The sequence below is a fragment of the Hyalella azteca genome, unplaced genomic scaffold (assembly GCF_000764305.2).
Source record: "Hyalella azteca isolate HAZT.00-mixed unplaced genomic scaffold, Hazt_2.0.2 contig5432, whole genome shotgun sequence".
NCBI classification, from domain to species: Eukaryota; Metazoa; Arthropoda; class Malacostraca; order Amphipoda; family Hyalellidae; genus Hyalella; species Hyalella azteca.
This window is the reverse complement of record NW_025935622.1, coordinates 755,682-898,007: the sequence shown is the minus strand read 5'-3', so window position 1 is coordinate 898,007 and position 142,326 is coordinate 755,682. Positions and strand designations below refer to the sequence as shown.

The 142,326-nt window shown below is 37.7% G+C and overlaps 9 protein-coding genes across 11 annotated transcripts in view; 3 read left to right on the top strand and 6 right to left on the bottom strand.

Annotated features, from left to right (window-relative positions):
• Window positions 1-21,086, bottom strand: part of LOC108666338 (inositol 1,4,5-trisphosphate receptor) — a gene marked incomplete in the record, with an annotated part of 90,793 nt that extends 69,707 nt beyond the window's left edge. Inside the window, 10 exon segments of the mRNA XM_018153184.2 lie at window positions 641-788; window positions 1,311-1,471; window positions 2,856-3,070; window positions 6,091-6,232; window positions 6,679-6,909; window positions 8,295-8,558; window positions 9,215-9,301; window positions 17,765-17,880; window positions 19,891-19,961; window positions 20,932-21,086. Of these exon segments, the coding sequence (XP_018008673.1) occupies window positions 641-788; window positions 1,311-1,471; window positions 2,856-3,070; window positions 6,091-6,232; window positions 6,679-6,909; window positions 8,295-8,558; window positions 9,215-9,301; window positions 17,765-17,880; window positions 19,891-19,961; window positions 20,932-21,032 (1,536 nt within the window).
• Window positions 21,087-28,248: 7,162 nt separating this feature from the next.
• LOC108666351 (prolyl endopeptidase) lies at window positions 28,249-38,670 on the bottom strand. Of its 2 annotated transcripts, XM_018153205.2 has the most exons (14): window positions 38,480-38,670; window positions 37,692-37,784; window positions 34,757-34,980; window positions 34,298-34,475; window positions 33,578-33,670; window positions 33,034-33,176; window positions 32,423-32,576; window positions 31,902-32,102; window positions 31,343-31,528; window positions 30,581-30,784; window positions 29,716-29,987; window positions 29,223-29,367; window positions 28,699-28,869; window positions 28,249-28,391 (listed from the first exon to the last, which is right to left on the bottom strand). In XM_018153205.2, the coding sequence occupies exons 2-14, from the start codon at window positions 37,749-37,751 to the stop codon at window positions 28,326-28,328; spliced, it is 2,097 nt and encodes a 698-aa protein (XP_018008694.1). In that variant the 5' UTR covers window positions 37,752-37,784; window positions 38,480-38,670; the 3' UTR covers window positions 28,249-28,325. The 2 variants fall into 2 exon arrangements, with proteins under 2 accessions (XP_018008694.1, XP_018008695.1); XM_018153206.2 differs by lacking the exons at window positions 37,692-37,784; window positions 38,480-38,670 and adding an exon at window positions 35,763-36,009.
• A 3,374-nt stretch (window positions 38,671-42,044) lies between these two features.
• LOC108666318 (HEAT repeat-containing protein 6-like) lies at window positions 42,045-54,323 on the bottom strand. The gene is made up of 18 exons (XM_018153163.2): window positions 54,286-54,323; window positions 54,062-54,140; window positions 53,359-53,506; window positions 52,805-53,056; window positions 52,209-52,492; window positions 51,707-51,884; window positions 50,992-51,251; window positions 50,564-50,627; window positions 50,196-50,302; window positions 49,322-49,396; window positions 48,446-48,578; window positions 48,102-48,222; window positions 47,545-47,641; window positions 46,755-46,848; window positions 45,591-45,754; window positions 44,601-44,816; window positions 43,815-44,000; window positions 42,045-43,267 (listed from the first exon to the last, which is right to left on the bottom strand). Exons 1-18 carry the CDS (start codon window positions 54,321-54,323, stop codon window positions 43,106-43,108), a joined length of 2,658 nt encoding a protein of 885 aa, XP_018008652.2. The 3' UTR covers window positions 42,045-43,105.
• A 211-nt stretch (window positions 54,324-54,534) lies between these two features.
• LOC108666326 lies at window positions 54,535-63,496 on the bottom strand. The gene is made up of 10 exons (XM_018153171.2): window positions 63,454-63,496; window positions 59,827-59,921; window positions 59,503-59,588; window positions 59,211-59,354; window positions 58,370-58,456; window positions 57,972-58,081; window positions 57,276-57,414; window positions 55,787-56,036; window positions 55,009-55,377; window positions 54,535-54,752 (listed from the first exon to the last, which is right to left on the bottom strand). Coding segments are annotated over exons 1-10 (1,500 nt in total). The 5' UTR covers window positions 63,456-63,496.
• A 391-nt stretch (window positions 63,497-63,887) lies between these two features.
• LOC108666347 lies at window positions 63,888-71,331 on the top strand. Of its 2 annotated transcripts, XM_018153199.2 has the most exons (6): window positions 63,888-64,001; window positions 64,186-64,367; window positions 69,554-69,654; window positions 70,125-70,202; window positions 70,387-70,925; window positions 71,036-71,331. In XM_018153199.2, the coding sequence occupies exons 2-6, from the start codon at window positions 64,209-64,211 to the stop codon at window positions 71,224-71,226; spliced, it is 1,068 nt and encodes a 355-aa protein (XP_018008688.1). In that variant the 5' UTR covers window positions 63,888-64,001; window positions 64,186-64,208; the 3' UTR covers window positions 71,227-71,331. The 2 variants fall into 2 exon arrangements, with proteins under 2 accessions (XP_018008688.1, XP_047736426.1); XM_047880470.1 differs by lacking the exon at window positions 63,888-64,001 and having other exon boundaries at window positions 64,008-64,367.
• A 1,027-nt stretch (window positions 71,332-72,358) lies between these two features.
• On the bottom strand, window positions 72,359-76,752 carry LOC108666348 (dynein axonemal light chain 4). The gene is made up of 3 exons (XM_018153200.2): window positions 76,415-76,752; window positions 75,020-75,103; window positions 72,359-74,049 (listed from the first exon to the last, which is right to left on the bottom strand). Exons 1-3 carry the CDS (start codon window positions 76,484-76,486, stop codon window positions 73,885-73,887), a joined length of 321 nt encoding a protein of 106 aa, XP_018008689.1. The 5' UTR covers window positions 76,487-76,752; the 3' UTR covers window positions 72,359-73,884.
• Window positions 76,753-82,907: 6,155 nt separating this feature from the next.
• Window positions 82,908-106,307, top strand: LOC108666325 (dystrobrevin beta-like). Its single transcript, XM_018153169.2, has 19 exons — window positions 82,908-83,155; window positions 89,029-89,181; window positions 90,714-90,796; window positions 91,489-91,619; window positions 92,077-92,162; window positions 92,667-92,818; window positions 93,369-93,477; window positions 95,922-96,088; window positions 96,531-96,652; window positions 96,941-97,024; window positions 97,705-97,822; window positions 99,154-99,281; window positions 100,143-100,299; window positions 100,678-100,792; window positions 101,027-101,677; window positions 101,899-102,039; window positions 104,212-104,274; window positions 104,507-104,553; window positions 104,901-106,307. The coding sequence occupies exons 1-19, from the start codon at window positions 83,101-83,103 to the stop codon at window positions 105,156-105,158; spliced, it is 2,820 nt and encodes a 939-aa protein (XP_018008658.2). The 5' UTR covers window positions 82,908-83,100; the 3' UTR covers window positions 105,159-106,307.
• Window positions 106,308-109,291: 2,984 nt separating this feature from the next.
• Window positions 109,292-131,164, bottom strand: LOC108666355 (trypsin). The gene is made up of 9 exons (XM_047880473.1): window positions 131,149-131,164; window positions 128,125-128,288; window positions 126,795-126,864; window positions 126,318-126,480; window positions 125,965-126,173; window positions 125,193-125,285; window positions 124,826-124,935; window positions 124,391-124,460; window positions 109,292-110,419 (listed from the first exon to the last, which is right to left on the bottom strand). The coding sequence occupies exons 2-9, from the start codon at window positions 128,185-128,187 to the stop codon at window positions 110,295-110,297; spliced, it is 903 nt and encodes a 300-aa protein (XP_047736429.1). The 5' UTR covers window positions 128,188-128,288; window positions 131,149-131,164; the 3' UTR covers window positions 109,292-110,294.
• Window positions 131,165-137,591: 6,427 nt separating this feature from the next.
• The window catches only part of LOC108666344, a 142,844-nt gene continuing 138,109 nt past the window's right edge, over window positions 137,592-142,326 (top strand). Inside the window, exon 1 of the mRNA XM_018153196.2 lies at window positions 137,592-138,051. Within this exon, the coding sequence (XP_018008685.1) occupies window positions 137,869-138,051 (183 nt within the window). The 5' untranslated portion in view covers window positions 137,592-137,868. The remainder of the gene's footprint in view (window positions 138,052-142,326) is intronic.

The following is a 142,326-nucleotide window of genomic DNA, read 5'->3' as shown; positions in this document are numbered from 1 at the left end:
ACGTAACAAGGCGGCAGTAACAGTAACGTAACAAGGCGCGAGTAACAGTAACGTAACAAGGCGCGAGTAACAGTAACGTAACAAGGCGCGAGTAACAGTAACAAGGCGGCAGTAACAGTAACGTAACAAGGCTGCAGTAACAGTAACGTAACAAGGCGCGAGTAACGTAACAAGGCGCGAGTAATACTAACGTAACAAGGCACCAGCAAGCGTGGCCGTGTGATATGATGCAAAGCAAGTACGTATCAATGCGATTTAAGAAACTAGAAACTCAGAATATATTGAATATGATAAGAAATGAGGTAGTAAAATAAGAAGCCAAAAAACCTCACTAACCAACCAACCAATTTGTACGGTACACGATTTTAGCTCGCAGGAAATTGTGTAAGTATAAAAAATAGATCAAGATTTCGAATTTTAAATGGTTTAGTAAATAAGGATTAAACCAACTTTACAAACTTGCAATGTTTAGGCGGTGAATGTCTCTGACCTGCTCGAGGATGCTCTGCTCTCTGAGCAGCTTCTGCCTGAGTCTCTGACCTGCTCGAGGAGTCTCTGCTCTCTGAGCAGCTTCTGCCTGAGTCTCTGACCTGCTCAAGGATGCTCTGCTCTCTGAGCAGCTTCTGCCCGAGTCTCTGACCTGCTCGAGGATGCTCTGCTCTCTGAGCAGCTTCTGCCTGTCTCTGTTGTAGACAGACGGGATCAGCTCGAGAGCGTCAGACTTGTTCTGCTCGTCTTCTCTGCTCGCCACGAAGTAAATGATGTCTTGCAGCAACGTCGTCAGGTATCTGCAACGCAGTCAATGTTACAAGTACTACTGTTACAAGTGTTACAAGGACAACTATTACAAGTACAGCTGTTACAAAAACAAATTACAAGGGCAATAAAAAGAACAAATTATAAGGACATATAATAAGTACAAATTACAACTCAAATACAAGCATTGCCGATGAACGTTTCATCAAAAACATTAAATTCAAACCAAAGAAAATATAAACATTGATGATGAATTTCGAAACTTTTTCCCTTCCTAACAAAAAATGATGAACATTAAATGAGTTTCTAGAAATAACCTTCTCTCGAGCGGCGTTAAAAAATATACATAAGGTAAAAATATAAATAAAGTTCGAAAAAATTTTCCATTCTTAACAAAAAAATGAAGAACGTTAATAAAATGAGTTTCAAAAATAACCTCCTCTCGAGGGGCGTTATTTTGCCAAAAAAAATCAAATTTTCCATTCCTAACATAAAAAATGAATTTTTCCATTCCTAACAAAAAATAAAAACCGTTAAATTGGTTCTAAAATCACCTTCTCTCGAGGGGCGTTATCTTGCCGTCCTCGAGCTTCCGGGCGAGTTTAGCGAGGACTTCGTTGGCATCATTAGCGAAGTCCAAGTCCCGTACCTCCGTCGCCAGCACCGGCACCACACTGAAAGCTTCCTTGTCTTCTTTGATGGGGGCACAGCCAACCTGTGGGTATATGATTTCTTAGTGTCTTAACATGCATCATGCTTTGATGTACATGTTGTCTTAAAAAACATGATAAGCCATATGACCAGTACCGGCACCACACTGAAAGCTTCCTTGTCTTCTTTGATGGGAGCACAGCCAACCTGGTGTATATGATGTCTTAATGTCTTAACATGCATCATGCTATGACATACATGTTGTCTTATAAACCAAGATAAGCCATATGACCAGCACCGGCACCACACTGAAAGCTTCCTTGTCTTCTTTGATGGGGGCACAGCCAACTTGTGGGTATATGATGTCTTAATGTCTTAACATGCATCATGCTATGATGTACATGATGTCTTATGACGTCTTAATGTTGTCCTAACATGCATCATGCTATGACATACATGTTGTCTTAACATGCATGATGCTACGACATACATGTTGCCTCAAGAAACATGATAAGCCATATAACCATTAACGGCACCACACCTTTAAGGGGACCGACTACCCTCCGGAAAAACTTCTAGTTATTATCCGATCATCATGAAACTTCAAATACATACGTAAAATGTAAAAAAATAACATTTTGATTCTATGAATTTTTCGAAAAAATTGATAGAAAATGAGAAATTCATAGAAAACGGCTAAAAAGGGGTACTTTAGAAAATCTATCTCCTCCTACAAATATCATCCTACAACATCGAGACACGTATCATTCGGTTTATAAAGACCATTCCTATCGATTTGATGAGCACTTTTCTTATTTTCCCCTTAGTTTTTTATGCGCGTTTTTCCCATTTTTCTCATTTTTCCACCCTCCCCCCCTTCTCCCCCATATAAAAAACGAACCAGACTGAAATTAAAAAAAGTGCTCTTCAGTTTGATAGGTATGGTCTTTACGAATCGAATGATATAACCCTCATTGCTGTAGCTTGAAAACTGTAGGAGATAGGTTTTCCGTGACAATAAGTTGAACTTTTCAAACTTTTCAGGACGGCGCGACCAAGTCCCGCGCGCCTCGAAATAGGCACTCAATGTAGCATGGATACCAAACTACAGGCTCCTGTAGCTTAATCCACTCAAGTATGCTAGCAGCAACTTGTAGCGCACCTCTCCGTACAAAGTTAGGAGGGTGACTGAGCTCAGATGCCAGAAACACCAATATATGTAGTCTTGCCGCTCTAATTTTCTTAGGTCTATTTAGTGAAGGAACTTCACCCCCCGCCCCCCGTTAAAGCCCGGCCGTGTGCGTCAATATTGCCGTACATGGATCGCAGTAGTATCGTTGGAAAGCTCAGAATGTCAGCTTTAAGATGAGACTAAGCATGTAACTGCAGCACAACTCAAGTAGAAACTATATTCAAAGATTTCAGTCTCGTCTCTGTCTGCCGCCCACCTTGCTCATGACGGGTTTATCCTCGTCTCTGTCTATGGGGATGGACGTGGAGTGCACCCAGGTCGAGGTGCAGAGATGACGAAGGCGGACGTACGAGTTCTGCGGGACGAGGTTGTCTGCGCGCATCAGCGTCGTCGGCTCCATCTCGAAGATGGTGGCCACTTCGTTACTTAGTGGCACGGACACTAGCTGGAAGACGTGGCCGCCGTTCGGGTCTGGTGGACACGAGATATGTTAAGGATATGAAGATGGTGGCCACTTCGTTACTTAGTGGCACGGACACCAGCTGGAAGACGTGGCCGCCGTTCGGGTCTGGTGGCCAAGAGATAAATTAACTATACGAAGATGGTGGCCGCCGTTAATTCGGGTTTGGTGGACACGATAAAAAAAACGATATGAAGATGGTGGCCGGCGTTCGGGTCTAGTGGACACGAATCAAATTATCAATACATGGCCTCAAGGAGATCAGCTACTAGGCGATAACGAATAAAATTATTGATATTAGGATAGCTGGATGGTTGCTGCAAATTCGTGGCCACTATCCCGCAGTTGGCAAGAAGACTGCTTCGATGAGACTGATTGTATGTTTTGATTGATGAGAATTTCGAAATTTCTCGATTACACTCTCTGTACAGGCAAACAAAGCTGTAACGACCAAGAATTCAACACACATAAAAACAGCAACTGATTTAACATCAATAATATCGAATAATAATGGTTGTTATCATTATATAATTGACTAGCATGTTCACTCTCCAACCCTCCAATAAACAAGAACAATATTGTCTCAAAATCCTCCATGCCGCTATTTTACAGGCCACATCGCAACCAGTCAGGAAATTTTAAGCGTGTGAAACTTCAAGAATTTACATGCGGGAAGAAACGTCTTTTCAATATTGAATCTCAAACGCAGGCGCATGCATTTCCAAGTGCCGTATGAAACTTTCGAGTTGCTAACAGGAGGCGAAATGTTCCCTTTATAATTATATAATTACGTCACTTGTCGGGATAGAGAAAAATCTATGATTTCGAAAGTTAGTCCCAAAATTCATATTTTCTGTCTACTTTCATGGCTCGGTGGCAGGAGCTGAGCCCAATATTAAATACTGATTTTCAGTGTAAATTTTCCATTTCAGTTGAAGCTAATAATCTGAACTACGAGCTTTTCAGCAACACATGAGGGGACATTTATTATGTCACTTCAAGGCCCCAAAACTAGACAGAAGAATGTCGTAGCCCAGTTCCTGCGTATACTATGAACATTTAATTTCTTCATACTAAGAACATTTAATTTCTTCATACTAAGAACATTTAATTATTTTACATGCTTAAAAATTTCAGGATCCTAAGATCACCGCGCACCAAGATTCGAAGAGCGCTATAGAATGTAAAATTCCATGTAAAAGGAGGAGATTCCAAGCCAGTCATGAAGTTTTAAGCGCCATACAATGTACAAGTTACTGTTACATCTGCCACTAAGCAGCAGCACAAAATCACCGGATAAAAAACTCCATATATGAAGAATGCATATAGAAGTGAGCAGAATCCGCAATCGTCGAGAAGTTTAGAGCGCATCCAATGTGCACAGTAATGTTTCTTTAATCATCAGCCAGAGTACAGCAAAACTATACCAAAGAAAAGATATGGCCATATCTGCCACTGAACTGCAGCACCAGTACCGAAGAAATGTTCTATGTACAAGAATGCGTATAAAAATGAGTAGATGTAGAGAAAGATTACTCGCCAAGATGTAGAGAAAGTAGCGTCCAATATGTACAGGTTGTTGCACCATCTGCCACAACAAAACAAGACCAAGAGCAACCAAAGAAGACTTAAAGATGCACAATAATGCATATAGAAGTGAGCAGCACTGGTCTACCTTTCTGGAGCTGCTCTCCCAGCGCGTTCGGAAGCCCGATCGCCGCCTTCTTGGCAAGATGCTCTACAACATCAAACGCATTCACTTTAATCTTCACAATTGTAATATCACTGGGCCGTACTATCATAAGTAATTTCGAGTATGTAACTCAATCACTGACGGCTTTTCAAGCTAAATCGACCAATCATTGACAAGAGATCAGCCGCTAGATCTACTTAAGGCTATTTAGCGAGTGCTGATAGTACGTCACCACTGAAGAAAACTTGGGGTAAAAACATAAAGTTAATAAGTTTTTAAAAGAGAATTAGTGTTAGTGTTGAAAATAGGGGGAAAATTTCTACTTTAGCAGTTAGTAAGTATAAGGCAGATTAAACAGGTTCGAGTATCCGTTTACCCATCGAATATGAAACGATGGATGCCGCTATTGACAGAGATATCAGTCAATGAGGCAACAAAAATGGTTAACAGAATACCAGGAAAATGCTTTTAAATTGATTAAAATCACTAATAACTTATTACAATAAGCGATAGGTGTAATAAGCCGATAAAAGAGGTTTTGATAAAAACAGAGGCAGCGAATTAGATAGCAATAAATAATCGATTATTAGATTGAATTTAAAACTTCGGGTCAATTAATTAACTATACGAACATAATGAGAGAAAATCAGGACCGAAATTCCAATGTGATGTTAGAGACACTTCAAGTTTCCACAATATCAAAATACCCGTCGATTCAAGCCGTCTTTGATTTTATTCTCAAGAAAATTCGGTTAACTGAAATGGTAATGAGAAATATCATCAGCCATCATTTGCATTTGATAGGAAAAGGGGAACAATTGAGTTAACGGTAAACTTGGATCTTGACATTTCAGGACATGAGAGTCAACATGAATGTGCCCGTTGAAGAAGCAGGCAACATTCAAGAGGAACATATTCGAGAACACATTCGGGAGGAACATATTCGAAAATAACCATTGAATAGATGGAGTTGGAAAATTTTTCATTATGAGGTTATGTAGAGGGGTTATGCGTATCATAGTCAACATTAGTCGTCATAAGGTTATGCGTATCATAGTCAACACAAGTCATAAAGTTATGCGTATCATAGTCAACATTAGTCGTCGTAAGGTTATGCGTATCATAGTCAACACTAGTCATAAGGTTATGCGTATCATAGTCAACACTAGTCATAAGGTTATGCGTATCATAGTCAACACAAGTCATGAAGTTATGCGTATCATAGTCAACATTAGTCGTCGTAAGGTTATGCGCATCACAGTCAACATTAGTCATAAGGTTACGAGCATAATAGACAACATAAATTTAAATCATCATAAGTTAAGGCAGTATATATACCTCTAAGTTTGTTCCTGGTGGGGTCAGGAGTCTCGTCCTCGTCCACCTCAGCGGCGAGGTACTGGCCCGTCGAGAGATGCTTGAAGCGGAACAGCGAGTCCCAGTGACCTGCGCCGCCCCTACATGGGTCATGCTGAACCACCTGCGGGAGACGGTCTCATGTCAACCCCAGCACCTAGAATGTTAACTCCAACGCCCCCCCCCCACTACATGGGTCATGTTGAACCACCTGGGGCAGCAGGTAGCATGTCAGTCCCAGCACCTAGAATTTTAACTCTAGCGCCCCGCCTAATGTAAATCTAACTGCTTATCAACAGGATTTTCCAATAGAAAACCTGGATATGATAAAACCATAATATATACTAACTAATGAGAAGACCGTATTACATATCATAAGCCCGTATTACATATTACAAGCCTGTATCACGGAGCCCGTATTACTGACTGGCTATATTCAGGCTAATGATGGCTTTCCGGACATATAATAAACCCATATTGCAGACTCATGATAGTACTGACTCGTGATTATTTTTAACATAAAAAATTATTTATTATTATAACCCCGTATTACAGACACGGTAATTTTACCTCGACCTCCCATAGGGCCTTGCTGCTGGTGGCGGCGGTGGCTGACGAGCGTCCCGTAGTCCTGAGGAACACTACAGGCTTCTTACGGTAGTAGTCCATCGTCAGGAACTTCTCCTGTTCCGCATGGAACAGTCGCACCACGTCACCTCCTCGGAGAACACCGTCAATGTTCTCGCGGTGTTCCATGTTCAGGCAAACTTTCCAGCACGTCGTCGAGTTCAGCACGTTCACCTAACGCATGTAATTAAAATTAATTTGACGCACGAAATTAAAATTAATTTGGGGCACGAAATTAAAATTAATTTGGCGCACGAAATTATAATTAATTTGATGCACGAAATGAAAATTAATTTGACGCAAGAAATTAAAATTAATTTAATGTATGTAACGCGTGAACAACACGAGTTAAGATATTGAACGCGTGAAAATATTACGAGTTGTTGCATAAAACGCGTGAACAAAATATGAGTGAAGCATGTAACGCGTGAACATATTACGAGTTGTTGCATAAAACGCGTGAACAAAATATGAGTGAAGCATGTAACGCGTGAACATATTACGAGTTGACGCATTAATCGCGTGATCAAAATATGATTTGACGCATGAAGCGCGTGAACAAAATATAAGTTCACGCAAACATTCAAGTAAACTAGCTAATGATACCTGCAACCGTGATAACAATCATGCGCACAATGTTGAGGGATAAGCGAATTTATTTGTCTGCATTTACAGAAAAAATAAACATCAAATTACTCCGCTGATACAGAAAGAATGAGCGTTTCAGTTATTATTGATATCATTTACGCCTTCGCATTGTTGAGGAAAAGCAGCACCTTATGAGTCCAGTAATTATAGAGTTTCTTGTATGTGACAGAATTTACTTCTTCCTCAAGCAAGGCCTCATTTTTGCAGTCTCCTTTAACTCGTATAACCAGTCCGCTGTAACCCGTATAGCCACACCTCCTTTAACTCGTATAACCAGTCCGCTGTAACCCGTATAGCCACACCTCCTTTAACCCGTATAGCCATACCTCCTTTAACCCGTATAGCCATACCTCCTTTAACCCGTATAACCAGACTCCCTTTAACCGGTATAACCCCACTCCTTTAACCCGTATAGCCATACCTCCTTTAACCCGTATAACCCCACTCATTTAAACCGTATAACCACACCCCTTTTAACCCGTATAAGCCCACTCCTTTAACCCGTAAAACCAGACCCCCTTTAACCCGTATAACCCAACTCATTTAACCCGTATAACCACACTTTTTTAACCCGTATAACAACACCCCTTTAACCCGTATAACAACACCTCTGTAACCCGTATAACCACACCTCTCTAACCCGTATAACCACACCTCTTTAACCCGTATAACCACACCCCTTTTAACCCGTATAACAGAACCCTTTCAACCCGTATAACCACACCCCTTTAACCCGTATAACCACACCCCTTTCAACCCGTATAACACCCTTTTAACCCGTATAACCACACCCTTTTAACCCATATAACCACACTTTTTTAACCCGTATAACAACACCCCTTTAACCCGTATAGCAACACCTTTTTTAACCCGTATAACCAAACCCCGTATAACCCCATACACCAAAATACCTCTTTACAGCCGGGATGGTCGTGGAGATCGTGCATGCTGGAGACATGTAACATCTGTTGCCGGGCGTTGACAGGGTTGAGGATAACTCTGTCACCAACGACCACGTTGTCGCCGTTGCCACGTAGTTTATAGAAAGGGTTAATATAGAACCATGAGCCTTCGTTACCATTACCGTCCATGTATACACGCATGGCATTCTTCTCCAGCAGCGCCGGGAGTCTCTTGTTCACGGTCACGTACTTGTTGGACTTGAGGTGCAGCAACTGCACGCGTCAAGTTATGTTTTATGTTTATGTTATGTTTATGAGGCATCAAGTGCACTATGGCACTTTTGTTTATGTTATGTTTATGTTATGTTATGTTTTTTTTGCAAACCTTGACGCCTCACGCGTCAAGTTATATTTTATGTTATGCAGCAACTGCACGCGTCAAGTTATGTCCAATAGAATAAGTACTGAAGTTCAATAATTAATCTAGAAGATTATCATCCGTTTATTGTAGTTACATTAATCAAATGGCAAGATTAACAACTTATTTTATAGTAATGATAATCAAATGGTAAGATTAACACGCGATGTTGTAGTAACAATAATCAAATGTAGAGATTAACATCCGTTTTTTTATAGAACACAATGATAACAATCAACGGCTAAGACTATAATATTCGTTTTTGCAGTAAATCCTTTAAAGGCGACAAAGTGTATAAAATTAGTACAATATTTTATTCACGTACAAATAAAAGTAAAAGAAATACACGTAAGTATCACTAAAAAACTCTTTGAACTATAAACGATCGAGATGTAGCGAACATTTGCTATATGCAGCAACAGTTTCCTAGCATATATCAAATCTAACATCTTATTGTATCAAAAACTTAAGAATTTCTATAGAAAAAAAAGGCATAGTGAAGCAGACTCGCCTGAATGGAGTTGCCGTACTGGATGACAGATCCCAGCAGCTTTTTATTCTCAGCTTCATTCTGCTTCTTCTCTGTTTCTGCCGCTTGCTGCAACACAAAACGCAATTTTCGATAAAACTTTTAGCTGATCTCATCAACAAGCATCTAGAATTTATAACATACCGTAAAAATTGTAACGAGAAGGGAAAAAACATGGACAACTGCAATCAAGTTTTTCTGGCATTACCCTGGATCGTTAATCTCTGCATTTTTTAAATTCCGTTATCAAGAATCCTGTTGATAAAAATGAATCTTACTTATGATATCATTAAATAAGGTAAATAATAATGTTAATAAAATTCTTATGTTATCATGATAACATTAGAACATTAAACTCAAACCACTCCAGATAAAACTTAAGCTGATCTTATCAGAATTAAATTGCCTCTAATTTATGATAAACTTAGTTAAAATGGGCCGAAAATGGAAAAAAAACAAACAAATACATTACAAATTATTAAAAAACTTTGAATATAAGGTCAGTGAAGCATCTGCAAAAACGATTAGATTAATATAACGTAATTACTGTATATTGCGCTTCTATAGAATTATACAGCATATACTGAGGCGCAATATTTTAAATACTCAATGTCATTGCGACTTACAACCGCGCGTAGGCTTGACGGTACACCAATTTATAAAACATTAGTTATCGTAAGTTACGCGTCACGGAGAAAGATCACATTTTAACTGCATTGGAAGTATAAAGTGGCCCATGTGATGGCTGCAAGTTTCTTCCATTATCGCAAGCAGAACTAATTATTATTTTTTATTTTAATATTTTTAACGCGTAAATTAAGCCAAAACACCCTTTAGTGCACACTCTAACTTGTCTTACTACCCTACTTAATATCTCATAATAAACATACATCACGTTTGCAAACGTTGTCGGCATGGATATACATTAATTTTGACATCCGCCACTTCGAGAACATAATAAATTACTTCAAGGGGTATGACTATCATTCCCACTATGGTAACTACTTCAAGGGGTATGACTATCATTCCCACTATGGTAACTACTTCAAGGGGTATGACTATCATTCCCACTATGGGTAACTACTTCAAGGGGTATGACTATCATTCCCACTATGGTAACCACTTCAAGAGGTATGACTATCATTCCCACTATGGTAACTACTTCAAGGGGTATGACTATCATTCCCACTATGGCAACTGCTTCAAGGGGTATGACTATCATTCCCACTATGGCAACTGCTTCAAGGGGTATGACTATCATTCCCACTAGGGTTATACTTCAAGAGGTATGACTATCATTCTCTTCATGATAATTACTTCATAAAACCTGCATGCTCTCTCCATTCCTCCACAGGAGCCATACTTCAAAATTCGCTAAGTGAACGTAAGTCCTTACGCTCTATTATCTTGTCTATGATTGGTGGTTTTTGCCTGAAAGGCCGTCAATGATTGGCCAATGAACTTACGATCTCTGAACTTTTTTTGAAAGTATGGGCCCAGGTAATTACCAATGGGGTAATATATACACTAGTCTGAGAACCACAGTTCCAGACAGAACCGTCTGAGTAACACTTGAACTATAGTAAGGAAAGCCATGCCTGTTGTTCCTGACGAGACTGCAAGCCCTGGTTGCCGGATCAAGCTTCTAAAATTGAACAGCAGGTTCAGATCGCGCATTAAGAAGTGGACAATCAAGCAGACGGCATTCCAAGACTTTTTACTCGGCCTGCAGTCTGTTCTCCTACGACACTAGTTTGACGTCATTAAACCTAATCACGTCACTCCAGTTTAAATTTTGTCATCGGCTGCCAAATTATTTTTAATTGCTAACAATTATACTACTGTCAATAATGATACCTACTGCAAATTTATTTATAATATTATAATGACAGCCAAGTTATTTGCATCTGCCCAACTTATTTTGTAGTTGCAGAGTTTTTTGGATTTTTTACAGTAAGCCAAAATATTTTGCAAATAAAAAGTAGCCAAGAAATCGAAGCTAGACGTGCAAAAGACATCATTTCCACGTCGCTGGGTTAACTACGTGGGAAAAAGTTCCCGTCTTCATACAATTAATAAGCATCAAAAACTCATCACTCGTGGGAAAAAATTGTGCGCCTTTGAGCTCAAGCAGAAGTGAAGCCCAAGGCCACGACGTCATACATAAAAAAAAAAACGAACCTAAATATTTGTAACGAGATTTTTATCTGTGTAATCGTAAGTAAATATTGCACACATGCAGGGCACTTCTACAACTCAAAGAATGATCGGTGTAAAATTTGATTAATTTAGACCATAATTTCCATGAACCCACGAGTTACTTTGATGAATTCTTGAGATCAACAAAGCATCTACAAGTCTACGTCTTAACTTAAGCCTTTGTTTACGAGTACAATAACACTAGTCAATGATATTCCTACCTAGCAGCCAGGTAACGCAAATTATTCCTGCCTAGCAGCCAGGTAACGCAAATTATTCCTACCTAGCAGCTTGGTAACGCAAATTATTCCTACCCAGCAGCCAGGTAACGCAAATTATTCCTGCCTAGCAGCCAGGTAACGCAAATTATTCCTACCTAGCAGCTTGGTAACGCAAATTATTCCTACCTAGCAGCCAGGTAACGCAAATTATTCCTACCTAGCAGCCAGGTAACGCAAATTATTCCTACCTAGCAGCCAGGTAACGCAAATTATTCCTACCTAGCAGCTTGGTAACGCAAATTATTCCTACCTAGCANCTGTCTCTTATACACATCTAGATGTGTATAAGAGACAGGTATAATATCATCCTGCACTTCTCGCTTGATGATACAAGCGATGGTATAATATCATCCTGCACTTCTCGCTTGATGGTACAAGCGATGGTATAATATCATCCAGCACGCTAACTGCTAAGGGAATAAACAGGCCTTAATTAGCGTAAGCACCAACACCTGAGCAGAGCATCGCCACAGGTTTTTATCTCTTCCTTCTTGGGTTTTTTAACTAACATTCGGGACATGAATCTCATGTAATATTATCAACTAAAGCGCAGTATACGATGCCTGCAGAACACAGACAAGTGGGAACATGGATTCAAATAATGTATCACTCATAATAATGAATGAGTCATATTGTCTTCATAGTGACAATTCCTGCGCGTAGCACCGACAAGTTATTTTTTGCAGAACCAAACTGAGAAAGAATGAGCCACATCATATGTGCCAAAAGTGTAAGAAGTTTCCTCATTTTCCATAGTATATAGACTTGGAATTGTAATAAAAATCTGCAATTGCCATGGAGCAATACGTACGAGGTTAACCCTCTACCGCCGTCTGCCACTCTCCGGGAACATAACTCTCAACTTAAAGTATACATAAACTATTGAGTGTAGCAACCTGAGGACGTTTGTACGCAACAGAGAACATTTTAAAGTTGTCGTACATGGCGGCAGCCATCAGTGCAAGTCATTTTGCGCTCACTAGAACGTATCCTTTTTGGGAAGTAGATGTGAGACAATCTTGTTTGTGCGCAACAGAGAACATTTTAAAGTTGTCGTATGAGGCGGCAACCATCTGTGCAAGTCATAGTCTTTTGCGCTCACTAGAACATATTATACTTGGGAAGTAGGCTTGCGACAATATTGCTCCGATTATTCATGTCAGGCTTTAGAGGGTTAAAGAAGCAAAGCAAGAAGCGCGGCGCTGCATGGAGTCCACATTTAGCAGGTAAGTGAAACTAGAGCACTTGAGGTTGCCAGCTGCCTCTACGGTAAGCCAACTCTGCCGCAAACAATGCATGCCGCCGTTAACGCGGAGTGCGTGAACTTGTATGGCCACACCCAAACTTGAGTTTATACTCGAACTTGAGTTTATACTCGAACTTGAGTTTATACTCGAACTTGAGTTTATACTCGAACTTGAGTTTATACTCGAACTTGAGTTTATACTCGAACTTGAGTTTATACTCGAACTTGAGTTTATACTCGAACTTGAGTTTATACTCGAACTTGAGTTTATACTCGAACTTGAGTTTATACTCGAACTTGAGTTTATACTCGAACTTGAGTTTATACTCGAACTTGAGTTTATACTCGAACTTGAGTTTATACTCGAACTTGAGTTTATACTCGAACTTGAGTTTATACTCGAACTTGAGTTTATACTCGAACTTGAGTTTATACTCGAACTTGAGTTTATACTCGAACTTGAGTTTATACTCGAACTTGAGTTTATACTCGAACTTGAGTTTATACTCGAACTTGAGTTTATACTCGAACTTGAGTTTATACTCGAACTTGAGTTTATACTCGAACTTGAGTTTATACTCGAACTTGAGTTTATACTCGAACTTGAGTTTATACTCGAACTTGAGTTTATACTCGAACTTGAGTTTATACTCGAACTTGAGTTTATACTCGAACTTGAGTTTATACTCGAACTTGAGTTTATACTCGAACTTGAGTTTATACTCGAACTTGAGTTTATACTCGAACTTGAGTTTATACTCGAACTTGAGTTTATACTCGAACTTGAGTTTATACTCGAACTTGAGTTTATACTCGAACTTGAGTTTATACTCGAACTTGAGTTTATACTCGAACTTGAGTTTATACTCGAACTTGAGTTTATACTCGAACTTGAGTTTATACTCGAACTTGAGTTTATACTCGAACTTGAGTTTATACTCGAACTTGAGTTTATACTCGAACTTGAGTTTATACTCGAACTTGAGTTTATACTCGAACTTGAGTTTATACTCGAACTTGAGTTTATACTCGAACTTGAGTTTATACTCGAACTTGAGTTTATACTCGAACTTGAGTTTATACTCGAACTTGAGTTTATACTCGAACTTGAGTTTATACTCGAACTTGAGTTTATACTCGAACTTGAGTTTATACTCGAACTTGAGTTTATACTCGAACTTGAGTTTATACTCGAACTTGAGTTTATACTCGAACTTGAGTTTATACTCGAACTTGAGTTTATACTCGAACTTGAGTTTATACTCGAACTTGAGTTTATACTCGAACTTGAGTTTATACTCGAACTTGAGTTTATACTCGAACTTGAGTTNTCGAACTCAAGTTCATACTCGAACTCAAGTTCATACTCGAACTCAAGTTCATACTCGAACTAAAGTTTATCCTCGAACTCAAGTTCATCCTCGAATTTACACGTCGCAGTCAAACAAGACAAGATTGATTGCATGAAAGATTTAGACTAAAAAATTTTTCACTAGAAGAATGATGGAACGTAAAGCGCATTAATAGGTAAGTTCTATAAAGGCAACAACACATAGAAAAAATAATGGGTCAACATAGTGACCCATTTTTGGCCGTGTCAAACTTGGTCATGATAACCTATACCAAGGCAAAAAAGTTAATCGATATTTGGACAAAGTCACGCTCATTTTTCTGAATGTGGTGAAGGTAACCTTGTACAACTACAAAAAGATTACTCAGCTGTACTCGGTATAATCAGCTGCAGGCGAGAGTTCACTTGTGTAAACATCACATCACCACCACCATGTGCACCATCACCACCATGTGCACCATCACCACCATGTGCACCATCACCACCATGTGCACCATCACCACCATGTGCACCATCACCACCATGTGCACCATCACCTGTCATCATTTCTACGCTTCACCATCACCCGGAATCATCAGCTTTTCGGTGGCACATTAACTTTAACACAGACTATTACACTGCAGACAACTCCACAACAGACCATAACGCTACAGACCATCACACTGCAGACAACTCCACAACAGACCATTACGCTACAGACCATCACACTGCAGACAACTCCACAACAGACCATTACGCTACAGACCATCACACTGCAGACAACTCCACAACAGACCATCACACTGCAGACAACTCCACAACAGACCATTCCGCTACAGACCATTACGAGTCAGGCAGCGTGCATTCGAGCGTAACAATGGCGGCAACCAGACAGCGGTTCGTGCGTAATGTGTTCAGAATAAATTAAATTAACGAATTAAACTAAATGAGCAGCTCACGTCATCCTATTTGGCAAGGCGCTTCCAGTCCTGAATAAAATGATGTTAGAACACCTGGCAATTTGGCAAATATATTGTAACATATTAGGCATAAGCGATTAATAATTAATCTTAACGTCTGAACTAACAAGTTTATTTACGCTTTTGTTCGAACGTTTAGCTAATGCGCGGCGTCAGTAACTTTGTCAGCCCACCAAGCAAATGGCATAACAACTAACGTTGATGTAACGTTGATTTAACGAAACGACGCATAATGTAACGTTGATTCAACAAAACAACGTTAAATTCAACGAAACAACGTTAATGTAACGTTTATTCAACTAACGTTAATTCAACGGAACAACGTTAATGTCACGTTTATTCAACGAAACAACGTTAATGTAACGTTAATTCAACGGAACAACGTTAATGTCACGTCGATTCTACGAAACAACGCCTAATTCAACGTTGCTTTATTGACACATGTCTGGCGGACTGGCAGCACAAGCTGCAGCTCTGTTACATTTGAGAAATTAGAGTATCAAGTCGCATACCTGAAAACTGGCATGAATCAGTCAAGAAACATTCAAACGTAGTAATTTTGACCACAAAAGACTTAAGAACATGAAGCAAACCTCATCACCGCGCAGGTATTACTTTTTTGTTGCTGACGCAAGGAAAGTATCGCGTATCACAAAGAAGGGTCCAGCGCAAGCGCATATCTTGAAAAATAGTAACTGAGGAGCCTTCCTCGTATAGCGATGCGCTTTTGTTGTTATATTGCTCATACTAACCGAGTTTGTCATGATAACATGCCAAATCGGCAGAAATATACAGTTTTCGACTATTATATGAGGCACTAATTTTTCAAAGGGCAGTTATCAGGTCGCCAAATGCAAGTGTAAATTTCTTTCAAGATATCTTTCAAAATTTTATAAGGACTGACTCCAATAATCAATCAGTTAATATATTATACGCAAGATTGCAAACATTTGAAACTTTTTACCACTCCTTATAAATGAGAAAAATACAATACATGTATTGGAGTTTTGGAAATACACGAGAGCAGAAAGAAGAATGATATAACAATTAATGTACGAATAATGCTATTATTAATAGCATTAATTGTGCATTAGCATTATTAATAACATTAATTAATGCATTAATTAATGTTAATCTCTAAGCATCAATAAAAATATTCTCAGTCGAACACAACGGTCCCGAGGCAGTCACGACATGGCGTTAACACGTGCCCGATGAACGTGACGAGGGTAACATAATCTAGACATCAAGATAAAAGTAATTAATTAATTAAAAGTAAGATAATCTAGACAATGACAATACTGGGGAAGAGTTTTAAATAAAGTTAATTAATTAATTATCGTCTACGCATAACAGCAAGCGTAACTTTTTAAAATGTCAAGCTTTACGTATAAATAATTTTGTGGACATAATGCACATGACGATCATGTGAATGAAATTCGTGGGCATGAAATTCATGTGCAATAAATATTATATTCCATCATTGATGCGTGTTGAAAGAAAGATCATAGCCTGGGTTTTAAAAATGGCCTATAGTCAAGCTTGAAATTCTTATGACATTCTCTATACAAACTCGCATCCACTGACATTCGTTGGAATTTCCAATCAACATCAGCAACTCAAAGTTTTCCAAGCTCCACTCAGAAAAATAAGTAAGACTGTGTCCAAATAGTGATGCACTTTTTGTTCAGGTGTGATGCACTTTCTGTTCAGGAGTGTGTCATCCTGACCCAGTATGGCCTGGCTCAACGGCGTTATCATTACATCTTGAATTAGGAATCGATATCATTACTTGTTGTAATGGCTAGGGGGCGTTATCATTACATCTTGAATTAGGTTACGGCCACGAGGTTGTTACATTTTAAGCAATTCATTATTAATTAAAATAATTAATTAATGTAAGAGCTATGAAATATTCAACGTCTAACGCAGGTCTTCACGTAACTGAGGCATGCGCACGTGGCATCGTAACATTCATAAGACGTCACGTACATGAATATGAATTTTCGTGCGTGATATGAGAACAGGACGGGTCACTACTCAAACGGATGTTAATTAGTTTCTGAAGGTTATTAAACTATTCAATATACAGAAACTGAGATAAAAGAGCAGAAAATCGCGTCGCGTTTACGCATGTCATAACGAAAGAAGATGCAGGGTATATTGGTATGATAATTTCGATAAACTTAGGCCATTTTCTTTGAAATTATTTTAGTTCAGTTTCTCAAGCTGTCTAAACTATAAATAAGTTGTAAGTAACGTACTTTTTAAACGTACTCGTCAAAATTACGGATTCAACCCTAAATATACGAAAGTATAACAATAGTGCATAACATTAAAGTAAATAGTACATAACCTCAAGGTAAATAGTGCATAACATCAAGGTAAATAGTATATAACATAAAGGTAAATAGTACACAACATTAAGGTAAATAGTACATAACATTAAGGTAAATGTTGATGCAATATAGGCAACAAAAAAAATAAATAACTCACATGTAGTCGGCTGAGAAGGCTGGCGTCGGTGCCATGTCCGCCGCTCTGCTTAGCAGCCTTCCAGAACTGCTTCTGTGCCGAGTACCGGTTGCTGGGGCAGATCTTGAACATGCAATCTGTGCAGTAATGAACAATCTGTAGAGTAATCACCTTACCAATCTGCAGAGTAAGGTGATTAGCAATCTGTAAGGTGATTAGCAATCTGTAAAGCAATGAGCAATTTGTAAGAAGATTAGCAATCGCATGAGACCAGGGCAATCTGTGGGGTAATTAGCAATCGCTGAGACCAGGGCAATCTGTGGGGTAATTAGCAATCGCTGAGACCAGGGCAATCTGTGGGGTGATTAGCAATCGCTGAGACCAGGGCAATCTGTGGGGTAATTAGCAATCGCATGAGATCAGGGCAATCTGTGGGGTGATTAGCAATCGCTGAGACCAGGGCAATCTGTAAGGTGATTAGCAATCGCTGAGATCAGGGCAATCTGTAAGGTGATTAGCAATCGCTGAGATCAGGGCAATCTGTAAGGTGATTAGCAATCGCTAATTAGTTACCTTACAATTCTCACGAGTGCAGCACATAACGAGGCAGAGAGACACCACAATAAGCGACAGAATATATATGTATATTTAAATAAAGACGGTAATACAAATATATATTTATAATCAAGATAATAAAGACGGTAATGAATGTATTAAGCAAATGAATGCATTAACAAATGAATGTATCAAGCAAATGAATGCAGTAAGTGGGCTGTGGAGACTGACATATGAAAATTAATGGGTTATGTTGTCCAATTAGTGACACACTTTCTTGCCTCCGCCATGAGCAGGGAGCGGACGTAGCACTGATAAGCACTGAGGTCAGGCAGAACAGACAAGAACAAAAAATATCATCTCTAACTGGACAAAATATCACTCATTTTCTTGAGTGATTAAATAATTCTGAATTACATAATGACTTGTTTTTTCACGGTTAACCATCGATGATGGCAAAACGCACGCTGTCAGCAATGGAAATCGGTTTAACTCGTTTGCAGCTTTTATGGTTTCAAAGACATTTTCAGGACAAGATCAAATCATATTTATGTAATATTGAACATGCAATGCATTGCAAAAGTTTCATCAACCGAATCATAGCAAATGTAAAATATTGCAACACAACAGGCTGTTGGAAAGCAGGAATGAAAATTCCTTCAGGTGACGAACAACCAAACGATATGAACTTGCAGTGCGCATCAATGCGCATCACAATGCAGTGCGCATCAATGAGCATCACAATGCAGTGCGCATCAATGCGCATCACAATGCAGTGAGCATCAATGAGCATCACAATGCAGTGAGCATCAATGAGCATCACAATGCGGTGCGCATCAATGAGCATCACAATGCAGTGCGCATCAATGAGCATCAAACACTTGGGCATTTGCAGGCAGTGGGAGACCAATTGATGCCAATCTCTGCTCAGACGACGTCACGAGCCGGGGCATTGGCTACGAATATTAAAAAATACTGATAATAATGCATAGAGAATATTAAAAAGTGACGAAATGTAAATGACAAAAATTTATATTTTTTAAGCGTTTCATATCTGTTGGGAAATTATACACGAAGACGGAATTTCGGTCGTTGGATGGATGTTGCTTCTACGAGATGCAAAGCTTTCCAGCAATATGACACTATTAGGTGAGAGTGAAGTATATGCACGCCTCAGTCAGGATTTTCTCTATATTATATTTAAAATATAAAACATAATAAAAATATTCTACACCTCCGAGGCGTCCTGTGAATGCAAAGCAAAATTTTAAAACATTCAAGATATCGCCTCTCTTCAGGTCAAATTCCGTGTCTGTATTGATGATATAATTATTGAACGCACGCTTTTAACGTAGTTTTTTATCATCATAAACCTTACGATCATATGTATCACGGTTAAAACTACGTAACCGTGAGCAGTTTACCTATGTGTCACGGTTAAAACCACGTAACCGTGAGCAGCTTACCTCTGTGTCACGGTTAAAACTACGTAACCGTGAGCGGCTTACCTCTGTGTCACGGTTAAAACTACGTAACCGTGAGCAGCTTACCTCTGTGTCACGGTTAAAACCACGTAACCGTGAGCAGCTTACCTCTGAATTTCTTAGGAGGAACGCTTAGGTCTCCAGATCCTGGGTTAATGACGACACGATCGTCGACCAGACTGCGTGTAGAAAGTAAATTCATGTAATATTAATTACCTTTTAATATTAATATACAATAATTATACTAACATTTTACATAATGAACATTCATTACATTTACATTAGAACGGGATGTCTATTAGTGCCTCACTATAGTATTCCATTCAGATAATAGAACAGCCAAAAGAAAAATTTATTATCGGTAGTAAGTTTAATAAAAGAAATTGGAGTTTGGAGCTTGATTATTAGAGGGAAACTACACTTGAAAGCTCGGTTTTTGATTAGATAACTTAATTAAATGTATCAATGAACATGAGAGACCAAAAAAAAAAACTTGCAAACAACTTGGAAAATAGTTTCATTTTCTTTTAAACTCTATTTCATGAAGACAAATATACTAACAGTTCATTATTGATACACATTGTTAGTGTGTATCTTGAATGCCGATCAATTGTATCCATGATAAGAACCTAAGTGTACAGACATATCTTTGATACATATATTGGTAGGTATTTTAGAATATCATGTACAATGGAAATTCATTGAATTTAATATTTTTAATACAAATATTAGTATTCTACTAAATTATCTAAACTCAAAATTAATTTTATTCAATGTGACACCATTGAGTGTAGTGAAATACGGTATCTTTCATACAAACAATAACAGTTCACAAAATAATCTACAATGGAAACTCATTTACATAGGTATGATTGAAGACCAAACTATGCATTCTATAAAAAACCTAAACATATATATATACTATGTAATTTTTTGTGTTTTTTATATAAATGGAAAAAACATATTTTTGATCAATAATTTGCTATGGACAAAGTTTGATTGAAGACTAAAGCATGCTTTTTTAAACATAAAAAATATATGTATATACCTATAATTTTCTAATGCTTTTTTATATAAATGGAAGAAATAATTTTTTGATTAATATGAAGCATGCTATGAATGGAAGATGATAGAATGAATGATACGCACCCAAGTGTACTGATGAAGCCATTAACTTTGCCCTCAGCATAAAGGGATACAACATCCCCCATGCGGAGGAGAGAAGCTCCCCCCACCATCTCACTCCCCATCCTGGGGGAGGAGGGAGACGCTCCCACACACTCAGATCTTCACTTCAACACTAGTAACACTTATGTGCACCAACACTTATAAATTCTTGAATTAAACTCTGATGTATGCACCAACTTCTTTATTTTTCAGTCTGAGACTACTGCACAATTATGTCTTTAGTCAAGCTTAATAATACAGCTAATTTTATCCTATGATATTGATATGACTAGCAAATTGTTTGCAGGAGTGATAAAATTATTCTGGAATTCTGTAATAAAAAGGGGCACTGAAGAATTACTATGAAAAGAGTAATTTACACACTGAAATTTTTAATTATGGTAATTTACACAATTTTCAAAAAATGAGTAATTACGCACACTGAAAGCTGTGTGTAATTACTCATATTTTACACACACACAAACTGTATCTGGGATTTTATTACAATGCATGTTAATTAGAGCAAACATTAAATTAGTACATAATTGAAACAAATTTATATCATTAGTCTGCTTATATCGCAAGTTCACAAGGAATTTAAAAGCAAAGAAAACGCCAAGAAAATTCACCATATCGATATTGAAAATTGATTTTATTCATTTTATTGATTTCATTATTCATTATTGATTGATTTTATTCATTTTTAGTTTAGTCGAACTGATGATGGAGCTGGACTCCGAAACGTTTTCAATATCGATATGGTGAATTTTCTTGGCGTTTTCTTTGCTTTTAAATTCCTTGAAACAAATTTTGATCAAAACTTACATTTTGTAATACAATAGCAATCATTTAAATTTTTTTAAATAGGTACGTACCTGTTTCTATGTATGTAAACAATCAACCCTCACACTTTTATTTCAAGCTGAATGCATGAAAATTATTAAAACATGTAGGTATCATACATTGGAGGCTTCATGCCACTGAATTTATCAGGTGCTGAATTATTAATCAAATTTTCTTAATTTCTTTAAAATCAATACTTAATCAAAAGATACTTAGCTGCCATGATTAACCTATAAAAAATAAAAATTCCTTCACAAGCAAAACTAAGATCAATTCATTGTAAATAAATGGGCCTGACATTTCACCAAGAATGCAGGACATTATATCAATTACCCAATGCTATTAAAAGTAATTAGCTTACTGATATTAATGTTCTATTGAGACCACAAACTGATAGTAGCTTCTAACAGCCACATTTCTAAGGTTTGGGAACCTGTGAGGTGAAGAAACCTGCATCCTAATGAGGGTTCAACAAACAAGTTTGAAAAAAACATTGTCATCACAAAGCCTGGCTTACTTGCTACCAAATTCAAATATTTTGAATAAAACATTTGACTTGTATACAACTGATAAATTGCACGAGTTTCATACAACTCATAAATTGCTTTTTTCATGTTAATGAAAAACTGAGAATTCATTGGTCAGAAATCACAGTTGCAGTCAAGACTTGGTGAGTTTGTACCTATTTCTAGCACTGTATAATCTATCAATCTAGGAGAAATTTCTACTTATAGCTAAAATTACACAGCTTCTCAGACAGATCCCAGTGACATATTGGGGCTGACTTTTGTTAGCAAATTAGATTGTTACTTTTGATGCTTGGCAACAATAGTGCTATGGCAAAGAAAGTAGCATTCATACTAGTGTGACAGTAGTAGTGACTAGTGACCAGAACAAAATAACCCTTCAAGATTTCTTGCTAACAAGCAATTTGAAGCAAGAACATGTGCTGCATAGAACTGATACTGATAGAGAGAGATATTTTGAGAGAATGTTCACAATATTCAGAGTTCAAAAGAGTTAGATTTTGATGTTAGTGTGGCTACTAAGATCTTCAAATGTTGATTCACTCTCTGCACCATGCCCCACAGAGTCACAAGGTTCCAGTGTTTGCAGAAATTTCTAATATTGAACACAATTGATTTTGATGACTAAATTTTCTTTTATTAAAATATTATTAACACATGTCTCCATACTCCATAGTTCATACATAATACTTCATAGTTCTAGAAAATATACATATTAACAGACTCTGGTAGTCTGGTGTAGATGCTGGTAGTCAGACTGCAGCATAGTCTGAGAGTGAGGTATTCACATCACAACCATGGTGTGAAATCCTTGTTTTGTCCCTAGTTTCGCCAGTTTCTACTTATGAGCAAGCATGGAAAACTTCTACCATTTGGATGATTAGGGCCGTGACTAGAGCTTTCCAGCAATTTCCTGAACTGCGACATTTCTGCCAGATGAATTACCTCCTATCTCATTGTTCACATAAATGCATGATTTGGCCGCAGCCTGCAAGATTCCAATCATATTAAATATTTGTCACGTTGGAGCTGCAAGATTTCTGATTTCATACACAAGTAGGAAAATTTCAATCCTGCTCATGAGCTTGTAGTCTTTGTAATATGGTATCCAAGCCAGCACATTCTGAGGCAATTGGTGGCTTTCAGGTGGCCAAGTTATGGCCAGCAGCATTAGTGGCAAACCAGTTATTTCTTAGAATCAGTTCATTTTTAATTTTCTCATTTCTTCAAGAGTTAAACCAATATCTTATGTATGATGATGCTGGTATCCACGATACTTTGCTGGTCTATTTATAGGACTTGAAATTGAACTTGAAGGGGAGTCTAAAAAACTCTGCTTTGCAGTTGGCTAAAATTAACTGGTCTTGGCTGACCACTGACACTGTCCAAATATTAATCTTTGCCCCCTCATTGCCCCTTCTTTCTCTGTACCAGTACTGTCCATCCTGGACTGACAGGCAAGATTTACAAGGTCGGTTTCCCCTCAAACTTTCCACAATGCTTAGTATTAGTGCCTAGCTAGTAGCATAGTGGCAATGCAGAGAGTTAAAACTACTAGACTCTGTCTCAAGTTCATTTTTGAGTCCTATAAGTAGACCATCAAAGTAGTATCATGGATACCAATATTATCATACTTAAGAAATTGGTTTAATCTTGAGTAAATAAGGAAATTAAAAGTGAACTGATTCTAAAAATATCAGGTTTGACACTATGGTGCCTAGTCAATCTCAATGTATGCCATGGTCAGGAAGATGTGCCAGGTGCGCGGGAATTTATTTTGTCATTTTAACAACCTGCGCGGTGCGCCGTACTATGCTGGTAAAAAAATGCGCCGTGCGCCTGTCTCTTATACACATCTTTTTCTAATGCTTTTTTATATAAATGGAAGAAATAATTTTTTGATTAATATGAAGCATGCTATGAATGGAAGATGATAGAATGAATGATACGCACCCAAGTGTACTGATGAAGCCATTAACTTTGCCCTCAGCATAAAGGGATACAACATCCCCCATGCGGAGGAGAGAAGCTCCCCCCACCATCTCACTCCCCATCCTGGGGGAGGAGGGAGACGCTCCCACACACTCAGATCTTCACTTCAACACTAGTAACACTTATGTGCACCAACACTTATAAATTCTTGAATTAAACTCTGATGTATGCACCAACTTCTTTATTTTTCAGTCTGAGACTACTGCACAATTATGTCTTTAGTCAAGCTTAATAATACAGCTAATTTTATCCTATGATATTGATATGACTAGCAAATTGTTTGCAGGAGTGATAAAATTATTCTGGAATTCTGTAATAAAAAGGGGCACTGAAGAATTACTATGAAAAGAGTAATTTACACACTGAAATTTTTAATTATGGTAATTTACACAATTTTCAAAAAATGAGTAATTACGCACACTGAAAGCTNAGAGATAAAATGACATGTTTGCGAAGTGCAAACCGCGATTTTTTAATCAAACAAAAATTTATGACATTCGAGCCGCGAGATTTCATACCTACTGAAATTATATGATATTAGAGCCACGATATTTCAGACAAAAATAGGACTTTTCCAGACTAGACTACGTCCAGGAGAAATACACTCTGTGGTACACTGGTAGTCTGGTACACATATGTGCCACTTCGGAGTCAACGTGCTAAAGGAAGCAATGAACTTCAAATCTAGATAATTCATAAAATTGGATTATTATAAAAAAATTACTCGAGAATCAAGATTGCACACAATGTATTTTTTTAATGGTATAATCCAAATAGGTCTATGTCTATCATATGGCTGCATGGCACGGCCCTCGCCCCACGGTATAGAGTCTAGACAATAGGCTAATAAAGATTACGTATATCATTAGAGTCTACCGTCAATGCCACTAAAGTCGCCACCTCATTAAAGTCGCCACGCTGCAGGGAAAAGGAAATATTTATTAAAATCGACCCAATACGAACATTTCGTTATCATAGGAAAATACTAGATCATTTATTAATATTGCCTAAAGATAGTAGAATGCATTTTCGACAATTGATTTGTTATTAGTTTTGAGATTTCAAATCAACATGAAGAAAATTCGTTGAGCGAAACGAATTTTTTCATTCTGCTTGATGAACTGCGTTTGGGCGATACTTTATTTCCGCGAAAATGTTTTCCCTTCGAAGTTGAGGAAATTCTTCACGCTGCATACAAGGAAATTCGTGAATTCTGTTCAGATTACTGACTAGTGTGCCACACTACTATGTAACAGACGAATTTTTTATACGGAACCGCCTATCATTGAAGTGCGTTTTTTCGATGAATTGGAATCGAGGCGGATAAATGCGCGAATGAACAGGCCTCCCAACATCGATATTCGATGCAGTGAAACGAGTTTCTTTTTACGAATTTAAGATTAGTTCGAATCCTCTTACTTATTATAGCCAGGAAAAAAATTTATTCATTGAGGTTACATTTATTTTCGTACAAAAACAATATTTAAAGCATTTATTTATTAATTTTTTAAACAAAGACCGAAGTTCAAGGGTTGGTTTCGCCTAAATTTGAGGCTTTCTCTACTCTACTGTACCTCATGCAGGCGCTATTCACGAAAAGACTGCAATAACCTCGCCAGGCTATGGCGACTTTAGTGTACCCTTCGTCAGTATCGCTGGCGACTTTAAAGCAGGTACTATATACCTCGCCACTCCCGACAGGGCTCAAAAACTTCCATTTTATTATATGATCGAGCAATAAAAAAACCTAGTGACTTTTTTTCTCGAAAGTCTAAACATTAGTCAACCCTGTACAAGTGTTACATTTAATTTTTAGCTGATCGGTGTTTCAAAATCCAATATATTCTATTGCGTTTTCCGAAAGTGGCGACTTATGTGGCATTGACGGTAGACAATAATAGATCTCTATTAGATTTAGAGAGAGATTAATAATATTATAATAGAGATTAGATCATTAAAGAATAACTTGAAATCTCGGTACACAAAAATAATGTAGCCTGTAGCTACGTGAAATTGACTAGGTCCAGAAATTCTAAATTTGATTCTTTCCATTCTGAGAGTCCTGGTAAAATGACACCTCGGCTTCAAAGTTCCAGCTTCCAACTAACGCTGACCTACGAGGTAACAGGCTTCATAACACACCACAATGATCAACAGGTGTGCCAATCGGCTTCCCACGGCACTCACTGATACATAACGGACTAAACGGAGCAGCTCAGTGCTCTTTTTAGGATGACACCGCAAAGTTTCCCTTGCTCCACAAATAATACCCTAAGGTATGGATCATAGACGAAAAAACAAATGCACCATTCATAATCAACATGCAAAGCTTATTTACTACCTTGGGTTATGATAGATGAGCTACACAGATTCCCATAGAAATTTGGTGTTAAATCTTGAATTGCTATGCAGGATCTACCCGACCGCAGTTCGCTACCCCGGTGCTCGCAGCGAGTTGAACTCTTCTGCTTGATCTGGGTATAAAAGATCTTGTTACAATAATTAGTTAGTCGTCAATGATACAAAACCGATTTAAAGTAATATTTTCCTTCATTTTACTAAAATCTTCAAGCTTCCCAAAATTTATTAACTCTCTTATGAAAAAATGAGACTACTAACTTTGATAGCTTGTATTTCTCCCTGGGAGGTGGACGGGAGTTGCTAAATGCATGGTTGAACCATGGCTAAATGCACGCACTTTAAAATTTGTGCCTAATTACGGACCTTAAATATCGAAATAGATTAGGCAACGCTCTAATTTCTACCTAAAGACATTTATACACAACTCCAGTAAAGGGCGTGGTACCCTTTTCTCATTTTTTTAAGAAGCAGGAACAAAATTTGCTGAAAATGATCTAAATTTTATATATTCAATTCCTTTACAGCAATATCTTAATTTTCGCTGCTTGAAGAATCGTTGGTACACACAGACAGTTAGTGAAAACCCTTTCGAATTATAAAAAGTATGTGCGCAGTTTGACGGCGTAAATACATTTTAGAGAGAGAAGAGGTAAGACGAGAGGAGTAGTAAGATAAGTAGTGTAGTGACTCAAATTTTCATCTCGCACTGTCTTTTCTTGCGAAGGTCGTGCTTAATTATATTAAACGTTCAAACTCATTGATCATCAATCTCTGTAACTATATGTAACTCAATTATCTTGAACTCGCCCACCTATTTCGTATATCATCAATTTCACTATTAAATCAATTTAACTATATCGTATCCTACGGTACAACTGAAATCTAGAAGCTATTTCAAATCTACCGTGCGTTGAAAATATTTGATCAAAAGGCCAGCCTAACCAAGAAAAGTACAAGAATCGGCGACAGGCCTATCCAGGCCCATTCTTCAATGCCGAAGATACTATACTATACTAAATAATTTTGCAAATATTCAGTCAGGAAATCTTCTCAATTCTCGAACATGAATAACACTCGTGTAATTTCGGAATAATAAAAATTCAGTAAACGGCGTAAATACTTTCACGTTTGAATCGTCCCATCAAATATTGTGAATTCTATTTGAGTGCCCAGTGAGAAACCAAATTCATAGACAGTCAGTCACAGTCGTTCCCTAGCTCTCCATTTTCTGCCTGACGCAGTGGTGAATAAAACTACTAAGGGGTTAGCTACCAAGTCAACCTTTAGAACTATATTGAGATAATTGTGATTTAATACAGCCAACATAACTGAATTACCATTTTTATTCCCAATATTCTTTTGATATTGTCAGTATTCCAATTTTTCATGTCGTGTCTGTATTTTAATGAACACCAACACCTAATGTGCTGGTCGGCGCCATCATTCTTCAATCCATCAATAAACATATTGAATCTTCATTTTCTTTACCCCAAGCTACATAGTTCAACACCACTAGCGACCCTCTTCTTCAGAGAACTGCTATAATAAAAATTTTACGTGGATTAATAAAAATATATTGGTCACTTTGAATTTAATATCAATATTGTAAAAACATACAATGCAGTTATATTGCAAAATTCGACGGTGAAGCAGTTACTCGACAAGCTTGAGCTGCAGGCAGTTCATCTCAAAGCAAAAAATGTCCGTGCTTTCCTCGATCTGTTAAATTAAATCAGAGAAAAATTCAATTTCAAGTCAACAGATATAGATTCGCTTTGTGTAAAATATAAAATAGTCTCTACTTTTTTGAGTGCAAATCAAACCAAATGACTCATTTCTATGTCATCATCCTAATCAATGACGCAGAAGGGCATAATAATGTCGCCTTCGAAAAAAATTCACCATCAATTGTAAGCATATATATTTCAAAACCTACGTTCACACAATTAATGAAACTAGTAATCAAAAAACATATTAAGGGGGCATATTTTGAAAGGCTGATTATCGATTATTAAAGGGAACTCACCACTTTCATGGTAGGTTTACCGCCTCCATGACCGGCCTTGGTATCAATTCTGATGAGGAGAGGATTGGGCTGCTTGCCCAGTTTGTGCTGCAGTTCACTGATAAGCTTAAAAGAATGAAGCGGCACCACACGGTCGTCGTGATCCGCAGTGAGCAGTAGCGTCGCCGGGAACTGCACAATGTTACACAAAATCTTGTGATCTTGGTATGAATACGGTAACACAGATCGTACTGCACCAACATAATTTACACATAAAAAACGTGCAACATCAACATAATTTGCGTGACCAACAGAAGAGACAGCACCAACGGTAAAAGGAGCTCCACTCCTGGAATTAGTTTCTTACTGTAAACAGACTGCATCTTAAGGTTCCCAGTGCAAATATTCTTGCGGGAACCTTATTTCTAACAGTTATTTCCAGGGAACCTAGGAGAACCGATTTTATTGCACGTATTTCTACTGGGAGCCTTTTTTTCCTCTAGAGATTTGTCAACACGTTTACAATGTATTAGAATTGTAAGTACCACTCCGCTGCTTGGTACGCGGACGTTGTGGTAGGGCGAGAACTTGATGAGATTCCGGAAGTGCTTCTCTTCCTCGGGGTTGCCGTAGTCGGAGCACCAGGCGTAGCCGATGGTGAACTTGTGGAAGCGTAGCAAGTCCATCACGCTGCTCATGTAAAAATTAAATCACGACTGTATTCAGCATTTCATCTTGAGTGACAAAAACTAGTTCAATAATTTTTACGTGCACACTGCAATAATAGTTATGGAGACCAAATTTGACGTCAAAAATAGTGTCGACACAAAAATTAAACGGCGCATTGGCCGATACAAACCAAACAAAATATTAAACGTGTACCGATTTCAATTCTGAAATAAATTCACACCAACTAAATTCTCATACCCTTAGCAATACAATTTCCGTGTACTTATGTATGCAAGAGGAAATACAATTGGTTTAAATTTCAACAAAAAAAAAAGAACTTCCGCTACACAAAACACAAGTGGGACTCACCCAACTTGAGATATCACGGCCCCATAGAGCTCTGGGCGCTGGTTGGCGCAGGCGGCCACCAGTAAGCCACCATTGCTGCCACCCTGAGACGTGAGGAGTCGGCTGCTCGTGTAGCCTTCCTTCACTAAATACTCAGCTGCCGCGTGGAAATCATCAAAAACGTTTTGTTTATTGAGCAACCGGCCTCCGTTGTGCCATGCGTCGCCGTACTCGCCGCCGCCTCTGATGTTAGGCACGGCGACCACACCTCCAAACAGCTGCATGAATGATACCTGCACACAACATTAACATAGTCAAGACCCTCGTCTATGATACATAAATAACAAGGAGCAATAGCATAGGAGTGTAATGCTGTAAATATCCTATGCTATTTCAACACAAAATGGCAATGCACAAACTTAACCCAAATTTAGGAATAAATGCTGACGCAAATAATTAAACGGTATTAAGGCTGAGCTTGACAGAGCAGCAAACTCAGAACGGAGAACATACGGCTCACAGATCAGGCAGATTCTACTTAGCTGCGTGTTTCCTCTATGAACAGATCTCTGAGGCTAGACTAATTTCCTGGCGAAAGGTGGTTTACATATGGACTATGAATTTCCAGGGGTTGCCTGAGCTTATTGGCTCCAGTTACTCTTATTCGCACCAATTATTTTTATTGATAGAATTGTAATCCCGAATCAAATACCACCCATTCAGCTACTAGAAACAAATGAAATACATTATAAAGGTAATATAGACGTAACTAACCTAACACAATAACATTTAATAATGAAACACGAGAACCGTATCCCGAAAAAATGGATAATTCTACTAACGAGTAACAGATAATGGCACTGTCATTCAACAATTCCACACGCGCCTGCCCATAGGAGAAGTACGGCTGCACGCTGATGTTAAAGCCGCCATAGCCGTAAAGAAGCGCAGGGTTGCTGCCGTCTTTTACGAGGCCCTTCTTGTGCATGAGGAACATCGGGATGCGGGTGCCGTCCTTACTGGAGTAGAAGACCTGTTGCATCTCGTACAGGGAAGTATCCAATCCCTTCACCTTAATCTCCCGGAATACCTGGCACGGGAAAGACGAGCAGTTGAGATCACTTGATTGTTTGAACCGTAAAATTGACCAAGAATTCAAAGCAAAGAAAACAACAAAAAATTCATCATAATTTACGGAAAAACTGACGTATAGAATTTGTGTGCCCTTTTATTCGAAATGAAATTTTAGGTTGCACGACTTATAGGAGAGGGGATTGCTGTAGTTAAATCTGCAAGCAATCATTTACAATGTTCAAACTCGAGAAATTTCTGCTCATGAAAGTAGCGAAATGCGGCGCACTGAATTATGTCATTGATGAACCAATGAGCACAATATTTTTGAGCATCAATGTGGAGCAAATCCCATCTACAGAGGAAGGAAGGGGCTGTGTTCTGTAATATATAATGAGCTTTGAAATTGACCGGTTTGAAATAAATTTTACAGTGCATACAGGTTCATCCCGAAAAAATGTGATTTTATAAAGTGATCTTACAGTTTGGAGTTTCTACACATAGAAGTACATTAGAGGCGGAAAAAGTTTACACGTCCAATAAAAAACCTTAATATGTACACAAGCACTAAAAGAACCTTGGGAATATAAGGCTCCACCGTCATGTCGAGATGATAGATGATGCCGGGGGAAAGCTTAGAGGCAAACTTGTAGAAAAGTTCAGTTTGCTTTCGTTCTCCTGACACGCCATCAATTGTACCAATTTCAAGAGGAAGGTTACAGATGAGATCGCCAGTGGCAAGCCAGCGCAGTTGCAACACGCTCTGCAAATATGAACAATATGAATAACATTAGAAAGTCTAGTGCTGAAATGAACACAAAACGTACAAAAACTATAATGTAAAAAATAAATGTCCTAGGATGGAAGATATTACCAAACTTAGAATAGGTATATCATAGACGACCTGAAAAAGGACGGTGAAGCTCAATCTCATGGGAACGCACGAATGACTTTATAATTGAAGAAAATCCAATTTAGTAGAATTGAGAAATCATTGGCTCCAAGAATATTGAAACATCAGTATCAGCATAGCACAGTCGAGAAGTTTCTGTAGAAACCTGAGCAAGGGTATATTGATATGAGCATGAATTAAAGAACAAGAAAAAGCGAAGCTAAATCTGACCACGCTGACTAACTTTGACGTCCTGAATGTAGCAGCAGAGCATCTTGTCGTTGTCTATGGGCTGCACCCAGTCCAAGACATCCTTCTTGTTCTCCGGCAGCAGCACGGTCCACTTGTCCTTTGCGGCGTCGAGAAGGTCTATCTTCACGAGATGGTAGTTGAGGGCGTCTTTGTTGGTGCGGAACACGCACACGCTGCCGTCGTTGCTCACATACTGTACACAACCATCAGTCAATGGGGTACTCCCTTCACACATTTTCGTAGCGAGTTACATGACAATGAGTCAAGAGTAAAGTCGATTCTTCTAAAGAAGAAAGATTCTTTCAAAACTTAATGTTTTCTTTTCAGACAATTTTGCACAGATTTACTCAAAGTTTATTCACAAAAATATTTCATCAAACTCTATACCAGAAAGAAGAAATATCTATTTAAAAATTATGATTGGGATAAAAAATACTTATGAAATGAATTTTGCGAATTATCCCTATCTGAATTCTAGAAAATATTAAATGGAATATCACGTTAAGTTCTAACCTCATACTCCGCTTCGAGCTCATCAACAACAGGCGTAAGCTGGATTTTGCCGGTGATGTTGTCGGGAAGCTCAGCAAAATAAATGAGGTTATCTTTACAGTCCTGCCTGGGCATCACGATGAGGTACTTGCCGCAGTCAGATACACTGGCACTTCTGCACAACAGAAGAGACAGTGAGTCAATGGTGGCGAGCTAACAACTTTCAAGTAGCCACTGCCCTACTCCCTCAAAGAACATCAAAGTATAACGGATGCCAGCATTATCATGCAAAAGATATTGAATTAAATCTTCTGAGAATTAGAAATTAACACAGATGAAGCATCACAATAAGTACCTAATGTTTTGGTAGTAACATTAGCGGGAAGATGGCTTATGGTCTTCAAAAATACAGAAAAAAGTTTAAAAATCCCAATTTCATTAATATTTCATCAATAAAATGAGGTATCGCCCATTCAGTAAGTTTGGAGTCCCACTTTCTGAAGCAGATGATAAAATAATACAGTATAAAATTCCACAAGTGATGACCCACAAGAATACACCAGGAAAAAACATAAATTATCTGAATAAGCAGAAGAAAATAGAGTAAGCAAGCATACGCCAAAGAAACGCACATTCTGAACTTGGGATTTTCCGGGAAGTCGACAACAAGAACGTCTTCAGTCTGTGAGGTGCCCACACGGTGGTAGAACAGCTTCTGATTCTCGTTGCTGGTCGTCTCTGAACCGTCCGTCTTGCCCTCTTGGTCTCGATAGCACTTAACAAAACATTAACATTTAGGCATAAATTTCATGGTCTACATTTGCAATATTAAATCAACAATAGCATCGGGGTAAAAATACGAGACCATCAATAGGCCTAATATTGATAAAAATATATAGATAAAATAACGTTGAACCAGGGAAAATATTATTTATGGACCATTAAACTCAATAAACATCCAACATCCAACGTCAGCCATGATAAATTTTCATCCTTGCAGTATACCAGCCATACTGCTAATACACGATTGAAATTATCTATCAAAACACTCTATAGGTAACAGATATGCAAGTGTAACTCAGAGTGAAGTCTAGGTACTTTAAACAATACAATTCAATATTTTTTCAGAAATAAAACAATAAATAGGAAATTAACACAAAGTAAATAATAAATTACCCCATAAAAGATTCCCTTGTTGTCGTGCGTCCACGCCAGCCCGGAGAACTTGACTTTTTCCAGGACCTCTGGATAGTCTTCGCCGGTGCTCACCTACAATAATTCATGGTTCATTAGATCACATTGTCAAAATCATGACAAAGTAAGGTACACTTATAAGCTCTATCAGACAAGAGCATTGCCTACAAATTGCTCCCAAGAAGACGAATTACTCCTATGGGATAAATAATACAGCTGACCCAAATGTTCTCGAACATTCACCTTAAAATTGTAATTAAAGTTTTATAGATACTTCAAAAAGAAATGCTGTATAGATACTTCATCGTGACGACTACAATTCGTTTAGGATACCAGAGTTGTAGAAGGGAACTTTTGCATGGATATGAAATAAGCAGGACGAGTTGCCTCACGCAATCTTTGAATAGATCATCTTCCGTTAAGCTGATAATACTTTGAAGTTAGAACACATCTAAGCCCTCTCACTTAGAATTACAACTATTAAGTCTAACTGTTAGGAAAAGAACGAGCATAAGAAGGTGAGTAGGTCAGAGCAGCTGCAAATATTTCGCAAGAATGAACACAACAGTTACATAGGTAGCAACAAATATAGTGATAGTAATGCATGTACACAACATTACCAGGCATGTACATTACAATAGTAAGGCAAGTATACAACACTATTAGCCATAAACATGACAATAGTGAAACATGACCAATTACATTCTTCAAATGCACTGTTTTCCAGTCAGAGCCACTCTTGCTGAGCATGTATGCGTGCGTCTCGCCATCTTCAGAGAAGCGCGACCCAGCGATGGAGATGGTGCCATCTTCAGAGAGCTTGTTGGGGTTGAGGTACTCTTGGGCTTCCCCCTCCAGCGAGTCTTGCATGTACAGGATACTGCCAACAGACAGTCTAGTTAGTGACAGACAACAACACTCTCTGACATGAATGGGAACAAAAATCCTAAAGCAAGGCACTCCCGCGCCTTAACAATCTTTACTGGTATACTAGGGAAAAACTCTGCCTAATGAAAAGGAATTTTCCATAAATTCATGGGATGAAATGCAGGAATTGATGATCAACAATGAGAAATTGTAATTAAATGGTTACAAATATGAAAAATAAAATACAATACCTGTATGAAGCATGATGATAAAAATTAACCTGCTCATGCTCACCTTTGGTTTTCCAGTCCTTTATTCATGTAGTAGAAATATCTTTTCCCTCGTTTGTATGGACATGAGTATTTAGGATGGTCATTCATGGCTGTGAGTTTCTCCTTGATGATGTCTCGGGCTGAGCACTTTTCCAGGAAAGGAACCGTGATGGCATTCTGAGCCTCCACAAATGCCTTGGTTTCTTCCGAGTCCACATCCTCGAGCCAGCGGTAGGGGTCAGGCACCTGCAAGTTGGTAGGCTGTCTTTAAAAAATTTCCCAGCACAGCTCAAATATTCTACATGAATTAATGTCGTGTAAAATGGTACTTAACAAAATAAATAATGGCAATCTAACTCCGCCTAAGAGACTCTATTGACATTTACTTTCAAACTATGAAGAAAAATGTAAACTTTTTTATTTTACTCGAAATACTGGTAAGTATACTTGCCACTTGGCAATAAAAAAAATGCGGCAAAATTGAGAGTAAAGGTTGAGTTCCTAATGAGATATATAAAGTACTTGAACAGATTAGCCAATGAAATCTCTGCCATTATCTTCCTTTCATGTTTTTTTTTGTGAACTGTTTTCTTCCACTCTGAGTGTACATGAATATTGAACAAGCTGCAAAAATACAAGGTATGGGCACCACTTTCACAGCATCTGTTGCACAGACTCTTGCCTTTTTATGTCCTATAATGCTGACTGCCATACCGAATAGTATTTACAACAGACATTGAAACTTGACCTGTGTTGTCGAAAATCACTCAGAAATTTCTGTTGGTTTAGTTTCAGGAGCATCAACTTACTGTTCCTCAGGTACATTGCTAAAATCCAGTACTAGATTTTCAACCTTGTTTTATCCATATGCCACCAACAGACCACATTTTTTAGTTGTTATGATTCAAGGCAAGTTGATGTTGAATTTGACACAGTTTAGAGTTGATTGTCATCTACAAAATCATTAATAACATAAGCGATCACATTCTTGTTGGAAGGGACTTTGGGATTGCACAGAAGTTCATCACCTGATGCATTACAGTCATGATTCATAAATGCTTCAGGAGTTTCTTTTCTTCTGGGAGGCTCTATTGCTTCTCTTAACATCATTCTGGTCTTTAGCTTCTTCTTTTAGCCCTCTACTGCTTGACATTAGTAACTGGAGCAATATTGTCAAAAGCCTACTTTCCAAAAAGAATACTGCTTTCCAGTGAGCTCAAAATGACTTGCACTGATTGTAGCCGGCACAAACAACAACTTATAAATGTTCTCTGTTGTGTATAAATGTTCTCAAGTTGCCACACTCAATAGTTAAAATATAATTCAAGTTGAAAGTTATGTTCCTAGAGAACACCTTATGTTCCTTCTACTGTCATATGACAGTAGAAGTTAATAGGTAGAAATCATGAATTACCTCCAATGACAACCTATAATTTGAGTTAGATTAATTGCTACTTATCTTCAATTAGTATATTGAAAAAGCATTTAGTAAAAAGTTATAGTTGTATTCAGTAAAAGTATTCAGTATTGTACTTAGTTGTAGTTAGAGTACATAAGTGGCAACCTACACTTTTTTTTCCTGGTGTCATTGCTAGCTGCAGCAAATTCCAAGGCCAACAGTGCAGGCATGAAGCACAGCACACTTCAGTGACTTGTTCAGTACATGTTCAACACTCTTCTCATGACCACATGAAATACCGTAGTAGCAAAGGAGAAAATCTTTTGTTGTCCTTTTTGTTGCGGATGTTTCTGTTTTAAAAAAAAAGGGCAACAAGTTTTTTTCTGTTTTGTTGTTTCTGTTGTTGTGTTGTGTTGGTCTGTGTTCCCACCTTGCTTCACAGCACAAAGCGGGGCCTAGACCCAGTTCTGAGGCCCACCAAGTTGGTCGCCCCAGCAGGCCAGCAGCCCCGCGGCATTCATGGGGTCTGCCCTAAGGTCACCCACTGACATGGATGTGAGCATTTCAGGGCAGGAGAAAAGATGAATGGTGTTGTGTGTGTTGGATAGGCAGAGTGGGCAAAGTGGAGAAGGGTCTATGGCAGGGTCTATTTTATTTAGATATGAGAGAAGCAGCAGTGATTTGTTTGTGCAAAGTTGTGCAAGGTTTCTGCATGCAGGTCTAGGTAGGTTAATTTCAGATGGGTGGATCTGTGGTGCAGGGTTGCTTAGAATTTTATTGTGAGGAAAGGTTGCAAGGTAGTTTTCTGTGATTGTAGTGTGGATTGTTTTGAGATTTTGTTTTATTGTGTCTTGTGCTGGTGGAATATCTATGTTGGTGGCAAAACCTGAGTTTTGGAAAATGGTTTGTTTCACAAGGCAATGTGGGTGCAACTGTAGGGTAAAGGTATGTAGTGGGTGAGTTGGTTTTTGTGCTCAAGTTCATGAACACACTTTGTGCTCAAGTTCAGCCCTTCCTCAAGTTCATTTATGAGTCCTATAAGTAGACTAGTGAGTATCTTGGATACAACAATATCACTATCACACATAAGAAACCAATTAAAATATTCAGTAGATAAAATTAAAAATGAACCAATTCTAAAAATCTCTGGTTTGCCATTATGAAATGGCCATGAGACTCCATTTTAAACCCCCATCTTCGTAGCTTTGGAAAATTTCCATTTTTCTCATACAGCAAATTTACCTGTCAAGCATAGATACAAACCAGAGATAAATCAGTTCATTTTCAATTTCATCTACTAAATATTTTAATTGGTTTCTTATGTGTGATAGTGATGATTTTAGTATTCAAGAAACTCACTACTAGTCCTATAAGTAGACTAGTAAGTTACTCTACTTATAGGACAGTAATAGGACTCAAAAATAAACTTGAGAAAGGGAAAAAAAATGTTCTCCTTTGCTACTATGTAATATTCCAAGCAGTGTTACTGGGTTGATTATCTAAATGACAAGAAAAATGTAATAAAGCCACATGTGGATAATTCCAGGATAAAACATACCTTTACACCATGCAACTCTTCAACAAATGATTCATCACGTCTCACAGGTGGATAATCCATAATTCAGATGGTATTTTGGGCTGGTTCTCAAATCTGAAATATCCAAAGATCAGACAAGCTTAGCAACCTGTCAAGAGTGCAACATAAATTTTCATTTTTTCAAATGTGAATAAAAATTACAATAATTATAAATGCATAAAGCCAGCTGCCAAAATTGAAAATATGACATTGAGATGCCAAGTAGATAAACTATTTCTACTAGTCCAGTAGTAGCAGCAGCCCTCCACAGTCCACCTAAACTAATTAATGTTTAACTAGCATTGTAACAAATATATATTATATTGAAATATAAATAAAAATATTTCCTATCCATTCAACATTCATGCATGTTTATTTATTTTTAAAAAGGAACCTAAAGACAAATTCAACTATTTCAGTACCGGTATTTCATACAATTCGTAATTTGTATCATGTAAAGTTACAACATGATAATGTCAAAAAATCTGCCAAATATTTTTCAGATTTTGCAATTATGGTATTATAAATATATTGACCACTATATATAGCCTTATATAGGCAGCCTATTTCTTTTGATTCTTTAGAGGGGCTCTTTTCTTTAACGTCAGCCTAGCATATTTTTAGGAACTTAAACAATATTAATGACTATAATGAGAATTATTATGTGCAGGGGGGTCTTTTTTTATGGCTAAGCCATTGATTGATGCTGATGTATATTTCCATGCACTCTGCATGGCATGCAGTATTCACAATCACACACAATTACACACCTTCAGACTGATTGTACAGAACACATGTCGATTGTTACACATACAGAACATCCTTTGTACCCACTACCCAGGCCACTAGAGCACATTACCAATTTACAAGTAAGAAGCAACTAGGTATAGATTTTTGTAAGAGCCTTAACCCTTTAATGACCAGGTATACCATACGGTCGCCTTTCAAACATGCTCTGTAATATTATTATCATGATAAGGAATTGGTGCTAGTTGTTTTGAATGTGTTCAGTAAGCATCCCTGCTTTGTTTTGGAGGTGCAACTTTACTCATTGCCACCAACTATGCAGTGCAGCGATGATCTTGTAGGGAATCCGTGCCATTTAATTTCCGTGGAGCCATTCACTTGTTGAACTTTTAAAATCTTTATTGGACTACCGTGGAAAAATCAGTCAAGTTACAGCATTGAAAAAAATTCTACATGGTTTCTAGTACAATTGAGTGCACATGCAAAATTTGAACATAGAATAAATATTACATGCATATATCACATAGCATTTCTAAAGGCAACCAACCGTTCAGTACAGTTGGACTTACAACTGCATTGTTTGAAACGTGATTGGTGAGTCATGTTGGTCATATGACCATAGTCATCATACAATTAGGGAATTATGATGTAAAATAATTGTGTTTTCATTACTGTTCTTCAATTTAGTGCCCTTCTACAATATTTTTATCACTACCAGTGAGAAACACTAATTCAGTTTACCTATTTTAAGTCTCCATACACTGGCCAAATGATCAAATTATTGAAGTGTATTTATAATATTTTTTGCCTTTCAGAATCCTTCAAGGGTTTTAGCACAAAATCTTCTTCTTCTTCTCCAAGAAAACCTCCCAGTCTATGTGAACAGCATCTTGCTACTTCCTTCTCTAGTGAATCTAAAGAACACTCTGGATTAAGAGGACATATTGGATATGATATTACTTTCACCAATATGCCTGAAACCAGTTCTGAAAGCCAATTTGCTGAAGAAAATGAATCAATCATGATTGAAATTAACAGAATGGAAAGTGGAAATCTGGCCTCTAAACCTGGACCCTGGCTTCTCAATCTCCACCCTCAGTCCCTCACCTCTCATCTCCACCCTGGCTTCTCAACCTGGACCCTGGCTTATCAGTCTCACAGTCTGTACCCTGGCCTATCAACCTGGACCCTGGCTTCTCAATCTCAACCCTGGCTTCTCAATCTCAACCATGGCCTCTCAACCTGGACCCTTGTTTCTCAACCTGGACTTTGGTCTCTCAGGCTCTCAGCCTCCACGCTAGCCTCTCAAATGGACCTGGACCTGTCAGCCTGGACCCTGGCCTCTCAATCTCCACCATGGCCTCTCAACCTGGACTTTGGTCTCTCAGCCTCCACCATAGCCTCTGAAAATGGAGGTCAGAAATCAGCCTGAACCCTGGCCTCTCAACTTGGACCCTTTACTCTCAATCTCAAGCCTTGCCTCTCTACCTGGACCCTTGCTGCTCAACCTGGACTTTGGTCTCTCAGCCTCTACCGGGCCACCCTAGCCTCTGAAAATGGACCCCAGCCTTTCAGCCTGGACTCTCAACCTGGACTCAGGCCTCTCAGCCTTAACCCTTGCCTTGCAACTTGGACCCTGGCCTCTCCACCAGGACATTGGCCTTACAACCTTTGCCCTTGGCTTCTTAGGCCCAACATCCTTGATGTTTTCCCAACATCAAGGATGTTGGAAAAACACACAATTTCTTTGAAAATTTTAATCTCAATAAATGAAGTAGGCTAGCAAGATGCTATTCAAATGGGCTGGGATGTTTTTGGGGAAGAAAAAGTTTTTATGCTAAAACCCTTGAAAGATTCTGAAAGGCAAAAAAATATTACAAGTAGGCCTACACTTCAATAATTTGATCACTTGGGTGATTTGGCCAGTGTAGCCTATTGAGAAATAAAATAGGTAAATTGAATTAGTGTTTCTTACTAGCTGATAGTGAGAAAAATATTGTAGGTAGAAAGACACTAAATTATAGAATAGTAATGAAAACACTATTATTTGATATCATAATTCTCTACTTGCATGGTCGTAGCCCATGGGCATGGGCCGTAGCCTGTAGGTAGGCCCATGGTTGAACTACCTAATTGTGTTTTCAACCATGGGTAGGCCTGCCACCTATAGAATAGAAGTGTTGGCATTGAAGAAATAGGCCCATGGGCCTGGGGCCATGGCCATAGTGGCAAAGCAGAGAGTTTTTTAGACTCTTCCTCAAGTTCATTTTTGAGTCCTATAAGTAGACCAGTAAAGTATCTTGGATACCAGAATTAGCATAGCGGACATAGCCTACATAAGAAATCTGTTAAACTGGTAGTAGCATTTAGAAACACAATGTGATACCTATATGCAATTGCATGTAACTTTTATTTTATGTTCAAATTTTGCATGTGCACTCACTATGTACTATACTACTAGGCTCACTAGGCTACTAGCTAGAATAGAAATCAAACAATGTTGATTTTTTTCAATGCTGTTAGCTGTAACTTATCCGATTTTCACACCATAGTCCAATAACTATTGGAAAAGTTCAACAGTGAATGGCATTATGGCACCACAGAAATTAATTTAAATGGCACAGATTCCCAACAAGCAGCCACTGCGTACGTACTTCTAGTTGGCCGCAAAGAGTAGAGTTGTACCACCAAAACGCAGCAGCGACGTTTACTCATACTGAACGCGTTCACAACAACTACCTAGCGCCAATTCCTTATCATGACAATAATATTAAGAGCATGTTTGAAAGGCGACCGTATGGTACACAGGTCGTTAAAGGATTAAGCAAAACGAAATTGAAAGTGAAGGACGAAAATAATACAAAAAAAAGTTTAGTTACATTTTTTAATGAAAAAATGTCTCAAACGAACAAAACAGCCAAATAAATTTTGTCAGGCCAATGCATTTAACAAAAGGCCACATGTGAGAAATTTGGCCGGAAAAAGGCCTATCTTGCAACCCTGTTAATCCCGTAGGCATTTTCGTCCATTTCGGGTGGCCCAGAGGTTAAAGTTCAGAGTACCAAGATATTGGCGCAGAGAGGCGCGGGTTGGCGGCAAAGGGTACGCACAGAGTAGAAGCAGGTTTGCCCGCGCGGGCAACCAGCCACAAGAATGAACATAGGATAATAATGTAAGTGTTCACAGTGAAAACCTGTACGAACAGGCTTTTGTATTCTATGGTTGCAGGTGCCAGCCTGAGCAGGTCAGCAGAGTACCAGGATATTGGCGCAGAGAGGCGCGGGTTCGATCCCAGCTCCGTGCGCCAGTTTCTGGTCAGAATCGGCAAGGAGGCCGGGGGGTTAAGCACAGCAGAATTGTAGCAACGAGTTGCGAGTTGGAGACCGCAAAATGCTGTGAATGTTCTGCGATGTTATGAATCGGCAACAGGCCGACGGCCTAATAAACGCTGAAACCGCTATTATTTCTTATTATTTGAAAGGATGAAAACCATGATTGAACTAATATATTAGTTCAACCATGGATGGGAACAACCTTAAATTATTTGCTATTTCGAAGCAGGTCACATTGGAAAAGCGTACACTCCACTTAGAGTACTATATTTATTGTGAAATACAGCGGATTCTTATTGCGGATATTTTCGTACTCAGAGATCTGTTAATTTCCGCGTACAATCGTGAATCTTAAATTTTTCCAATGAATCATAATAAGCACGAATTCATGATATCTGGATTTTCTTTTTATCTTGGCAATGAACTTTTCCATTTGGATAAAAAATAAATATCTGGACAGATGTAATTTGAAGAACTAAACTTACAAGGTTTCCTCCAGAAATACAAAATTTTTGTAACTGCTACGGCAAGATATTGTACAAAACATACAAATTAATAAATAAAGCCTTATTTACACGTATCTCTTCACGAGCAAAATAATCAACAAGTTAACTGACATCACAGTGTGCTTATTATCCCTAGACCAGCCTAGCAGGCCAAGACAGTAGAGAGCAACTACCATCACACTGGCCACCAAGCATCGTCTTGAGATGTTCACAAAAAAAGTAGCTAAAATATGGCTCGAGCTGCGCTGTTTTTCTTACAAATATAGGGGAAACAGTGCAAAATTATCCTCCTCGGTTAAAAAATTCTAATTTGATGACAGAAGAACTCAGCATCATACAAAAACGTTCACAGATCGTGATTCACCCAGCTACTTTTCCTACTCTATTTCTTATTAAGTTGCAATCTGTATAAAAAATATATAGACATTTCTTACTTAGTAAGAGGCGTCCTTAAAGGCACTACGAATTTAACATCTTAGATTTTTATTGGAAAAGATATTGCAACTATTTACGTATGACACTGAATTTCTCTATTAATTTAACTCATAAAATTGAAGAATAGTTACAATTATAACGTTTCAGTAATAAAATCAAGAATAACTTTAATTTTTCCTACATTCAACATATTTGCTCAGAAACATCCGCATCATTTGATGCTTCCACAATTCAAATGTTTTAAGTGCTGTTCCGTGGGCGAATGTTATTTGAGAACTGCTTTTTGGGGTTATGCCAATGTAACTAATTACTTCAGAAAGTAATCACTGAATTACAATAGAAGTATTTTAAGTAGTAAATTATTCTGTAATACATATTACTTCGAGAATTGCTTTAAGTCATTATAATGTGAGGATTTGAGGCCGCTTGCATAAGCGACTGATGAGTCGAAGCTCAACGAAGGCAACCGCGGCTCTAGCAAGAGTTCTTGTAGTAAAGTCAACATCTCTGCCTGCTCGTCGGTCAGTGCATCGGATCCCTGCAACAATAATAAGAGTTCACGTATCATGTAAATAACTTACGATAGAAATATTCTCATATACATACTCGTATATACAATATAATAACATACTCGTATATACAACTATATAATATTCCTTCAATTGAATTAGATAAAAACAATTCAATTTAGAACTCAAGTTCTGTAGTAAAATTGAGAAAGCGGCATGGGTAGGCTCTCAACTCGCAGATATAAGTAGGTATACATGAGATTTACTTATTCAATAAATATGAAGAAATCCTAGGCTATAGCAGAATTCATTAAAAAACAGCTAATTCACCTTAACACGTTTTTTTAACAATGGGCTGATATCAGTTCAATTTAAGGACAAAAATAGGTTTAGATAATATCTTCACGAGTGACAACTGTAATATTCCGTCTGTCGTATATAATTTTGTTCTGCAAATTCAATGCAAAAATACCGATCGAAAAAATAAAAATAATGACAAAAACAACTACAAAAAATAAATCCAAAAAATTTAAACAATTTTTAACAAGGTATTTAAACAATTTTTGATCGTGAGACCTGCATTAATCCAAGCACATGCTGCTGGGCCCGCTCGTTGGCCTCCCACTGATGCGGTGGCAGGCTGACGTTAGCTCTGCGCACGACGGCAGCGACGCTCTCCTGGTTCTCTAGCAGCGCACTGCGTAGCCATGAACTATCAGGCAGGGCGACCATGGATGACAGGTGCCACATGCCCTGCACCACCTGCAAAGTAAGGAAGTGAGGTGCCACATGCCCTGCACCACCTGCTAAGTGAGGAGCTACACGCCCTGCACCACCTGCAAAGTATGGAAGTGAGGTGCCACATGCCCTGCACCACCAGCAAAGTAGGGAAGTGAGGTGCCACATGCCCTGCACCACCTGCAAAGTATGGAAGTGAGGTGCTACATGCCCTGCACCATCTGCAAAGTAGGGAAGTGAGGTGCCACATGCCCTGCACCAACTGCAAAGTAGGGAAGTGAGGTGCCACATGCCCTGCACCACCTGCAAAGTAGGGAAGTGAGGTGCCACATGCCCTGCACCACCTGCAAAGTAGGGAAGTGAGGTGCCACATGCCCTGCACCACCTGTAATTTATGTTAGTAAGGCGCCACATACCATGTGCCACCGGTAAATTCCTCATTCCACGAGATGATATGATTTAAGAATCCTGTCAACAGGCATACAAAAATCATTACCTTTTATTACAGAGTAATATCAAACCAGCAAAAAAAACGAATCGTTAAATAAAGCCAGAAATAATTTCCGAAGATACTATAAACTGTATTAAATTACTACATAACAATTACAGCAGCATTCTCCATACTTGTCTGATGAGGTCTTCACGGTGCAGTATCTCAAGGTAATCGACGACGTTCTGAGAGGAATTAGCAGCAGCAAGCAACGACTTCCAAGCCAGGCAGTAGTGGCTAGTGTAGAGCTCACGACAGGGCAGACTGCAGAGAGCGCCACAAGCTTGGATGCGCACTTTGAAGTTGTGGAACCCGCCTATGAGGTCGCAAAGCAACGTCACAATTGGGTCCTGTAGGTACAAAAGAATTAAAGAAGGCTTGAATAAGGGAGGTTTGAATGCGGGAAGGAAAGAACGACAAATATTTCGTGAGCCCACAGATTTCCGAGTTACACAAAAAAATTAATTGGTTTAAAATATCTCAAATAACAGGCTTTCCATATAGTATTTCCAAAGGATTTTATTCTAATGCATTCTGAACAAATTTCATTGCCATGCATGGTACAAAATGAATATTCTGGGATGTTTTAAATTGAAATAAATGAAAATGCTCAACACAATCGTAAATATACTGTTTTTACATGCCCTCCATTTCTGGGGCACTCATCCAACAGGTAAGTGGCACTGCATAAGGTGACCACAAACTGAATAAAATAAATACGGACTAATATCATCAACAAGGTCACTGTTTTATTATTACCAGTTTAAAGGCAGACCAAAGGACCAGCAGCATGACGGCTGCAAGCAATGCGATTATAGAGCCGAGATTATATTAAAAATAAAATAAATACGGACTAAATCATCAAAAAGGCAACTTTTATCATTATCAGTTCAAAGGCAGACTAAAGGACAAGCAGCGTGACGGCTACAAGCAATGCGATTAAACATACCCTCCATTTCTGAGTGTGTTCAATAGGTAAGAAGCACTGCAGTAGGTGGCCACAAACTAAATCAATTAAATAGGGACTAATATCATCAACAAGGTAACTGTTTTATTATCATCAGTTTAATGGCAGACTAAAGGACAAGCAGCATGAGGGCTGCAAGCAATGCGATTAAACATACCCTCCATTTCTGAGTGTGTTCAATAGGCAAGGGGCACTGCAGTAGGTGGCCCAGAGCGTGACAGGCATTCCAGCGCATCTTCATGTTACTGCCACGGCTGCAGCAGTCGACGAGTGTAGTCAGGGCTCGGCTTATTACAGCAGACTTCACGCTCCACCATGTTGCTGCATTGCAGTTATTCAAATAATATGGATTGCATATTATGAATATTCGAATAATATGAATAGAACTAGGCAAAGAAGAAGCAAATTAAACTGAACGAAATATCTCTGATGAAAATGAAGAGACCAAATGAAGTAACTCTCCATTGCAAGACATAGACTCATCCAGAGATTACATTTGATTTTGTTCAGAAATGCACATCGTCTTGCTAAAATTAAATTGTAAAATTTAGTCTAATTTTAACAGTGCATGCATTTTTTGATTATAAAAGAAGGGATCAAGGCGTGCTAAGGGTTATAATAGAAGGGATCAAGGCATGCTAAGGGTTATAAAAGAAGGGATCAACGCGTGCTAAGGGTTATAAAATAATATACATTTAAAACTTTTCAAAGACAACACTTCTAGAGAATCCAGTGTCTCCAATGTTAAAGATGTACAATGAATTTCTCATTTTATTTTCGATTATTAAAAAAAATAATTTGCCAAATTTTTTTAATATATAAATTTTTTTTCAAAATTATTTATTGTCAATTGATTAATGCATTGCCTCTAACTTCACACAAGTGTGCAAATTTTCAGATCAATTGGACAGGTAGAAGTGTGTCAAATATCAGTTATAAGATTTGTAGCTGACAAAATTATTTTTTCAGTTTTTTTATAATTGAAAAAAAATTTTAATTTCAAAATAATTTATTTTGTCATTTGATTCATGCATTGTCTCCAACTTTACACAAGTTTGCAAATGTCAGATCGATAGGATAAGTAGAAGTGTGTTAAATCTCGATTATAAGATTTGTAGCAGACAGACAGACAGACAAACAAACAAGAAGTGAAGTTAAAGAGAAGTGTTGTAAGAAGGGATCAACGCGTGCTAAGGGTTATAAAAGAAGGGATCAAGGCGTGCAAGGGGTTATAAAAGAAGGGATCAACGCGTGCTAAAGGTTATAAAAGAAAGGACCAACACGTGCTAATTAATATACAGGCAACCAAGGTAAGGCTGACCTCGTTGAGGCGACAGTAGGTTCCCCTGCTGCTGTTGGTAGGCCACGTCTCGCAGCCAGCCTATGGTGCTACCCAGACACCGCACGCCGTGGGGCTGACAACAAGCAGTGAATTATAACACGCATGTGAAAAGCAAAATATTTCTACGAGAAGGAATTTCTATACTATACTATACTCATAATGATGGTATGCAATTCATTAAGCAAAAAAGATGCGAAAAAAAGCTGTGATGTTAAAAATATGCGTGAAAACAAGCTGAGTGTATACTATAACACGCATGTGAAAAGCAAAATATTTCTACGAGAAGGAATTTCTATACTATACTATACTCATAATGATGGTATGCAATTCATTAAGCAAAAAAGATGCGAAAAAAAGCTGTGATGTTAAAAATATGCGTGAAAACAAGCTGAGTGTATACTATAACACGCATGTGAAAAGCAAACATTTCTACAAGAAGGAATAAAATACTGACACTCATAATGATGGAATGCAATACACTCAGCAAGAAAGATCAATAAAATTGATGTAAAAAATATGCGTGGAAACAAGCTGAGTGTATACTATAACACGTATGTTGTAGGGTACAAAGTGAAATAAAGGGGAAAGTGAAGTGAAAGTAGGGGAAGTGAAATACAAACACAGTGACGGAATACAGTACAGTAAGAATGTAGATCAACAAAATTGATCTGAAAAATATTCGTGTAAATAAGCAAACCCAAGTGTGGTTCATTCTTTCTTTCAGGAACAAAATTAGCTTTTGTGACATGTAAACGAAAATTAAACTTACCCGGACTTTGCTTTTGTCATTGCAGGCAGCAATCGCGACCTCTAGAAGCTGCTCCACCAGTTCACACGGCAGTAATTCTTTCTCGGGATGACCGGGACTGACAAAATATTGAGCTTAGAAATGGAGTCCTATTCTAGTTAAACAACTTATCACTTGAACAACCTATAACCTAAACTATTGATAACTTGAAAACTTATAACTTCTATTTGAAAAACTTATAGGGTGATATAATTATTTTTTAAAGCTCGTTCTCTGAACATAATTTTTTCTTTCATTAGAACACATTATTTAATATCATTATGATTGTTAAGTATAGATGTTGGGTAACTTCTGCGCCTAAAATCCACGTTAGTCGGACTATATTTTATAAAAATGAGCTAGACAAACACGCGGTAAAACTATTAGTTTTGAGAGTATAAAAAATGATGTATTCGATGAGAGAGTATTAAAAAAATGAAAGTATTAAATATGCTGTATGTGTTCGATGTATTCAATGAGTGTTTGAGTTACAATGTAAATGAGTATTCGATGTATAGAGTACACAACAGGAGATTTACCTGTAATGCTTGAGAGAGGAAGCGAGATTGGCTAGCGCTGACATCGCCATGAGGCGCGTCTTGTTGACAGCTCCACCAGCAGACACCTCGTCATCAGAGCGCTCCAGCCTCTCACACTCATCTGAAACGTCAGGTGGTGGTATAATTTTACCATTTACTGGGTCTTTAATAATGGAATATCAAAGAAAAATTGCATCCTCAGTTCACGTAGCGGCCGTTTTCTCGTCTGTAATTAGTGGGTTTAGCTTGAAAAGCCGTGCGTCGACGGAGTTAGGAACTCGTATTTATTTTTACTCTCAAGACCTTAGATCTTTACTCAAACGAGAGGGTGAGACTAAACTCACCAGCAGCAGCAAGAAGCGCCGTGCCCTTAGTGACGGCAGCACAGATGAGGGTCACCGCCAGCGGGGAGCGCTGCACTGCGGGGTGCTCACTGATGCACCCGCACACTCGCACTCCCCACACGCTCAGGTCCCTCTGTCGCAAACCAACACTTATTCAGAGACTTTATTAATTGGCTAAGAATTCAATAGAAATGTAGAAAGAGAAATGGTTATATTTTTTGATAGTGCGATAAGTTGTAATCTGACAATTCAATAACACAAAAATTGCCAACAAAAAACCTCATATTTTTAATGCAAGCCTTCGGGAACACCTACCAAATGGTTTAAATTTGAAATGTGGGTAGTTTTTGGGTACTTTTCCACATGAAAATACTGATTGATTTGCGATAAAAATTTTCGGCGATACTAGTTATTTGTGAGCGAGAGGCACTGAATATTTATTTGTCCCAACTCTCACACAAACCCTATAATGTATCCGTGTGTGTACATCATTAACATGTATTATTTCCACTGAGTTAGGTAACACGCTTGAGGTGACAAGTGTCTGTAACAGTCCCTGTGCAGAAGTGCAGCGTGCCAAGTTTTATTTCATTTCATTGATTGCTTACCTAAAATTGTTAAAATTGTAAGAATAAACACAAGATCATTCATCCGCGAGCGGAGTTGAAGTCTTGATAAATGTATCAGGTATCATCTGCTGTACAGATAACAATATAAAATAATTTTATGGTCAATCGTAAACAGAAACCGAAGCACGTGATAGCTGGAACCAAAGGTATACAATGTTGGCTATAGAATTATACCGACACACAGCAACATCTGCATGATATATATAAATGCAACGAAGAAAACTATCAATATTTTACGGTATCTCACATGTGAGTGGCCGATGAGCCACAGGACGAACTGCATCACGGACTCCAGGAGAGGCTCAGACAAGTGCTCCGTTACCTGATGATAATCAACAATATTGAAGAGCATTGAAAAATTACTTTACTTACAAGTTACTTAATTTACTTTCAAGTTACTTACTTTACGTACAAGATACTTACTTTACTTACAAGTTACTTACTTTACTTACAAGTTACTTACTTTACTTCACTTACAAGTTACTTACTTTATTTTACTTACAATTTACACTACTTACAAACCCACTTGATTCAAGTGCGCTACGGTACTACAAAAATTGATTCCAGGCACAGTCCACAAGGAACGTTTTGAACTGAAATTGTGAATGACTCAAGGTCCGCTTACTTTTACAGTTGAACCCTAAAATAATTATTGAATTTGAATTATACAATGAAAATGGTAATTTTAATTACACAATAATTATTGTAGAATTGTTTCAAATAAATTTTACAAGATACGGAAGGAGACTGTTCTTGTACTGCCATTTTGAATTTTATGCGACGACAAACTTGAAGAAGCGAGGTTCTGTAAAACGATAATCTTTGAGCCAAAATATTCTAACAAAATAAGCACTTCAAACAAATAAAAAAAAAACAAGTAAATCAAGCATATCGCATTTTTGTTGCTTTAAATTCCCGTTGAACAAGCGATTTGAACAGACAAACTATACAAATATTTATTTATAACTACAAGAATGTATTTTATTTGCACGATTTATTTATAAGTACGGGAATGTATGGGAAGTGATGTAATTTACTTGTAAGTACGGTAATTTGAAGCTAGTGATATCGTTTACTTATAAGTACGGTAATGTAAAGTAAGTGATGTGTGCAGATCACACCTCAGATGTGACGTGCGTAAGTACGCCGGCAGCAGCCACGAGCTGACACCGCGCCATGTCGCCCGCATCAGAGGCGCTCGTCAGAGCAGCACGCCACCGCAACACGCCTAAGATAAGCACGCTTTTTAATCTGCTTTTTAAGTCAACATAAGTTAATTTAAACAATAAGTAAATTTAAAATTTCGGAATTTGAGTTAAGAAAAGGTTATTGAGACTTGTAATTAAAGAATGCATGATATTTGAATAAACAAATAAAATATAATATAAATAGGCAATGTCTAAAACAAATATAATAAAGTTTCTTCAATTATGAGATTATAGAGTTGAAATTCAAAAATGAAACAGGCAGAAGACAGCTCCATGCGCACCAGGATTGCAGGAAGATGCTGCAGGATCCACGGCAGGGAGCTGCAGAAGGCCTTGCAGAGGTTCCTGAGGAGATCAAAACGACGTCACCAATGATCAATTCTATGTTAGACTAGAAAAATAAAAAAATTCCAACGTTCTTTCTAACGGTACCTTTACTCGAGTTGCAAAATCAAAAAGTTGCGAGAAGATAAACCGTGAATCAGCATAAGAAAATCAGACGAGTCGGCTGTGGGTAATTGTGCTGAATAAATTTATTAAAACGTATTGGTAAAACTACATCAACTGGAATAGATTAGATACATAGCAACTTGTTAAACACATTAGGAATTTTCTATTTTTTCTTACATCTCTTGTGATTAGATGTGAATCAACCAATTTCTCGTAACCAAAACGATATAATTAGCAATAATAATAAATTAAGTGTGACCTGTAATGTCCAAAGCCACACATCCAGTGCCAGACGTCGCCACTCCGAGGGAGAGAAGCTCGTCTCTATGGCGCAAACTCGGTCATCCTTGGCACTTTCTTGTGGTACTGCCGAGTTGCCCGAGGCCCGATGAGTGCAAGGTGATGGCACTCTAGGTGCCGGTGGTGGTAGAGGATCTGACCTCAACGACGCATCGCATTCCTTCTTCAGTAGCGCCACCAGCGAGCTCAACAGCGGGAACACGTGCTTCAGCACCACTCCTGAAGGAGAATATAAATGTTTACGCGACGGTACGAGGGAAAAAATAGAAATGTTTACGCTATGTTACAAGTGAAAGAAAAGAAGAATTTAACAATAGCACGTCAAGTTAAGTATTTAAATGGAACTGCTAAGTTTTTCAGTTTCTGTAGTCACCTTTGAAAGTTCACGAGTCTAGTTCGAAATATTACGAATCATCATGCAAAATATCCCATGACAGCATTACATTTACGTAGCATAAATAATATTACCAACCAGTTAAAGTATAGTTATGAGTTATGAAGTCATTATGCAGAGATAACACTTCATATACCAGAGCGTAATAAAGGCATTAGTTGATGTGTTAACTGGAACTGCAGAAGTATATTGGAACTAATTCAAATACCATAATACTGGATAAAGCCTAGAAAGGAAACAATTTATTCGGTATTACTTGAACACTGGTAATTCAACGGACCAGTTTCAGATGGAGGATGGCAGGCCTCAGAGCTAAGTTGACCAGCCCGGTCAGTCGTCTGCAGGAAGAAGGCGCAGTGGTCGGCGATGACGCGTTGTATGAGGCCGAGTTTGAAGTAAACAAGACAGAAGTGCTCGCTCAGCAGAGCACTCAGCACCCGCAGTGACTGCAGTAGCACCTGTAATTGTACTGTTCATTAGAGCTCAGCGTGGGGCACAAGCATGGAATTACAAAACTGTAAGGTGTATTCTTCCTTTTGAGGATACCTCTCGTCGTATTCTATAGGAGGGCATTAAGTTCCTCTAAAATATAAATCGAATAGCCATCGCATGTCAACTTCATTTAAACAAAAAAGTAACCTCCCCCAACTAATCTCCGTCCGTGAGACGATGGTTCGTGAGAACACCCATCAGATAACATGCGACTGCTCACAATCTTGGGCTTTTTATCCATTTAAGCAGACAAAAGTCAGTATCACGGTCGTTCACATTGTACAACCCACCTGGACATGGACTCCCCGGGCAGCAGCAGGCGGCAGGAGAGTACCAATGCACACGTCCAGCAGCCAGTAGAGGAAGCTGCGTCGGCTCGGTAAACTGCGACGTTGAGGAGGCACTGTTGCGGTTTTCATTTCGTTCGCAGCATTTATTTCGCTCGTTTTTGTCATGTTCGCCGCATCTATTAATGCAGACGTTGATACTTCATTTGCGCTTCTCGCCGCAGCAGCACCAGCTGACGCTACGTTCCCTATAGAGTGCAGAACGGACCCACGGTCTGCGGTTCTCCCTGTCACGTAAAGACATGCAAAATGTCAAAACCTCATTACACACGCTTGTTTTCTCAAGGTTTGGTCTAACTTGATTTCTGTTAATTCAGTCTCGATAGAATCTATAGAATATTTTGCAGTTAAACTAAGCTCAATATGGACTGTGTATTACATTGGATGAAAGTAGTCTCTAATTGACAGCATATAAATTTGACGATTACTAAAGTATAGGGAACGTAATGTTCACCATATCAAGAATAAAAACCAATCGTGCTCGTGTCAGTTAGCACTTAGCAACTCATTTCAGCACTTCAAACCTGAAGATAACATACCCGAGATAGAGGAGCCTGATAACGCTTTGCTGACATCATCCAGCTCTGAATTCGTCTCTTCATCAGGCGTCTCCTCATCCCACTGATGCGGTTCATCACAGAGCGTGACAAACGACCCCTCGGTGTCGAGGTGCGAGGGGCGGCCGTGAGGGGCGGCGTAGTGCAGCAGGAGCAGCCGCACCTCCCCCACACTCGGCTTAACCAGGAGCACCGACACCATCACTGACAGCGCGTTGGCTCGCACCACAGCCTCTGCACACGTAACAAAGGCTTACTGAATTGGAAATGTGTTTTAAGTTCGCGCAATATTATTCCGCATAATGGGTTTTTCCATTGTGCATTAATAGTTCACACATCCGTACAAGATAATAAGGAAGTGATCTAAATCTAACTCGGAAAATCAAATGCCAAAGAGCAACAAGTTTTCGCAGTGAAGGCTATCAGAACTCTTCCTCAAGCTAGGTTCAAGTCCTTTTAAGAAATGGCACAGTCCTTTCAAGAAATGGCAAAGCAATATTTCTTGTATTGTTCCGCTAGAAAGTATAATATCGGACCTGTGTGCGTGACAAAAGGCTTAACACAGGAGGCGACGCAGGACAGCAGGCCGGGAGCCAGGCGGCTGTAGGTGACGTTATCAACGAGCAGCTCGAGCGTCTTGAGAGAGCGCACTGCGCCGTCGGTGCTGCGCTCACTCATCAGAACCTGCACGTGAGAATTTTCGACGATTTCAACAAATCTTTGGTAAATTAAAAATTATCACTAATATCCCAATGGATCCTCATGAGAGCAGACACATATTTTCGATCAATTTATTAAAAGACTCAGACTGAACAAGATTTCAGTAAAAGAACAACAAGAGAACAAGTCTGAGTCTTCAGTACATGAAAACAAGACTCATATCAAGTAACGGTAGTGTCAATCGGTATCTCAGCAGAAGTGGTACAGCGTAGCATTAATTACTATAAAGTACTGAATTGTTAATAAGTGTACACAAACATTGGACAACACTCCACTCCTCTTGATAATAATCTTTGATGAAAATAGACCCTCATGCCCCCATGAATTAAGTATAAACTAGCAACATATCCTTCAGAGAAAAGTCTTAGGTACAATAACTTTCATGCGCAGTAGGAGGCAGGACATAGCTGCCAAGAAGGGCTGAAGTTGGTACCATGAAGGAGGACACAATAAGCTACCATGAAGGAGGACACAATAAGCTACCATGAAGGACACAATAAGCTACCATGAATGCCATACCTGCGTGAGCACGCGGTGCAGCTCGCGGACGCTGGTGCCGAGCTGCTGACTCAAGCTGCTGTAAGCTGCCCGGTCAATCCTGGCAATCATTTAAAGTGTCTTAAGTTTTCAGGTCTGGATATAATACCAAATACACATTTGTTGCATTGTCAAAGCTCACTGATTAGTGGCGTTGGCAATGTACTGAGGTTTTCTGCATCATCTATAAGATCTTGACAGCATACTGGTCAGTGGCGTTGGCAATGTATTGAAGTTGTATCATTTATAATATATGATGGGTCCTTAGTGTCCTTAGTAACCACAACATCTGTAACATCATATGATGGATCCTTAGTGTCCTTAGTAACCACAACATCTGTAACATCATATGATGGGTCCTTAGTGTCCTTAGTAACCACAACATCTGTAACATCATATGATGGGTCCTTAGTGTCCTTAGTAACCACAACATCTGCAATATCATATGATGGGTCCTAAGTGTCCTTATTAAACACAAAATCTGCAATATCATATGATGGATCCTCAAAGTCCTTAGTAAGCACAACATCTGTAACATCATATGAAGTATCCTTAGTGTCCTTAGTAACCACAACATCTGTAACATCATATGATGTATCCTTAGTGTCCTTAGTAACCACAACATCTGTAACATCATATGATGGATCCTTAGTTTCCTTAGTAACCACAACATCTGTAACATCATATGATGGATCCTTACTATCCTTAGTAAATGTTACGGACGTATCAGTCCCAGGCCACGCAGGAACGTAGCTTCAAGCAATGTGCCATGTTTTTCGAATGTATAAATCAAGAAAGAGAATGACAATAAATTGAAATTGAGACTCATCTGAGATGTCCCAATGATAAGAAAACAGGTTAAAATATTTTTTTTTTTTGTTACACAAAAAATTTTGGTTGCGATTAATTCAGACATTAGAGCATCAAACCAGAGGAGACACTCACCGTGACCAATGAAGAGAGAGCAGCCAGGGCAGCTTGTCTCACCCTGGCAGTGTGGTGGCTTGCGCTCCACACACCTTCTTCGTCTTCTGTCAACTCCTCCCACTCACTTCCACTAGTGACCACTTCTGCAGGAGTCCCACGACTACTAGTGACCACTTCTGCAGGAGCATCATGACCACCAGTTACCACTTCTGCAGGAGCATCATGACCACAATCCCCTCTTTGGCCATTAGATAAGTTCCTTTGTGTGTCTAAGGCCATATATTCATGGGCATCAACTTCAGGGTCTTGAAGTAGCACCTCCTCGCGTGGGTTTTCTTCTGATTTGGAAGTTACTGTTTTTTCCATAGATTCTGAGGTGAAGAAAAATTCTAAACATTTTCTTTCTTTAGCAGTGTTGGTAGAGGCACAAATGTGGCTATGAGTATCAATTTTGTTACTTTCGGCTCAATTCAAGTAAAATAGATAACTTTTTATATGTGAACATTAGGCTTTACTTAAATTATCTTCTTATCAATTTCAAACGCGAATGAAATAAAATAATGACCTCGCTAGCTACTTGCAACTGCTTTGATTTCAGTAACAAGACTAGAACAAGTATAAATTATTAACGCAACTATCAACCATTAACTCAAACAATTGGTAACAGTTGAAATTCTTTTAACATGAACAATTTATAAGATCCAGCAACGCAGTTCTCCCTTGAATCAATCCTTGCCATCTTAATCCAAACATTAATTCGGCATGATAATTTGGCCTCACCAGCACCAGAAGGAGCCTGGGCGCACCTGAAGCCCAAAGCAGCGGTCATCTCTGCCGGTTGAGGAGGGCGCAGCTGCACGGGCATCGCTCGAGACGCTGCACTGAAAGACGAAAAACGGCTTCTGGATGCGCAGCTTCCCTCACTCGTGGAGCTCAAGGGCGCGTGAGGGCCATGAGCAGGCTGATTGCGGCCTGGATTGGTCTTTTTGCGCCGTAAGCGCTTCCTACGATTGCGGTTTGTGAAATGGTTCTGTAATATAAACAAGTTTTATTGAAAAATTAAGAAATTATACTCTTTATTTTAGTGAACTGAATCGTAGACGACATAATATCAAGAAACTGAACGAAAATAAGGTACTATTAAGTTAGCAGTAGACATGGTTTAGGAACAATATCAATTATTTAGCTGTGCACATTAGAGTAATTGCGTTCAAAAAAAGGCAAAAGCGTTTCACATAGTTCAAAGGACATGGTTAGAATGTAGTTCTGACGTGCTATGTAAACCTTATAGCTTAAGAGCCTGTGGAAGCATACCTATACCCCGAGCTCAGTATTTCACAATATCATAAGCGAATATCATTATAAGAAAAGTTAAGAAAAACTCCAAATGATAAATCACAGATATTTACAATTATTGATAAAAACTATCGTCTAATAAAATATCCAGCCGCTCAAAAATGTTAAACAAACACCATATGAATATGGAAAAATATTATTTTTTAAACGCAGTAATGAAAACAATATTTAGAAACCAACTGCTTTTTTTCATAATTTTATTGAGTAGATAATCTGATCATTTCGAAGTCAGATGTTTGACTATATTTTATTTCCCAAAAGAACTACTGTACAAAACAAGGGATATTCACACCATACAACAGATGAGCATAACTTGAAACTTTTAATGCCTAACATAATATTTCAAGGTCTCAACTTAAATGTCTTCCAACTAAATATTATAAGGCATTTCTTTTAACTATTTCAATGCTTTTACCTAAATCTTTCAATAATCTACATAATTACGTTATAATAAATAACATTTTCATATACAGTCAATGTATTTGCTTAGAATAATTCATGAAGCAGATTAAATGATCAAACAATGCAATATAATGTCCTGGCTTGCAGAAAATATTAATTTTATTTATATGATAAAGAATTCAAATTCTTATCCTGAACAATGCTTGTCTTTTCGCATCAAAAGCCAATGCCACCTACTTTAACAGAACTTTCTGGGTCACAGTGACCTACCTTAACGGAACTTTCTGGGTCAAAGTGACCTACCTTAACAGAACTTTCTGGGTCACAGTGACATACGGTACCTTAAACAGAACTTTCTGGGTCACAGTGACATACGGCACCTTAAAAGAACTTTCTGGGTCACAGCAACCTACCTTAACAGAACATTTTGGGTCACATTGACCTACTTTAACAGAACTTTCTGGGTCAAGTGACATACCTTAACAGGACTTTCTGGGTCACAGTGACATACCTTAACAGAACTTTCTGGGTCATAGTCAGAAGACATGAGGAGTTCAGCCTCATCTTGAAGCCTGTCCATGGCATCCAAGTGAGCGCCAGCATCAACAAATGCTGAGCGATAAGCAGGCAGTCCGTAGAACATGTAGGGCCTAAACAAATATTTTTATTTGATGTTTGCCACTAACTTTTGTGGCCTATACTATCCAACAAGCAAGTTTTACATATTATAGTAGATAACATGTAATAGATATACTATACAATAAATAATTATTTTCACACAATATATTATGTCATAAAATGATACATAATCATGAAATATGTTTAAGCAATAAGAAACAAAACATGAACAAGAAATTTAGTGTTATTGTGGCAAAGAACATTTTTTTATTAACATATTGGCAAAACAGAGTTTTTAGAATGAGAGAATTGCCACTATGTAATGAACCAACATAGTGGCAAAGCAGAGAGTTTTTAGACTCTTTCTCAAGTTCAATTTGGAGCACTAAAATTACTAGATCAGCGATGTATCATGGATACCAGCATCATCATTCCCAAGATATTGATCAGTTTAAATCTTGAGTAGATGAGTAAATTAGAAATGAACTGATTAAAAAAATGCCTGGTTTGGCACTATGTGTGGAAAGAAAAATCATCAATAATTCTGCCCTTCTTGGCTGATTGCTTAAATAACTAAAGAAAACATTACCTGCAAACAGTAATGAAGGAATGAGGCAGGATTGAGTCCCGCAAACAGCTCTGCAGGATGAGTTTAGCCACACGCAATAGACCATACAAGGCTTCACTGTGACAAACATTCTGGGGGAAAATGTAACCTCTATGTAAAATTATGTAAATTGCTCTAGGGAATAATATTTACATGATGCCTGTCCATATTATATCGAAGAGTGAAAAAAGTTTATGAATATTAATTCAGTTTGTGAATTGTTTTAGACAAGTTGCCAACATGACAACATTGATCTGATAGACAATTTGGAAATACCGTAGTAGAAGAAGGTAATAACTTAAGTAAATACATGCATAAGTTATCAATTGATTTAATTTGAAAACTTTTCAAGAATTTCACTGCTAAGAATATTTTCTTACAGGAATAGGGTAGCGCGTTTGAAGCTGCAATGTAAGCAGCTGCATTATATCTGCCATTGCTTGGGCTGCAACAGAACCAGGAACTTTCTGAAAAAGTTACTTTATTTCAATTTATGCTCAATTCATAGCAATCAAACTAAAGTTATTAACATAATGAATTTTAAATGTTAATGTTAAAATTTTCTACTTAACTCTTAAGGTGATTATTAGTTGATATTTTGCACTTTATCAAAAGATCTAAAGTTATTAACATAATGAATGGCTTAACATAATCTGTTAAAATTTACTTAACTCTTAACACATTGACTACGATTGCTTCATCTTGTACTAGGTATTATTTCATTTTTTGTACTTTTTTTTAAAGCAGGGTTGCCAGACGGTCATTTTTTCCAGACAAATTCCGTGATTTAGTTTTTCTCAATTACGTTGGCCGGCTAAAATTTATGATAGGGGTACTTCCTAATTAAATTTAAAATACTGCAACAAGAAAATAAATGGAATTTTTATAGCGGAACCTACTACAAATAAACTTGTATACATTGAATTATTGGCCTTTTTGTTCTCGAATTTGGCTGATTTTAGGCAACCGGAATTATGTACCACTACCTCCTGGAGAAATACATTTCGTGGTACGCATATGTACCAATATGTAGTCAACATGTCAAAGTGATTATTAGTTGATATTTTGCACTTGATCAAAAGATCTTGTTTAAAAAATTATCTAAATGTTGAAGAAAAATATTAAAATCATATAATTTCTTATTTTCAATTAAACATCAAAACAATACATTTAAATGCTAATGACACAGAGCACAAGCTGAATTCAACAGTTAAGACTCACAGCAGTTTGATCCACCACAAGATGATCAACGAGTGCCTGAATGCACTGCACAGCAGCAACAACAACACGCCACCGCAGTTTTGCAGCAGCACTGGACAAGCATTGAAGCAAATGGCTGCTGCGTCCACCCACTGCCAAAATAACCTGCAATAAATGATAATAACATTGTCATTCAACTAGATAAGCCTGCATTACAACTTCATTGTCAATAAATACAGTACACGCAAGCTACATGCATGTACATTTTAAAGTTTACATTTCTTTTCACCAGGTAATTAAACAAATTACTTACGTCATTGGAGGGCTTGTGAGATGACAACTTAGATGCAATTTGGTGTAATGTTTGTATGCAAGAGTTCTCCATTTCCTCTGTGGAGCCTGTACAAAAATGGTCAACTGTTAAGACTGAGGAGTAAAATTAACATGCATATTCACAGTACAATGGATCAAAATGTTCTAAAAAAATTCAAAACAAACCAAAATTAAAAATGAAAGAAATATTATAATCAACTAGAACTCAACTACTCAAGCATAAAAAAATATATAAATGAGATGCTATAAACAATTAATTAAACATGAGAACTATTCTTGCTTCAATTCCTAGGTTACTACTCACTTTCTGCATGATAAGAAGATAGCTGCTTGCATAACACAAGTACAGTGTCAGTATTGTGGAGCTCCATTCTTTGACAGGTTTCAGGCATCTTAATCCTAGGGCAAAGCAGAATTATGGAAATGGAATATTTCATCCACAAAGAAAAATTTTCTAAATTTAAAAAATTTCAGCTTCTAGAATCATCTAAAAATAAAACCTTTTAATTTTTTAAATAGCTGACTTTCAAGTCTTGACCATGCAGGTAGCAACAAAATGATCACCAATCAAAGATACCACAAGAAAATTTAATTTTCACTGGTTGCCGGATTAATGTGATTTAAAGGCTGAAGGAAGTCAATTGACAGTAAGGACTAGCATTTAAAATCCCTTGAATTGAAGCCTCAATATCTCTATACAGTAGAAATTTAGAAGCGAAGAAAAGACCAAAAAAATTTAGCATATCTCTATTGGAAAAGTTTTGGAGACCAGCTCCATTGTCAGTTTGATAAATCTAGAATACAGAAAAAGGCAGAAAATTAGTTGGGAGTTAATAAAAAAAAAACACAGAAGTTAAAAACCTAAATTTACAGACAAAGGGCAGAATAATAAAGTAAGTACCTATTTATTCACAATTTCTAATGGATAAGAACTATAGGCAGCATTTAAACTAGGCTTCTCTTTAAAAAAATGATTCCAAAATACGCAGATCGGAAGCACCAGAACTATAAGCTAAAACCTTAAAGTCTGTGTCGGACACTGGAACATTGCACTGTTTGGCGTGAGTGCGCACAGCCAAATGAGGAGGGCGCGATAGTAACTGCCCAGTCCTATAACTCCTCCCTCTATGCTCAGTGACCCTAGTGCAAAAGTTGCGTGCCGTCATCCCAACATATGCAGATGCACATAGTGCACAACTAAATTTATAAACTAGGGACAATTGCATATGAGAAGAAAGGATATCTTTGTACCTAAAAAACGAACCTATTTTGAAATTATTCACCAGTAAGATACGAAGATTAATGTCCGGGAAGTTTTTCATAAACAAAACTTCTAATTCTCTTGACATAACTTCGGACGCATGGCCGAAGTATGGAAGAGAACAGTAACAACGCTTCTACTATCAAGCTCTGGAACAACTTCACTGTATTGCTTAGACATGAATTTCTTAATCTGGGTAAACACCAAGCCAGAAGAAAATCCATTAAGCAAGAAGATATTGCGCAAAAATTCAAATTCAGAATGCATGGAATGGAAAGTCGAGCATATACGAAAGCCATAAATCCATTAATACTGTACGGATTTCATTCAAATTTAAAAAATAAATAGATATTATCAATGTGCTATGGAGATAGTTATTTCAGATTTTTACATCAATTCTTTTTTATTAATAAGGAAAACCTAACTCCACGCTCAACTCACCCAGCCTGAGTTAAAAATGCTACCCATTTTTTTTTCAAGAATTCATAGCTAAAAAACGCCAACTTGCAGGTTAGGTTAAGACAGCATAGTTTTTTAAAAATACTACAAAATACTGAAATTTGACCTGACTAAGACCTAACCTGCAAGGTAAACATGAAGTTAGGTTTTCCACATTAATAAAAAACTAATTGATTTAAAAATCTAAAATAATTCCATCCACAGCACATTGATAATATCTACTTATTTTTCAAATTTGAATGAAAACCGTTCAGTATAAAGGATTTATAGCTGGCAGAGTTGAACATTAAGTTAGGTTATCGGTATTAATATAAAAGGAATTGATGTAAAAATCTACAATAATTACCTCCACAGTGCATTGATAATATCTACTTATTTTTTAAATTTGAATGAAATCCGTTCAGTATTGATGGATTTATGGCTGGCAGAGTTGAATGTTAGGTCAAGTTTTGCATTCAAGTGTGCACGTGGGTTCGCTGGCAAGTTCGCTGAAGTATCGATTTGGTTTATGGAGCGCTGTCCATCAAAGCGAGTGTGCCGGATACAACAAGGTTTTCTTAGAAACTTAAATTAAAAATAATTGTTGGGAGTTGGATTGGGTTTCTGCAGTGGCTTCTGATGGACGAGGCCACCATCTTGCATCCTTTGCTCAGGGTTGTCTCCAGTCGCATGGATTGCCTGTCATTCTTGCCATGTTTCGGTGGTCTTAACACGCCTTCGACACTTCGTCTGGGACATGTTGGGGTTCGTTCTTACCCTCATCGGTTTGGGATGGCTGACACTCCTATGTGCCTGCAGTCCTGCACCCTGCAATAGAGCCTGCATTGTGGGGTAGAAGAAACAATTGAACACTTCCTCCTGAATCCTGATATGTGCCCTATATCTATATGAGTAATATGACCATAAGAGACAGCCTGACAGGTGCAAGTGACAACTTGACAAGCTTGCATCTATGCCCTGGGGGCTGGGAATCCATCTCATCTCTCATGATCTCTGTGCGTGTGCTTCTTGGCAGAGGCAATTACCCCAGAAGAGTTCATCACTGCATAGTGCAAGCAAGCAGAGCAACTGCTGCAAATCTAACACAAACCGGTCCTCTAAGGCTCTAACAGACTACCTTATAGCCAATGAAGAGCACTGGATCCAATGACAATTTCCCCTCTCATCGCTTCACATGATCACATCATAAGAAACTGATGACAACGCGGAGAGAATGCACCAGCGGATAAAGAAAGAAAATGAAATGAGAAGATGAAGACAAGAATAATATAAACATTGCCAAGTCGCGAGTCCAACTGTCCAGGTGTTACAAGTGGTCAGTGCATGACTTCTTCACCTTCAAACTGGCATCAAATAAATCTAAATTAGAAAATAAGACTCGTGAGTCGTGTCCACAAAAAAGTTTTAAACAGCCACCATAATACCATTCAAACTAATTGGCCCTGATATGGAAATCCCAATTACCTAGGGAGGGAGGGGCATAGTCATAGTGGCAAAGCAGAGAGTTTTTTAGACTCTCCCTCAAGTTCATTTTTGAGTCCTATAAGTAGACCAGTAAAGTATCCTGGATACCAGCATTATCATACATAAGAAATTGGTTTAAATATTAGGTAAATGAGGAAATTAAAAATGAACTTATTCTTAAAAATTTCTGATTTGTCACTATGGGGAGGGGGGAGGTACAATTCCAAACTATCACCCCCCATCCCTTAGGCCCCCCCCTCCCTAGTTGCCACTGCCAGGATAGGGCCGATAGGCTATTACAACAACAACTAATTGGCCAATTCATGATAGACAAGTTTTAGCTTAGTCATAGATGATAGACCCAAAACCTTGGAATTGTACAGAAAAAATCAACAAAACTAGCTTCTAAACAAATTTCTATAAATTTCGTAGTTCGTACTGTCTCCCCAAACCTTGGCCATTTCTTCCATGACCCCAATAAATAATGTCTATAGCAATTGTTTTGACTTTTGAGGCAGCAGGATTGGCAGACCAGCTTTAGGCAGGATTCAGGAACAAATTCCCATTTGTATTCCAAGCAAAAATACCTACTCCCAGTTCCAGATGATGGGCCAGATCTAAATTTGACATTAGCATTTAGCCATGGGCCCATGAAGCAGATCTGCTTATAGTTATACTGTTATAGCCTACTAGTACTAGGTACTCCGTACTAGGTAGGTACTAAGTCTAGTAGGTACATAAACTTACATCCTGATTAAGGTGTACTGTAAGCTCTCTCATAATTTGTTTGACAGGAAAAAGCCACAAAATTAATTACTTAATCAAATTCAATATTTTTCTATTTTGCATTAGAATAACTATTTCCAAATTTTTCTTACGTCTAGGTAGCGTTAAAAAACGTGGAAATACATTTTGACAGCGCTGAGGTTCCTTCAAGTTGAGCTACCTATAACCTGTTCACGCTCCACTCAAATGACGCAATGTTCTGGGCATCTGAACTTCTTCTTTGCAGGGTGTCCACTTGGAGTGGACTTAAAGCCGCAGGTCTGCCAGATGGATGACCGTTGGGCCTGACGCCTGAGAGCTTATAGCTTGTGGTTTTCAGCTTCTTTGTATATGAAGTTAATTGCTGTCATTTAGTGAGGTTGGCTGATGTAAGCTCAGGGCATCTGAACAAAAAAAAAAAAACGACGAACGTTGTTAACGTTAGCTCGGCAGCAGTTGTACATAGTATAGCTACAGTTCGTCTATATACGTTACAACTTGCAGCTACGGGAATAAGGGTAGAGTTGATGGTAAGTGTATCTGCCGCTATCCAAATGAGTGTATCATAATAATTTAGGCAGTTGTAAACACTCGTCACTCAATTTCTCGAACTTAAATTCAAGTTGAAGTGAAACGAAATTAAGAACACGCACTGGCTGTTTTATTTGATTAATTCTACTAATATATCACATTGTCACAACGTCTCGCCCTCAGGCTGAGGCCGGAAGTTCGAAACTATGGAGACAATTGAAGAGATTTTTCTCAAATATGGTAGTCACCTCGAAGATGAACAAATTGTTCGACAAAATATTGCTCATGAAACGAAGTCACTGGAAAAAATAAATAACTCGATGTTTGTATTAATTGAGAGGTTGCACCATGAAGTCACGGATGCGGTGAGTTTTAGGCCTATAGTTGAAATTGAATTATTTGTGCTGCCGTCCAGAGTGCATTTGTCATGATTTACAGATGTCCCAGTCAAAGTTGGAATAATTTGATATGAAAAGCACTTAATGCTAGGTATAAAGTTAAAGTGAAAACTAATGTAGATCATTAGATGACACCATAGCCTAGTTGCTACTAAGCAGTAACTTCACTGCAAAGTGGCAAATCAGAGATATTTTTAGTCATTTAGACTCTTCCTCAAGTTAGGTACAACTGTACAACACTTCTCTTTAACTTCACTTCTTATTTGTTTCTTTGTTTGTCTGTCTGCAGGCAAATCTTATAATCAATAGTTAACAAACATTAACACACTTCTCTGCAGTTCTACCTTTCCCATGCCATTGATCTGAAATTTTGCACACTTGTGACTTGCCTAAAGTTGGAGACACTAATCCCAGGCACAGCCGCACAGGCAGTGACTATTGCATGAATCAATTGACAGAATATATAATTTTTAAAATAAAAAAAAAATAGTTTTTTTATTTAAAAAAAGTAAAAAATTAATTTTTTCATCTAGAAATCTTATATATAATTGATATTCAAGTTCAACACGCTTCTATCAGCCCAATTGTTCTGAAATTTTCCACATTTGTGTAAAGTTGGAGACTTGGCGACAATGCATGAAATGATGAATCAATTGACAGAATAAATAATTTTGAAAAATTTATTTTTTTTCTCATTTTCAAAATAAAATTTAAAAATGAATTTTTGTAATATTTGATAATAAAATTTGAAATTCATTGTATGTGTCTAACATTGGAGACACTGGATTCTTTAGAAGTGTTGTCTTTAAAAAGTAATTTTTAAATGCATATTATTCATTTTTATAAAACTTTTTTTTAACTTCACTTCTTGTTTATATGTCTGTCTGCTACAACTCTTATAATCAAAATTTAACACACTTCTACCTGTCCTATCGATCTGAAATTTTGCACACTTGCGTAAAGTTGAAGACAATGCATGAATCGATTGACAGAATAAATAATTTTAAAAATAATTTTTTTTGTAAAATTGTAATTTAAAGAAATTGATGAATAATTTAATCTTCTACAAGCCTTATAATAACTATTTAACACACTTCTACCTGTCCAATTGATCTAAAATTTTGCAAACTTGCGCAAAGTTGGAGACAATGCATGAATCAATTGACACAATAAATAATTTTGACAAATTAAATTTTTTTTCATATATTAATATTAAAAAAGTTTTAAAAATTAATTTTTTTAATATATGGAAATAAAAGTAGAAATTCATAGTAGATGTGTAAGCGTAACATCAGAGACACTTCTCTTTAGAAGTATTGTTTTAAAAAGTAATTTTTAAACGCATATTATTGAGTTCTATAATGAAACCAGCAAAGTATCATGGATACTACCAGTACCATAACTGCATTTTCATACATAAGATATTGGTTGAAACTTTAAATCTGGAGTAGATAATGATATTAAAAAATAACTGATGCTAAAAACCTATGGTTTACCACTACATAAGTTGCTGCCTGAAAATATCCCATGAAACATTTTTTAAAAGTCCAATTAAGGTACTGTCAAACTCAATGTGTCAATGTCACTCCACACTTGCCACATGACAACAGGAGTTGCTAGTGTTGCTACTCACTACTCAGTAGCATCTGCACAAAAGTTGCCACTTGGCAAATAGTTTCAAGACAGTGACTTTTTTTAACTCTTCATTTTTGAACAAATTGAGTCCCTTAGAGTAGCGCAGTAAAGTAATCTGGCCACCAGCATTACCATGCATAAATAAGGAATAACATTTGAACTACTTATAAATGAACTAGTAGTTTCCAAAAGATGTCTTGTTTACTACTGCAAGCATGGAGAACATCTATCTTTAGGGCCGCAACTAGAGGTTGCGGCCCACCTTTTCCGGAACCGCAAGATTTCTGCCAGATGAATTACCTCCTGTGACCTATCCAATTGTTAACAAAAGTGCACAATCGGGCTGCAAGATTCTGAATGTAATAAAAATTTTGTCATGTTAGAGCTGCAAGATTTTAGAAACAGGTAGAAAAATTCCAATCCTGTTTGCTAGTTACCACTAAGCTTACCAATAAGAATTATACCTGGTCAGAATTAAGATTTGTGGGGTTCAATTGCCACATAATAACCAAAAAGCTTCTTCAAATGCAGTAGGAAATTTGAGCTGTTTTGTTAACAAAATAGATCAGTTCTCTTTGAAGCTGGTGACATATGCTCTGTGACAAAATTAGTGGCATTGACAGGACAGAGGGGTAGAGAAGAAAGCATTGTAAAATCAATCGTATGCAATTGCCAGGCATCAATCATGACAAGAAAAATCATATGTTTTTTAAATATTGTGTCTCAAAAGCAAAAACTTCAAAATTCCTAAATTTTTTGTTTTGGTACATTTTTAATCATCTAGCAAATTGTAGCACTTACTAAGTTTTTTTTTTTTTCTATTAGATAGTATGAGTCGTTAAGAGATAATGTAATGTAGCTATTGTAGATGGCTGAGACTGAATATCATGGTAGCAAATGGTGAAAATATGCATTTAAAAATTACTTTTTAAAGAAAACACTTATTAAGAATACAGTGTCTCTGATGTTACACATCTAAAATGAATTTCTAATTTTTTTACCATATAATAAAAATTTTTTTTTAATTTTCAAAATTATTCATTGTGTCCATTGATTGTCTTCTACAAATTGTATCCGACTGAGTCCAACTTTGTGCAAGTGTGCAAAATTTCAGATTGATTGGACTCGTAGAATCGTATTAAATATTGATTACACAGTATATTGTGCAAATTAGTTTGGATTGTGGTTGAAATAACACAATTAATTGCCCCATAGAAGTTTATAAAAAACGTGCCAATGGTACAAAATATGATATAATTAACATGAGATACAACCTCCTTTGGCTTTTACAAGCATTTGAACATGATTTGGCATGGGGATTTGACCAAAGTTGAACACATTTTATCACTTGCTCATCGTGATACCAGGTCCTAATTATGGTACAGCACTAATTAGCTTTGCCATTGGCAAACAGTCTTCTTTCAGGAGTCTTTGTTTGATTATAGCTCATAAGTTTTCAATGTAATTAATTTCTGGAGAATTTCCTGGCCAGTGTAAAATCTCCAGTCCCCTTTCTTCAAGGAATGTGCACATTATACATGAAGTATGGCATGGTGTGATCCTGCTGAAAAATCACATCTCCCAAACATCCACCTAAGATGTTTTGGGATAGTTTTAGTGCTAAAGGCCTTGGACGACTCATTAACATAGAGGGAATGATGAATAGGGATACATACAAGGCTATTTTGGAGAGTCATTTGCTTTCTAATATGACAAGGGACATTCCTGATGTAGATGGCATTCTTCAGCAGGATCCATGCCACTTTGGTTGAATCCATACCAAATTGTGTTCAAATGCTTGTAAAAGCAAAAGTAGGTCATATCTCCTAGTAATTATATCATATTCTGTACCATCAGCAAGTTTTTTTTTAATAAAACTTCAATGTGGTAAATAATTATTGTGTTATTTCAACCACTGTCCAAACTAATTTGCACAATACTCAATACTGTAAGATTTGTAGCAGACAGACAAACTAACAAGAAATGAAGTTAAAGATAACTTTAAACTTTTGTTGTAATAATAGTATACAATAATATACTATTATTACAACAAAATAATAATAATATTCCAACTGTAATAATAATAGAGCTTTTTGTTGTAAAAATAGAACTTTAATTTTGGTTGTGTCTAACCATGCCTGCTTGTCCAGCAGACAGCAGCCAATATTGGATAATATTAACACTTTGACTGCGACTCACAAAATAGCCTGTTGTCCTGTGGTGCGACTCATTCAAACTTAAATAACTTGAGTTACAGACAAGGCAGCGAGATCAGGGCTAGTGCGCTGCTCTTGTCTGAGCGAGCTCTACAAGCTTCTGACATAAAAACCGTGAGCCTCTATTGGTGCATGTCGCCTGGGATGGAAACTTTCATATTTCTAGGCAACGTGCGCCATATGAGGTACACGGTATTTATTATTCAACTACAATAAAAAACTTGCATCACACGGGTACTAACGCTTGAAAAAAACATTTTCTGTGCAAATGAAATCGGATTGTGACTGCAATAATCAAACTACAAATCATTCTGGGGTAAAATGCTGCTAAATGGGAAGTTTATAATTCATTTAGATGATTTCTTACAAAACTGCTCTAAGCATAGCATGAAGTGGTACCAACAACTGTTCAAGTTATTGGCAAAAACTGTAGCAAATGCCTGGGTGCTTGATCAGTTCTATAGTCAGTAAAAATCGATGTGAATTGCTGAAGTCGTTGAAGATTACTGAATGTATTTTCACTAGTAATAGGTCAGACACGTGAAGAAATGTTTCTATAACCAAATCACAATAATTTTAGATGTTGGTGTTCCAGCTCTAAAGTATTTGAAGCTGAGGATCTGAACTTCATGCCATGACGAGCTACTGATCTGAGTCTTGCTTTAACATAATTGCAAAAAAAGGAAGTTAGTTGGTGCTAAAGTGAGATTAAAAGCTAGAAAAGTAACTATCAATTGCTAGCCCAGTACTCGGAATCCGTATCACTGTTTATCTTGCTTTTTACAGTGCCATTCTGTTTCTGTGTGAGCTTAGGCAACTTTCGAATGACTAATACTCGATTTTCTACTGCTGTAATCCATACCAATACCAAAAAAAATGATTTTCAACATATTGGAACAGGATAACCCCCTTTATTTAATACTTTTTCTTTTTCGTATCCACTCATTATTTCAGGCTACATTCCAACTACTAAAATTCTTATGATTCAATTGCACGACGTTCATATAGGTTTTTGAAAACATTATTGTCAATTATCCATCATATTTTTCACAAGTTTATGATCTGGCTGATATTTTAAAGAGCTTTTTCTAAAAAATTAAATTTTTCAAGCGTGCGCCATATATGGCGCACATCGCAGTTTGGGACAAGCATGCGTGTACCATATATGGCGCACGTCGCAGTCAAAGTGTTAATATTTCGTTGGGTGTAGGACATTCAGCTGAATCAGCTCACATTTTGTTGTGTAAAAAAAACACAATTATAAAAGTTTATGCATGATATTGAGTCATCTTTTTTGTGCAGAGCATCCAAAATACTTGCTGTGCCATCAAACATGAATTGGATAAAGCAAAATATGCATTTCATAACTTGCAGCAAGTCTTGCCTGCAGATCAGTTCTACAGGTAAGTTTTTTAATTGGTTAATTTGCAAGAAATGTAGTTTTTGCTTGAAACTCTAACCATACATACCTGTTTTTATCAAAAAGGTTATTATTTATGATGTTATTATTCATCTTAATTTTTAAAATTTATTTTGAAATGTTGCCTTCTTGTGACAAAAATGACCTAAAAGTAGCGGTTAATCAATCACATTAAAGTAGGTTAAAGTTGCCATTCTGTCAACTTGATTGATATCAATTTAAGTTTTAAGATGACAGTAACCTATAGTTGTCTCAGGTTCCTATTTGATGCCTAATTATTAGTCTACTTATTTAAGGATGAGCTATCAAGGCTTGATATTAGCTTGTAAATTATTGGCACATTATTAATACTTGTTTTATATTAGGACATTTCATTCCTGCAGAATTTTCTTAAATTAGGCATAAAGTTGCCGAACATTAGAGGATTAAATCCTAAAGATATTCTCCATCCAGGTACAATGGCCTCTTCAAAGTACCCACTCAACAGCTAGTTATGGCCACTGCTCTGATGGTGTACCTCTCAGAAGAAAGGTTATATATCAATATTACATTACTAATTTCTTATTTGTTTTCTAAATTTAGCACTTGATTAGTTAGCTTAAAGATGAACTTGGCTTGATTTTTGTGAAATAACTTTATTAAATGATAAAATATGTATAAAGAAATAAATTGCTGAATGCAGTTTTAATTGTACTACCGTAGTCTTCTCTTTCAGACTGGTTAATTTTGAAGAGGCAGCAAGTATACTTGGTCTCCAAGTATTTTCATCAAAAAATGTTGAAGAAAAGGAGCTTCATGCTTCTGTGGACAAAGATCACAGCACTGCTGACAAGACAAAAAGCAACACTTTGACAAATGAACTGGATGCTTGTGAATTTGGTCAGCTACCAGATGTTGCAGAAAAATCTTCAAATCAAGATGCAAAAGCTCAAGTGCCAAAAGCAAAAAAGGGCCCTGAAATTATCTTGGCTCCACCTGAAATTATCTTGGCTAGGGTTCAAAGCAATGAACTTGACTCTGATGGTGTAACTGAATCAACATCAACAGCTAGTTCTTTTAGTAATTTCTCTGATAAAAAAATAGAGATTTCAGATAACAAGCCAGATTTGACCACTACAAAATCTAGTCGGAATGAATTTATTGACAGAATCAACCATATTGATGCATTGTACCTGGATTTAGAAGACTTTTTGATCGGAACCCTCAAGATTGGGTCAGAGCTTGCACGTCTGTCAGTCAATGCTGTTTCCTGTGGTAAGCTGCTTCACCAATAAAGTGCCCAAACATTATTATTAAATATGTTGTTTTCTTGTTTACAATATATATTTTTTCTTAAATATTCATTGTACTGTTTTTTTTTACAGAGAATTTCGTGCTGCCATTCAGAGTAAACAAATTTCTGCGGGAGCTGCATGCTGGTTACACACTCTTGCAACTGCGCAACAGTTATTTAAGGAAGACCTATGATGAGCTCAAGTATTCTCTCAAGAAAACTGAAGACATTGTTTATAATCTCAGTGTGAGAGGTCTCAAGCCTCTTACTTTTAATAAATAAGGAATTTATTTTAAGATATTCAAAATGCGTGTAGCTCTTATGAGTCCAGATTTTTTTCTCCGTTGTTGTTTCCGGCTAAAAGGCAATGAAGTAGCTGCACAATGACCACTTGTTACACCTGGGCCCAGCAGAATTTACTTGGGAAGTTTCATCATTATGTTTCAATGACCCTTGGAGGTTTATTCACGTGGGCCTACGGTTTTAGATCGGAGCTCAAACCAGGATGTTACTGGCATATTACAGAAAAGCCAGGAAATTTGTCTGTGTTAAATAGGTGATTGTTGCTCTTATTATTGCATGTTGAACATTTCTGCAGATGTTGCTTCCTCCAAAAAGTATCCAAACCAATAGATGGGGGATACCAAGGCTTGAGTAGTAGGTATTGATCAGCACCTGATGCTCCAGGCGAAACTGCATGCATGCCAGGAGAAAATGCTCTACGGCATCCTCCACCCCATAATGCAAGCACAGTGTATTTCTAGAGCATCAGGGTGCATCACATATGCATGCTCATCTTTCTTCGTATAGTCAGTTCATTGAAATTTATCATCAATCTGATTCATACAATTCATATCAGATTTTATTACTAGATTTATATTATTATTACTGATTATCGACTGATTATATATAATTCAAATGAAATTTTACTTCAATATCCTTAAAATTTTGACGGACTTGAATTGTTTTTGAACTCAAATTTATATACCTACATTCACTGCTAATGATACTAAAAAAACAAGTGTGGAATTTTTCCTCTCAATTGAAAGACTGGTTTCCCCATTAGGACATAATGAAAAATTTTTCATCTATTCTTGTTTTTGGAAATTACTTTTCTTGGTCTTTTACTTGATGTGAAACTACCTCCAGGGAGCCCTGGTGTAACATTTTGCTATCGCACATCATGTTACCACGGTTTTTCACTGCTTTTTTTCAACCCCTGCAGCACAGGTTCATAAGTACCGTATTAGAAAAACTTTTCTTTTTTTGCAATTGAATGTCCATGACATGCCTATTTGGCATAGCCATTTTTAGTTGATTACGGGTTGTCAGCGGTTACCAGAATTTAATAGTTGAAGACTAACACTGGTAAGTTATGGTTAGTGTGAAATAATGCCCATAACGAGATACCTGACCCAGTAAATGTAATACCGGTACTATAATCCTGAAGCCACTTACCCATATAAAATCACGTTTACAGGTCATAGTCTTTGCTATTATTTGGAAATTATTTTACTTAAAGCTACAGTAGCAAGCCTTCTACTTGGTTAATTCACAGAAATAAAAAGGAGCATCTAATAAGTTTCTAAGTGGTGTTTTTTACACATTTTAGCAGTCCATGATTTTTACCAGTTTAATTAATTTTGTGTTCTGGGAAGCAGGCATATAGTTCAGTTTTTCTTGAAGGATTTTTATTTATTTATAATTGTTATAATACATTTCTCCTTTTGTTTTAACTCAAACAGGTATGTTAATTTAAAAATTAGCAAAAACTGATTGAGAGTTCATTGAAAATCACCTAGATTCTCGGTGAATAAAAAAAAAGAAATTGCTGTTGTTGTAGGTCCTAGAACATAAGCAACTTCTATTTATTTTAGTTTCACACTATTCTCTGTGAGGAAATCTTGAGGTTGATTAAGTTTTATGTTTTGGTGTAATTGCTAGCATACATACACCGTACATATTTTTTACAATGGAATTAGAAAACCCTCATTTATGTTAATTATATAATAACCTAAAATTGTATATCACAAGTGCCACAATTTCAAGCCAGACAGTTGGTACAGCATCCTAGAAGTATTTAATGTTGACAAGCAAATAATGAAGGGACCAACATAATTTTAGAATACACTGTCAATTTCTCTGCTGAAATTTCATTTTACAAGAATGACAGTCTCAATTAATTTTTAGTCGAATAGTAAATGAATTATACTAACATGAGAAAAGACCATGGAATTAATTGGAGCAAGAATTTGTATCATTGGGTACATATGTATAGTTTCTGCCAATAAATATTGTAGCCATTGTTGAGATGCACTGTTCAACTTTATGACAGTTTATGTATATAAAGAATTGAATAGGCAGCAAGTGTTAGTTTTGCTTCCTATGACAAATCCATCTCCAAGTTAAGATAAGCCAAGCATGGGTTTCTACAATTAGAATCTGCAATAATGATTATAATATGTAAAATCATCTAAAAATGCAATTACAAAATTAGAATTGAAGTAATGAATATAGATTTTATTATGTGATATAATCTAGCAAAAATTAGAAGAGTTTTTTTAATTTTATATTATAACCAACCAAAGCACATGCCAGTAACTGGTCAATAAATTGTCAGAAAACTCTGCTGTAATTTGAGGCTGTTGTACATATAATTCAAGTAATGTGTGAGGAACTTGGCTCTTCAACCAAACTTAAAACAGAGCTTTCATATTTTAATACCTACAATGTACAGAACATTTTTCATTATAAATGTGCCGGTTTTTAAGGCTTTGCCATGAAGTATTCTACCCTTTTGCAATGATTAATCTCAGCTATGTTAGTTCTGGGAAAGTAATTTGAGGTCCATTTAGTCACATGCATTAGATTGAGTTGAACCATGGTACTGCTAACAGATGTCTGCTATTGCCACTTAGTGGAATGGAATGTTCTAAATATTCAACAGCATTTCCAAACAGCAACTGCAAGGTTGCCACCCAGGAACATGTAGAGCAAATGCTTCATTTCATACGAGACATCCATGCCAAAAGTCTCGCCCACCACACAGTGCCATGTAGCCCCATATCGCTTGTCCAAGCCTTCCTTGATAATGCGAGCAGCGCTCTGTAACAGAGAAACTCAATTTAATAACAAATAATGTAAACTAGAAAAAGTTCTAAATTTAGCATTAAATTCCTATATCCAAAAATACTGGAATAAATGGATTTCAATTTTTTTGCTGAATAAAATGACCTGCCACGTCACCTAAATTGGGTATCAAGCTACATCGCCTTTCTATATCACCAATTATCTGTCTATCATTTTATAGAATAAAACACTAATTACCATGCTTGATAGAGCATAAGTTTTGACTCAAACAAATTTAAACAATCCACTTCTTGCTTTTTTTTTTGCTTACAATTCTATTCAACACTTAATTGGTAATGCCACTTGACATTTTCCTTTCTATTAGAACGTTATGTTTTGCAAGTCAATAATTTTGACTGAAGTGACCTTATATTTATAACAAATTTGTTAATTGCAACTTGCTACTTTTGATGTCCAAAATTGTAACATATTCTTATTGGTATACACATCAAAGTAAGGATCTTACTTATATATGTTGTCATAACATTTAAATTTCTTTGTATTAATATTTTTGCTAACAAAAGCTGTAATGGACAACACTGACATGGATAGTATAGTTCAGATTAATGGGTATAGAATATTTTGATGCCCATTAAGCATGCTATTCATTTAATCTAGAAGATACAAAGTTACTCAGATCTGGGTAGGGTGAATAAAAAAATTATTATTTAGAAATTTTAAACACAATTGCCATACTACTGTCTGACACTTACTTGACAAATTGGCAAAAAAGAATTACCACCAGAACATTAGTAAACATAGGTATTCATAACTGATATTATATTAAATGACGATTTTTGGTGCTCCATCATCCACAAGTTATGTTAATTGAGCTGGAAAAATTGCAAAAAAAATTATAAAATAATAATTGAGTTCATTATTTTGTTTGAGAACATTAAAATGTGGTATCCAATTTCAAGCCAAACATGGGACATAATTTATTTACCTCATTGTTTGCACTGTACTTCTCACAAGCAGTCACTATTAGCTCTATTGTTTCGGCTCGCATGCTCTCTGGCATGTCTGAGTGCTGGAAAAATTATTTAAAAATTAATTTTCAAAGCAGTATATAACTATATTTTTCACCATCATACAATGAACACATCATTTTAAAACATCAAAAATGTAAGTTCACAAACCAATATACTACCTACTATTGTTAAATATTAGACCAATTAAAATTTCTGTTCATATTCTTGCTATCTAGTCCATGTATTTATGGATGAGAAACACAGTAGAGAATTATTTATAGGTAAGCTGATTTTAAATTTAATGTCTACAATTTTTAAAAAATAGAAATGTAAAATTTTGACAACAGAAGTTTGTAAGTTGCTAACTACTTTTCATGACACTTGAGTTACCACAAATTCAACTTGCTACTTTGCAATAGAAATGATGTAATACTAGTTAAAAATAAGTTTAATTTTGATTGAGTAAAGAAACAAAATGGTCATAAGTTGAAAATATTAACAGAACATTCATCCAATTTTCAATGCAGGTAATATTCTATTCATTGGAGACTGGAGAGCAACTACTCATTATTCAAGTACAGTTGCTGGCTTGCTGCTCACATTCTCACAAGTCATTGACAATAGATTATGGTAATGATGCCATTAAATTAAGACTGGGAGCAGGAAAACTTTGGCAAATATTGGCTAAATTAACTTCTAGTATGACATAGGTACAAGTTGCCACTGTCATTAAGCAACTTAGGTAATAACATTCTCGTAAGATTTTAAGAGCTCATATTTCTAATAATTTTTAAATAGAACAAAATACTTTTATGACAAGTTTATATTATTGGCATTTTTGCATAGTCAATAAGAATAACATGAAGTATCAACTCAATTCTATCTCTTTTAAATAGCTTAACTGATTAATTTTCAAATGATGTAGGTGTATTGTCAGTACTCAGTATGGAGAGGCATTGCTAGGTCTTAAGGATAGGGCATGCTAATCCTATGTGATTCAAAAACTGGATGGATGTTGCATGTTGGTTAAGCATCTAAGATTTATGATTATATCCAAGTTAGCACAATAGCACTTAGAAATGACCCATTTCCTATGAGCCAACATCTGATTGTTTATTTTGAATTAATTGATTACTTTCTCTATCCTGTCCAGAGATTTACATATATGTAAATCTCCTGTCCAGAGATTTACCTGTATGCTAGTATGGAATATATCTACTTGGTGAGCCGCGACTGAATTTTTCGAGCCGTGGTTTTATGGATTTGCAAGCCGTGATTCCATTTCTACGAGCCGTGATTCTATTTCACCGAGCCGTGAAAATTTTGGTTAGCAATTTAACTAGCTATTTAAATTAAATATTTTAGCTTACCCTCAAGAGTGGGTATGTATGGATGATTTTATGTGTTTCTTCAGTGCTCTCTTGTTTCTTGATTTGATCCATTGCAGTTTTTGCAGAAAGGCCATTCAGCAACAGCAAAGAAATAAAAAATAACAGAAAAAATATTGATTAATTCAACTCAACGTTACACTGATTTCTGGCAAGTAGGTTTTCAACAGCCAATATGTTTTAACTTGAAAGTATATAAAATTTTATGTAAATAAAAATAAGATAGAATACTAAAATCGAATGCTTTTATCATGAGTAAACACAAAGAATGGCGTTGCCTGTTCCCATGGGAACTGTCTCCAAGGTAACGAGGGAACTTGAGAACTCCTTCCGGCGCGAAGGACCAAAAAACGGAATTAACTTGAAATTTTGTCCCACGTCCATCGACTAAATTATTCAACTGGTTAATTATTTTAAACATCCAAGTTTCCAGCAAAAGGTTTTCGTTCGATAGAGCGCAAGATTTAATATTGCGTCATATTATGTTCAAAAAGTAATTAACGCAACATATTATGAACTAGAATTTTAATATGCAGTTTAGCAAAAATGTATGATCACCTAGAATAGAGGAGTCGGCGCTGAAGAAATAGACCCAAGGCCTGTTACCGATTCTTGTACATTTGGTGACTTGATTCACGGTATTTTTTTTTTCGTTTCAGATTTGTGGGAGCCTCTGAAAACTTGTCCAATGTGGCCCCACGACAGGGTTTTAAGTTATATTTGCCTAAGTAATTTCTTCACGTGCTGCATTTTGGACTTCACAGTTACTCTTAATCAGTACGCAACCCTGCCTAACTCCAGTTGATTCACAGTAGATCGAAAAACCGGATTTTAGAAAAGAACAGATGTCGGCACTGAAGAAATAGGCCCATGGCCTGTTGTCGATTCTTGTACTTTTCGTGGCTTGATTCCACAAGGCTTCCGGCCTTTTGAACCCGATTTCCACTAACTGATGATTGATCGAGATTGCTGCTGGACTTATTGCAAGACACGTAAGGTTCTAGGCATTTCAAGACTGAACATATGCTCATGCACAGCTTCGTCTAGTCTGTTCTTGAAGGCGTTCAGTTCATACTCGGAGCGTCAACGATGCTATCAGGGAGGCGGATCGCTTCGGTGATTCGAAGCGAGAAGAAATGTTGTCGCATGGATGTGTTACATCGCAGTTTTTTTAGTTTATAGCTGTGGTCCCTGGTGTTGGTTCTTGTTTCGCATTCTAGTAATCCTTCTGGGATCTTGTATAAACCGTGGGTGTACTTGTATACTTCAATGAAGTCACCACGCAGACGTCAATAACGGAGGCTTGGAAGCTTAATAATCTTTAACCTTTCTTAATAAGGCTTGCATTTTAATCCCGGAATTATCCTTGTTGCACGTCTTTGAAAACTCTCGACTAAATTTTTGTTCTTTTCTAGTTTTGGTGACCACACGGCATTTCCAAACTCTAGGTTCGAACGCACGACAGTGACAAACAACAGTTTCATCGCTTCAGCATTTATGTACTCGTAGCAGCGCCTTATCAGTCCAAGTAGTTTATTGGCTTTATTAACTTGAGTTTCAATATGTTTAGAAAATTTCTACTCATTGTCGACATTAACTCCTTAATCTTTTTCCATTGTCGACTTCGACATCACCACTCAGTCGTTGCAACCATGTCTACTTATACTGTAATCTTACTGTTCATTGTTCTTATCAAGGTGAATTACTTTATACTTTTCAGCATTGAAACGCAGCTGCCACTTATCAGGCCAGTCAACCAACCTTTCAAGATCACCTTGCAACTCTACTTTTTGCGACGCATTCTTCGCTGTATTATAAACTTTTGCGTCGTCAGCATACATCGAGCACACGCTAGACACAGCTTCTGACAGATCGTTTATAAACGCAAACGAATAAAACAGGTCCGAGAACGCTTCCTTGTGGCACGCCGCTGCGCACTGAAGCCCAATCCGATGCGGACACATTAATACTGACACGTTGTCTGTCGTCTCCCTACTAGAAAATCTCAGCTCCATTTGAGTACATTACCCACAATTCCCCAAGTCTTCAATTTAAAATGCCTTCAATAAAGACTTCAATTTAAAATGCCTTCAATTTCAAATGCCTTTGCAAAATCGAGTTACACTGCATCTCCTGGCTCCCTTTCATCCAGCAGGCAGGTCCATTCATTCAGAGTAGGCGAGAGGTTAATGGTGCAGGATCTATCGGCAATAAAGCCATGTTGACAGTCTGATTATTAACAGTAAAATGATCGCTCAATCGATCCCTCATAACAGATTTCATTACCTTTCAAACGACACTTGTAAAATTGACTGGATGATAGTTGCTCGAGCAACTGTGTCACCATTTTTTAACAATTGTGTCACTTGCGCTTCTATCCAGTCCGCCGGCAAGATCCCTTCCTTCAAGGTTTTAAAAAAAATCTGATGCATCAGCATCAGATTTTTCTTCTTTCCGTTTCAAAAAAATCTGATGCATGATGATGCATCAGCATCATCATGCGATGCCTCGACGCTTGCACCAGTATCGTCATGCGATGCCCCAACGCCTGTACCAGCATCATCATACGATGCCCAAACGCTTGCACCAGCATCGTCATGCGATGCCCCGACGCTTGTACCTGCATCATCAAGCGATGCCCCGACGCTTTCACCAGCATCATCATGTGATAGAAGCAAAAAATAAAAAGACACGGGAGAAAATAAAAAGGCACGAGAAAGATTGAGAACGGATAAGAATTACTAAGCACTCGATTCATAGGCTCTACGAAAAAGTTCCGTCTTTAAATGTCAACGAAACACCGTCAACAAAGGAGCCGATGTTGGGGAAGTCGGTAAACTGTTCCAGGTTCTGGCAGCGGCGACCGCGAACGCTCTGTTGATGATGGTAGATGGGCGTGTAGATAGTACGGCAAGGTCCGCTGTTGATGACAAACGCCGTCGTCTTCTAAAAGGCAGATCCGACACCCGCTGCAGACCTTCATTGAGACAAGGCATTGGTACGTCAGAACACCGACTTGAACTGCGTTCGCTGCTGCATGCGCAGCCGGTGAAGGTCGCGCAATATCGGCGTCACGTGGACGAGTTTATGCTTATTGCACACGAGTCACGCAGCAGCGTTCATTACGAAATGCAGCTTATCAAGTGCCGTGGTCGGAAATCAGTAGAGTCAGGCATTAACACGGTCCAATTTGGTCAGAAAGAGCGCCACCTCGAGGGTCTTGAGGACCGGCCTAGAGAAACAGTGGCTGACGCTTCGTACTCGTCGCAGAGCACCAAAACAAGCCGCGGTAACTTTGGCAATGTGCCTGTTTACAGAAAGTTTCGAGTCCAGATGAATGCCGAGGTTTCAAACCAAAGACGCAGGCATGACGAACTCGTGGCCCACGCGAACAGGGTTGGCCGGAAGCTGATGCTGGCGCCGTCAGCCGCAAATCAATAAGTCGGTTTTTGATGCATTGGGCTGGAGCCGGTTGTTACGCATCCAGTCTAAAGGCCCGTTTACACTAGTGGCAACGACATGCGCTTTGAGTCGTTTGCTGCAGTGCCTCACCGCGCACAACCGTTCACACTACGTTTGTACTCGGTAGTTTGAGACCGCGCGCTTTGAACACTAGTTGCCACCTAGACGTCAATGAGGATGGATGTAACCGAATTTGAGCTGTGGGCCATTGTTCTCGGGTGTGCTGCGGTCCGTCATTCTTCGCACTATGCCAGTTGTAAACGAGAATTTAGCATAGGCATCATAATTAGAGAACTAGCACATTCAAAAAGATAGTTTATAAAAAATATAGTCTATTCTTAAATAAAAAGTTCCAATATTCGTACCGATATTATATCATCCTTTGAAATCGATAAACGGTATTGCATAAATTGTCAGGAGTTGCTAAAATCACATAAACTAAACACGTCATGTAAAAATAACTTACATCATTTGTATTTCGATTTTTGTACTCCTATGACCGAACACTCCATATGCATTCATTTTCTCTCTAAAGATCAATTAGGCTCTCTACTAGAGAATGACTACAAACGAAAGTGATGTTATTAGTCGACATTTGGTGTGCCGGATCAGTGTACACAATCAACCTTACTAGACCACAGCTAGACAGCTATCTACTAACTAAGAATTTAAATGCAAAGAATAGTCCACAAAAATTCATATCTTGATAGAAAACGTTTCGGAGACCAGCTCCATCGTCAGTTCGTAGAATCTAGAATCACAAATCAGAAGTCACAAATTAATACATTGTAACCATAGAACGAATTGAATTTATTTAATTAATTAATTAAGATTTTTAATTTGATTTACATTTTTAATTTAAATTCTTAGTTAATTTGCGATTTAAGCATGCAAGTGATATTAATTCTTTAATAGCTATCTACTAAGTGCCGCGCTTGTGTTGCATGAGGCCTGGCCCCTGTCAATCGCTAGCTCGTCAATCGGTCAAGAAGCGCATGCAGAGGCTGCAAAGCGCCTCTGCATGCGCTTTGAGGCACTTGATTCTCGTGTGTTGCCCCTAGTGTGAACGGGCCTTTAAGACGGCGTCCATGCAGACAGACATCCGGTTCTGTAGCGCTGCATCGTCAGCCGGCGCCCCATAGCCAGAAATTTGGGTGTTGTCGGCGAACATATGCGGATTCAAACTATGTGAATCAATTATGTGTAAGACCTCGACAGTATATAATAGGAAGATGATCGGGCCAAGGACTGCTCCCTGTGGCATGCCGCAAGTGATCAACGATGGCGTAGAAGAAAAGTTCTCGCATCGAACGCATTTGGAACCTATTGCTATTGCTGAGACAGACTCGACACCGTGAGGTAGACTCGAACCACTGCTGCACTGTACCGCGCAGGCCGAATGATACGAGTCGACTCAATAAAGTGGTCAACCGTGTCAAATGCGGCTGACCGGTTGAGTAAAGCCAGTGCCGCAATGTCACCGTGGCGCGTGGCCTGCTGCTTACAGAATGTCTGAAGTCACTTTCAGCACAGCGGTTTTCGTCGAGTGGAGATGATGGTATGCAGACTGGAGGCGAGGCATGAGACCGGACTGCTGAAGATGGTTATTTAGCTTTCGAGCCACAGGCCCACAACGTCTTCCAGGAGTTTCGACAAAATCGACAGGTGGGAGATGGTTTGATATCATGATATGGTTTGGGATCAGAAGCGTCACGGTCTGTTTTTTTAATAGAGGCGTAATGCAAGCCGATTTTAAGTTCTCATCAACACCACCGTCAGTAAGGCAGCGTTTGAAAAATTCTACCAGAAAAGGTGCTAGGGTTACGAAATTCCCCTTAAGTAACGATGCTGGTAGCGCACCGCTGGCACGTACACTGCTGCGCGCTTTACAGCGATGACATCGTCAGCTGTGAGGTGACGCAATTGAATTCTTGGAGCAAGCAGTCGAACGGGCACGGCACAAATAACACTCCATCTGCAACACAGATGGAGTATCGGCTGACGACGCTCGCACATTTTGTTTGCAGGCACCGAATAGAATTCCTCCACACTTACGTCACCCGCAGCAACTGTATGACCTCTTCCCATAAGTTTATCCAGCGAAGCCACAGCGCTCGAGCGTCTCTGCGTTGAGCGTCAATTCTCTGGCGCAAAATTGACTCTCTTTTAGATCGAAGAAGGTCGCCAGGTTGAGGCCCCAGCAGCTGCAGCAGAAGGATTGCCGCTTCTGTTCTCCCGGTAGACTAGACAGCCCGCTACGTATAGCTGTCGAACCCCCCGCTTTGAACCAAACATTCATCGTCGAACTAAGGGTTGGGGACTCATTGGGGTACCCGAACTGTCTTTTTAAATGTCTTTCGAAAACCTACTTAGCGATGTACACACGCCGAATAGGATTTCCTTGCGATGTATTGAAAATAATAAACGAACAATGAAATTATGAATACAAAGAATTCTCTGGGCTTTAATCAAACGTCTATGAATTCTCGAAATAATACATTCGTAGCTTTTCAAATAGTCACAGCTTTTATCCTTATTCAATCATAAATTAACGAAATAAAACGACACATAAAAATCTATGAACCCAGCTAGTTTTAAACGTTGTAATTTATAACAACCAATCGAATAATCATCAAACATTTAAATGCTATTACGTATGTTCAATCCGCACAAAAGATTTTTTCATATTATTAACTGTAATTTGTTGGCGATGTATTAGAAAAAAACATACTTCGACGCCATCTTCGACTGCTAAAAGCAAAACTACCTGATCTGCTGCGTCTTGCGATGCTCTTCTGTTCTTTGTTTACATCAAGTCGTCGTCTGCGATGATTGAGTATTTTAAAGTGACACTATCCTACCTGTGATGAGTGAGAGCCCTTGCAGCGCATCTCAGATTTGCATCTCTGCTTATAACTATCAACATCTGTCGAGGTGGGTTATCGACCGCTGCGAGACCGACCGAGATCAATAATGGACTCCACGTTGGGCTGCGACAGTCGTCAGTAGTCGGTCTCGGAGGTTGAAGTTTGTCCGTTTTTCTTTCGCAAGTTTACATTACCTGTTTACCTGTATCTTCTATGAACTAATTAGAAGGCTCACGATATAAAACTTGCAGGTAATAAATATATATCCGGTGCTTGTAGATTTCCAGCATTCAACGTGAGGCAAAGTGTGTTTTAACATTATTTCATCCCGAATATGAAATGAACGAAGTCAAAGTGCAACACTTCATTCCCGACATATTGTCAACAACGAGAGGTGAGAATGTAACGTCAGTTATCTCTTAACATTAAAAGAGAAGTCATACATACCATTAGGTACATGGTCCGGCTGATGTACAAAAGTGAATCGTAATTAAGTAGCCCTACTTGAAAATGTTATTTGACGCCGACTACGTTTCAAATACAGCGTTCTAAAGGTTGCCAGCAAAAATATAATCTTTTGTAATAATTTTTAATTTATTGCAGGAGCGATGAAATTATTATGGATGAGACACAAGCATGGAGAAGACTACGCATTAAATGCTCTGTATCGTTGAATTTTCCTTAATGCTTTAAGGAATTTCTAAAAAATTCAATCCTCTATTCTAAATGACCTAGCGTTAATAAATTTCTCGACCTTTTAAGCATCATGTGCTTCCAAAGTTCTCAACGCATTAATTTTTTTACGGATGCATTCAACAGACATCCCAATTTATTGTTAAATTCACAACATTAATAGCGATGCATCATGCGCAGCGCAGCAAACCCGAGCGGCAAGTTAACTTGAAACTTTTTGATAAATTAAGGGACAAAATTTTTTAAACTTTAAAACCCTTGCCGATTTGGCGGCCGTCGATAAAACGGCCAAGATTTCAATCACGGTATTTGCGTAAAGCCATGAAACGTGCCTGTGCGCCGATGCCGTTCAGTGATTAGACTTACGAGAGCCACTTCTCCCGATGCTCTAGTGTAGTTTTAAACTCTGCCATCATAATGTTTTATGAAAAAGAATATACGCTAAATGTTGTACGCTATGTATGCTAGCCAATTCAACAGTCTGATGTTCTGTGCCGCTAGCTCATGTTTCTCACTCAAGGCTTTAAAAAAATGAATAATTGCTCCGGTGATGAACGTTGCTTAATTAAACATGGTCGTTTTTGTTTATGATTATCTTGTTTTGACAGTGTGCTGAGGACAAATTCTGAACTCGACGTAGAACCTGAACTTCGATCTCCTCTAAGTGAAAACAAATCAATTTTTCAACGTTACATATAAAGAAAATTAACAAGAGTTGTTTAAGCAAATTCAAGTCAGATAAAAAAAAACACAGAAAATAAATTTTCTTTGTGCACTATCATCTTCTGTTAGATGGTATCTATGCCTAATACATCAGCAAGTTTGTAACGGAGTACAGCGATGGATGCTACTTTAGTCTAATGCATCAACAAGTATTGAGCGGAGTACAGCGATGAATGCTACTCTAGTCTAATGCATCAGCAAGTATTGAGCGGAGTACAGCAATGAATGCTACTTTAGTCTAATGCATCAGCAACTATTGAGCGGAGTACAGCGATGAATGCTACTCTAGTCTAATGCATCAGCAAGTATTGAGCGGAGTACAGCGATGAATGCTACTTTAGTCTAATGTATCAGAAAGTATTGAGCGTTGTACAGAGATGAATGCTACTTTAGTATAATGCATCTGCAAGTATTGAGCGGAGTACAGCGATGAATGCTACTTTAGTCTAATGCATCAGAAAGTATTGAGCGTTGTACAGAGATGAATGCTACTCTAGTCTAATGCATCAGCAAGTATTGAGCGGAGTACAGCGATGAATGCTACTTTAGTCTAATGCATCAGCAAGTATTGAGCGTTGTACAGAGATGAATGCTACTTTAGTCTAATGCATCAGCAAGTAGTGAGCGGAGTACTGCGATGAATGCCACTGTAAAACATCAACTTTTCTTGAATGTATTAACGAAGAAGAAGCAAGAAGGTAATACGTACTTTTTGTAATACGTTCAAGGTCTTGAACAACGCAGCCTGATCAAATGTCCAAGTGCAAATTAACTACGTTTATTTTATACAACACATGTGTATGTTTCATAAAATTAACGTGTTATTATATAATTATATTTAGGAAGGACTATTGGTGTACAGCTAACACTGTTAGTTTATTGATTTCATCGTCTATTTCACTGATGGATCGGAATTTTAGCCGCCTATTATGAAACGTTCTCTTCTGTCTATACAGATGTTTATTGCGTCATGAAAAATTTAGTCCATCTCGAACTCAAGAACAGTTAAGCTATGAAACTTTTATAGGATTTATATCGAAATACGCTTATCTAGTGTGCCATTAAGATGTCATTGTATTTTTATTCTATGTGGTACAGTATAAAATATGTTTTAATCCGGTTCAAAGTGATACCTATTAATTTAATACAAATTATTGTATATATTTTACGGATGACAAAAACACTAGTGAATATCATCGTAACTCGCAAGATTTATAAAAAAAAGTCCAGTCGATATGGCTGATGATATCGGGTAAGTTTTGAATTGAATCCCAAACTTCGGAAAAAGTCTTGAAATCTCCACTCGGGCCAATGAATTATATAAGCACTTTTTAAAAAGTCCTCAGAGAAAAAACGCAACCTAATCGATTCGAGCTGCTCGAAAAAATCGTAATGAGTTTCGTCTGTCCTCAAGAGGCTCGGTTCATTGACTTCAGCTTTTATTTCAGTTCTGGTAAGAGAAATTCTATTCTTTAGTTCAACTGAGCGCGAGGTTCAGTTGGCTTTCAGTCGTGGCATCGCTAGCAGGTCCTAAAACATGGCTGCTGCTCCCCGTAGATTTTTGTGTAATTTTGTACGTGATCTGTTACTCGCGCTGATTAACATTAATAAAGATTAATTAAAGTGGTCTGCGACTTTGTAATGTATTCTACATAGCACAAGGTTTGCAACATCCGGAAGAAAACAGCCTCGCAATATTTTTCAAATGTAAAAGGCAAATAATCTAACAATGAATATGTGGAACTATACGAAAGAAATATATATCTTTGTAAACCCTATGTCCGAGGACTATCAAATTCAGGCTTCTAACAATTGATGCTCGATAATAAATTGCCCAGAGTCAAAATGTTGTGAAGGAGACTCAGCCTTCTACAGCAGCTCAATAATTGTTTAAAGTTTTATCGTTAACGAATTAAAACCTGACACGTTACTGCAAAACGAGGACGAGAAAATTTTATCTTATTCTAGTAAATGTAGACAATAAATTAATAAATAAATTCAGTGCCGGATTTGAAAGAATGAATTTAAGCGCCTTTTGACACTTTTTGCGCTGTGAACTGCACAAGCAAAGAAAATTTTATTTTGAGGCACGAACGTGGCTTTCTGTGCCTCGGTTTCTCAGAACGCCTTGGCTTCCCAGATCTATTGAACCTATAAGCGCACGAGTAAACCATTGTCTGGCGCTCTTCATCTGTCGTTAATGCGAGGAACAAATGACGATATTTTCCGTATGCGGAACTTTCTTAGATTTAGCCAGATAAGCAATTCAAATTTTTTGTAAGCCCATTTTAAACGTTCGAAGGAACGCAATAATAACAAAAACCTTAATTGATCATTAACTTCACTAGAATCTCAGGGCTGGGAAGCGCAAATTCTAAAACCAGTAAATTTATATATAAATATTATATAATATTATATAAATTTAAATATATATATATATATATATACCTACTAAAATTTATCATAGTATGATGCTAAAAAAATTATTAATTAAAGTCGTTCACCCCATCCCCCCTTCCCTCACAACGGGTATATTAACAAGCAGAGTTTCACTTTATAATATAAAACTCGTACTTTCGGACGATATATTAACTGAACTTTTTTTCATTTTTGGCTCATCCGTTCAATTGAATGAGATTACTGGAGTACTTCTTCTATTATAACAAACGACTTCAATGTATACTTGCATTGATTGCTCATTATAAATAACGTTTCTATTCTAATTTTTTTATTAATTATTTTGATTAACTAATCCCATTATCACTCCTCCTTCACCCAAAGTGACTATCTTTTATTTTGTAATGTTTTATGAAAATTGGTTTGATATTATTCTTGAAAATGTTAGTGAACGAAAAATATTTAAACTTCAATTTTCTAATGCTATTGTTCGTTTCGAGGCAACTGACGACGCAAAAATATCAAAAAATATCATAACAAATAGAAAAACTTCGATGATTGCTGTTATGCATCGTTTGATATTTCTAATCAACCTAATAGCTCGAGGCCCTTGACTCCTAGCAGGGAATGAATCATTTCTCCACATCTGATGATTCAAGATCCATTTTGTGCTTACACACTCACTCACGTTATTAAAAAACCGATGATATTCGACGAAATCTGATGTTCGTGAATCACTACGTACAATTTTTCAATTTACTGTATAAAATTTGTTATGATGACGTGGACCCAAAAAAATGAGTCATTTTGCATTATTTCATAAAACTTAATTGTCCCTTGGGATCTCTTCCAATAATCTCAGAAAATATTTAAACTGAAGGCTATTATATTTATGAGTAATAAATAAAATATGCAACGTCTAGATATTTGTTGCATTAAAAGTGACATCGTATGATGAAACGAGTATTTTTAACTAAAATTAAAAGTTATTCTTACATATATTGAACTATTTGCGCAATTTAAAAAATGCAAAATGAAATTGGACGTATGAAACGAACATAAATTTCTATTACTGTTAGTCGTACAACCCGTGTTTGTAAAGTTGTTGTTCCTCCATCTGAAGATCGCGTTTAATCAAAGAAAAAAACAACTGGACGTTCTGCTAGAATAAATCGGCCTCTCTAAGGGATACATTTTAGTGCTGATGATATAAGTTCTCGGTCCTATTATTCATCGTAAAAATATTCTTTGGCAAATTTTGCGATAATGCGTGCTAGACGACGGCGCAGCAGCCTGCCGGAATCCGCGTCAACGCCTCCTTTGAACCGGTCGGGGGGCTTCGACAGCGAGGGCGCTACTTATGGCAAGAAAAGACGAGCGTCTACTGGCTTTATGAATGCAGGTATAATGCAGGTACCGCGGCATGTTGCTGCTGAAACCACGATGTCGAATTACCAAATGAATAAATTCAAAATCACAATCCATGCATTCCAATATAATTTTATCTCATATAATTATACATCCCGAATTCAAATAGCTGTTTGACGAATTCTGAACGTTGCCGAATTCAAAACGCATCCTTTGCGGCACTGCTACCTTAGTCTGCCCGAGAATTGTCTTGATTCGTTGTTTTCAAACTCATTCACGAATATCGAGTTATGCAACATATCACCGTCCTTATGTTTAAATCAGGCTTCTAGATATTGATTTCAGTTACTTTTTCTCAGCACAATAAGAACCACAGGGAACTGAATAGATTACGAAGAGCTATAGTTGATTTGACATCTTACGTTACTTTAATCGCGGTCCAATAACCTCCATATAATTATATAATACACAATTATTTTGAACGATTTTTAATTTCCATGACCGTGTGAATTTGTTTTCCTAAGCGATTGCTTTTAAGCTAATATATGTTATATATCCGATGAAAACTATTCCTCAACTCAAGCATTACCGTTTTTAAAATATCACAGCATTGATTCGATGTTTCAATTTTTGGAGATCAAATAAATCCAGATTTTTTTTGTAGATCCAGGTCTCGAGGTTATGTCCAAGTCTCGCGGTTATGTCTTGGTCTCCTGGTTAGGTCCAGGTCTTGAGGTTTGTCCCAGGTCTCGAGGTTAGGTTGAGGATCCAAGTCTCGAAGTTTAGTTCCGACCTCGTTGTTGGGCCCAGGTCTCGAAGCTAGATCTAGGTCTCGAGTTTTGGTCCAGATTTCGAGGTTAGACATCATTGTTGGTAACATGTTAAACACATGAATTAAGTTAATTAACAATCAGTGCAGAAGGCACTGAAAATCGCAGCGTAGTGTTACAGCAAATCAAGATAAATAATTATCAAAGTAAACAATTTTATTTCATAGTCAATATCCACATCAAGAACTCATTCATCTCAACAAGCAATCGATGAGCTTGACAGCTGAGGCAATAAATATTTTCTCTGCGCTGACAGAAAGCATGGAGGTGTTGGCGAGTCGTCCGGAGGTGCGGACGCCAGGCGTCGGCTCCGTCAAAGCAGACCTTCGACATCCCGGTCTCGACGCCATCCGCTTTGCATCGTACCGCACTGCGGCCAAGCTCCGATACGTGCAGAAACGCACCAATAGTGAGTCTTATTGAGTGTTGTGTATCTCCGTTGAAATTTGGGGTAAAATTAATTAATGGTGACAAACACAAATTAGACGTAAACAGCTTTCTTAATGCAAAGGGACTTGAAAATTAAATTTGTATTCATAGTACGATATGTGCGTAAACGCTCTTATACTCGTACAAGGGCGTGACTAAATGTACGTGTTTGGTAATTAATTTGTATCTTGTTAATTAGCTTACTTTTAAACTAAGAACATTCGATTACAAGCTAATGATACTGAGCTACTGCAGGACGTTTCTAGTTGGCGAGCGAACGCGATACGGCGAACCAGTTTATCGGGACAGAAAAATAGCAAGAATTAATAAGTTAATGTATACGTGTAAACTGGTATAACGTTGACGTGTTGCGAAAATAATAAATATTATATCGGAAAAGTTTCACTGCGATATCTTTGCTGGCTCTCATCAGCAAAAGTATAGGATAATGTCAGTGTATAGGAGCGTCAATGTTCAAATAAAGGCGCCGCTATGTAACGAAGCCATTCACAGAGCACTTGTCAAAGACGCTTAAAAACGAGGAACGCAATTACTTAGAAGCTTCTGATAACGCATTTTCAGCCGATAGGGAACGAATAAATATGTAGTCATGCCGTCAGTGCAGGTTGGTATCTATGAAAATGGAAAAGTTTTTAAAGATTGTCTCTCAAAATTTAATATCATTCTAATGTTAGTTTATTTCTTACTTACCCAGAGAGTATTTTTAACGGACATGAAACTGATGAGCAGAGACCATATATGCTTCTTTCAGACTAGTCTTCCTCTTATATTATCTTTTTCATGACAAGTCAGCCTCTTCACTGCACTCGTTGCCATGGCATCGGCGCTGAGGATGAATCGGCTAAATTTAGCCGATCACTCTATAGAGACAGGCACATTTCTCAATGTAATATCGAAAGCAAACTATAAGCTTGCTTAAACTTACTGTATGCAAAATTTCAAATAAAGTTTGGTTGTCTCTTAAATTAATGATTAATATGCCACGATGCCTGCTTGATTATACGAGTACCTAATTTACACACCTCACGAAAATCAAGCTTACCTGCTCTTCCGACAAGGAACCTATCACAGGTACAACGTACGACGATGTTAAACATAGATTTGTGGAACGACAATTTTTTATTTCGCTCTCCTCGCTCACCGTCTGATTTGTTTTCGTCCTTATTCGACTTATCAATACAATTTTGGGCTGCTATTTAAAAATGCTTGCGTCGTAATCACTTTTTTTTGCATGAAATTCCAGGTGGAACGAACTAATGTCTCGTTTTTGCACATAATACGAGGGTTGACGAGACTGATGTCTCGGCGGCGATATACATTTGTCTTTCATTAATCCTTCTTTGATGCAAACATTCTTCCGGATACCCATGAAGTGAATGCTAAGATCTCAGAGAAGGCCTTTTTTATAGCCATTTACTTTTGTGCAAGCGATATTGTGTTTCTATAAGCCACGCAATGTGTTAAAGATGCGCTTGTATGTTTTCTCTGCAGTGCACTTGGTGGACATCTGGAACATCATCGAGGCCTTCAGAGAGAACGCACTCAATACACTCGACCCTTACACCGATGTCAAGGTATATGTACATGTTTATTATAAAGTTTAGGTATTTTTAATATATTTATTTTAATATATTGATTGCAATAGTGATTTAGCAGCGAGAGGTTACTCTGTTCAACTTATTTTTAGCGAACACTTCGAACAGTTCACTTTGTTTGTATTCCTAATATTAACGGTAAACGGAAAAATTAATTCTGGGACGGTAATGTTTTTGATGTTTTTGATGTGATGTTTATTGAAAAACAATAGGGATATAAGAACTTATTTGGTCTTTCGCGAACACGCAACTTGATAATACAGTAGAGTGCACGCAGTAAAATGTGTGTTAAGGCGTTACATTCCTCAGTGAACTCGGAATATACAACCCAATAGAAAAACTCAGGCCTCTCGTATGACTTGTCTCAACTCAGGTCTCTTTATGATTTGTCTCGACTCAGGTCTCTTTATGATTTGTCTCGACTCAGGTCTCTCGTATGACTTGTCTCGACTCAGGTCTCTTTATGATTTGTCTCGACACAGGTCTCTCGTATGACTTGTCTCGATTCAGGTCTCGTATGATTTGTCTCGACTCAGGTCTCTTATAATTTGTCTCGACTCAGGTCTCTTTATGATTTGTTTCGACTCAGGTCTCTTTATGACTTGTCTCGACTGAGATGTCTCATATAATTTGTCTCGACTCAGGTCTCTGTATGATTTGTCTCGACTCAGGTCTCTCGCCTCGAGACGCTGATCTCGACGTTGTACCACAGCCTCAACAAACGTCTCGCTGTCGAGAACAGAATCAATGTCGCCGCTTCGACTGCCATTCTCCTCAACTGGCTCCTAGCTGCTTATGATAGGTAAAAAATTGAAAATTAACTTTTATGGCCAATGTTAGGCAAACAACTTCAAAACAATTCGCTATCCTCACTGGTAGCTTGGGTAATGTGTATAAAGCTTAGTAAATATGAAAGGTCGGATTGTTGAAATATGTGCTTTCTCTATTATTCTATGCTATGCTATGGGAGAAGCAAGGAAAAGGAGTTTTGTTTTTGGGAATTAGATTAAACGCAAAGAGTGCGAATACTAGATTGTGAACTTCGGGGGTTTTCATGAAATTTGTAGATAATTTATAGATTAAATGAACATCAAATTAGCAATTAAATATTCTCTGTCTTCCTACATGTTAACCATCCTACGTTGAAGCACTAAAATGATTTTCGAATTAGATTTTATTGAGTTCTTAATTAAATAGTTAGAAGTGAATCTTTCATGAAATCCAAGTTTGTAATCCTTCATGTGGTCTTCATTTGGCAGGAAGAGTGCAGGACAAGTGCAAGTTTTCTCGGTGAAGGTGGCGCTCGTCACGCTCTGCAACAGCAAACCTCTCGACAAGCTCAGATGTAAGGACACGCTAGCTTTAAGTATTTTAATCGTGGTTATAAACCGTTTGTTTTTCCTAATTTCTTATTTACAAAGAATGTGCATTAATTTTAATTTATGATTTTCGTGTATTCTGTAGGTATTAATTGTGAAAACCAATGATATTTTGCTCTTGACAATGCCAGTTCAAGTAATAGTTGCCAACGAAAATTTTCAATGACTTCATTCACAATTATTGATTAATGATGCTGGCTAGCAACTAGTGTGTTATCGCAGCAAAGGTCGTTTACCTAAAAGATTATTTTTATCAGAAAATGAGCGTATTTCAAAAGTTTGTGTTCGCAAATAAAAACATTTTATATCATTGAGAAATTGCATACGTTGATAAGAAAAAATCGTTCGTTAAAGGTCTGACAGTTAAATTTTCATTCAGAATTTGTATCTGCGAGTAAAACCTCAATGAAGTCATTTTGAACAATAATTTAAATATTATTGTACTTGAGCAACACAATTGTCTTCCGCAGATATCTTCTCGCAAATATCTGACAGCAACGGACACCTGGGACTGTCTCGGTTCTCAGAGTACCTGCTGGAGGTGCTGACGCTGCCCGCCGCCGTCTACGAGAGCCCCAGCTTCCCGTACACTGAAGACCTCGCGCACACCATCTTCGACGGCGTCAGTCGTGCTTAACAAATAAGCGACCTGTTCATATTTTTATATCTTTTTAATTTTTATATTTATATCATTTATATTTATATCATTTTTATAATTTTATATCATTTAAACTCGTTATTATTATAGTTAGGCCTTAATTCAAATCGTTCGATGACTCGTCTTTGCAATTATGAGTCTGTTTTTTGAAACGATGGATCGTTGCGTCAAATTCGCTACAAGATTATACGTCAGTTTTTGAATGACTTCTCAGTCCATGTCAACTGACACATTCGAAGTTATCACAGGCTCGGAACATAATTTCACATCAATAAATCATTCGCAAAAAACATGATTTCAACAGATGGAACTCAGGTATATTTACATGAAGCGTGGTCTTGGGCTGATTCGTCTGAAACACTATCCATAAACACCAATGATGAAAGAATTACTATTGTTCATGATGAAATTGGTGTTGCAGGCGTGGCCAGATGCTGATACGGCTGAAACACAAACCATAAACACCAATGATGAAAGAATTATACGTGTTCATGACGACGTTGCGCTGTTGTAGGTGTGGCGTATCAACGTGAACGACTTCTTGGACGTGTTGCTGAGCGACCCTGGGCCAGACTGCCTCACTTGGCTGCCTCTGCTGCACAGACTTGCGCAGTCTGAAGCAGGTCGGTTTTAGCTATTATCATAGTAATGATTTTTAACGTATGATACGAGAATATATAACTACACAATACACTCGTGCAAAATCATGCTCTGAGTTTCGTGCCGTACATGTTAATAAAATCTAATGAGTTATTGGCCTAATAAACGCTGACACCGCTATCATTATATTTCTGCAAACCTGTATGGCAAAATAGGGTGTAGTTTCTACCACATAGCTTTGACAGTCATTTTTTTGTAATTTTTCATTGAAGAATTCATTTCGCACCGTGGAATTCATTATCGCTGCTCGCATGCAAATTTTGTCAGTTATTGAAGGGGGCTGAAAAAATTGATAATAATTATACGGAATGTGCCGAAAATCAGAGCCGAACATTTTTTGCCAACATTTGATTTATCCGCAGAACAAGAAGTAATACTCATACATAAGCTACTCCACATAAGTGGATTATAAATTCTAAGTTTATAAAATTACTGACAAACAGCAATATAAGTAGTAAATGTTAAGTTTAGTTCTCACCGGAAATTTTAATTTTGCACTTCACGATTTATTTATTTGCATTGCGGACCATTTCTCTCTCTGTTTTTGTAACTTACATGGAATTGTTTCTTCATTGTCTTGACGCTGGCACGCAAGGCAACGATTGGTCCAAAGACCTCGTAGACGACGCGTTCAGAGAGACCTGTGAGTGCACGCAGCGACCGTCGTGTTTTACTAGTCAATGTTCAATGTTCATAGAGCCCTGACTTCGAAATCTGTGTTCCCACTCCCAAATTTATTTAATATGTGCCCTTATGAAGCGTTGAAACTTTCAGTCGAATTTTTTATAAAGTCATTATAGAATGTTTTGATTTTATTTTGTAAAAATTTACTGTGAGCGGCAAAAATATAAATAGCGTACAATAAAATTAGTAGGAGCTCATGTGCTCACATGACTAAGGTTAGAGTGATAGTTAGTTTTAAATTGTGTTGAAAAAAAAATCACTTTACGGATAATATATTCATAGACAACGCTGTTATTTACACGATTTTGTTGTAAATACACTGGAGTGTAGAAAAATTGTCCTCTGTGTTTTGTGTGATGTAAATTCAAAAGTCAGAAAATGCAGCCTTTCATGTGTAAATAAAATACACTCCTGCCTTCGTAATTTGTGTGAAATAAGAGTCGATGTCTGCGGAACAAAGTCCGTGGACTTTGACTTTGTTCCAGATTTTGTTGCTCCAAATAGTCGACCGGTTTCGAAGCCAGTATTGAAATATTTAGACATAACCATAGTTAACATGGCAACGTTAATGATAGAAAATCTTTACAATGATTTTACTAGTATATCTATGACTCTAATTTCATAGATTTGTGATGATGTGAACGATAATCAGAGGCGGCGATCCATCGTGGCCTGGGACTGCTATGTCCCAAACAAATACTAAGGATACTAAGGACTAAGGATGTATATATTGTATATTATACATACGCCACACGCGAACTCATATTTATACACTTTCTTATTTGAATCGCATTCGAAGAGTATATATTCAAACTTAAAACAAGCAAAATTTCAAAGGGATTAAAACCGCGAACTAAATTACAATTCCGCTCAATATAATTAGGGCTTCATTCCATACCTGTGAAGCAAAGAGCGAAATTCCCGATACGCTGAACAATTGCAACGCATTAAGCATATATTGTGATGGCCAGTTAGAAATTATTCTCAAGGTTGATAATCGTAATTATAAGCTAGTAATTGCGGGAAGGTAATTCTATAAATAACGAGGTATTAATCGTAGGTAGTTATCGTAGTCAAAAAGGTAGTAATCGAAGACAGGCAATAACAACCAAAAAATAGTTAAACTAGTGGAGCTGGTAAGTAACGAAACAACATTCAGTATTAGCTACTATATTATCATACTTTAAATTATCAGCTGAATGCGGCACTGCTATGGTAAGGCTGTGAGCGTTATCATTGCAAAAATGTCTGCGAGTGGCAAGAATATAATTCACCATTAATTATATCAGTATCGTAGTTACAAATATAGCATGGTTAAATCGGGAAATTTTCCACTCAGCGATGATGATCTGATGGAATCAGCGATGATGTCATCATCGCTGAAGGATCCGTGATGATGGTCACCATTATTGAATGGTTTGCAGAGATGGTCACCATTATTGAATGGTTTGCAGTGATGGTCTCCATTATTGAATGGTTTGCAGTGATGGTCTCCATTATTGAATGGTTTGCAGTGATGGTCCCATTTCTGAATGGTTTGCAGTGATGATCACCATTATTGAATGGTTTGCAGTGATAGTCACCATTATTGAATGGTTTGCAGTGATGATCACCATTATTGAATGGTTTGCAGTGATGGTCACCATTATAGAATGGTTTGCAGTGATGGTCACCATTATTGAATGGTTTGAAGTGATGGTCACCATTATTGAATGGTTCACAGTGATACACTCGACTGGTTGCGATGGCTGCCGGCGTGAGCAGTTCAGCGGCCTGCGCTACAAGTGCGACGTTTGTTCTAACTACAACTTGTGCCAGGACTGCTTCTGGCTCGGCAGGGTCTCTGCCCCCCATCTCCTCCAGCATCCTGTTAAAGAATACATGACTCCTGTGAGTTTTAAGTCATGTGAATTAGTTAATGACATTGATGTCGTTGAGGGTCACTTTTCCATTTGTTGCGTAATTTTTTAATTTTGAAAAAATATCCCCTATTCCAATATAATCATAAGTTAGAATTTCAACCATCGAGAGGTCGAATTTGGTCAAAATCTAAATTTTGAACGCATAATGGGATGAAAGTATACTACAGTCGCTGCGAAGTAAAAAAAATAGCCGAATTTGATCAAAATCTAAATTTTCAACGTATAATGGGTTGAAAGTATACTACTCGCTGCAAATTCAATAAAATATAAAGTGGCCAAAGCTGAGCTTGATCTAAATGTTGAACGCACAGAGGAATGAAAGTATACTATAGCAAAAGAATGAATACCAAACTTTATAATATGTTGTTTAATACGAAACTTAATAATATGTTGTGTGGGTGCACGGGCAGCACCCCAGTCGGCCGCTGAGCTCGTCCATGCGCCGCAGTCTGCGCTGTATTCCACTCGCCTCGTCAGACACGCCACGCTTCCCTGAGACACCCGAGCCTACTCTCGACCTGGCGCATATTGTGTGAGGGGTGTGAGGGGTGTGTGAGGGGAGGGTGTAAGGGGTGCGAGAGGGTGTGAGGGGCATGGGAGGCGGGTGAGAGGGGCATGGGAGGCGGGTGTTAGGGGTTTGAGAGGCGGGTGTGAGGGGCGGGTGTGAGGGGGCGTGTGAGGGGTGTGAGGGGTGTGTCTCAGAGGCATGAGGAGCAGGTGTGAGCGACGTAGTAAATGTAAGTGAATTGAAACATTGAAAATGAGAGAAAAAATATAATGTGCGTGAGCATAAGAAGAAACCAAATTGTTGTGCCCACAGGCCGGCAGTGACGCACGGCGTCGCCTCCTCCTTGGATGACAACGCAGGTCCTCACTCCTGCGACTCGTGGTCCTCAAATAGAAGGTGAAGGTCTTCCAATAACATAGAATACATTTTCCTTTCTTTACACTTTCTTTCCGGCAATATACTCTTTCTGTCAATAATACACTTTCTTGCTATAATGCACTTTCTCGCAATAATACACTTTATTTCTATTTAACACTTTCTTTCAATAAAACACTTTCTCTCAAAAATAAACTTTCACAATACACTTTCTATTATAGCAAATCTTTTCGCTGGATAGGACTTAACCTTCCTTCGGCTACTCTCCCGCTGAGAATAATTTGATCATTTGATATACAAGAAAATGCTTTAAAACTTCCGGCGATAGATTTTAAATTTTCTATCTGTTTGGAAGTGTTTTTAGAATTTAAATCTATGTTGGCAGTTAAGATAAAATATTAAAAAATCTATTCCGGAGGATTCCAAGCGTATTTGTTTGAAAATTTGTGTGTGTCAGTTTTTGTTGTAAATGCATCTCAGAAGCTATGTATGCGAATGAGGGGATCTCATAGAAAAAAATGCAAGTAGATTATCTCAAGCATCATTTTCATAGTTTCAATGGAAGAACGTGTTCTTACCACTTAATCTATATTTCTCTGGTCATCTTTCGTATAGATTATCAATTATTTCTTATAGAAATCAATATATGAATGAATTATTTGAGTGAGAAATGCAGCTAAAATGGTTCGCTTGTGTCACAGTTTCCCGGGTAGCAACCACTACCCAGACTGGTCAAGTCTTGACGATGAACATCGTCTCATAGCTCACTACGCTCACTGCCTCGCCCTCCAGCACGTCACCAACACTACCAGCGGGACCGTGAGTGTCTCTGCAACCTGTACACAGAGAAATTAATGGCTCATTGTTCGCATAGCTATGAATTTTTCTTCCTGTTGGGGTCGTCCTGACCCTTTTTGGCTTTGCAAAAAAGCATATAAGTGTTACGTGCCGAAAGTGTGTTATTATTTCAACAATATGTCCCATTCGTATTTCTGCGTGTGAAACTTATTATTATAAGCATTTATGCTTATAATACGTAAGTTTCCCCAGAAATTTTTCAAATAAAGCGGATACTTTTATGTTTCTAAATTTGATCATTCCTGACATTCTTCCTTAAGAATTATCATCCTTTCAAAATCTGAGAAAAACCCTAAGGCTGGGAAATTATAATCAAGCAAACGTATACTGTGTGCGGAAATTTAATTTTGTTCTCTTCCCTATTCTATTCGTTGCGTTTATAAACGATCTGCCAGAAGCTGTGTCTAGCGTTTGCTCGATGTATGCTGACGACACAAAAATTTATAATATGGTGAAGAATACGTCGCAAAAATTACAGTTGCAAGGTGATCTTGACAGGCTGGTTGACTGGGCTGATAAGTGGCAGCTGTATATGTTCAGTCTTAAAATGCCTAGCAAATTACGCAGCAGGCAATAAGTCCAGCAGCTATCTCAATCAATCGTCAGTTATGGAAAGATCGGGTTCCAAAGGCCGGATCCCTTGTGAATCAAGTCACGAAAAGTTCAAGAATCGGCAACAGGCCATGGGCCTATGTCTTCAACGCCGACACTTCTATTCTATTTACACTTGAATACAACTGTGTAAAAACATTGGCGGTTGAAAATGAAATAAACTTATGCTACTTCTGCGTGAGGAAATTCCCTCTAGATCTCTAAATAAATGCAAGGAATTTCAGTGAAAAATTTCCACTTGAATGCAATTGTATTACAATAAAAAGGAGATGCGCCGTTTACAACATTGGACCTTTTCTCAGCCCGGCAGGTAGCGTATGCTATCTTCGTGCGACGAAAGTCTCTTCAGATCTCCTCCTTTTGCCGATTTAGTGAAATTTTATTTATGAAAATAATATCCCTTATGAAAGCATTTTAAATTTTGCTAATTAATTTCCATTGAATTTATGAAAAGGGTATGCAAAATTTGAAAACATTCTCCCTTTTACTAATTAAATTGAATTAAATTTATGAAAAGGGTATGCAAAATTTGAAAACATTCTCCCTTTTGCTAATTAAATTCAATTAAATGTATGGCAAGGGTATGCAAAATTTGAAAACATTCTTCCTTCAGCTAATTAAATTCAATTAAATTTATGAAAAGGGTATACAAAATCTGAAAACATTCTCCGTTTTCTCAGCCCGGGGAGGTGACGGCAGACGCGGCCATAAGTCCCTCTTGCCTGGACTCCTTCAAGGCACAGAAGGAACTCATCCAGGAGCTCGAAACCAAGAACAGGGAAATCACAAAAGAGATCAACAAAATCAAGTGAGTTTGCACTCAGAGAAATTAGTGGCTTATTTTCCAACTTGCGATGAACTTTTTGTTCATATGTGGGTCATCCGGACCCGGCAATAGGGTCCTGATTTGTCACTATTTGGACACCATTGCCAATTTATTTTTCAGAGAGTGCAGAACGCTTCACGTGTTGGACATATCGCATTATCAAAAAATAGCCTTGTAAGCGAACTAATAACTCTAGGTAGGACAAAATTATGTTCATTGCAACAGTGAAAAATTAAGCGGGACCCTGAATACATGAATCCTTTACATTGATCGCAAGAACTATAAAGGATTATTCATCACAATGTGAAAATGAAAAGTTTTGATTTTAAATGGAAAATCCAGATTAATATGCATTTTTGGTTATTAAAATTTACCTTACTCTATTGTTTTAAACAATTAGCTTATATCTTTTGAATCCAGATTAAATCGTATAAAAAAGGCTATGATAGGCTAATAAGATAACTATGTTAATAAGATATGTTAGTAATGTAACTAGGTTATTAAGATAGGTTTGTAATATAACTAGGCTAATACGATAACTAGATTAATGAAATTGGTTTGTAAGATAACTTGGTTAATAATAGATAACTAGGCTAATAAAATAACCAGGTTAATAGGATAGGTTAATATAAGATAGTTTAGTAAAATAGTTTATTATAATAGTTTATTAAGATACGTCAATATGAGTTTAATAAGATGGTGTAATAAGATAGTTCAATAAGATTGTTTAATAAGATAATTTAGTAAGATAGTTTAATAAGATAGTTTAATAAGATAGTTTTATAAGATAGTTTAATAAGAGAGATCAATAAGATAATTTGAAATACGCTGTCGCCGTTGCAGAGAACAGACCATGTCGGGGAGCGGTAACCCCGCGCTGGCGTCGGAGCTGCGGACGCTCAGAAGTCACAAGTCGCAGCTCGAGGCTCAGCTAGGTGGCCTCCAAGACTCCAGGAAACAACTCATGCAGCAGCTTGAGGTCCTCATGAACAGACTCAAGGTATTAATATTACAATTTAACAATCATTTTAATTATAGGTACTACTGTAAGTGTTTAATTTGATAATAATTTTATTATTTATCAGTATTCTAAGTGAGCTAGTATATTTTTTAGCAAAGTGACCGGTTTATAAAATTTGAGCAAATTATGGTCGTTCAACATAAGTTGAATACGCTTTTATTTGTTATATAATTATGGAAACAGTTCTGTCTTTTGCTTCTTTTACCAACTATTATAGTTAATTAGCCACTAAAATTTGCTGCTGAATTTTGGCCAACGCCTGTTTAAAATACTTTGAAATGAAATCTCTAACTAGATTTGTTTGTGTTATTCCGAACACCGCGGATTGCTATTGCTAACCTCTCCGTAATTTTCTAGAGCCAATCTTCAAACAAAGGCCAGACTCGGTCATCTCAGAACCCCGGTCCTAAGCCCTCGCCAAACCCGCACTCCTTATCTTCCACCTGCTCCACGACGGCCTCTAATTTCGGCGGTATTTATTCATTCCATTCGTTGTATCCATGAATATTTGGGAATTTGTGACAGATTTTATTATCGACAAAAATGACCGAACCAACGCTTTTTCCTTATTTTCGTAAGCCCCAGAAGGCTACACTTTTAAACATTCTCTCTAATCTACTGTAAAAACTTCATTACAATAGATTGTATGATACCATTATTCGAATTTAAATTAAATTTTTAAACAACTTTACAATAATTTCTCCAGGAATGACGTCCTCGGTCGGCATGAAGAGCAACTCAATGTCAAGCGCCGGTAGCACTTCAGAGCTCTCGAGCTTCGGCTTGAGCGGCAGCGTGACCGGCCTATCGAGCTACGGGATCGGGGGCAGCCAGACAGGACTATCATCCTTAGGGATCGGTGCAGGAGGCGGCAGTTCTACAGGACTCTCTAGCTTAGGACTCGGTCTTGGCGGCAGTAGCACGGGACTATCAACTATTGGCTTAGGAAGCTCAGGACTTAGTGGGAGTAATTTAGGACTTTCTAATTTAGGGCTTGCAAGTTTAGCAGGTTTCGGGCAAATGAGTGGCAGTTCCACGGGATTGCAGAGCGCTGGGCTGACTCGAACAGGCAGCTTTGGAGGCTCAAGAGAGCACATGACGGCGTTCCAAGGAATGGGGATGCGTAACGTTCCCAGAGCAAAGGACCCTTTTTCTCGCGACGTTCCGGGCTACCCACAAAGGGGTGACTACCCCATGAAGAGGGATGGCGGGCCACCGCCACCACCACCACGTGACATCAGCACCGCCGGCACCATCACCGCCGCTCAGCCCGCCTTGTCATACTCGGCTCCCGCCACACCGTCCCATGGTGCCGGCTTTGGTTACAGCTCCCAGGACACCATGGCTGATCCTCACGGTGAGTACAGGCACATTAACTGACTCTGAAATATATTTAGTGTTCACCGATGTGGAACACGCATTGCTTCCGTCTTCCTTCATTCATCGCACTTTATCGTCTATCCTGAATAACAACGTGAAACATAGCCTCACTGATCAGAGTTTTATCTACTTCTTTCTTTTGATTGTGTACGACAAATGTAATGGTATTATTTATCTTACGCGACCCTGTCTCAACAGAGAGTCGTAAAGAGTCTGGAGGAAACTACTCAGGCTCAGATTCTGGCGGCTCAGATGGCGAGCAGATTCGTTCAGATTTAATTATCGCTGCTGACTCCGTCACTACAGCCATGTCGTCTTTGGTTCGGGAGCTCAACTCAGGTGAGAAATGCAAGGATGTTTTGAATGCGTTGGGTTATATCGTTTATTTTATTTCACCGCATAAAAATAAAAAATATCTTCAAAGTTGGAGGAAACGAATAGTCTATTATTTAATTTCTAAGCTTAAATCCAAGTTCCGATTTTTAGTCCAAAGCGTTTGTACATGTATTTGAACCTATTTCCGACCCTTAATATCCTCTGCATATTTCTTATTCTTGTACTAAAATTAGGATCCTTTATATTAAAAATCCTCGTGATGTCAAATTATAAATCCATTATTTTATTTTCTGTGTAATCTGGAGGTGAATAGCATCCAACCTTGTTTCCACCTTCCCTGGCTGCAGTCTGGGGTGAGTGGAGCTCGACAAGCATCATTTTGAATGCGAATCACAAAATTGAATGCGATGATTATAATACGAGTATTTTATTTGCATGACAAAGCTAAGGTATTACACCCTGGATATTTTTGGCCAACCCTCAAATCAAGCGAATGTGATCCATATATTGCAACTGGTTCACGCCACCGGCGTATTATTATAGAATGAAAGTTGTCATGCAATTGCCGCCATGGATGGACAATTCGAACGTACCCGCTAATGCTTGTAACTAAAAGTGACTTCAAACAGTTGAGTTCGCTGGTTGAATTTCTGTTTATTATAATTGCATATGCTTGAGCTGGTTGATCGATGCATGCATGAGCAAAACTTTCCTCTCCATTGATTTAATGAATTCTCAATTGTTGCATGGTGGCATGGAAATTTTTCAATCGGGGACGACGAACTTCATTTTAAATTGGCTTACAGATCCAAACGATCAACTTCATGATAATTTAGTGAAATTCATTATTTTGGACTTATTGGCGTGGTCATAAGTACGTACATGTAGCATGGTACATTAAAGTCTTCTGCTTGTGCCTGCATTGCTAAAAAAATTTGAATTTCTAGTGCACTTATACAGCGACGATTACTGAGTAACAACAAAGGAAAAACCCTTAATTAAGTGGAGAAAAAATAATTTTCTAACTTGACTGAAGAGTCGCGCTTCGGGCAACAAATTCCCTGATTGTACATCGTATAGCAGCAAAGGATAAATGAAGAAGTAGCGCATCTTTTCCGCTAGTTTCTCAAGTTTAGTGTTTCAACGGACCATGGAGCTTTTAAATTTAAATTTTTTCATGCAGTATTTTCCAGGTATAGAAAATTTCATGAAATAAAAATAATTATTAGTAAAATGATAAATGAGTCTTTGAATTGGCCAAGGCAATAAATAATAGACTGAAGTCGCTATTACCTCAGTCGTCGTAATATAAAAATACGATGTAATCAGGGGTTAGAATTTCCAAAATACGATGTAATGAGAATCCATAATTTCCAAAATATGATGTAATGCGAAGCCGCAATTTCCAAAATATGATGTAATGAGAGGCCGTAATTTCCAAAATACGATGTGATGAGAAGCTGTAATTTCCAAAATATGATGTAATGAGAAGCCGTAATTTCCAAAATACGATGTAATGAGAAGCCGTAATTTTCAAAATATGATGTAGTGAGAAGCCATAGTATCCAAAATACGATGTAGGTAATGAGAGGCCGTAATTTCCAAAATACGATGTAATGATGGGAAGCCGTAATTTCCAATATATGATGTAATGATGTCTGCCAGCATCGGTGACATCTGCTTCTTCGCTGACGTTGTTTCGTCGACGCCTAAAAACAGAACTTTTCCGTAGAGCCTTTGAATCTTAGGCCTAGCCGTTATCTAATTTATCATGGATATTACTGGTTTAGCATAGGTGTTATTTGTTCTAGTATAGACGTCATCAGTCTTGGCATATGTCCTCTGTTTTAGCATAGATGTCATCTGTTTTTATCATCTTGTGTTTTTTAGCCGCTTGTAACGTGCCCTCGAAGTTCGATCTGAACGAGACGCCACGACAATCTCTTCGTGGAATAATAATAATAATAATGACAGGCCGTAATTTCCTAAATACGATGAAGGTAATGAGAGGCCGTAATTTCCAAAATACGATGAAGGTAATGAGAGGCCGTAATTTCAAAAGTACGATGTAATGAGAGGCCGTAATTTCCAAAATTCTATGTAATGCATGATGGGCCCCGTAATTTCCAAAATACGAAAAATATTACACGATAAATAATTTCCCAATTTTCACAGAGAGTTCTGAAGACGAGGATCCTGCCAAAGGACGTCGCCGACACTCGCTGGCCGCCAAGAGAGGTCGGCATTGCAATAGCTTTACAATATTATTTATTATTGATAACCAGTGAGGGTAAGGCTCGATTCACCAAAAAAATAATTTTAATAATCAATTAAATAATAAAATATTTTAATAATCTTATATTTAGGGGGAATTTCTATTTATTAATAAATTCGTTTTGTAACATAATAGTGGGGGTAAGGCGTAAGTCTCAATAAATCGAAAAGACTTTATGATAATATTGTATTGCAGTGAGCAAAGGAGAGGAGCTGGTGTGGCCGGTGCTCGCATCAAGCAAGGTGCGTGCGTCTGGCTTGCATCAACATCCGTGCCTTAAATTTGAAACTTCCGTCATTATTGCTAAGAAAAATTCAAGCGAATTAACGTCACGAAGAATTCAAGTGAATTAACGCGACGAACATGTGTATAGTTTGAATCTCCTAGAAATTATTGAAGCTCTAGCAACTTACGTACTTCATGCCCAAGATTAATGAAAGAAACTCTGGCCTATGATAGGATACTTGCCATATCTGTGTGATTGGCTGGTATGAAAAATTAAAAGTAATTTCAAAAGAAGTTCTAACGCCTAAATTATTTTTCAAGATCTAAATTCTCGTAGTGACTGACATTAACGTTTGCTGTCCAGGGTGAGAAAGGACAGCGCCGATCAGACGGCCGGTGGGGGGAACGCAGCTACAGCGTCGAGGCGTCTCTTGTCGGGAGACAGCCTGGGGCCAGAGACCCGGGCTACGGCGGAGACTCCGGTTACGGTGGAGACTCCGGTTACGGCGGAGACCCAGGTTACGGTGGAGACCATGGCTACGGCGGACCGCCCGGAGCCGGGAGACCCAGGACTGCGTCGGGATCTCATGACACGTCAGCTCAAAACGGCCCAGCGCGTTAACGTTATAAGACTGGTGATGTCTGTTTCATTTCTATCCGGTTTTGTGAAATCTTCTAATAATGTTTACCGTGAATTATAGTTTAAATTCAATAATAGTAGATTTGATTGTCAAACATGAGTGTCGAGAAAACTTTACTATATATTATGTATACCATCAATCAAGTAACCAGAAAATTTATAAGATTTAATATAGGCAGGATTGGAAACTTGTTTTAAAATGTTTCAATCCGATTTGCGTGTTTCCGATTGTTATGAGGCATCTGTTACCAGCATCTAGGTACGAATAGCATTAACGACAGGTTATGAATCAGTAGATACTAGATTACCAATTGGGCTGCTAATGGTAACATAGTTACCTGGTCTTTACACAATAATTGCATTGAAGACGGTTAATGAATAAGTAGAAAAAATATATCAGTACTCACTGTAGTGAGTGACAGAGAGCGCATTTTTTCGTCCATACGTGACGTGCAGTCACGGAAGGACGGCATGACGAGCACAATAGCGCATTTTTTTCATAAATGAGAAAATGCGCTAAAAAGGGTAAAAACAGCGCTGTTACGTGGTGTGAAGTTGCATACATTGGATGCCTCATGATTAAGAATTGTGTTTGTTGTGTGTCTGTGTTGGGAACGTGTTGTGTGAGGATGCTTTTAACTTGAAACTGAGTTGACATTTTTTCAAACTTTATTTTAAACTTTAATAAAATTTTAACACTTGAGATTAAAACTGATTGTAATATTTTGGTTGTGGACAATTGTTGTTTCCCCCTGAGACGACGAGCAGTATAGTAGGATTTTGTTCTCTTGAGGATGACGCGGATGAGATTGTTTTTTAGTCTTGCTTCTCCTTCATGACGACAAATCTCTTCCACAAAGACAATTTATTCAAGCATTAAAACTAATAGTAATCATTAGTATGGTACAAAAAAATCTAAATAAAAATAGAAGTAAACATAACTAAACGTTTGATATAGAAGTGCAATAACAAACTTCAACTATTAGTACTACTTGAGACTTGGTGCAGTTTCGTAATAAATGCGGTTTCAGCGTTATTAGGCCTGTCGCCGATTATTAACAGCTGAGAACATTCACAGAATTTTGTGGTCTCGAACTCGTAAGTCACTGCTACAATTCTGCTGTGCTTAACCACCCGGCTTCCTCGCCGATTCTGACCAGAAACTGGCGCACAGAGCTGGGATCGAACCCGCGGCTCTCTGCTCCAGTCCTGGTACTCTGGAACTGTAACCACTGGGCCACGTACAAATATAAATACTGCATCATTAGTACATGAGTGGAACTAAATTCCTTCGAAACTGATATTTTAGCAAGTCGTTAGTAAATCAAGCGCTTCGTATCCTCAAATAAGCTGTTCAATAATTTAGACTTTAATTCGATGATGTAATCACAAAAGTTTCATTAATTGTGAGTAAGAAAATTTAGACCCTGTATCGTAATATAAGTAAAAACAAGGTTACCTTTGCTAATGTATTTTAATATCGATTGAAATTATATAAAATATCATGGCAACTAATAAATACATGGGTGTATAAGTGTAACACATGCGTACAGTTACGAGTGAATGGTTTTCTAGGAATTTCATGAGAAGAACCTGTATTGTTTGGCGAGGAAAAGCATTGGCATGAACGATTGTAATGACAAATAATTTTTTTCGTTTTATGAAATACAAGTATTGGGCTAAATGTCTTTTGCGTTTTTTTGTTTTTAGGGGTGATAAAAATAGCCATTAAATTGCCCTTAGGTGTACATCTGATTTAACTTGTAAAAATTCAATGGAAAACCTAAATTTAGGTGTAACTGTTCTAAGATAAAATTTAATCTTGACAATGTTTGTAATATGTGTTTACACATAAATTAAGTAATGTAGATCTAGCAAGCAGAGATTCATACGCTGGATATTCAAGATTAAATTTGTTTCAAGACATTAACTAAACATGACGGGAGCCTGCGGGAGAGAAAGAAATCCTGAAGAGAAAGATTACCCGACACTTCGACACTACTTTTGTAGACATTAGATGATTAGATCGAAACGGAGTTATTAAATAGCTTCAGAGCGGCCGTTCCAAGCCTTTACTGAAAAAATGAATGGATCGTGTTGTTCAAATAGTGACACATTTTCTACGCGTTGCGCTGATTAATTCTCTTTGCCTAACCAAAGTGGGTCAGGAATGCCTACACGGGGCAAAACGCGCATCGCTATTAGAAGCAAATCTCACTGATTTTTCTGAGTGTGTGCTCTCTAAACACGTTCAATTAAGTAAGAAATGAGGTTAGACCTTCTCTTCTGGCGCTAAAGTTGCTTGTGCACGAGGGCAATAGAGGCAACCACTAAATACGCTGCTATTTCCCGTACTATTAGCCTTGTGTATGGCGCTACTGTAGGTCACGGATCGAAGGCCCCAGTAAGCTTTTATACGTGGCCATTAGTATGATAATTTATAGCGGTTAGAATATGAAAGTTGTAGGTATTGTCCTCATGTATTAGCATCTCATTATAAAGTAGAGTGTCAACACGTTAGTTGCAGGTATTGGGTATGGTTTTTTGCGCTGTGTTCTTGCTCGTATGATATTATATGAAGCGTGCGGTGTCGGTCAAAAGACGCAGTTTAATTGGACTATAAATAAAATGGGTGAATGTGTTATTAGAGGATGCGTACGGTGACTGTACAGCGATAGTATTGTTTCCGTGCCAAAGTTTTGACCAAAGAATGTTAGTCACTTTTGTTAATGTGGATTATGATCTGTGTGACATTATTTAGCTTATAATTACCACCTTGAGCGCGTCTTAGTAATTTAAGAAGAAGAACAACGGCGAAAATTTGAATGTTTTTGAGAAACTAGTGGAATATATTTTTGACCAGATCTTAAACGCTGTACATTATTTTCGAATCAAGCAAATATCTAGATGAAGCTTCAAACCTATAGGAGTTCACCGATATTTAATGCCAAAAGTTATTCTTCAATTTTAATAATCAAGATCACAAGACTATTTATTGGCTAAACCATTCGTGAAAAACTTAGTTTACAGGTTTATGACTTGGCAGATTTATAAAGACTAATTAGTTTATGTTGTTCCTTGCATCTTCATAATTTTGTTATGTTATGCTCTTGTTTGGTAGATGTGAACCAAACTATATAGGCAATTTTTTCAGGATTAGGAGACATTTTTAGCATTTTTTCTTGGTGCTTCTTATATTTTTCACGTATTTTTCATGGTGCTTTAGTAATATTATAACAAAATGAACCAAGTTTCATGTTTTCGTAGTACATGATTTTTCATTCCAACTGATTTATCATTCCAATCCAAATCTCGAATGTTCGTTACAATAAGCATCTTGATCTTCTTAACATTTCAGCAATACGGCTCTATTTATGTAAATTGTGAGCATAATCTTTAAGTTGACACACGTCTAAAAGTCGCATTAGTTTATGAAACTCAATCATTGTTACCATCACCTGACGATCTCGCTCGGCTTTAGACGAGTCGAATGGGAAGAAGTTCTATTTTCCTCTTCTTCTCTTCCATGTTTTTTATTTTTGTCAGTTGGGACAATAACGTTAGCAGCATACTGACGAAATGTAATTTGATTCCTGTAAATGATGTTTTACCCAATGATTTTTGTACCTTTTCTGGTAGATTTAAAAATAAAATTATTCCGTACTGACGAAGTTTTACTCCTTTGAGCTGCGATGAATCTCAATCCTAACTCAGCCGCAAACTCATTAACTCTGAAGCTTTCTCAGTCGTTACCAAGGTTATTTCTGAGTGAATTCTTCTAGATCCTAAAGTAACAGGAACTTGGGTTTCCTTTACGTCCACTTAGGTTACGTTTCCTTCTTCCAAGGCTATGCTGCAAGCACCACCTCCGACGGCCTGTCGATGACTACAAGCGACACTATAGGATTTTCGCAACTTACCGAGGCTCGAACCCTTAATTCGATAGTCAAATATTGTTTTGCTGGATTACTCGACCACTGCGTAATAAAAATTCACAAGACTCTTCTTGTATATTCCAGGGATTTTTGTTATTGATAATACGCACGTTATACAGAGTGTAATAACGCATTTTCGCCGTAGCTCAAAATTTCTGCATGGAGAAAGAAACATTTTTAAGCACGACTTTTATTCAACAAGTGGAACACATGAAAGACATCAGTGACTAAAACTTTTAAGCTCAATTACGCTGATCACACAATTATAAAATTAAATTCAAAGTAACTATAAAACTAAATGTATCACTCCACCGCTCCATTTCCAAATATGGCCGTGCATGGGTATGTTTTTAAAAAAGATCAAACCAGACCAAATTTTCTTCTTGTTCTTTTTTACTTTAAATATCTTTAACAGCTTGACTCATAAAAGAAGCAGCACTGGAACATGGCCTTCATACATTATATTGACGTGTATGCAATAACATAGTCCGTTTTGTTTATTTCAATCGGCGTGATGCGTAATTAGTATCTACGAATATAACTAGAATAAATAAGATATAAATATTTAAATATAATAATTATAAGCGAAATTTGCAAAACGATATGAGATCATTAGAAGCTATTCCTCACTGAGGCGACGTTATCGTAAATCGGGGACGCTGTGTTCCAATATAATACATAAATTAATTAATATAATCTCATTATAAGCAACGAAATCACTGCTCCTAGTTTTAGTAAAATGAAGCCCTGACCTATGACTCAGTTTCTTCAGACTGACATGGCTACAAGGAGTCTTTATTTCATTTCAGAAATTTTTAGATGCTTGTCGAGTTCAACGAATAAATTTAACTTCTGATGTTTGTTCTATTTCCTCTGCGAGAAGTCGTGTGAATTAAAAAAATTCAGCCGAGGACAGAAAGTTGATTGAATTCTAAACTAATGATAAAACTCGACAGAGGAGCAGTTGGAAATAAAAATATTTAAAATTCGATTGAAAAAGCTTCAAGTTGACTTCATTGATAACGGCTTGAAGATATGACTTCAATTTAAGAGCTCTAAGTTGACTACCATAATGACCCAGCGCCTAGATATTTGCAGAAAAATGTATTCCCGTAAGACTTATCCGCTATTCTTTCACGAAGATGAAACTTGACTGAAGTTTTGCCAGAGCCGAAGTTTTCCTTCAGTTTCTGGGGCAGAGGCAGGACGCGCCGATCTGCTGCCTGAGGAAGTTACTGAAGTTCTCGACGCGCGTGTAGACGCCGGGGTAACCTGGCCTGGCACAGCCTTGTCCCCACGACACCACGCCTGTCACGACAATTGTCATGTAATTAATTCAATATTTTTGTGGTTCATTCGTCTGTAAAGTAGCATTTTCATGAAAATCTTAATTTACAAAGAAATAAATGTATAAAGTAAATTTCACTATCACTCAGTTTATGCCGATGTAGCCGTGCACCTCACGACACGACGCCTGTCACGGCAATTTCCATACGTCTATAATTTGTGTTGTTCATTCGTCGGTAAAATGGCATTTTCCTACAGATTGAAATTTATAAGGAAATAATTGTTGCCCAAGAAATATCTTTAATATACAAGCAGTTTACTAGTTGTGCAATGTTAATGTGCGCAATCAAATGATTAATATTGTTCCTTAATGAGTGTGGCTTCATTGTTATGAAGATTGGGCTTTGAAATTTGAAATGACATGAATTACACCTATTATTTTTATTATATTGTTCCTCCTTCGTCAAGAAGATTAGGGTTATTTTTTGATAAGTTTTCTAAAAATGACTTTAATCTGCAGCAATTCGAAAAGTAATTCAAAATATGCCTGTTCATATTGCTGCATTTATTTAAATTAACTTGTACGTATCCTTGCATCAACCGTACTGATCGGAGACCTGCACGATTTCCTTTTCAATTAGAAAGTAGCATCTGCTTCTAATTGTTCGAAAATAGAATGAAACACAACTTTTACTTTTTGCCCTCATTTGTTTAATTACTACTGGAGCTCGCACATTATAACTTTACACCGATTCCAAGTATATCTGAATTGAGTGAAATATTGGTAAAACAGATGAAAATCTAATTATATGATAGGTAAAAATGAATTTGGGAGCAGCTACAATGTTGGATCCTTATACTGGTCAGATTTAGCTAATGCCACTATTCGCAAAAACCACACAAATGTATGCAGTAGTCACCCACCAATGAGGTCGACCTGTTGTTGTCCGGCGTTGTTTTTGGTCTCAAACATCATGGGTCCTCCGCTGTCTCCCTGAGACAACCAATAGTATTGAGATATTTTTTAAAGCCGAATTGACGATATTGACAGAGAAAATGACAGAATTAGTTTCATGATTTTGGTAGAAACTGTCAGACAAGATTTTCGAGGTTAACGCATGGTAAAATTGTCTTTATTTCAACTAATGGTCAACCTAACGCCGACATATGATATAATCATCGTGGACAATGAATTGAGAACAATAACGATTAAGTTAAGTTCATAAAAAGTATTAATATGTTTCGTGATAATTAGGACACAATTTTCACTCGCTAACCTGGCATGCATCAATCTTGCCCTGATCGTAGCCCGCGCAGACCATGTTGTCGGTGATCTCAGAAGGTCTGTACTTCTTGGTCTTGCACTCGTCGTTGCTCATGATTGGAACTAATTGGAGAAAAAAGTAATAACTGATTTAAAAAACGTTGACTTCAGTTGTGTCTTGCTGATTTGAATTATAATTTAAATCTGAACTGGATCATATTGATTCATAACAGTTAAAATCAAGAAAGCCTCTGTATCCTCATATCCATGACTTGATTGCTGATGAATACGTGCACTCACCAGTAACCTTCCTGAGCACTTCGCTGTTTTGGCCCTTCTCGCTGACTCGGCCCCAGCCTGCGACGATGGCATGCTTGCCTACGTAATCTCCTCCTGAATGTTAGCGAGCGTTAATATCAATATTAAGGATTTACATTTTTCAGATAACATTCTCCCTAGTTTACAGTGAGCTGCAATCATCTTTATTATAGACATCACTTGCAAAAGCTACACGCGCAGAACGGAGTGAATTGGATACACAAATTCGATCACCTATTCACATAAACAATTTCACGAAATTAAAGCTGATAACGAGTCACGGCCCACATTAAAATCGGCCCACCCGACTTCCCTAATACAGACCCGACTCAGGCAGGCAGACAGGCCTGACGTCTGTGCCCAGCACAAGAGGTTCTCCGACAACTCGGTTTGTTCTACCCACCAGGCCGCATTCTGAAAATAAAGAGATATCCACACTTATTTTTTGCCTCGTGTGCCTAAAGGTCGTAAGTATCAGACTCGATTAGAATTTATGGCAAAACACAATATGCAGTCATATAGGATGCTGGCAAATTTGCATAGATATATCAACAACCTTTTTAACATAACGTGTATGAAAAGTTCAACAGAACCATATTCGTTCCTATTTTTCATTGATATAAAAAGTTATCGCACGTCAAGCTGACTCCAATCTTATTATATTTTTTTATGCAGTAACATGCAGCATAATAAATCTTGAATATACCACAGCTAGAATTTACACTCACTGAGGCCTTGGCAGTTGCAGGTGCTGCCGGTTGCTAAGTCGTTGTGTTCCTTCACCGCAATTGACAAGCTCTGTGAAAATAAATTCACGTTTAGCAGCGTTGATATTAGAATCATTCATGCAATATCACAGAAGCTCATATGTATAAATATTGCGACATTGTTTCGATTAGCTTCACCATAGTCATAATTGAACATTTTTTTCTCATTTGATTCCGGAAGTGCGTACTGACTATTCCTAGTAATCTGCCGCCTCTTCCTCCCATATGAAGAATTGCATTCGTTGCAGAATCGCAACAAGTGAATCATCTCAGGAAACGGCTTGCGAAGACTTGCAAAATTGTGCTGCTCCAACATTGTATAACTTTCACTCTCCATAATCTTACAGTATATCGACTTTCATTTTTCATAATCGTACAGTGTATCGATTTTCGCCCTCCGTTATCTAACAGTATATTGACTTTCACAACTCTATGAGTGCGCACTTCGAGCATTAGGCTAATATGAACTATGCAGTTTCACTCTCTTCACACGTGATTGAGTAAAGTGTTCGCTCATTCACGTCATTAACAAGTTGGGTCCAGCCTAAACGAAAATAACATTTGTGGTGCAATAATTGAAAAGGGAGCTGACAGTCTTCATACTCAAATTTAATTAATTTTTGTCTCAAATAGGCGGTCAAAGCGTGACTATATACTACAGTCTACATGAGCTGCATGTTCTCTGTACTAGATACCAAGTAATTGTAGTCATAAATACCAGGTAGAGATTTTCATAATTATTTATTACACATACCTGCTTTTGCAAAAAAATTGCCGAAGAACGTGTAACTAGTCATTAAAATATATGGTAATTTCATGTAAGAAGATCTCACCCCATCTTGCGGGAGAGCGGAGCACAACACTGAGCCCAGGAGGAGCATCACAAGATAGCGCATATTAGAGTGAAGAGGTGGGCGATGAATCGAGGAAATTTTAATGGAGATCTTGAGGAAATTTGCAGGAAAACTTTAAGATTTTCAAAGAGGTGGTGCACGTTTCCAATGCTCTTGAACCTGATAAGAAAATTAGTTCATTCAGTCGAATGTTATCACATTTCCCTTCATAAAATCAAGGAAGTTATAAATGTGGACTAAGAAGTCCGTTTTATTTTTTACAAAAGAAGAGCAAACCACGTACACGTTGATCCGTTTTTTTTTTACGCAGAATGACAGTGGATGCTTGGTTGATGTCCTACTCGTCGCAACGCAAGATGATAACAGATAGCCATAATTAATAAAATTGGAAGCCATACGGAACGGACGCCATACGTACGGAAGTGATAGAAACGCGCGCACTTTCCCTCTCTGCGGCGGCACACTTACGAGACTCAAGCGACCGAGACTCGCTTATTCCCGCCGCTGTTGGTGGAGTGAAATATAACTGTTGCTTCAGATAATGATACTATTGAGACGATCGTGCCTTGCAAAACGAGATTCAATAAATTCGAACTTTCATATACCGAGCGATGCTCAAGTTCCATTTATAAAGTGCTAATTTTACAATCGCAAGTTGCGAGACTGCTAAAAATGTTATTTGATAAATATGCCGAGTGAGTTCTTTTGCACATGAGTTTCAGATACTTTCGCACGTCAAAAGTATCCCTCCACACGCTATATCCCCTGCACGTCAATTTTTATTGATAACATCAAGTCCTATTTCCGCACTTCCCCTCGACATTCAATAATCATTTTGATTATATTGTTTACGCCATTGGAAACGAATCAATTGGATATTGGTATTGAAGAAATTGGACCTGAAGCATATAATGGAGTATAAAGAACGAAGATTTGTTGTCATAGAGGGATGACACACGCATACCGACAATAAATTATATATTTGGAAAGATTTGCGTCCGTTGGATTAACAGAAAAATGTTTCACGGTTAATACTAGTAAAAGTCTCCCATGTTGTGACAGTCGCACAACAGGTGTGTGTTTATGTAAGCTTCCCACTCATTACCTTTGCTGTGACACTGCGGTTGTGAACTGACGGTTGGTCTGACGATGTCACCGGTTATAAAGGCCATCGTCCACTAGGTCGAGGTCACAGTTTGGCGCTGACGGAATGTGATTTGCATGTCGCGCACCGGCCTGCACGAGGAACAGGTTCCTAATTAGCAAGGCTGTCATTAATACACTCCGGCCAAGACTTACCTATCATGAAAAAGGAAGCACAAGGCATGGTCAATGGCATTCTACAACATTTACTTATTCGTAGGAAAAGTGTAAACAAATAAAATAGTTTCTTATTTCCATTTGCAGTCGTTGATCTTATTAAAAATATTGTCAGTGATTAAGGTTGTTAGTCAAAGTGCTGCGAGGTCTGAAAGCGAGGTATTCGCGACCATCCTGTGAAATTCTCGATCAGTCCGAAGCTCGGCCAGTCGCTACCCTCGAGCTTGTAATCTTTGTGATTTGAAATCATATAAGTCAGCCTTTTTTAATAACCGGCGGCTTTCAGGTAGCAAAGGAATGGCCAGCGGTCGGCTAGAACTAATTGGTCTCGGCCGGCCACTGGCCAGGTATTATTCCTCGTCCTTCATTGAGTTCCTCTTGTTCGTACCGTAAGTCATGGACTGCCTTATGCCTTCCACAACGCCTGCATTTGAGTAGTTAGTATACGAGATTGCAACTCCACATGAAAGTATACTAATATATAATTATTTTTTGGTGAAAATATATACAAAATGGAGGTTGATTCAGATATATCTTATATACCGATTAATTGAGAATAAATAGTACTATTTTCGTGTCACATAAATTTAGGCAAGTCGCATGTAAAATGAACAGCGATGCACAACATTTTCTTCAATCATTACTGGTGTTATACGTATTTTTTGTTTGTATAGATAAATTGCAACTAAATAGCTGAATAAGCGTGAACAAAGTCAGATTGATATTTCATTTGCGATCGGATGGATAATAAGTCAACGTAGGTATAGAATCCCATAAGGCACCAGCCGAGCCTGTCTGAGGGTTAGCGGTTCTCAACCTGAGCCTTAATGTCAGTCTTGAAAACGCAAAATTGCAATGCGTAAATTTTCAAGCTGAATTTTTCAATTGTTTCATAATGAATTTTGTCACGAAACAATGTTTAACTCATGTAATGTTGAGCGCTTGACTTATGACATTAAAAATGGTAACTCGCCTAGCTACAAAATTGTCAACGGCCGAAATTAATTCTTTCAGCGAGGTAGCCTAGTCGGAGAAATGAGACTGATTCTAAAGCTTTCAAGCTGAAAAAACCACGCTAATTAAAATAATAAGTAAGCCAGAAATATATCAGGTAGAAATTATCTGCAGGGTTAAGTGTTAAAAATGAAAATATTTGCATTTTATACCAATGCGCAGCATTCTAGATGATCTCAGCTAGAAAGGTCCATGAAGGTTTATCAAAGCAGGCCAGGGACGTTTGTCCTCGAAATAGCGACGCGATTCGCGGAAATACGATATCAATCAACATCAAACGCCACAACGCATTGTTTACTAGGTCCATATATGACTAGGCCAGACAAGGAAACCTATCAATGTGGAACGCATTTCCGCAGTATATGTATCGATCCGGCGATTCGTCGATTCCGTTGATTACGTCGATTCGATTCTGTCGACGCTCGCGAGCATCATTCACATGAGTATATTTACCGTCATATGAAACATGACGAAACTTAAGAAAACTTAAGAAAATTTGTTACTGACGAATAAAAATTTCGAAATTAGACCTGCATGAACTAATGTTTAACGTTGCTGCTTACCCGTTGTACGTATTTGCACTTCATATCGATTTAACACAGCCAATTATCCTATATTCTGTAATTTGGTCCTCCGACTCTTGAATAAATAGATATGATCAAGAAAGTTTTTCAACTGTGATCGATGATGACTCTTTAAATTACAAACTTTTTTATAACGAATTTTTATTTTAAAAATAAAAACTAATCTAAGAGAATCTCATTAAGGGAATTTTATTCATGTTTTTATGCCTACATATTGAAATTCATGCATTCATATTGTTATGCCTACGTACATACAAGGGTAATTGAAAATTTATAATTCATTTTTTTATCGGCATACAAAGTTTGTTCACTAAGTAGAATAAGTTATGATTATGCAATTGATCTTGGACAAGCAGCATCATCCTGATGCAGGGACAAAAGAAAGAGAGAACTGTCGATGAGTGTTTAAGGAAAGAGAACTGACCCAAATATAATAATAATAATAATAATAATAATAATAATAATATAATAATAATAATATTAATAATATAACATATACTATGAGAACGTGACTGTTAGACAGGCCTTCTGATAAACTAATTAATTATCGGAAGTCACCGGTTAACATAAAACAAGGATGAGGGCTGGATAAGTTCAAGGTCCCTCATGGCTAAGTCCTTCACTGACACCAGAATTGCGTTGTAGCGTGAGACCTCCGGCCCTCATCGCCGTGTCATTTCTTCCCCAAATTATTTTACCGGGCCAAGGTTGATTGTTCATGAATCTTTATTGTCATATGTTTATGAATCTTTATTGTCATATGTTCATGAATCTTTATTGTCATATGTTCATGAATCTTTATTGTCATATGTTCATGAATCTTTATTGTCATATGTTCATGAATTGCGCTGTCTGACAATTGGCCCTTCTCCGAAGCCTGTTATTCATCTACGTTAACAATTATAGAGTTACAAAAATGTAACTTAATTACTGTTCAAATGTGAACGACGTTAAGCATTGGACCTTCTATTCTTCTCCCCTTAATCTAAGCGCATCTGTATATTCCAATAGTAACACCAATCAATACCAAAATTTACGGGAAAAAATTCCATAAAATAATTTCACTGCAATTTTGAGCGTACTTCCAATTCATTTGTATAAATCCTTAGGGGGGATAGCTAATCTCATGTCTGCCTGGAATTTTCAGATACCTATGCCAAAGATAATAATAACTTTCAAGTTTCTTTTCGTTGATTTTTTTATTTTGAACCTGGAAGCTTTTGATCCGGAAGCTTGCAGGGGTCATTTTAATAATAATAGTTCAGCAATCGTACTGCCTTCATACGTCCATACGTAGCACTTTAAATAGTTTTTCCAGCCCACAATACTCGCATGTCACCGGTAAGCATTTACTGCATGTCATTTTTATGTTATGAATTGCACTAAAATTCATATCCAACCTCACATCTTGATTATTTTATAGCCTATATGGACGAGTAAATTCTTCAGGGAGAATGTCCAACAAGCCCCCCAACCATATTCCGACCAGCTATGCACACCTAAGAATTAAGTGAGACTTTGTCCAAATGGCGATGCACGTTTCGCCCTTGTGTAGGTCATCTTAACCCAGTTTTGCCCAACAAAAGGTCGTATCAGTGCAACGTTTGAACTCTACTCACGCTGTGGTAACAAAAAGAGTCATTATTGTGACAATATAACTCATATATTGTTCCGAGCACACTTTTCCTTCAATGTCGTATACAAGGCGTAGTTTCCGTAATAGTATGAGCTTACAGTAGCCGCAACTGTAATAGTAACAGTTTACTAGTGAGAAGAGTATTAATTTATAATCTGATCCTTCCCTATATCTAAGACTCTTGCATTCTCCGGTCGCGCTACGTACTTGACGCAAGTGAAGGCAGCTGCTAGTAGCAACTGCAGCTGCCGCCGCTGCCGCCGCTGCCGCCTGCATTTTTAACGCATTTCTCTTTATAGAAAAAATGCACTATTGTGCTCGCCATGTCCGTCTGTCTGTCTGTCTGTCTGTCTGACCTGCTGTCCGTCTGTCCGTCCGTGACTTCACGTTTTCGTCTATTTTAGGAAGCGGGCATGCCTGTATCAAAGATACGACATCTCTAGCTCTAATGCACTGTACTAATCGCAATGAAAACTGATTTATGCACGAGAAAATGCGCTCTCTGTCGCTCACTGCCGTGAGTACTGAGTTATATTTTCATATGTTTCTTTTTTCGCTGCACTCAGCTAGCATACGCGGCCACCACAGCCTACCTAAGCCTATAAACTGGTTGGTCAGCTGCTTTGTCACTTAGCAGCAACCCGATCGAAAATTTCCATCATTAAACCGTTTTTAAAAGCTACAATTAGGCAACCTTTTCAGAAGACACCAGAGAATTGATCCACTCCTACAAGTCTAAAACACATTCTTCATCAAAGTGTATGACGTCTTCGGTGTTGCCCATTTGAGTGATACTATTACGTGCAACCGTATAACATTAAATATATTTTATTTGGGACAAAATCTTGTAAAACAAGTGTTAATAATAATAGGCAAGAAACATGCGAACATGTCGTAGCAATGAAAGTAAACATACAAATCTTCGGAAAATGAATGATCGCTCAAGGAAATTATCAACTAAACTCAAGATAATTGTTGCAAGCAACAGATTTAATGCGTTAGCGATGCAGGACTGGTTGCATGATTATCGTTGCTTATAATAAAATATATGTGAATGCCATGCATGAGGTAATTTTCTTTATCAGTGTAATTTTCTGATGATAGGTCACATACTATTAGTTGAAAAATTAATTCTCAATTCTTAATTTATTATGTTTTTCTTCATTTTCAATTCACTCTTTATTCAATATTCGCGTAATTTTTTTCATTATCTTGACGCTGACCCATCAGACACCGATTAGTCCAAAGATCTCTCAGCTGGACGATGTGTTTAAAGTAACTTGTGAGCGCATGGCAAATGTAGAGACCGTAAAGAACACGCCTACGCACAGCGTCGCATTATTCAGTAGTCATTGTTCACTTTCATTCAAATAAACATTATATTTTTATGAACAGCGGCTTATTTTTCGATGTGAAATTATTGATAGGCTGTTATTGATAGACTGAAGATTTCTTTCTGAGAATATTTCGGCATTGAAAATGTATGTTTTACTGAAGATTGCGAATTTGGAAGTTATATATGATACACGTTGCTTCAATTTCCATACCTAATGAAAGAAATATGAAGCTGATATTTACCGTAATATGTTTTGCGAAAAAGTGTACGTTGTTGTTCTTGTTGTAGCAACGTCAACCACTAGTCCGTCCCGAGGGCGATGAAGCGCGCCACATCGATTGGCTGCGTCCAAAGATCGAGTGCCGAAAGTTGTGTCGGCTTGGCCGGGCAGTTGAACAAATGTTGTACGTCGTGTGGGCCGACTCCACAATTCGGACATACGTTGTTGACGTTGGTGTCGATTCGGCTCATATAGCTGTTGAGCAGGTGGCACCAACCCGACCGTAGCTGGGCCAAAGTGGTTCTGGTTGCGCGCGGTAACCGATCGATGTTCCTCTGCGGCGATGGGTGGTGGGTAGCCTCCGAGCACCACGTTCGGCTTGTAACCGGCCATTCCGTCTGCTACTGCTCGTCTGTGTATACTCTTCAGGCATTGTTTGTATTGTGTGTGATCGACGTTGAGTACTTGTATGTATTGACCAATTTCGTACAAGTAGGATGTTACATCTTTCCTGATGTGTACGTCGGTTCACATGCTGGCTGATGATACCTTTATAGTGAATTTAATTTATACCTATCAAATCACCGTTCTTTTATTCACGTTTTTTCCAGGATGTTGCTTTCAGAAATAAAAAATCAATTTTTTACTGATAATTTATCATCACTTGTGTTCCATTTTTTGGTAAGTTGAGATCGCCACCTAGGATTTAATCTAATTTCTTGGTAGGCAAAAGTCTACGGACTTCAATATTAACATTGAAGTATGTAGAAAAATTGGGACGCAAGCTGCAAAGAAATTATAAAATGTCCTATTTGTTTGCCTGACAACTCTCCAGCCCGTTTCGATCTCAAATAAACTTTTTTCTACTAATAACAATAACATTCAGAACACGCTAATAATGATATCGCAGAGTAGAATAATTGACAGATGAAAGTGCCACGTTATCACTCCTAAACATGGCCAAGTGTTGAGGCTGCAGGGAAAATGAGCTGTGATGCTCATAAAAATATAGTTGTTGTTTCGTTGTATAAAGACTCATGAATTATTCACTGTACTCGAAGTGTGCATGCAGCAGAGAGTTCAGACGTTAGTTTCGACAAGTTGGTAAATAATGTCATTGTAGTTAATGTGAATTTATGCTCTGCTTGAATGAATCGATAATATGATAAATTATAATTAAATCCATGTATAATTCTATGTTCAATGAGTGGATGATATGGAAATTATAATACGTATGAAAACGTTCGTTCTAAATTATTTAATAATCTTTCAGATGAGGACCATATAAAAAGAGACTACATTAGCTTGGTAAGGCTATAGCCTGGCCATAATATAGATACCTACTATACTTTATAACACTATGCGTTATTATTAAAGGAACTATTTAATAAATTATATTACTTTTGTGTTTGAAATATTAGCATGGTTTAAAGTACACTACCATGTTTCAGTGTCCTGAATATATGTAGGAAATATATTTTTGTCAGCCCATAAAAAGTTTTTTATGAATCTGTTTTCTATAGCACTACTGGTGGATCAAATAATTCATGAGCAACTTTCATGTTTAATTTTTGGTATGACTTTGATATGACGCTGGCGGATTCATTTTTGCAAATCTGAATTCATTTCAATCCGTCAGATTGAATTTGATTAGAAAGAAGATTAGGCGCTTTTAAGGCCTGACTCATTCATTACCTGCAACTTCAATCCAAACTCGTGTTCAAAAAATTGCACGACTGATGAGAACAGGAGCTGTTTGTGGATGCATTCAGACGTTCAATTTTAAATTCAATATTTAGTTAACCCACGTGCTGGTTTCATACCTGCAACCCTACGAAAAAACTGTAGGTTGCTGGAAAGTACAATTTTCAGGTTCTGAATACAAAGAATTCGATAGCAACCCAACTTTGTTAAACTTTATCTTCGGCGTATGGCTTCAGCAGTAGCATCACCTCGGGTCTTGGAGACCGACTTAGGTGGGGAAACTCAAGCATTAACTTCGTCGTCGAAACAGTTCATTTTTATTATTACCATACAGAACACTCGCTTGAAGTTCTGCGAGATGACAAAATATCTTTGCTTAAATTTTAAAACTTCCACACTCATGAAATCAGGCTTGTACTTTGAATAAGTTAAGACCTTTCAATCAAACTTTAATCAAATAATTAATAAAATTAATTAATAATTAATCGAATCAAATATTAATCAAACTCATATATATACGGAAGGTGATTAACTTTCACCCGTCTTCTTGTTTCAGCGCAATTGCGCTCGTATAAATATGAAGCAATGTAAAACGTACATAATTTTCATCCTGATCTTCTTTCTACTTCCTCAGGTTAATCCCCCAAGTTAAAAATAATATTGAATTCGAATCTGCATTTGCTGGGGGACCGAATTCAAGTGTAATAATCATCAGTGCAATCGTTTATGACAGGTGCATGATAAGAAGCACGGAATATTTATACAATGACAATGGATTAACAAGTGGAATTAATCAAAGCAATCAATTAATCGATCCCACTCTATAAGAAATTCATAGAAATTATACGAAAAATAATATTTTACAATTAGAACAAGTTGCGAACCCAAATGTTAATGATTAAGCAAACAGCGAGGCGCAATCCTGAAAAAATAGTATAACCGTAGCAATCTAGCAGCTCCTTTCATACGTCTCAAAAATCAACGCTAAAAAAAGTTACCAGCTTTTATGATGTTGCGCCTATATACATCAATTCTTTCATCACAGGAACCTCGCTTTCTTATAATTATAAAATTACACAGTTCGTCTACTTGAGATCAATCTGAGTGATACTTATCTATAATATCACTAGAATAAATAGTTATAAATACTTAAATAGGCTAAGTAATAGCGATTTTCGCAAGCGCTATGAGATCATTGGAAGCCACGCCTCACTGAGGCGCGCTGGTCGTTGTGTTGTCCATATTAGGGGACACTGAGTTCAATGTATATGAAAAAATTTGAAATTATTATAAATAGATTGATAACATAAAAAATACAATAAGGTTATGCCATGACCAGACATTAAAGAAGAAACTCCCGCCCTTAATTTAGTCCTGAACTTGCAATTCTTTCGTTCTACAACATGCACTCAGAAAATGAACGAGTCATATTGTCCAAATAGTTATTTTTGCCCGGGGCAATGTATACGCTTTTTTGCTAGGACGAACTGGGTCCCAGTGACCTACAAAATGGCAAAGAACACATCGCTATTTGGACGATGTCTGACTAATTTCTCTGAAAGTATCACTGCATTAAAACGTGCGTCATGCATCGTTCAGAAATATAATTTTTTCATCTTATTTGGTTAACTAAAAATAATGGATCGTACCAGAACACAAGATAAGGTTCAATTCACTGAACTTGCAAAGACTAATTTCCGAAATATTTTATTTTTTTATTATACCTATCAGCATGCAACACGTTCATGCACGTTTTGAGCATGCATGAACTTCCAGCATACAACACGTTCATGCACGTTCTGAGCAGGCATAAACTTCCAGCATGCAACACGTTCATGCACGTTCTGAGCAGGCATAAACTTCCAGCATGCAACACGTTCGTGCACGTTCTGTGCATGCATGAACTTCCAGCATGCAACACGTTAATTAATTGAGGACTCGTACTCTTATGATGGCTCTATTAGACGCTCAGAACATAGTATGTATTATTGAAAAATTTATATTATTGGCCTAAGACTGAAGTAAATTATGCAATAGGCTTTTTGAGAACCCTAACAAAGACAAAATTATGAATTGAATTCAATTACCTCCAAAATAATGATATGAATGATATGAATTTAATAGTACTTGCATTTTGTGACAAATCCTAACGTCCTAACAGTTTATATTTTTTTCAATTCCCAGCGCTCTGAAATACTTAGAATGCTAACAGAATAATTAAACAGGTTTCGGGTCGGTGGCGTAATGAAACCGTTTGAAAAAGAGAGATTGGAAATGCATATCTCATTTAAATTAAGGTACGAGAGCATCTCAACAAATTTCAATTTTCACACCAAGCACTTTTTCAACAACTACACCTCTTCTGCACACTATAATATGATGACAAACTGAGGAAACTCGACAGAAATTCTGCGGTGTAATTCATCATATTTCACCAACACTCCCACCGTGTGACTTTTGTAGTTGTTTTTGAGATGCAGTAATTAATACGACAAGTTTTCCTTCAGTCCTTGGGGCAGAGACAGGACGCGCCGATCTGCTGCCTGAGGAAGTTACTGTAGTTCTCGACGCGCGTGTAGACGCCAGGGTAACCTGGCCTGGCACACCCTTGTCCCCACGACACAACGCCTGTCACGGCAATTTTCATGTAATTAAGTAATTAATTTTTGTAGTTCATTCGTCAGTTAAGTTTAATTTTTCTAAGATTGAGATTTTTAAGAAAACAAATGTTACAGGAAAAAATATTGTAGACCCTCTCAGTTTATTATTCATCAATGTTTTCACTGTATTGTAAATTTGCTACAGACCAAGTTAAATATAAAGACAATTTAAAATCCAGTCAGTGTGAATAAGTTTGTTACAGTCTTCTCATCAGCAAAGGCTATTGCATCAAGTGAAAGGATATATCTCAGATACAATAACTCAATATAAACAATAATAATTATAATATTATAAATCTTGGAACCCATACACACCGATGAGGTCAACTTGGCGTTGTCCAGCGTTGTTCTTGGTCTCGAACATCATTGGTCCGCCGCTGTCTCCCTGAAAACATCATCTTGTTTTTAGCGATTTATACCCAGTTTTATTTCCTAAGCTAAATTTATGCCTTAGGCTAAAAAGATCGAAAATAATTCCATGGCAATAGTAGAAACAATTGAATTTGTGTTCAGAAGCTCATGCACTTGAGTTGCACTGGTAGTTTGCTAGTCAATAGACGTGAATTCTCCAGAAAATCGAGCAATTAAGTAGCAAGTAGTCTGACCGTACATTGAATTTATTGGCTCCACCCTACCACGAAACAGATTTGGTGTTCGTATACTTATAAGAAATACGTGATAACAATATCGTATTTTTCATGTGATAATTATGTAATATTTATAATATCTTTCACACTTTAATTGGCTCACCTGACATGCATCAATCTTGCCCTGATCGTAGCCCGCGCAGACCATGTTGTCGGTGATCTCCGAAGGTCTGTACTTCTTGGTCTTGCACTCATCGTTGCTCATGATTGGAACTAAACGTAGAAACAAGCATTAGCTTAGTTCACGTCAGATTCGCAGGTTCTTGGGAAGAGAAGTTTGCGGACTAAAGAAATAGAAATTCAATAAATAGTATTTAATTTAATCTTAAAATTTATACCATACATGCATCGATCACAAAGTTAAGACCACTCTCCTTGGTGGTTGCTGACTACAATGAGTGATTACTTCGGTGATGTCAACGCTCGATCAATTACATCACTCAACTGATTGGTGCAGCCAGGGAACTCACCTCTAACTTTCCTGAGCACTTCGCTGTTGCGACCCTTCTCGCTAACTCGACCCCAGCCTGCGACGATGGCATGCTGACCTACGTAATCTCCACCTGTAATTCGACGAATTCTATAATTCAACAAATAAAGTTGGCTCGCTGCAAAAATTTCTTCCAGTCGGTAGTCTTACACACAAACAATCATAAAACGCACGTCACGCAATAAGCTCGAATATTCATCTATAAACAATACACTGAACGACCCAACCTCAGGCGTTAGCGTCACGGAGAAACGACCAAAGCAAGGAGCAGTTTTAACACATCTCACAAGGTTTTTTTTATGGTCTTCATCGTTTATTAAACGCATTCATTACAGCTAGTTTGATCGACATGCGTCACTTGGGTAGGGTTTTTGAAAGCCATAATATTTTAGATTTTATGTTAATGTGACGAGACTCATTAAGTAGAGGAATTAAAGATTCATCCAGACTTGGGTGACATCGGCGTCGTCAACCTAGCTTGGTTTCATTCAAACCGCGCCAAGTTCACTGCCCACAGTGCCAAGTCAGTAATCTTAAAGTGTCAGTCATCTCTTGCTAGAATTCCTGGACATGGCAGTTGACAGACAACATCACATTCACTGGCCCAAGCGGTGACCTTCCTGCGTGACACGAGCATTTTGGGAAGGCAACACCCATGCCCAGAATAAATTAAATTATAAATGACATCATAGGAAACGCTAATTTAAAATGATATTTAATGTTGAAATCTGGCTTATTTCCTTAATACACACCCGACTCAGGTAGGCAGACAGGCCTGACGTCTGTGCCCAGCACAAGAGGTTCACTAAGTCTGATGACGCCGATGTCGTTGTTGAAGCTGCGCCGCTGGAAGCCTGGATGCGCCCACCAGTCGCCTACCCGGCGCGTCTGCCGTCCCGCCTCCACGACATCGGAAATGTTGTGGCTTCCAAACACGATTTCCACGTGCCGCTTGTCTACCCTGCTCATTTTATTAATACATAATTTATGATATCGTATAAAATTGTTTTCGTCATATAAGTTTTAAATCCTCTGTATTTCTATTTACAATATCAGAGTCCTCGAAGTTTTCACATATTCACGTTGGTGGCGTGAATAGGCACACCTGTTGATGCAGTGCGCGGCGGTGACCAAGTGCTCGTTGCTGACAAGTGCGGCACCGCAGTAAAGTTTTCCTTTATAAAACATTGCAGCGATCCAGGGCAGCTCGGTTAGCGTCGTCTCGCTGCCACCGACAACTCGGTTTGTTCTACCCACCAGGCCGCATTCTGGACAAAAACGACTCAACCATTCTTTTTACGTCATCGTTCTGTGCTTAGCTTTCTTGTGTTCAGTGAGCAATGCCTGTGAGGACTTGGACAATAATTTAGTGTAGCAACAGGGTACACGTATTTTTGCACCGAGTATTCAAAAATTAAAGTTAAATAATTTCCAGGATACATATGTCATACAAGTTCTTCGTTATTAGATTACATTGACAACAAAATTTTTTTACGTAAAAACGTATCAACGTACATTATTCTAAATTAAGTTGTAGGTAAAGTATTGAATCGGGATTGTAAGACGGCTAAAATGTACTTACTAAGACCTTGGCAGTTGCAACTGCTGCCGGTTGCTAAGTCGTTTCGCTTTCTCACCGTTATCGATAAGCTCTGCCCAAAATAAGTATTTCTGATAACAGAAGAAATTACATTGCAAATTCTACTTGAATATCAATAAAGTAATTCAAACTCGCCAAAGGTTTGATGAATTTGGCCATAAAATTTGTGTAACCCTTAACCCAGGTTGTGAATTAATCGACTCTCACCTCTTTTACATCCAAAAAGCGCAACCCTGGCAGTATCGCAGCACACGACTGATATGGAGGCGTGAGAGGGAACTGTGAGCTCACACTCATAAAATTGTACGTGTTGCTTACTTCAACTTTCACTCTTCATCACATCCATCCTATAAGGACGAGCGCAAACCAAGCAATAGGTAAATATTACTCAACACTTCCTCATTCTTACTGTAAGTACGCGGTTAAGATTATATCCGACATATCATCGGTCCGCGATGAGCTACGGTCATTTGAATCTTATCTCCTATATCGTTCAAAATGCCTGACAAATAAACAGATTTGCGTACATTTTACAACTTAAATTGTGATTTTTGAACCGATGCCGGGCGTTGACTACGAACACAAGAGAAACCTGATGAACTCTAACCTCGCTCACCTTGACCAAGTTTGTAATGGTCTTTAATTCCCGCTACAGAACCTTTTATTTATTTTGAGTATTTAATTGGAAAGATGAAAATTCTTTGCTCAAACTAACGTTATTTAAACGACGACCATCTTTTGATAAAGAAAGTGTTTATGAAATTGAGCAACGATACATATTTGAAAGCTTGCAGTTTTAAGCGAGGTCACTCCCTTCAAGTCGTTGAAATTCAAGTGCCGTGCGCGCATATATGCAAACATGAGGAGCAGTGTTACAGTGACGAGCTGCAGCTGGCTTTACAAAAATATTTAATCAGGGAATAGGCTTTGGATTTTACATTTTCACAAGAATATAAAGGTTTAATTGGGCCTTTTTTTGTTACGTTTTATTCGAATCATTAAGTTGGTCTAAGCGTGACAATCGTTGAACGTGCATTCCAATATTTTAATTGCTCGTTTGTTTTTCTTCTGAAGGCTAGAAACACAGAAATAGTCAAGTCTTCATTCTACTTAAATCTTTCGCGTATTTTCAATTTTGGATCAAGACCACAGGTTTGAGACGAAAGTTCTAATTTTAAATTGTGTGTGTTATGAGAGGAAGGCGAAGATTCTATGATTTCAGCTATTGAAATAACTTAATACCTTTATGTGGAGGAGAATTGGCATATTACTTGTTAAAGTCTATATAAAGAGCGAAATATTTTGTTCTCACCCCATCTTGTGGAAGAGTGGAGCATAACGCCGGACACAGGAGGAGCATCATGAGATACCACATCTTGATGAGAAGAGATGCTTGATGATTGAGGGGAAACTTCAGTGGAGATGTTGGGGCGGTTTGTAGGAGATAAAGCCCTATAGTTTTCAATGCCCTATAATCTGCCAAGGTAATAGAGTCATTAGGACGACACTTCTATTCACACAATCACTGAAGTTACTGCCACTTTGCCATAAAGTTAACGCTAGCGCAATTTTGTTGTGAACAAGAGATGCGTGATATAGGTAAACTTTTATTCTTTGGGTTTATTTATCACTGCAGGCAGTGAGTACAGTCCTATATACTTCACATTCAGCATGTATATGCATCCTTTTAACCGCTCCAACACTCGAGCAAAAAAATAAAAAAGTAATTCACAATGCAAATTTTATACCAAACCGCCACCAAACAGGGCTTTAAATAGTCCCATTTGTTCACAGGGTCTCCAGACTGGCACGAACAGACCAACTCCCATTCTAGTAGACACTAGACACGTCAGTTCATGCCAGCGCCACTCACTTCCTACTGAAAGGAACAGGTTTGATCGACTGAGGTAAACACAAGCGCCAGCTACACGCACCCTCTTTCCCTTTCAGCACTCAGCCGCGGTCTGAAGGTCGGCCTCGTGGTGGCTCGGTTGATGACCTACCTACACGGTGCAACGTAAAGGGAACGATACAGCCATAAAATAATTCGCTATTATTTAAATGCGTGACAATGTACAAAGTGCTTGTTAGAGCTTTAAAATAGGTTTTATATCAACCCTCGTTTTTCCTTGATGAAAAAGGTTGCTCAAAGATTCCCATATGTTACTGAGTGACGACTATTTCTCGTATTGACGACTTATATTTAAAGACTAATCGACTTATCGAGTAAAGACTAATCGACTTATCGAGTAAAGACTAATTGACTTATCGAGTAAGACTAATAGTAATTATCGAGTAAAGACTAATCGACTTGTCGAGTAAAGACTAATCGACATATCGAGTGAAGACTAATCGACTTATCGAGTAAAGACTAATCGACTTATCGAGTAAAGACTAATAGTAATTATCGAGTAAAGACTAATCGATATTTTAACTTCATTCATTTATTGTTATTGCTGGTAAAGTTTATAAAATCAAGCATATTTTTCGTAGCCATATAACAATTTACTGCAACACGCGCGGTTATGAATTTTAAGTCCAATCAGTCCAACCCTTGAATTTGAAGTTTGAGTTGGAAGCTGCATTACTTCGAGCAGGATGACAGGAAAATGTACCAGCATTCTTTAAGCATTATAGCAATTTACTGTGACATGCGCGGTTAAGAATTTCAAGTCCAACGCATGAATTTGAAGACTGAGTTGGTAGCTGCATTAGTTCGAACAGTATGACAGGAAAATGTACCTGCTTATTTTAAATCTATGGTCTAATGTACATTTTAAGCTTAAATATTTAGAACTGAAGGGCAATGATTGTTCAAATTAAAGCGCAAGCGAGCATGAAGGTTAGCAACAAAATTCGTACGGAAGTGATAGAAACGCGCGCACTTTCCCTCTCTGCGGCGGCACACTTACGGGACTCAAGGGACCGAGACTCGCTTATTCCCGCCGCTGTTGGTGGAGTGAAATATAACTGTTGCTTCAGATAATGATACTATGGAGACAATCGATCGCTCATTGCAACTAAGACCTGATAAATTTATGCTTTCTCTCCACGAGCACGACTCAGGTTTCATGCAGCTATTACCAAGTCCAGCAACTAAAAGTCATGTAATTTTTAACATTCTAGTGTGGTAAGTAGAAAAACAATTGAGGAAGGATATTATGGATATATTTAATACTCTAAGTAATTTGAGCCTGCAGTACCTAAGGAAATGGTATACTAATATTTCTACATCACTGTTTTGTTTCAATATTTATTGATTGTTCAAGCTAACACCAGAAACCACCGGATTTGTCGATGCAGTAAAGTTTCTGCTGGGTTTTTTCAACGTTACTTTTTGTTATATGCGTCTTAAATACATTTATTTCCAAATTTTGTCACACACAACAAAAACAATCATTTGAACAGTAAAATCAGTGGAATTGAAGTGTCAAGCGTTTCTATCATCCGGTGCAAATTATCCATGAAAGTGTCATTCTGTCGCGTAATGTTCCTTGTAAGTTCGAGGCAACATTTCGCCGGTGCATTAACTCTAGTAATGAGTTCGGCAAGCGAGCAGCGTTGCTACCGCGGTGCTTGCAAGCGGCGAGGCCGCTCCAAAGAAATGTTCTGCAACGAAATAAAAGCGGACTTCCAGCACTGAAACATGGACCAACTATGGGTAAGCTTAATCTAAATGAAGAAAAATGCAATGAATCTTATTCGTCGATACAGCATGTAATTCTGAAGGGAATTGTAGATGTCGATTTGTAAACAATCTTGCGTTTGCAATTTTGATAGAGCAGAAATACAAGGGGCATGTTAAGAGCCTTATTTTACAGTACTTGAATGAGATATAGCCCATTCAGCACAGGGGCATTAAGGAGCCATGTTAGAGCAATTAGTGCAATATTTTTCTAAGAAAAATATTAACTAAGAATTTGTCTTGAATTATTTAAACGTGCTTACAAAATCACGAAACTGCACATTTTTTTACATAACTAGAACAACTAAAGGTCTGATGCACGCGGCCGGTTAGAACGGTGAGTCCAGTCTCCAGAAATTCCCTTTGCATTGAACACAGGTGAGTGTTGAATACATTGAATACATTATACATTGAATCTGTTATGCAGCGAGCAATGCAGTGAAAGTCATTTCACTACTGCGGTAAATCAAAGACCATGGCGTATAGAGCGATTTTTTGCGTCGTATTGCATGATAAAACACAAACTCCAATACGGAACTGAAGTGTTTGGCTAAACCGAAAATGTGAAATGATCAAAACAACTATAATAGTCTCCCATGTTGTGACAGTCGCACAACAGGTGTGTGTTTATGTAAGCTTCCCACTCATTACCTTTGCTGTGACACTGCGGTTGTGAACTGACGGTTGGTCTGACGATGTCACCGGTTATAAAGGCCATCGTCCACTAGGTCGAGGTCACAGTTTGGCGCTGGCGGAATGTTATTTGCATGTCGCGCACCGGCCTGTATGAGGAACAGGTTCCTAATTAGCAAGGCTGGCATTAATACACTCCGGCCAAGACTTCATTGACATAAAAAAGGATGTGTAATGGACCAGATCACCGATGGCGGTGTGGTAAAAATGACGATAGCATTATGCGGCCCATTTGTTCTCAGAGACTTTTTCATTGGCCGCAAGTCTAAATATAAAATTTCATAGCCTAAATTTTGTTTTCTTTGTCTTTTGTAAAGTTTTAATTAAAATAAAAAATATTGCCGTTGAAACGAAGGGAAAATTTACATTTTAAACGCCTTATTTTTTTATGCAGTCCCACTATGACATGAGGTCTTGAGTGACGCACGCTCTGGACATCTGTGGGTCACTGTAGGTTACGGGGCTTCTTTTGTCACTTTACGTGTCTTATTGTCACGTTGTTCTACTTCATCAATGCATGAAATAATTGCGTAGAAGAAATTATTTAGAGATAGATCTGACACACCTAATCGATATTTTCGATTTCAAAACAATTTCTCTATAATTCCAAACAACTAATAAGTGTTTAGAGATTTAAACTTAGAATTGCACTCTATTAAACAAATATGTCTGCATTTTTCATAATAACTTATTTCCACTGGGGTTTATATAAATATTACAAATAAGTTAGCAAATGAGTAAAGCAGGAGAAAATTGGGCGCTTTGACTGAACATTCAGTGGCAAATCCGACCACCTAAACTATAAGATATAATAACGACGGGAGTGTTAATAAATATTCAATACGACGAAATGGCTACAAGAAAAGTTATCTAAGATTGTCGCAAATTAGCTCCAAAATTATATTTAATCCAGAAGTTGTACCAACATGGTATTCAGCAGACCGCTAAAGTAAATGCAAACACCCTATACTTGCATGAAATGCTTGAAAATAAGAATTATGGATATAAATTAATGTAAATAATGTGAATGTAGGAAAGAATACATTATAGTTTTAACAGGAGTGGGATTCATACACATTATAAGTCCAAGAATGTTATCAATAAGTCGTTGCTAAAAAACAGCGATTCATAATTGTAAGCTAGACCATAAAATTGTGTTAGGATGATCAAAGCTGCAACGCTTTGCTTGCAATAATTTAAATATCGCGATTCTTTTGGCTTCAAAACTCGCAGAAGCGCACGAAATTGAATTATTCTAATTTAGTTTAGATATTGAATAAAGAAACCTACCTAGAGCATGAATTCGGCACTGAATTATTTGATACATAAAGCTATCCTAAATATATGAGCATGAACTGGAAATATCCCAGCTAGTAAACCTAAACAATAAAAAGCATTGCTATGGAATAGTGCGCAGTGTAAGCTGACGCGCAGTAGATAATAATAACAAAAGCCGAGGTTATCTCGGCTGGAAAAACATCCGTGAAGGCTCAGCAAAGCAGGCCATGGCCGCTTGTCCTCAAAATAGCGACGTTAGGCGCGGAAATACGATTTCAAGCGACATCTAACGTCACAACGCTTTGTTTACTACGGCCATATATGTATATGAGAAATCGTCAGACAAGGAAACCTATCAAAGTGGAGCGCATTTCCGTCATATGTAATGACCAGAGATGCCTTATACGCATGAAATGCTTATAAGAAATCCTTCACTTAATGTAAAATTAGAGATTCGGCAATCCTGCTCTCAACATGCGAGAATCGCTGCATGGGTATGTCACCAGCCCAAATTATATAACAAAATTACTACGTTCAGATTGTTTTTTGGCTTAATTGTGTCTGCACCCGATGATGTTTAAAGGCCTCATTCACCTAATTAGTTGAAAATTTTATTTGCCTTGATTATATCTAACCGCTGTGGTGATCATCATTATTTGGTTTGCCCAAGAGTTAGTGATGAAGGAAGTCATATATTATTTATTCTGTTAATGATTTTTTCTATGACGACGTGTTTTTCCAAATATATTCATTTTAAAGAAAGAGAAATGCAATAGGTCAAGAAATGTGTGCCTATGAAATGAAGCAAAGAATTTCAGTAATTCGTCGTCCTAAGTATTGGAAGCTAATTTTGGCTTTGAAATAGGGGCGCTGCCGTAGGCTACAAATTTAACTCTTAAATAAGCTCGTAATTAAGCCAACGCCCAGCCTCAGCGTGCGATAAGTTTACTCAGCCACAGGTCTAGAAGCAACACTTCTTAATTAAAGATAATATCGCTGTAGGTCTTCAGACACTTAAGCATGCTCGCATATAAGCAGGCTGTTCCGCATCCGGCTGCACATTCTATCATCTGGCCCAACCTATTGACGCTGTCCCGGCTCACAAACTTCTTGCAGCCAAAATGACTGGCTATACCAGCACACTTGAACCGCCTTTCTAACTTCCTGAAGCCAATGAGGTTAGGTAATGTCCGCTCAGATCGGTTTGAACTTTGAAGTAGAGAAGTGTTGCAACATGTGAAGGTTAGGCCAGAAGAGATTAGGCCGGAAGAGGTTTGGCCAGATGCAGAATGGCCATGATTTCCTGTAGCATGCTTAAGTGGTGGCTGTGGCGTTATGGTTTTACAGGGCGTTATGGTTCTAAGCAGTTGACTTCATTATAGGCTGCTATTCCCTCTAGTGTGTTTACCCACGAAAAGGAATATGACGTAAGTGAAAAGTTGGGCAAAGCTGGCCTCCGGCATACGCCCCAAGTATTGGAAGCTAATTTTGGCTTTGAAATTACGTTACGCGTCATAAGATCATGTTTGAGAATAATGAACATAGTTAACCGTAAGGAAGAAAGAAACAACGAATCATCTACAGGTTTTTCTCTGCACATATATTTTAATTGGGGCGACATACATAGCTGGCGATACTTTAATTAAAAGATTTCAGCTTTTTGAAGTGACGTTCATCGATTAAACCAACGAATGTTTGTGAACTTGAAATAATGGACGTTGTTCGTCCCTATATTTTTAGTATATCTGAAATATATATTATGTCGTCTAATAAATAACGATTACAATATCATTTTCATAGACTAACGGAATCTGACGAATAAGCATAGTGACGTCTAATTTTTATTAAATACATCGGGGACGAGGAAAATTCTCCTTGTGTAGCCGTATCTTGATAATCCTGCTAAAGACGCTCCAAATTTTGTATGACAATTCAATAGACTATACAAGAAAAGTCAGTGGTATATCTTATATTCTCGACTGTTATGTTGCTCGCAGCTTTGAAAGAATTATTGTAATTGGTAAATACTATTTCATCCGTTTAAATATCTGTTAGAAATCCATAGATTATTATTATTTTTCCGTCCATCAGAGTGCATGCTATCTATCACCGTGTTTCAAATAACCGTGATGATTAAGGTTAAGGACAGCAGACAAGAGAAAAAATTACGATGGAGGATAACGATAAGTGAAACTGAAACACATTAAGCACGCTATATATATAGCCCTGACCTTGCGTCGGCCTGCTTGTCAACGGCGACTTGTGTTGCCGGAAGCTAAGTAGCCAGTGCCGCCTGCTGTGGTGCCGGTGTCGCCTGCTGTGGTACCGGTGCCTCCTGCTGTGGTGCCAGTGTCGCCTGCTGTGGTGCCAGTGTCGCCTGCTGTGGTGCCGGTGCCGCCTTCTGTGGTGCCGGTGCCTCCTGCTGTGGTGCCGGTGCCGCCATGCTGTGGTGCCAGTGTCGCCTGCTGTGGTGCCAGTGTCGCCTGCTGTGGTGCCAGTGTCGCCTGCTGTGGTGCCAGTGTCGCCTGCTGTGGTGCCAGTGCCTCCTGCTGTGGTGCCAGTGTCGCCTGCTGTGGTGCCAGTGCCTCCTGCTGTGGTGAAAGATTCTACTTTTCAAATAAATATTTAGAAGGTTCGGCTCTGCGACGTTTTAAAGAATTTTTTATATGATCAACAGCTTCGCAATGAAGCAAATCTTATTGGTGTAATAATCGTTATTATTATGGAAATTAGGATAAATTACTTCACAAAGACTGAGTCGAACGGTCTGAGTGAATTTTTCTCGCGATTAAAGTTCCTCGATTTTAACAATTTACTGCCATCGTAATTAGTATATTTCGTAGTGCTCCAATGGAGTAATTACTCCATTTCGTAGTGCTCCAATGGAGTAATTACTCCATTTCGTAGTGCTNGGTGCTCCAAAGGAGTAATACTCCATTTCGTAAGGCTCCAATGGAGTAATTACTCCATTTCGTGGTGCTCCAAAGGAGTAATACTCCATTTCGTAAGGCTCCAATGGAGTAATTACTCCATTTCGTGGTGCTCCAAAGGAGTAATAATCCATTTCGTAGTGTTCCAATGGACCAATGGAGTAATTACTCCATTTCGCAGTGCTTGCAAGCGCTGACCTCGCCCCAGGATGTCACGCTGCTTTGTCCTTGTATATTTTCAATCAGTTTTTTTAGCGTGTCGTGCTTTCTCTGCTTATGAGAGAAATTGCTCTCTCGAGCTGTGAGGGGAATAATTCTCTCGGGGAATAATAATTTGTATATAATTAGTTCCCACATCGAGACGACCTTTTACGACAATCATCGTTTTTTAAATAATAATTTTAATCGATCATCGATTAAAAGTTATTATTCGATTTAATAACGTTAATCATCGATGAAAGAAATAATAATTTTCATCCAAAGCTGAGAGGTCACCGTTTATATTTTTAATTTTGATGCACGCTTGTTGAAAGAAAGGATTTGAGTTTTGCTCGTTGTCTAGTTGTAAAATCATCCTTAATTTGCCAGCCATGAAATATAAAGTAGAACGAGTTAAAGGCAACTAATGAGAATCGAGTTAAAGGCAACTAATGAGAATCGACTACGCGGTGACCCGATTACCAGTGTACCATATGACCTCTGACCCTCATAAAGATGTCACGTAACGTTCAGGGCTCAAGGTTAACCTGACACCTGTAGCTGATTGTCATCAAATATCTCGTACATAATTCGCGCAGCAAGTATAGCTCGTAGTTGATTTGCTCGGCAATTATTTTGTAGATTAATATTTCAGCAATTATATTGTAGATAATTTGCGCATCTATTCGCTTCTGGAAGGTTTGCTCATCAATTTTCTTGTTGTTGATTCGCACTGTTGAGCAGTGACAGTTTAATTTGGTGTAGATAGTATGAGAGCTGATGTTTTTCCCTGTGGTCTTCTTCCTGTGGTCCTAATGTTTCATATATGTTAACAATTTAGCCGTTGTAAAATAGAACTTTTGCAGTCTGTGCAAATGTAGAAAATTTAGAGAGATAAGACATTTTTCCCGTTCTTTTGATCTAAGCATTTTGTTGTGTGCGATGAATAATAGAAACCTACTGCCTGATATTAATGTTTGAAATAAATTTATGCAAAAATATATTATCTGTTGCTAATTTTAGATGCGAGATCTCTAAGCTCCAGGATATTTTATAAGAAATGACCTGTGCGTGTACAGGTTAGTGATAGCTCAAGGTGCATGAAGTGACGACGTAATGTACACATAAAACAAAATTAGTTATTTCGTTATTTTATAAAAAAAAAAACATTATAATTTAACGATGATTCGTTTAGAATATGGTGAGACATGCAACAAATGAATAATACTCGTCCCTGTAACAAATCCACATTCATATATGTGAGGGCCAAACACGTTTGCATAAAAGTTAAGAAATTTTGTACTGCTTTTTTCCAAACAAATGTAATAGTTTGGAATAGTTTGTAATGTTAATGGAAGTTCTTTGTTTATCGTCAAAGACATTGTCATAAATTGTTTGTGTACACACCTAATTCGAAGTTAGACTGCGTTGCAGTGAGCTGGGATGTTTTCACCGTATGGTGGTTTTGCAAAACAGACTTGAACATAATAATCAAACCATGTTGCTTTCAGAAATCAGTGTATTAATATAATAATGCCATTTGGTGAAATTAACTATTTCAAAAATTAATCAAACGACGATAGCTTTCTACTACTTCGAGTCGGCTGTATACATGTCAATCAATCGCTAAATGCAGGCTCCAATGTTTGAGTTTATCTTATCAGGCTGCCCATATCAGTTAACAACAAGATAAACGCTTTCCCAAATTCAAGTATTTCCCCAACGTCGCCATACTACTACTTGTTGCTTATATATATATCTTTTCCATCCTACTTTACTGCATAAAATTTGTTAAAACATACTTGAGAAGTTAAAAAAGAGGATTATGTATTGAAAGTTAATGACAGATGGTTGGTAGTTCTCAACGAAGGACTAAGAGAAAATTCAAATGCGGGAGTTGCGTCTGGAGAGATTGAGCATCGTTATTTCTATATATGGAAGGCAGTTAGTGAACTTATCGCTGTCTTACTACGCAGTCCTCATGAAATCATTGTGGGAAACGGTTCATGTTTGCAGCAATCCAACAATACGCAATTTGTTGATCAATAATTTTGTTGTAAAACTTTGCATTTGCTTCGAGAAGCGGCGTGACTTACTAATTGCTAAAACCCATAAATGTGACGCTCCGAAAAGGTTGAACGGTGTCGGAGGACTGATGTTCTATTTATAATAGCTACTTTATCAAGCACTGTACGATGCCCATGTATTTGAACCAATGGGTTCAGTTTATACCAATGATAATTTCCAGTAACAATAATTGAATTCAACAATCATGTCTGACCCTTTCAACGGCGCCACATTCGATGTGATGAGGAGTCTCTCTCCTGCAAGTGTGTGTGGAAGCGTCCTCACAAGCTCTCATGTTGCGGAGGCGGTTGGGACTTATTATGTAGCAAAGGACGAACAGAAATTGACGAATACTGTGGCTCAAGTTCCACTTGCAAGACACGCTGAGGTACGTTAATTGTGGCTTATAGATAGCAAAAAGAACGGAAATATTAAGTGATTCTTACCTCATGTTCGTGATTGAAAGAAAATTTTAAAGAGAGCAGTAGTCGCACTCACTGGATCTTTTATATTAATTTTAAAGAATTGAATTAGTGCCACTAATCTTGATACTTACGTTGCATAATCATCACGTATTTATTATTAATATTTTGATGAATATAATCGCAGTCAATTATTCAGTGTACTAATTACTCTAAGTAAGTAAAATACATAGAATGTAGATGCTATATTTAGACAGATCAACAGATCGTTTTCATTTCTGATTCGCGGTAGACTTATTATAATCATTACAAATAGGAAATTATGCATTCATCACATGATTTTAGTTTATTTTGAAGGGAGGGCTCAATTTTCCTAAAGAAGTTATACGTGTTGAAAAATTCGTTCAGTAACTTGAGAAAAACGTTGTATTATTTTTAAGTTTAGAATAGAAGTGAGACGATGAAATGTCCATGCATGTAAAGTTGTTTCGACGTAAAAGAAATTTGTTTGATCATAATACTCATATAGAGGCTGAATGCGAGTTGAACTTTTTAAAATATGAGTTAGTTTAATGAGAACTTGGAGAATTTTCTGACAGATTTGATTAAAGAAATACAAAAACACTGACAGATTGTTCATTACCAGGATTAGACCAACGAGTTAGAGGATCAGTTTTCTGTGAAAAATTCTAATCTATACGTCTAACTTTTTATATAATCGCGTTGTCTATGTTCGGGGACAAGCTAGATGGGACACAATCTTCAATGCTGAAAAGATGAATTTAAGTCATAATATCTTTTTTAAAATCATAATGATATTGATGAAGCAGTTGTTTGTTGCTGTCGTGCGCCCGAACCTGGAGTTTGGAAACGTTGCCGACACTTCTATTCTATTCTATAATATCATAATTTTTACTATATTTATTTTCTATTGAATAAAAATTTATTTTCTATATAATATTGGTATCTAGATCCAGTTTAAAATATCTAACTAACTATATAGGAGGACATAATTTTTCATAGCGAGATAATAAGAATAAAGTCAATTTTTCCGCTGTCGAGCTTTATTCATAAAACGGAATGTTCTCGATGCCTTCAACGGATAGTTGTCTTCGCTCCGGGAACTAATTGTCTGACGACATTGAAACGCTCGCGTCTCGTGTCCGCAGCTAAGTAAACGCTAGCGTGTGGGTTGGACCTAGTACCTACGGTGAAATATCGTCGATTCGTTGTCTTTGTTCAATAGTCCTCAGTCCTGTAAGCTGGAGTTATCGGAAATCTCTAGGGCGTGACCATACCATATTTTTTTAGCAGTTTAACAGGTACACATAACACAGTTATTAACCCTTTCGTGACTGACGGACTGTGACGTCCCGCTCAATGTTTTACTCCATAACTTGCATTATTAGTTTATTACAGCGTACCATTCGAGGCATAGCTAGCTAACTACAGGGACACATGAGTAACACTCTTGCGCCCTATGTCAACTCAAAAGTAATTGACTGACGGGACAGTCCTGGGACTGTGATCAGTGTGATGTCCCGCCCAACGCCAACGGTTTACTCTATACCTAACTTGCATCATGCACGATCCACGATGCATGTATTGCTAAATTCAAGGCATAGCTAACTACAGGCCCGCACAGGGACATGGACATATAAGAAACACTCCTGCGCCTACATATGTAAAATCTAAAGGAATATTATTATTTGTTTTTTTGGGATATGTTATTATATAAGCTATTACACGATTTTAACAAAGGAAGTTTGTCAATGTCTGTTTGTGATATTACATATTCAACTACTAACAAAAAATATTACGAAAATGTTTTTTTTAGCAAAATCAGTGATGTTGCAAATTGTGTGACTGTGACCTCAGTCCTCATATGAGTCATTTGCAGAGCTGGGCAGCGCTACATTGAAATGTAGCGCCGCTACCGCTACCGCTACATGCTCTAAATGTAGCGGGCGCTACCGCTACCGCTACATCCACTAGAATGTAACAGGCGCTACCATAGTGGCAAAGCAGAGAGTTTTTTAGACTCTCCTTCAAGTTCATTTTTGAGTCCTATAAGTAGACCAGTAAAGTATCCTGGATACCAGTATTATCATACTTAAGAAATTGGTTAATATTGGGAGTAAATGATGAAATTAAAAATGAACTGATTCTAAAAAAGCTCTGGTTTGCCACTATGGGCGCTACCGCTACCGCTACAGTAAAATGTAGCGCGCTACATCAGATGATCAGCCGCTACAATGGCCAAAATTATTGGAAATCTCTAAATATTTATTGTTCTGCTATTGGGATTTACTCATTAACATTTAATGATAATAAAACATTTTTGAAACATATCAATGCAACTTTATTGCAATGAACCTAACCGAACTAGTATGGGTTAGATACAATAAATAAAAGTTACAGTTATTTTTATGTTTTACCTTCCCTACATCAACATGGATGTGAATTTTAATCTACCAATCTAAAAAATTATCCACATATACATATAAAAATCAGTCTTTTTTGTATATATATATGTGGATTATTTTTGAGATTGGTAGATTGAAGTAGACATCCATGTAGGGAAGGTGAAACATAAAAATAACTGTGTAAAAATAACTGTAAGCAAACTGAGAGATGAAAAAACCTGTAAGTGGTAACTGGTAACAACTTAACAGGCCACTATGCAGAGGGTGGATGCAGCGTCGCCAATAAATGGATTTTCACCATGGTCAGGAAGATGTGCCAGGTACGCGGGAATTTATTTTGTCATTTTAACGACCTGCGCGGTGCACCATACTACGTTGGTAAATTAATGCAACATGCACCGTACTTTAGAAAGCTAAAATAGTTCTACTATTTTAGTCGACAATATACGCGAGTATATTGACTATGCGAGTCGAACTGACAATAATAAAATGTAAGACATGTCCGGGTTACTTCTGACTCTTCCGGTTGTCCGCCTTGTCTGTAATAAAGCAGTCTGACCGCTCTAATGTGACCGAAACTACGCAATCGAAAAAACGTTGTTTACATTTTTTGCGGGAACTCATCGCAACTGATTTCCGGACAAGCTTTGCTGCTGACGCTGCATCGTAATCCATCCAACGTACCGGAAACCTTATTTTTTTCTAAATAGTTGGCTGAAGACTGAGAAATATATTAATCGCAAGAATTTCAATCTAAATGTGTCGGCAAGATCTTCTGAAGGCGAAAATTTTGCCGATAATGTGTCGCCGTAGGTCTTTAAATCTTTGTTCACTCTCCGCACAGTGGTTAACAGGTAACAACTAAAATGTTGACACTAGTAACAGGCTGAGGTTGACAACATTACACCGAAATCTTTCATACAGTTTTATTCTGTAATTTATATTATGTATGTATCATACTGGTTTTTAAATAATATTTAATAATATTAAGGGGACCGGCTATCCTAAAAATCGGAAATTTTTGTTTTACCATTTTCTTGACTCATTTTGTAGCTGCTGAAAAGGCGCGTCTAACATAGTTTACCGCATGTCTGTGCGTGCTATAATTTTTGCGGAAGACAATTTAAAAATATATAAATGAACATTTTTCTAAAAAATATGTACAGAGATTTATTTGAATTAAATCTGTATATATAGATCATAACTCTCGTTAATTACAAAGAGTTTGCACTCGTTTGAAAGCTACAAACGAGATGCGTTCAGCAAAGCTACAACCATAGATGTACATGCAATACTTTTTTGTGTAATGCAGTCTTGAACTTTTATAAAATGATCATTTTATATCATTATTTACAAATAAATGGTATTTTTGTCATTATTTAGGTTAATTGCAAATTGTTTGCACTCGTTTGAAAGCTGCAAACAAGACGCGTTTAACAAAGCTACTACCATGGATGTACATGCAATAGTTGTTGCGTAATGCAGTTGTAAAGTTATGTAAAATGAATATTTTATATATATATATATATATCAAGGACTACTACAGACAGGACATGCATAGCCTATGTCCAGCCTCTGCTAGCAGAGGCGATCGCCTACACTATGAAAATGCTGGTGTTTTAGTGGCATCAACAAATGATATGCCCATAATTGTTTCATACAATAGTATTACAATGTGTGTAGTAGTCCTTGGTCAGAACCATAGACTTTTTGCCAGTTTTGAAGTTCAAAATTTTGTACTAAGCAAAGTAGGTACCATTTTCCTGCCTTCATACACTGATAAAAAAAATATTTAAATGGAGTGGAATGCACCAC

Bases quoted from the DNA above. Each gene is read 5' to 3' on its own strand.
- LOC108666351 (XM_018153205.2), bottom strand. From the start codon at position 37,751: ATGGATTATCCACCTGTGAGACGTGATGAATCATTTGTTGAAGAGTTG. The intron at 34,981-37,691 runs GTATGTTTTATC...ACCAACTTGCAG, and splicing joins AAGAGTTGCATGGTGTAAAG to GTGCCTGACCCCTACCGCTG. The intron at 33,671-34,297 runs GTAATTGGTCAT...GAATTATTGTAG, and splicing joins AAACAGTGCATTTGAAGAAT to GTGAGCACCGGCGAAGACTA.
- LOC108666318 (XM_018153163.2), bottom strand. From the start codon at position 54,323: ATGATACAACTTCAATACATTGCCAACGCCACTGACCA. The intron at 50,628-50,991 runs GTCACACTTAAT...TGATCTCCTCAG, and splicing joins TGTGGCTTTGGACATTACAG to GAACCTCTGCAAGGCCTTCT. The intron at 46,849-47,544 runs GTAAGTTTAATT...GCTTGTTGTCAG, and splicing joins ATGACAAAAGCAAAGTCCGG to CCCCACGGCGTGCGGTGTCT.
- LOC108666326 (XM_018153171.2), bottom strand. The intron at 59,355-59,502 runs GTAAGTAATTTG...CATTTATTGCAG, and splicing joins CTCACAAGCCCTCCAATGAC to GTTATTTTGGCAGTGGGTGG. The intron at 58,082-58,369 runs GTAAGAAAATAT...ATTTTCCCCCAG, and splicing joins AAACGCGCTACCCTATTCCT to AATGTTTGTCACAGTGAAGC.
- LOC108666347 (XM_018153199.2), top strand. From the start codon at position 64,209: ATGGAGACAATTGAAGAGATTTTTCTCAAATATGGTAGTCACCTCGAA. The intron at 69,655-70,124 runs GTAAGTTTTTTA...TTCTCCATCCAG, and splicing joins CCTGCAGATCAGTTCTACAG to GTACAATGGCCTCTTCAAAG. The intron at 70,926-71,035 runs GTAAGCTGCTTC...TTTTTTTTACAG, and splicing joins AGTCAATGCTGTTTCCTGTG to AGAATTTCGTGCTGCCATTC.
- LOC108666348 (XM_018153200.2), bottom strand. From the start codon at position 76,486: ATGGATCAAATCAAGAAACAAGAGAGCACTGAAGAAACACATAAAATC. The intron at 75,104-76,414 runs GTAAGCTAAAAT...TAATTTTTCCAG, and splicing joins ATACATACCCACTCTTGAGG to CACTCAGACATGCCAGAGAG. The intron at 74,050-75,019 runs GTAAATAAATTA...TCTCTGTTACAG, and splicing joins AGTACAGTGCAAACAATGAG to AGCGCTGCTCGCATTATCAA.
- LOC108666325 (XM_018153169.2), top strand. From the start codon at position 83,101: ATGAACGAAGTCAAAGTGCAACACTTCATTCCCGACATATTGTCAACA. The intron at 91,620-92,076 runs GTAAAAAATTGA...TTCATTTGGCAG, and splicing joins CTCCTAGCTGCTTATGATAG to GAAGAGTGCAGGACAAGTGC. The intron at 100,300-100,677 runs GTATTAATATTA...GTAATTTTCTAG, and splicing joins TCCTCATGAACAGACTCAAG to AGCCAATCTTCAAACAAAGG.
- LOC108666355 (XM_047880473.1), bottom strand. From the start codon at position 128,187: ATGTGGTATCTCATGATGCTCCTCCTGTGTCCGGCGTTATGCTCCACT. The intron at 126,865-128,124 runs GTGAGAACAAAA...TATTTTGGGCAG, and splicing joins CCACTCTTCCACAAGATGGG to AGCTTATCGATAACGGTGAG. The intron at 126,481-126,794 runs GTAAGTACATTT...GTTTTTGTCCAG, and splicing joins TTGCAACTGCCAAGGTCTTA to AATGCGGCCTGGTGGGTAGA.